At 36.9% G+C, this 144,179-nt stretch overlaps 7 protein-coding genes across 12 annotated transcripts; all 7 read right to left on the reverse strand.

Moving 5' to 3' along the window:
• Positions 1–632: 632 nt before the first annotated feature.
• Positions 633–11,637, reverse strand: LOC109054243 (POU domain, class 2, transcription factor 3). 2 transcript variants are annotated; one of them, XM_042756978.1, is made up of 13 exons: positions 9,901–11,637; positions 9,460–9,516; positions 7,498–7,526; positions 6,905–7,006; positions 5,766–5,871; positions 5,559–5,647; positions 4,545–4,718; positions 3,356–3,497; positions 3,108–3,241; positions 2,697–2,876; positions 2,057–2,081; positions 1,647–1,761; positions 633–1,545 (listed from the first exon to the last, which is right to left on the reverse strand). In XM_042756978.1, the coding sequence occupies exons 2-13, from the start codon at positions 9,506–9,508 to the stop codon at positions 1,506–1,508; spliced, it is 1,185 nt and encodes a 394-aa protein (XP_042612912.1). In that variant the 5' UTR covers positions 9,509–9,516; positions 9,901–11,637; the 3' UTR covers positions 633–1,505. The 2 variants fall into 2 exon arrangements, with proteins under 2 accessions (XP_042612912.1, XP_042612911.1); XM_042756977.1 differs by lacking the exons at positions 633–1,545; positions 1,647–1,761; positions 2,057–2,081; positions 9,460–9,516; positions 9,901–11,637 and adding an exon at positions 7,700–8,023 and having other exon boundaries at positions 2,121–2,876.
• A 2,064-nt stretch (positions 11,638–13,701) lies between these two features.
• On the reverse strand, positions 13,702–19,459 carry oafb (OAF homolog b (Drosophila)). Its single transcript, XM_042756979.1, has 4 exons — positions 18,875–19,459; positions 15,763–15,897; positions 14,671–14,851; positions 13,702–14,029 (listed from the first exon to the last, which is right to left on the reverse strand). Exons 1-4 carry the CDS (start codon positions 19,103–19,105, stop codon positions 13,767–13,769), a joined length of 810 nt encoding a protein of 269 aa, XP_042612913.1. The 5' UTR covers positions 19,106–19,459; the 3' UTR covers positions 13,702–13,766.
• A 3,349-nt stretch (positions 19,460–22,808) lies between these two features.
• On the reverse strand, positions 22,809–30,297 carry pde9ab (phosphodiesterase 9ab). Of its 3 annotated transcripts, XM_042756983.1 has the most exons (20): positions 29,974–30,291; positions 29,691–29,816; positions 28,328–28,398; positions 28,163–28,240; positions 28,008–28,051; positions 27,819–27,873; positions 27,649–27,719; positions 27,483–27,570; positions 27,244–27,325; positions 27,040–27,114; positions 26,171–26,257; positions 25,977–26,081; positions 25,803–25,885; positions 25,476–25,632; positions 24,824–24,937; positions 24,645–24,749; positions 24,255–24,383; positions 24,072–24,167; positions 23,650–23,719; positions 23,189–23,331 (listed from the first exon to the last, which is right to left on the reverse strand). In XM_042756983.1, the coding sequence occupies exons 1-19, from the start codon at positions 29,986–29,988 to the stop codon at positions 23,669–23,671; spliced, it is 1,632 nt and encodes a 543-aa protein (XP_042612917.1). In that variant the 5' UTR covers positions 29,989–30,291; the 3' UTR covers positions 23,189–23,331; positions 23,650–23,668. The 3 variants fall into 3 exon arrangements, with proteins under 3 accessions (XP_042612914.1, XP_042612916.1, XP_042612917.1); XM_042756980.1 differs by lacking the exon at positions 23,650–23,719 and having other exon boundaries at positions 22,809–23,331; positions 29,974–30,297; XM_042756982.1 differs by lacking the exon at positions 23,650–23,719 and having other exon boundaries at positions 22,809–23,331; positions 29,691–29,821.
• A 606-nt stretch (positions 30,298–30,903) lies between these two features.
• slc37a2 (solute carrier family 37 member 2) lies at positions 30,904–42,053 on the reverse strand. Its single transcript, XM_042756984.1, has 18 exons — positions 41,450–42,053; positions 40,687–40,768; positions 40,409–40,499; positions 39,803–39,881; positions 39,579–39,714; positions 39,072–39,148; positions 37,882–38,048; positions 37,518–37,555; positions 36,428–36,565; positions 35,915–36,005; positions 35,739–35,801; positions 35,547–35,632; positions 34,052–34,100; positions 33,288–33,361; positions 33,030–33,108; positions 32,681–32,778; positions 32,460–32,524; positions 30,904–31,626 (listed from the first exon to the last, which is right to left on the reverse strand). Exons 1-18 carry the CDS (start codon positions 41,503–41,505, stop codon positions 31,611–31,613), a joined length of 1,485 nt encoding a protein of 494 aa, XP_042612918.1. The 5' UTR covers positions 41,506–42,053; the 3' UTR covers positions 30,904–31,610.
• Positions 42,054–42,996: 943 nt separating this feature from the next.
• On the reverse strand, positions 42,997–50,421 carry ccdc15 (coiled-coil domain containing 15). Of its 2 annotated transcripts, XM_042756985.1 has the most exons (11): positions 50,302–50,421; positions 49,886–50,178; positions 48,779–48,928; positions 47,410–47,592; positions 47,192–47,308; positions 46,944–47,102; positions 46,467–46,568; positions 46,164–46,267; positions 45,228–45,422; positions 44,891–45,039; positions 42,997–43,313 (listed from the first exon to the last, which is right to left on the reverse strand). In XM_042756985.1, the coding sequence occupies exons 2-11, from the start codon at positions 50,081–50,083 to the stop codon at positions 43,195–43,197; spliced, it is 1,476 nt and encodes a 491-aa protein (XP_042612919.1). In that variant the 5' UTR covers positions 50,084–50,178; positions 50,302–50,421; the 3' UTR covers positions 42,997–43,194. The 2 variants fall into 2 exon arrangements, with proteins under 2 accessions (XP_042612919.1, XP_018975951.1); XM_019120406.2 differs by having other exon boundaries at positions 49,886–50,357.
• Positions 50,422–51,592: 1,171 nt separating this feature from the next.
• On the reverse strand, positions 51,593–58,741 carry LOC109107779 (hepatocyte cell adhesion molecule-like). 2 transcript variants are annotated; one of them, XM_042756986.1, is made up of 7 exons: positions 58,623–58,741; positions 55,184–55,525; positions 54,806–54,997; positions 54,604–54,697; positions 54,427–54,512; positions 53,570–53,640; positions 51,593–53,229 (listed from the first exon to the last, which is right to left on the reverse strand). In XM_042756986.1, the coding sequence occupies exons 1-7, from the start codon at positions 58,726–58,728 to the stop codon at positions 52,900–52,902; spliced, it is 1,221 nt and encodes a 406-aa protein (XP_042612920.1). In that variant the 5' UTR covers positions 58,729–58,741; the 3' UTR covers positions 51,593–52,899. The 2 variants fall into 2 exon arrangements, with proteins under 2 accessions (XP_042612920.1, XP_018976530.2); XM_019120985.2 differs by having other exon boundaries at positions 54,806–55,087.
• A 12,064-nt stretch (positions 58,742–70,805) lies between these two features.
• Positions 70,806–77,325, reverse strand: nrgna (neurogranin (protein kinase C substrate, RC3) a). Its single transcript, XM_019082100.2, has 3 exons — positions 77,171–77,325; positions 72,633–72,779; positions 70,806–71,604 (listed from the first exon to the last, which is right to left on the reverse strand). The coding sequence occupies exons 1-3, from the start codon at positions 77,183–77,185 to the stop codon at positions 71,584–71,586; spliced, it is 183 nt and encodes a 60-aa protein (XP_018937645.1). The 5' UTR covers positions 77,186–77,325; the 3' UTR covers positions 70,806–71,583.
• Between the last annotated feature and the right edge of the window lie 66,854 nt (positions 77,326–144,179).

The raw sequence follows: 144,179 nt of genomic DNA on the forward strand, positions 1-144,179 counted from the left end.
AAGTCATTGACTTTTGGAGGTGTTACCATCATGCCATTTTATTAAAAAATAGTGTTAAAAGTCGAAATTGTGATGAAAAGTAGAAATTATATAGGTGCATCTCAATAAATTAGTATTTAATTAATACATTTATTTCAGTAATTCAACTCAAATTGTGAAACTCGTGTATTAAATAAATTCAATGCACACAGACTGAAGTAGTTTAAGTCTTTGGTTCTTTTAATTGTGAAGATTTTGGCTCACATTTAACAAAGACCCACCAATTCTAATTTATTGAGATGCACCTATATAATTGGAAAAATTAAAGGTACTAATCATTTATGACAAAAAGTTTAAATCTGTAATTATTTTGTATTTATTATTTTTATTTCATAATTATACCTTGTATTTCATAATTTCTACTACCTTCTCATAATTATAAATGTTATTTCATAAATATGATTGACCAAAGCATATAGTGAACACTGTCAAAATTCTCATTATGTATTAAACAATCACAAAGCTCACTGCACCGTGCTCATAAGTCCATAACTGTGCTCAAAAGCATTGTGAGCACAAGGTATTAACCGGAAAGTGTGCACTGCATTAGGGTTGAAAAGTATAAAAAAACTGAGACTGATGTAAGTGCAAATTTTAATAAGTCAAACAGTGAAACTGAAATATACAAGTGTTATTCAATTTTTTTTTTTTTTTTTTTTTTTTTAAAGCAAAGAACAACCAAACAAACAATAACTAGATATTATTAATCATACATAAAAGCTAAAATATGAAACTCAAGGAACTTCAAATGCTTTGGACAATGTTGCATAAAAATAGTGTGAAATGCACATATTCCGCACCAGGCATATAAAAATGTTTTCCCTGCCAGAAATCCTTATAAATGTTCAGAAACACAAAACTAGGTGTGTGCCAAAAATAAATGTAAACTGTATTGACCAATCTGCTAAATGTTGCCTCAGCTTTACTGCACATATCAGAGCCAGCTGTTCCGGTCTTGACCTTGAGCAGAGCCAATAACGCTCAAGCGTATGAAACTTTATCATAAAAGTATCCTGCTACTTCATTTAAAACAACAGTGAAGAAAAGTTTCTAATAAAGCAATATGTAAACAAGATACTCAAAAATCAGTGGTCTTGTTTTGGGTTACGTGCAGTTTTTCACATCAACGTTATCAATAAACAAAAAGCCAGATTTGAGCCTTCATCTGCAACAAAATTGGCACAGAGATTTTACACGGAAAGTGAAATAAGGTTTCATGCACATTAAAAGCTCTGCTGAAAATGCTGAACATGCCTGTCATGTTCTTTGTAGCAAGATTGCATATTTAAACAATGTGCCACTGTATATTAATGCTTTTTCCCTTCGGTAATTAGCAGTGAAGCTCTATTCAAAACCCTGAAGCAGAACAGTGCCGTCTCATTTAGTGCTGGTTGTAAACATTACAGAATGACTATTTCTCTCTGGTCTGGTAAGTCATGCAGGGAAGCTGTTGCCTTCAGAGGGGCTCAGTGATGATATGATGTGGTGTTCCAGCGATACCAGGATCTGAGGAAGAGTCAAATTCATCATTTTGTAAATTATTCTGCTTCTCTAGTTAGTTTAACTTAAGATGGGTGTGCATGTGAAGTAACATGCTGTGGGTTTACCCTGTGGTGTTGAACGTCTGGCTGACCCCCTGTGAGGTCAGTGGACTGGATGCAGTGGACAGAGTGCTGGGGGAGGAGCCTCGACTGGGGCTGCTGGGGGAGGAGCTTGATGACACTGCAAGAACAACACAACAATCAAATTTATTTATATCGTACTATTCACAATACATAGAATTTCAAAGCAGCTTTATAGAACATCATACTGTTATGTTTGTAATGCCTACTGTTATGTTTGTAATGCCCTAGTGCTCAAAAGTTTGATTCTCAAAAAGTATTAATGGAAATATAATTGGATATTACAGGTGAAAAACATTATAAATCCCCCAACATGAAATTTTCCTACAATGGCAGTAGTGTGGATTGTCAAGGCTTAAGATTATTTGTTGAGGGCTCACCAGCTCAATACTTACCACCTCCAGTGAGCGGACTGAATGAGCAGGAAATGAACCAGATTAGTGGGAGATTGGGTGGAGAACATGTTTATGGAAAACAAACATCCCTTCAACCACAAACCTTCCATAACACACTCAGTTTGGGGACGATGATAATGTTATAAACATGCTAGGAGGATAAATTATTAATTGAAGATTTATTATATTGTGGCTACTAGTTTATCTCATCAAGTAGAGATAAAAAAAAAAAAAGCATGAAAGACACTACACAAAAATCGAGAAAAACTGTAATATTGTGAAATATTACAATTAAAATTAAGTCCTCGTGACCCCAAACCTTTGACCAATATAATATTAATATAATGTTTAGGACTGTTCTCTAGTGGAAAATATTGGCAAAAATGTTTTATTGAATAAATTTCAACTTTCCTTAAAAACTTCCTGGCTGAAACAAGTAGATGTGTTCTGTGTGGCTCTATCCACATTGAACCAGAGATTATCAGTAACACGACGTGATAAACACCATTTAGGTTGTACTGTTATGACGGTGTCACATGTGCATTATTGATCATGTTCTCTCTCTAATTTTCTCTGAACTGGATTAAGGTATTCAATGAATCATTACTAGAGAAAACAGTCAGAGACCGGGTCAATAATGCTTGCTCAGACTCACCAGACGAGGGTTGTAGTTGTGAGACTTTATGGGTGAACTGGAGATGGGGCAGTATATCCGCTTCTCTTTTTGCCGCCGGTTGCAGAACCAAACCCGCACTACTTCCTTCTCCATGGATAGCTGCTCTGAGATGATCGTGATCTCTTCAGAGTTGGGTTTTGGGTTCTGTATGGGGTAGAAAGTGTGTTTATGTATCACAGCCTGCAGGGGGCACTTAAATAAAAGCAATGCGCTTTGTTTTTTCTTTGTTTAATATAATATTAATTAATGAATGAAAATTACTAAAATGTGAACTAAAATTAAAATGAAAGCAGAAAATGTAATTATAAAACCTAATTTAAAATAGTAATACAAATATGACAGTATCTCAGTGATACTAAAATACCACAGACTCACATCTAAAAAGCGTTTCTCTAGTGTGAGTTTGATGTTTGTTTCAATGCTTGTTCTCTTTTTCCTCTTCCTCCCATAACCCTCCATAAGGGGTGGTAAGGTGGTGGGGCTGGTCATGGAGTCGGATGGTGAGTTCTCTGATGAGAGGGAAGGGAAGGTTTAATGTAGTCCAGTCCTCAAAACAAAGGCCTGCTGACGCTTACAGAGAAAACGTTAGTCAGTTCTGTCCACAAGAGGGCAGCAGCACATACCTGCGTCACTCAGCCACTTCTCCAGCAAGGGCTTGAGCTTGCACATGTTTTTGAAGCTAAGATTGAGAGCCTCAAAGCGTGAGATTGTAGTCTGACTAAAGTCATTTCCATACAGCTTTCCCATGGCCAGACCCACGTCACCCTGCAGCCACAACACACGAGAGTTTGAGAACTGGATCAGGTCCACAACAGAGTTGAGCAACTTTAAGTATTACAAAAGTTTAAATAAAGACCCACAGACATTTGAAATGACAGGAAAAGTGTTATAATAATAATAATAAAAAAAATAATAATAATATATATATATATATATAAAAAAAAAATATATATATATATATATATATATATATATATATATATATGTATATGTAAGAAAGTTCTGGTAATACAAGGTAACTACACGGGGTAGGGTTAGGTTTAGGGGCAGGTTCAGGTTTAGTACCTAGTTATTACATAGTTATTGTAATTACTATAATAAGTACATAGTATGTACATGAGGAACAGGACTGTAAAATAAAGTACTATAGAATGAACAATACTTCTAGAGCATTTATTAATCTTAGTTAATGTTAATTTCCACATTTACTAATGCATTAAAATGAAAAGTTGTGCTTGTTAACATTAGTTAATGCACTGTGAACTAACAATGAAGGACTGTATTTTCATTAACTAACATTAACAAAGATGAATAAATACTGTAATGTACAGTATTGTTCATTGTTTGTTAACACATTAACAAATGGAACTTTATTGTAAAGTGTATTTAATGTATTTAAATGAAAATGTCCTACAGACTGGAAAATACATATTTCTTACTTCTTGTGTTGTTGTGAAAAATTAAATGCCTTAAAAAACTTACAGTGGTTATATGAATTTATGTTTTATTTGTTTCATTTCTAAAATTCAAATATGAGTTACAATTCTGCATCACATTTACTGCTTGACATTCAGTTCAAATTCAGGAACTGAATCAGAATTTAAAATGCATTCTCAATTCTGTTCTGCTGCTGATAATATTTATAACTTAGTCTGTTTTCAAATAGAGATGTATGAATAAAGTGAATAATAAATGAAAAGATGTTCATATAAATGGGAAATCGATATTATTATTAAAGAGATAAAGATTCTTGATTAAAATTGAAATAAAAAAACTATAAAATATACAGCTAAAACATGCAGGAAGTCTGACCTGAGTAAAGCCTAGTTTGATGCGTCTCTGTTTGAAGGCTTTAGCAAACTGCTCGAGTTCCTCCAGGTCACTGGGTTCATCTTGTGGTGACCCCACATGTTTAGGCACCTGTAAGTGAGACATATCCAGGTGTCCATCCATAGACGAGCCGGCCAGACCTGACCTGCCCATTGCTTATGAGAAAATCAAAACTATTAGAGTCTAGGCAATCAGTTGTTAACATTTCTGTTTGCTTACATGCTATTTGTTTTATTGTCTGATTCTTTATTTTTGTTCTTTTTATTAATGCCCTTCTTTTCTTATGCCCTTAAAGAAGTAACTTGGTGTTATGCATTATGATAATATGTCAATATGGCGATACCATGTTTTTTTCACACTACAATGATGGAAATTCATTCAAGTACCAAGTACATAAATACCATGGTAGGTGAATATAATAACCAAATAGTCACACTGTATACACTACCAGTAAAGGGTTTGTCCAAATGTATATTTCTCATGATCTTCAAAATCTTGAAAAAAAAAACTTACTTGAAATAAAATTAATTTTAACTAAAATAAAGTAAAATCTAAAAAAATAAAATAAAACTTATTTAGATTCATCTAATTGCCAAAGCAAAATTAATTTTTTTCATTTAGTTTAATTTCATACACTAAAATATCTAAAACTGAAATAAAAAATAAACTGTACAGACATAAAAAAAGAAACTAAAAAAGGACAAAAACACTAAATTACTAAAGCTTTTAAATTAAAATGCAAACAGAAAAAAAGTAATAGTACCTTAATAAAATATAAAAATAAAATAAAAACCTTAATAAAAATTGGGTGACAAATGAAAGATAGTTTTGATTTATTATCCTCATACTTGTATCCGTGATATTTCATAGTGTTGACTTTACTGTTATAAAAAAAAAAGAATGAATGAAAAGTTTTTTTTTTTTTTTACACTTTTAGTTTTATTTATTTATTTGCGATTTAAAAAGTAATCTAACATTGTGATGGCTATGATGTACCTGAGGTGTGAGTGCGAGACCAGGCTGGTGCGGCAGGAGTCCTGTCTGGGACTGGGAGGGCAAGGAAAGCAGATTGGGCTGCAGCAGTGCTGTAGAAAACAGTATTTAAATATGCATGTACTGTAGGTACATCAGACAAAAAGAATGTTCTCATTGATGCACATGATGAACAGCATTACTATAATATAACCCTGTACATCCACTGACCTTGGTGTCCTGATTGGGCCTGTGAGAGGAGAAATGATGAAGGAGAGGATAGGTGAGATCCAGACATCAGGACGAGCTGGGGCAGGGGGTGCAGGGAGGGCAGCTCCTAAAGAAACACCAATCATCTGCCATTGCTTGTTTCATCTTTTACCACAGTCCCACTTTGTGTTAACTTTAGAGGACTGAATCCCACAAAAACATGCTCAGGTCACATTTCATCATGAACAAAAACAAAAAAGAAAGAAGGAAGAAAACATTTTGCATAAAGTCTATTAAGATGGTTTGCATTATGACATTATTTTCAAGACAGTTAAGCACATTTCCCCCAAAATCTCATTACCCTAATGCTTTTTGCTTTTGTTTTTAATTTACATTATTCTTAATTGTGATATGTACTAGATTCTATTTTGCTGTATTAAAACAATTTATTTAAATAATTCATTTAAATCATTATAAATAAAAGATCAAATAAATATTTAATTTCATATATTAACTTCATAAACACTTGAACAATTAAATAATCTTTAATATATCACATTTGTCCTCATGAATACTTGAATAATAAAATACACACTTAATATGTAATTTTTAAATTAGAATATCTTTTACCGTATTATTATTATTATTTAAATCATTCTAAATTAAAAACAGTTAACAAATACTACAAAGTTTTGTAAATGCTTGAATAATAATATAAACAAATATTTAATAAATTGCTTTTTTCTCATAAATACTTGAATAACAGAATACTTAATTAACATATTTTTATTCAAATTGAAATTTAATTGCATTAGATTATATTTTAGTGTATTAAAACAATTTATTCAAATAATTTTACATTAAAGACAGTTAACAAATACTACCGAGTTTTATAAATACTTGAATAATAAAATAAATGTTTCTCATTAAACTTAGTTAGTTAATAAAATAAATACATTTTAAAATATCACTTTTTTCTCAGAAATGAATACATTTAAAAATTAAAATCTGTTGGTTAGCTATTATTATGAAAAGTACTGTTACAGTGTCAAAAAGCCTAGAGATCCTCAAAATAGGCTTAATTTTCCGTCTTTGTTTAATGTGAATAATATGACCCGAACATGCACTGATTCCCTGTGACTGAGCTGATGAGGACGTACCCCAGTGAGATGGCCTCCAGGCACCGGTGATCCCTGAGTTAAGTGGCATGTCTTGTGGGACGATCCAGAATGAGGTGAATCATTCAGGTTCTCAGTCTTGATCTGTACATGAAACAAAGGCTTTTACACAACAAACCTGGTGAACATTTTAAGATTGTGTTTTGGTCCTCAGGCAAGTGTGTGTTTGTGTGTGTGTGTGTGTGTGTGTGTGTATGCATGCGCTCTTTGTGTGTACTCAGAGACCAGTAAGGCTGCAGGACTCGTTCTGCAGGAGAGGGCCTTTAACAAACATCTCTTCCCTTCCCGCAGGCACAGTATGCAAATGTCCTTACAAGCCTGAAGCTAGTTCCTGTGCATGAAACTTTTTACTGTCCTTAACACTAGATCATATGACAGACTGATCTGATGAACTAATGAAGCTTATTCATTATGACTCAAATGTCTCACGTACTGTAACACTAGAAAACTTTTGGCATCTTTCGAGCTGTTTACCCTTGAACTCTCGAGTTTCTCTTCATAAGAGGAGCAATGAACTGCTCTGAATACCAAACCAGTAGATGATGAATATTAAGTAAAACATTGTTTATACTCACTTGTCTGGTGAAGCCGTTTTGTTCGATGTCTGTAAAATGAAAAGATAATCACTTTTAGCATCAAACTGAGAGTTATGCATTAACATCCAAGCTGCCTCCCACCGGATCCAGCTAATTTGACAAAACATTTTAGTTTTCATTTAAACTTTTATCATGATTTCTTTCAAGGGTTTTTCATCACTAGACCTATAATGGACCATACCATAAAAACAAACTCCCAAATGTTCCATTAAACTGAGCGAGGAGGGTTCAAAGGTCGTCAATACCAGGTAATCTCTCTTCATTTGAAATTCAAATCTTTCTCTATGAGGCCGTGGTTAGAACGGCACTCACTCACTCCACAATATGGAAATCTACCCTTCTCCTGAGCCAAACTTCCAGTATGGAAATCATCAGATCATGCAAATGAGTTTCCATGGCAACCTTTAGAGGCCTTCACATTTGAATACTTGCAGACCTCCAGGTGCATCTCTTAACCTCTCTCTCTCTCTCTCTTTCAGACACACACACACACAATTTTAAATTATAAGATAATATGATTATAAAACCTGCTGTATCCTATTTTCTGTATCTTAATGACATCAAATCACTGATTTTAAAGTCATAATGGTTAGAGTTATCCAGTCTCATGTGTTTGCACATACATGCTGATACTTTTAAAATAATTTTTCAAAGTTGTAAAAAAAAAAAAAGAGTACAGGACTACATTTTCAGTCTTTAAAAATGTCATGTTTAACTCAATCTGTTACTTGCCTTTTCTTTGTAATTAATTATAAAATTTACAAGCAATTTCTAAATGAAAATAAATGTTTCTACGCCAATTGTCTTTGCATCATCAAAATAATGAAATGTCCTTAAAACTAAAACTAAAAACCTAGGTTTAGATATAAATATACTTTTCATGTAGGTTTTTTGTAACATGACTATTTGTAAACATGAACAACATTTTTCGTTCAATCCAAATATTTGTAGTTCTCACATGACCCGATGGGACATCTGATAGGTGTAACCATAATCCTAATCCACACTCAAACATTTCACACCATAGAGGTGATGGAACATAAATGAAATATATATTTAACATTCAGTGCCAATACTCTGCTCTCTCTGAATTGGCATTTCTCTAAGGTTCCTCATTTGAAGAAGATGGTTCCGTACAGAAGCCATTGTAACCAGACTATGATTCAGTACTGCCTGAGGCTATGAGTGCTTCACTGCAAACAAACCGCCATGTACATCCTGGTAGACTTCTCATCCATCAGCCTGCACTCATCACGCACCTAAACGCCTGATGAACTCTGTGTTCAACTGAAATTAAGCTGCAAGAAGAACTCGTTTTTAATAGTACACATATATAGGGAGGCAAATAAATGTCAAAAGAATATTTAGATATAGAAATCCACATAAAAATGACTCGGTTGGCACAAAGCGAGAACGTGACCAGTGTGTCCCATCAACACAAAGAGTTAAACTTTCGGTCATAACCACAAACGGTTATTGTGAAGAAGCCCAGTGGCAGTTCTTGAAATTATGATCCTCATTTCGAAGGAACGTAAAACTGAACTGCAAACACTGTACTCGCAGTCAAACACAGATCATAAAAGACTCAATAACTAGAAAATAGACCATTTCTGCATAGCTACCTGATGAAAATTCACCTTTGGATTTAAAAGATGTGAATATATATAGAATATAATCACATAATATTTGTAATGTGCCATGGAATATTTTAACATTTACATTTGTTTATTATATTTATTTTACTTAGTACAGTCTGTTTCAAGACACAGCATTACAGCATTAAAAAGCGTAAACAGAAAACTATCATTAGCATATTATAGATTACATATGTGTGATATTTTCCTGTTATTTACATTCAAATGCTATCATACATTATTTAAGAGGTCATTTTACCATTTCAAGGGAAGTGACAATATTCCATAGAGTGAAAAGTCTCCTTACCAGCTTGTTCATGCTGAGATTCTGTCTGTTCAACAGCCTCTGTGCTCATCTTAATATCTGTAATGATAAATACAGCTGATTTACCTACAGGATCACAACTTTATGCAGACACTGGGGCAATTCATGTCATGGCCCGGCCAGTAAAATGATCTTGAGGTTTATTCTAATGTGTCCAGCTTTCAAATGGTCTCCTTTATGTAAAGGGCTTGTTGTAATATTCATAAGAGCAAGGGTATCCCCATTCACCAGTCACCACAATCACTCTGTCTCTCCACCCTAATCTCTTCTAGTCAAAAACATTTAAATCTGTCAATATAGAGAGCTGTGAACAGGTAGAATGCAAAACAATATGATTCCACAAAACGGTCACTGTTTGAGAAGAAAGCAGGCATCTGGGAAACAAAGATGTGTTTGGATAAAAACCTTGAGAAGTATGCTTACCTTCTAGCAGGAAAGCTCCACGGATCCAGGCTCTGTAGATTATATCCCTGCGTCTGGTGCTTTTCTCAGGTCTTCTATGACAGACTGAGTGAACTTTTTTCAAAAAGGTTCAGAGAAACACATTTAGCAAAGTGGGTTAGTAGAAGAGCATTCACCTCTCCAGTATCCCACACCAGCCGATAGACACGTCATTTGCATAAGGCCCTCGTGTGTCCTATCCAGCCTCTGACTTTTTGCATAAAACAACAATAGGCAGACAGCAAACTTTGAAACGCTTGAGAATAAGAGCATGCATGCAACTCTGCCTGTATGTACACTGCCAAACTTTAAGTGTGCTTTGTCTTTGATTGAACATGGTATAACTCTATTTATTCAAATACATCACTATGCATAAAGGCAGGAATTATGATTGTTCTTTTTACTAGTGTATGTGAGAGAACAGATTTGACTTCATATGAATTCCCAAAGTCATGTTTTTAAACTTATGGCAAATGTAATGGTTCCAAACATGTATCTCAGAGGTCTGCCTCATTATTCTGACATTAAAAGGGCGACAGGTCATTCATTGCACAACAGATACCAAGAGATTGTTCCTCAGCCAGAGTTCTGTGGAAATAGATTTGTAAGCAAAACTGACAATTGAAAGTGTCTCTTGGGGTTTTTATTGAGGTTTTGCAGTTAATAAACTGTATCCGAAGAGATTTTGTTTATATCCCCCACACTATTCCAACTGATTAAACCACCAGGTTTCTCATGACTAAAGGATGTGAAGTGCAGGGGTGCGGTGTTATATTGTTTAGTAGCTACGGTACTGTTCGGAAGTTTTGATTTCTGCGAATTCAGGATAGTTCGTTTGAATGAAGGGATTCAAATCCAATGGGAGTGTGCGTCAACCCAGGTTAGATTTTAAATTAAAGTAAACATGTATGTTGATGTAATAATAATAGCTTTAATAATAATAAAATATAATTTTTAATTCTGTTATATTAATTTATTTGTGTATATAGACTAATGCAATGTATTCCTATTAAGTTGATGCCACCATAGGCCTACTATCCATGTCACATTTATTCCATGTGTCATTTTACTGCATTTCGAAGATTTCATTACAACTAAACGTTTATCCTCAAGTCAAAACCGTTAACAGTGCCAGCAATTAAAACCGGTCAGCTAATGCAGTTGGTGTGTGCACAGCTGCGTTTGGTTTGTCGCGGATGGCAGAGCGTGTTTGTGCAGATATACGCTCTGTCAGGTTAAGTTCCAGCTCTACATTACATTCACGAATTAACCACGTTACGTTAATAAGTTATAACTTTACCTTCTAAAGATGGATTTTACTGTCACACCATCCTGAGTGAACATAAATGAAGACTTTACACTAGAGGGCAGCATTCAGTCTCTCAGGAGATGAGACACCGCATAATGCTCGTAATGTTGACAATTTGCATATCTGATTTGTACGTAGATTATGCTTAAGCAAAATAAACAATAGTGTACTTTGAGCACATCATGTTTTTTTTTTTTTTTTTTTAAGTTTTACCTGAAATCAAATGCCTTTAACATGTTGATGTAAGGTGACTGTGGGATACAGTAGGCTAGTAAAGAATTGAAGGATTGCCCGCATCATAACAAATGAGGCAAAAAAGCACGACATAAATAGCCAGTGTAGCCTACTCAGTCAGATGAAGTATAAGTATGCACTCTTGCATAAGCAATACTATATTACACACATTTCTAATGTATATACATTTACAGATATTTTAGTGTTTTTAGTGTATAGTGTTTTCACTTTAAAATTAAAATAAAAAAATAACCACATACTTAAAATAGTAGGTATAGGCGTACTAAAGCATTTTAAAATCCTTTATTTCAAATGATTATAATGGAGGTTGGCTACTGTAGAATTTTGCTTTAAAACATTGGGGCTAGTTGTGACATGGAGAACTAATTTTTCAATGAAATAATTTTTCAAAATTTAAAAAAAAAAGTTTTTTTTCTTTTTTTTGAAGTTGTAAATAAAGATTATTGTAGTGTTTTAGAATACTATTTCAGTCTTTCTACTTCAAAATTTTATGTTTAATGTGTTACTTGTGTTACAGTTTCTTTATAATAATTTTTGAACTACACCATTTTTTTTCCAGTGGCACCTAGAGGGTCTCTCCGCAAAGTGAACGGGTGTTAAGTGTCCCTACACAGACCTATGAATACTGATCAGGGGTCACGATGACACACCTGACTCAAACTGGACAGGATGCAGTCTGAGCCGACTGAGTGTGAGAAGAAAAAAAGGCATATGGGTTCTGAAATTAGTACCAAGGTGATTGCAGATAACTAATAAAATAACTGTAAAATTTATACATGTAAAAATAAATATTGAGGTCTCTTGTTGTGAGGTAGGACACAAGATTAAGTACAGTAATGTGAAAAATTATACTGCATGCAGAACCACATCAACCTATTAAAAATGCTTTATCTTGTAAATACAAAAAGTCTAAAAATATAAATTAGAGAAACTAGCAAATCATTTTAGGACAATGACACAAGAAAGCAGCAAGTAAGAGAATAGAATAATGTGCTGTATCTTTAGAAAGCCTCGCCTGACTGAAGCTCACACACTCATGTTAGATATCACAAACCAAAGCAAAAGACTCTTCATAAGACAGCTGCAATTGAAATGTAAATTAGAATTAGTCAAGGCTATAGAGAGCAACTTAGCTGAGAATAAGAAATTTAGCATCTACTGAATAAATTTGCAACAAATTGACATCACAATATGTCCAGAGACACAGTCTTAGCTGCCACTTAAGCCTTTTGTTACAGCTTTACATTCCTAGCTTTATAAACAGAGAGCAAAAGTGTGAATTATCTAAATGTTTATGATGATGCTGAAAAGTCAAAGACATTATGTTGCAGCAGTTAAACTGTTGCAGATTATTGCATGGCAATACTTTGACAACGCACTAGGCAGAATCACAAGCTTCTGAAACACTGAAAGGAATAGTTCACCCAAAAATAAAAAAAAAAATAAAAAAAGTCCCAAATGGATTGTTTCTTACAAGCACACAGATTTTCACTTCACAAGATGTTAATTGATGGACTGGAGTGGTGTGGATTACTTGTAGATTATTGTGATGTTTTTATCTGCCGTTTGGACTCTCATTCTGACGGCACCCATTCACTGCAGAGGATCCACTGGTCATTTCTGCTTCATGCTACAGGTACATCTCGGATGGCCTGAGGGTGAGTAAATTTTCATTTTTGTCTGAACTATTCCTAAAGGCAACATGGTAAAAGCAAGTAAAAGAGCATGAATAAGGTTTAACATAAAAAAACCTTCTAAAATACAAATACACATTCTGACATCATACTGTAATTCTTTTGTACAATGGGATTTGAATATTTATCAAAATATTCTCCTTTTTTTTTATTATTTTTTTAAAATTGTGTTTGTTTTTTTTTGCTAAGAATTTAACATTCAAAAATGTTAACATGTAAAAACTAAACAGAATGAAAACAAGAGCTACAATACAGCTGCCCTAAGCAGAACTAAAAATACAACTTATAATAATAGAGCAATTTTCTGCCCTGAGGTACCATTGTAGTGATGTCCAAAAGTAAAAAAGAGAAATGTCTTGATAATCCATATCAAAATACCCATTTTTTCACTCCCATTAAAGTCAGAGAAAGTTCCCTGTTGAGAAAATGTGTATATGTTTTTTAATATCTGTGGTGTGCAAGTAATTTCTAGATAATCTCATTTTCAAAACGGTTCCTTTAAGAAAATGTTTTGCATTGTTGTAGAGTACCTTAGAAAAAAAAAAAAAAAAACATTTTGAGGAAAAGCAAATTTCCTTTGTGAGGTCCTGCTAAGTGTCCTCATCCCAAAGGCACAGCTGTTTATGAGGTGTGTAGAAGTCAAAGTGATAGCTTTTGCTGCAGCTCTTAATGCCACACTTGTAAGGGTTCGGCCCCTGGCCCCGGCAGTACTTCAGCTGACAGGGGAACCACTCCAGGTTTAACCTGTAACTGCAGGCGCAGGGCTGCCACGGGTCTGTCGTGGAGCTGCAGTTCTTTAAGCCAGTCACATTCAGACTCTGAGGAAAGACCTCAAATATTGAACCTTCCACCCCTGTCACAAAGAGAAAAGGACTCGATTGAAAAGGCCCAGCATGCAATCATGGGGTAGGTTGTAAAGTATTGGAATTTAATCAAATGTCACAAAGAGAAAAGGACTCGATTGAAATTGGTACAAAACAAAATGACTGTAAATAATGTAGAGTTTAAATATGACATTTGCAGGTCATTAGTCATTTTTTGCACTCACATTCAACCCTAACACTAAAACAGTAATATTGTAAAACATTATTACAAATTTAAAAATCTATCTATCTATCTATCTATCTATCTATCTATCTATCTATCTATCTATCTATCTATCTTGCTGCAACATGCAAACTAAGAACAGCTTTCGAGAGCTATAACTAAAATTTCACTATTCTATGTGATTGGTCTGTAAATACATACAAAGATACAAGAAAATAATGTATGAAAATGAACTGTCAGCATTCTTATTGAGTTTGATTCCTATATGGATGGTTCTTGTTCTTGTTTCTTCTGCTGTGTTCAGATGTGCAGTCTCTTGATAACATAAGAACGACAGCACTTGGAATGTGCATGAGCATAAACGACACAGTATACACACTAGCTGAATGCAGCGACAAAGTCACTCGCAGCCTTAACGGGACTGCATTAATGACCCTCTTGTCTAACCTTTGTCCAGCCAGTATTTGACATCTTGTTGTCGTGTGTACACCAGGTCTCGTGCATCCCTGCAGACATTATGAATATGAGTACTGAGGTGCCAGGAACGACTCATGTTGAGCGCCGCATTCATAGTGAACTCTTCCACACCACGTCTCTCGTCCGCACTCCGCACCACATGAGGGTTTTTCTGTTGGGTTCAAATAAGAAACATCAGAACATCTCAGGACATAAAGTTAATGCTTAGAAATTAAAACACATAACACAGAAAATACTAACAGTACACCATCAGTGATTCAATAATTCTCACCTTGCTGATTATGAATACATAATATACATAGTGTAAGTCTTACTTTGTGGTTATACTTTTGAGTTTTTAACATTTATTCCTGTGCTATACCTTGTGTTATTGAAAACATTTTTACAAACTTATTTCCAACAAGATATAATTCATACGACATTTAGGGGAAAAAATAGTTATTTTATCCATACATCAAAGTAAATGGAATAAAGAAATGTATACTATACAGGTTTGAATTGACATAAGGGCGAGTAAAAGACAAATTAGATTTTTGGGTGGACTACCACTTTAAAGGTGCTTTATGTAAGATTTTGACTTTACTAAAGCATAAAAATACCATAAGGTTTGCAGATATTTAAGAAACATGCTAAATTAACATACTTGTTTATCTGAAAAACAATGCTACAGTCAGTTAATCTCCTTTGAAAATGTGCGTTCCCGGCCGGTATGTCGGTATTTGTTTTGGTTTGTGAAACCTGCCCACTGCCAGTTTACACAATTGTATTTCGGCACCCCGGGTTGCCAGTTGGCGGAAAACACAGCGTATTTCATTTCATTCATTGTCAAGCACGCTCGCTCCTGTTGGTTTTTTGTGTCTTGAATCTTGCATGCTTCATGTGTGAGGTGTGGGGGGTGGGTGCTGGGTGAAATATCCATTATTTTGAATTTGGACTGCAATACCTAGTTCAACCACTCTGTGACAATCCTAAATACAGCCATGACCAGTATGAAAGTTAGCCTAAGCTGGTCTTTTCAGCAGGGTGCCACAGATGGTGTTGTAAAATTCTTTAAATTTTGACCTGTCTGAGTCGAGCCATGGCCTCACTGGGGATGAGCTCTCCATGATCCAAATGCGAGATGAAGCAGAGGGCCTGGTACTGACATTGTCCCTTCTCTGGCTCCCCAAGCACCAGGGCACGAAAAATCTTCACATGCTATAAGAAGGAAAAAATAAGAAGAAGAAGAAGAAGAAGAAAATGTGTGCTTAGACACACTGTCATACAACCTTCATTTCAACCATGAAACAGGGGACTGTATTACCAGGATATTTTTCAGATGAAATTACAGGACATGCAAATTAGAAGAACAAGCTTACATATACAGACATATATTATTTCCCAGTAAAAATATTTAATCCTTAAACAAAAGGCATTTACTTGGAATCCGTAGAGAGGCTAAACTGCATAAGATATCATTTTAAGCATTTAAGTATACAAGTATAAACCTCAACAAATGTTGTTGTTTTTTTTTTTTTTTGCAGTGAAGACATACAGTGTCCTCTAACACTGGTAGCCTTGGTAAATATATGAGCACAGCAGGCTGTCAAACATTTCTTCACGGTTTATTCACTTTGTTTTTTATTGAAAATATTCACAAAAACATTACAAACTCTTTACTCTAAAATACTGTATACATGTGCCACAGTTCTTGGCGACATCCCTCTGCCAAGTTTTGGTGGAACAAATATTTATTTTATTTACTTCACTTGAATTGTATTCATAATTTTACTTCAATCAAAGGTTAGAGCTTCTTGAATATTTAAATAAAAGACTAATATATATATATATATATATATATATATATATATATATATATATATATATATATATATACATACTCTATCTATTCTATTTTTTTTTTTAATTTTAATTTACATATACATATACATACACACACATATACATATACATATACATATACAACACACACACACACATACAAACATACATATATATATATATATATATATATATATATATACATATATATATGTATGTATGTTATGTATGGTGTAATACATTTGTGTGTGTGTGTATGTATATGTATATGTATATGTATATATATATATATATATATATATATATATATATATATATATATATACCAATATAGATATAATATAATAGCAAAAGAGTAAAAAATAATAAACAGCAAAAAAAAATGTATAGCCTGTTCTAATCCTATTTACCAAGGGTTCTAATATTATTAGAGGGTGCTGTATAAAAAGAATAATAATAAGAAAAAAAACAACAACAGCATTTAAGAAAAACATTTAGCTTCAACCAAAATGGATTTATCTTAGAATCAAATTTGCATAAGATATTAGAACTTATTTTTAAAGCCTTTATTTTGTGAACACTGAAAAAAAAACAGAGGCCCCAGTTCTTCAGAGCACATGCAACTCAAGCTCTTACCACGCTCTGAGCATCAGCTGATCCACTAATTTACCCAGAGCCAAGCAGGCTAACTGCTCCCATATGCACATATAACCAAGAATACAGCCTCTCTTTCATGACAACAATACTGCTTTTCTTTGCCTCCGTCCTAGTGGTAACTGCACTACAGTATTCACACTGAACATGACTGGAGTTGTGTGAACGTCAGCAAAGGAACGGGCTCTTTTTCTAAAAAAAAAAACAAAAAAAACAAACAAACAAAAAAAACCCAAAAAAAAAGAAGAATAAAATTTGTTTTGGAAAGGTCTGGTAGATTTTTACACAGAGTGAGGAATTAAGCTACTGTTATTCTGTTGATTATTTTCTTTGTCCGCGGACAAAGCAAACCTCCCTGCACCCCTAAAATGTGATTTTGACCGAAGGCAGACCCCACAGTGAAAAATGATTTTAAAAATGTTTTTATACTATGCCAACAATAACTTGTACTGAACCCAGAACCTTCTTTTAAATTCATCCAAATCATGTCCTTTAACATTTGGAGGTAATTAGTGTAAAAAAAATGTAATTTTAAAAATTTTTTTAATGTATTTTTTTTATTATGTTGTTTTATATTTTATAATGGTGTATGATATTCCCTGGCCTATGTTTCTTTGGCTGCACTGCATATTGCATGATTTTTCCCATACAGTGCACAGAATGACTTCGGCTGCAAGACTATTTGGCAACTTGCAGCTTGATTTCATCCAATTTTCCATGGATGGAAAGGAATCAGACTAAAATGTGATCCTGAAAAGAGGTTTCTACATGTCTATTGGGAAAAAAAAATGCTGTTTCAGAGTGCTGACAGTTTTTATGGCTAAAATATGATCTTCAGATAGTAATTTACATCAACACAAACAAATCTGTTAAATAGATGGTTTAATATTAATCTACAAATCCACTTTAAAGTTCTCTCAAACCTTTAAAATAACATTCATAAAAAGCTGAAAAAATCCATGTGTGTAATGTGATTCATAAAACAAGATCTGATGGCAAGCTGCAAAGATGGACAAGCATTTTTAAAAAGCTAAGGTCTTTTCACCAAATCAAAACAAATGTAAGTAGCGCCATCAAGTCAAAAAAAAGGTTTATTTTATTTTATTTTATTTTTTTTAAGTGGAATATCACCATTTGAAAAAGTACTATGGTGCAGTGATGGCATCAGATGGTAATACCATGGTACACTGATGTACATACAGTATCATTATAGTAAATGATGCTATTATAATGGTAATCATTTACCATCATACACACACAAAATAAATAAAAATCAATCAATCAAAAATAATAATAATAATAAAAAAATAGTAATCACATCACTTACAAAATGTACATTCTAATTGTACATCTATGTTTTTGAAATATACTATGCATTTTAAAATACCTTGGTACTTTTCAGAAAAATGCTACGTAATAGCTTAAATTAAATTAATACTAATTAAATTTAATTTAATTAAATTTAATTATACCTTGGTACTTTTCAGAAATATTGAAATTCAATATACCACAGTATTTACTTTCTGCGCAATTCTTAAGAATACCAACAGTGCTGCATGTCCAACAAACATAAACACCTAACTTTTGCACTCTCAACTTCATGTTCTGTTGCCACACAGTAACATAGGTAAAGCAGGGCTGCACTGAGATTTAAAAGTGCACTTGTGGTTGAATTATACTTAGTTGGATTTATACTCACGCGCTTGAAATCAGACAGGAATGTGATGAGAGTCCCGTCTGTCTGCCTGAACTCAACTGTTATTATGTCCTTCTCACTATCCGCCTCTAATAGCTCCTCCGTTATTTGACCATCATTGAGACGAACGAGCACCGTCAACCGTGAACAAACACTTAACGTTACCGAAAACAGCAGCGCGAACGCGACGAACGCTGTCTGGACTGAAGCCGGTAAAGACGCTCTCGAGTTCATTACAAAAGACGCTCACTTAACACAACAATGGGACATATCGTCAGAGTAAATTACTTAAAACAGGCGACAAACCGGTGGAGAGCGAATGTAAACGACTTTTTAGAGAGTTATTTAACGGTCGATGAAAAAATAATATAGTTAGAGATATACTTGCAGCTCGATGATCGCAGAAATTGCGTTTCCGTCAAAATTTTAATTTTCATCTAATGTTTGCTCGTGATGCAGAAAACACTCGCTTAATTATTCACGAACATTTTCTTCTTAAAAGCCTTCTCTTTATACAGTTTTCCCCCTGTTCGTTTAACTACTAACGTTAACTCGTAAAGCTCCTGTATTCTCGTCACTTCCTCTGAACTTCAGTAATTTGACTAAAGGCGCCTCGGGCCCCCACTGCATGGGGCCACTTCTTAAAGACACAGGCTCAGATTTCACACTGTTAAAACTACTTACTCTATTCACCGTGGGGATGAGGATCCTAAAAAATATGCTAGCCGTAGTTTTTATAAATATAATTGAATGAATGAATGAAGCATTGGGAACAGTTTGCCAGTGACAATTATCATCTCTGAATGAATTTAAGAAGCAGTTAAAAACATAATTTTTTATTTAATTAGCTTTTGATCAGGAATGAGCACTGAGGTATTGTCGCTGTAGTTACCCTTTTGGTCTGTCTTGTATGTTGTGTATTGATGATTTTTTTATTTGCTATAATATTCTTTTAATTGAACTTACTTTACAGCACTTTGGTCAACTTAGTTGTTTTATTAGGTGCTTTATAAATAAAGTTGGAGTTGGAGTTATACAGCATTTATAAGTACTTATATTAATTAATTAATTATAACCCTCTGTGGGACATGGACATTGGCTTATATTTTAATAAAAAAAAAAAATGTAATTATTATTTCCCCTGACTTTTAATAGATTTCATTATTATTATTATTAGTAGTAGTAGTAGCAGTATTAGTAGTAGTATTGTTATTATTATATATTTTTTTCATAATAATAATAATAATTATTGTTGTTGTCTCATATTTATTCAACTAACTATTTAGCATTTTATATCCATTATCTTTTAAAATCAACATCAAAAAATACATCACATTCACAGACTTATCAACAATAAGACACTTTTCATTTCTGTACACCACGTGATTTGAGATTTGAGTAAAGCATCTGATAACAAACATTATAAAATTGTCCCCCAAAATGTTTGGACTCTTAAGTCACACCTAAAAATATATGAATATCATTGCACTACATTACACAAAAATCAAACCAAGTAGTATTATTTAAAACAAACAAACAAACAAATCTCCAGTACACTGTTCATACAAAACAATTCTTAAGAAGTTTGTTAGGTTTCGAATGACAAAGAATTGTTGTATCGTTCAAAATTATGACAAAAGTATTTCACACTTTTCAAACAAAAGGACTAATTCACCCAAAAATGGTAATTCTTACATAATTTGCTCACCATGTTCCAAACTCGTCTAATTTTCTTTCTTCTGCAGAACACACTAGAAGATATTTGAAAAATGTTTGTGGTTAAATTTGAACTCTAACCAAAAATACGTGTTGCCAGTGTTTACGGTTTTAAACAGGCCGGAGCCTCATGTCAGATTTGGGGGGCAGCAGGATGCCAGAAGGTGGCGGGTGACCCTCACTTCTAGCCTTCTGAACTTTAACCTTTTGATCTTCTGAAGACTTTTGTAGGCTCACATTAAACATACATTCCTGGTATGCAGTGCACTTCACTAGAATAATGTGTAATAGGACAGCTGCACACCATAATATTATTAATCTGTTGAGAAACAGGTTAAAATAAGACTTGAGAAAAAAACAATGACTGTATAATGTCATCATATCACAGATAAAATAATGGCCATATATTTTGGTAAGCTTTGGTAAAACTTTATTTTACAGTAATGTTACGCGTTACCCATATTTAAAATAGTAATAACAGTAAATTATGCATAATTATGTGCAACTAACCCTATAAAACAGTAGTACATTGTAATTAATTAACATTACTCAGTACACCTTAAAATAAAGTGTAACTAAAGTTTCTCTGCAGTTTTGCAGAAAGCCAGCATAGCTCTCTGAATTTATGACATAACAACATGAAAGTTTAATCTGTGAAAAGCATGGCCTGTCTTGTAAAGTGCTCCCACTGAGCTACTTCTGACCTGCTGTGACCCCAGTAGACTGACTGTGAGGTTTATAAAGATCTTTACCCTCCTTCACTGCAGTCTCATGAATTCATTTGTCACCAGACTCTCTGGAGTCATTTTAAATGAGCGGAGCCCTTAACTGCTGCTAGGGGATTCAGACAAGTGCTCTGAAACTAATGGCATGAATCACTGACTAAAGAATGTAGTTCTTAGAAGGTTACCCATTAGAAATGCTGTCTATTCTTAAAACAGAATTATATCCAATATTATACTTTCATAATAGCTCTTGCATAAACAAAGGAATGCAATATAAATACTGTAAAATATTTGACACTAAAGGTTAAATTGCGTAAGGATGATTTTCATAAATAGATTGGAGAATGTTATAAAACAATAAATAGAATAAATAGAATGTTATAAAAGAATAAATAGAATGTTATAAAATTGATTTTATAGAGCTTGTCAATTGTTGCCATGTTTGTTAACATACGTTGTAATTTTATACAATTAATTATAATTTTATTTGGCTAGTAATGGCTACATTTTCTGTATGCTACCTTTTCCAATTTATTATTATTATTAGTTTTAAAATATCACATTAAACACATATATGTTGTGTTGGTTTTTTTTTTTTTTTTTTTTTTTACTACTACTACTATATTTCACACACACACACACACACACACACACACACACACACACACACACACACACACACACACACACACACACACACACACACATATATATATATAAGTTTATCCTTGTCAAATCAGTGTCCATAAACAACAGGTTCCCAGTCGACCTTTCATGGCTTCAAATATGACCCATAAGGTAATGTAAATATAATATTTACTACTGTATAAGCCTGAACTGTTATTTTGCACATTGCATCAGAAAATGAATGAATGAAGAAAAGAAGATGAATAAAAAAGAAACTGACTTAATGTCACACGGATGAAGACAGAAAATTAGTTATGTTTATGGTAGTCCAGTCCTACAGGATATTTATGTTTTAATTGATGTTGGGGTTAGATATTTCTGATGATTTTCTAATTTACAATTTCTTCCCCAAAATAAGAGAATGGTGTGGTCTGATAAACTTTGACACGTCTTACATCTTTACATTTTTTGTATGTTATTCAAGGTCAACATCATCATGAATACAGTATGTGAGAAAAGTGTTTCTTTATCTCCTCTGCTGGCCAATAACAAAACATGTAAGTATTAAAGCCATAATCCTGTAAATGACAGCTGTGTAGTAACTGTCAGATCCAGATGCAGTGAGGACAGAGAGCAACAGACGTGTCACTTGCACCTGCAGCCCTCAAAAAAACATGTCTTAGACACATCCCCTAATGCCTTTCTTGAAACATGCCTCAATTTTCTTTTTCAGAGATTAATTTCCTGTTAAAGATGCTTATGTAGAAATTAATATAACTTTCTTTTTACATAGCTTTCTCAGGTAAAAGCTGTGAATTTTTACATTCCTATTCAAAACATAAACAGAACACCAATTTTGACACGTTTCAAGATGAATGTACATTTTATTGATTTTTGTTCATTTGTAATGTTTTCTGTTGGGAACAATGGTTAACGTTATTTCCATCAGTACATTTTATTAATAGCTGATTTGGGGAAATCAGTTCCTGCAAAAATCAAAACAATACGTACCAAAGTATAAATCTATTTGTGTAGTCATATAATGCCATTATCTGATAAAGTATCTTCAAGTTAAAAATCTTGACTGCTCATTTCCGAAAGGTATTTATTTTATAGTAGCCTGTGACAATAAAACAATATCTGAGGGCCAAGCACTTCATTTCAATAGTTAAACTATCTGTGGAGAAAGATTAGACCAGCAAAATTAACAGAATCAGTCATTTTGACCGCTTTTTTTACTACGGATGACTGCCTTTTCTGGACATTCTTGATGTTTCCACACAATGAAGGGGGTCCAACACCACTCTCCTTTGGAAATTGGGTGCTTGGAGAGCCCAAACAGTTCAAAACCTCAGTTTTCAGGAAACTGGGAGCTGGATCAGCCTGAGAACCCTAGAGGAACAGAATGGGACAGTGAGTCAAAAAAGTCTCAGTTACAATGACAGTCTGTTCCACTATCTGGACAAAAACAGTCGAAACACTCTCTTGTTCTTTGTTCCACAGATGAAAACAAAGTCCTACAGGTTTGGAACAACATAAGGGGAAAAGGATGACAGAATTTTCCTTTTCATCTGTCATTCAAAAATTCTTGATATGAATGAAGTTTTCATGCAAAGGTCAGAACAGACAAGCTCAAATCTGCAGAATCTGAAGTAAGAACGCCAGTCTTCGTTTTGATAAACAACAAGACCGGTTGTTGTTCCTCCATACCATAAAAGAAGCAGGTTGCCTATTTCTTTTTTCCGCCTAAAGACATGCTCTCTGTTTTCTTCTTCTGTGCCTGAAAAGAGAGTACACCATAATGCAAAGGCAAAATAATAAAGAATCTTACACCCTCAAAAATAAAGGTCTATGGTTTCATGAAGAAACTTTAATATCCATGGAACCTTTCCACTGAACGAAAGGTTCTTTAGATTTTTTTTTTTTTATTATTATTCTTCACACTAAGAACAAAAATGGTTCTTTTAAGAACTGTTCACTGAAAGGTTCTTTGGGGAACCCAAAATGGAATCACTTGGAAACCCCCCTTTTGGAACTTTGATTTTTATGAGTGTAGTTCTTCTGATTTGTGTTTTGGACACAAAGCCATTTACAAAGCTCCAGGACTTCCTCTACATGCACGGTCTCGTTACCTCTGACATGGCATCATCTATCTGCTTGAGCTCTTCATAGTGATCACGGGAGTCCCTCAAGGGCTGAACCATGATCTCCTCAATCTGCGGAAAGAGCTGAACACAGATACAGGGTCTCTATGTTATGCAACTTCAGTTCAGAGTTCCAGTTCACATGTTAATCTCTATAACGCATGTACAAACCTTCATGACATTCTCAAACATTGGGATGAGGACGAATTTAATGAAGCCAATTTGTGCTGTTGGTTTGGTGACTTTGTCACGATCCATAAATGGAGCCACAGGAAGACCTTCTGTCTTTTCTCTGTCACTCTGCCAAAACAAACCAAAAAGCAAGCCACAATATGTGGGGTCCCAAAGTCTGATCAAATCAAAATCTTCCAGTTCTGTTGGAAATAATCAGAAATTAAATATTTAGGGTGTCCATGCTGATTAAAAGAAAAACAAAAAATCGTACTGACCCCAAACTTTTGAATGGTAGTGTAAGCATATAATGAAATAATAGAAGCAAAATAAGCTTTTTACCACATTCATTTTCAAAGTGCTTTCATGAAACTGCTTGTATTGCAGTACCTGCATGAAGTACTCCTCCAGGAGACAGTCCACCCACGGCTCTGCCACCTCAGTGGGTCTGACCTCATTGGAGATGTCACAACACTTGATCAACACCATCTTCAGCTGTAAAGACACAGAACTGCGTATGAAGTACAGAGCCAACACATTTTTAGAATGCAGTTTAAATCAAAACATACGCATTTAACATGCTCCTCATTGGTAAAGTCAAAGCTGTCCACTTTCTGTTTGAAGGAGTCCAGTATCTCTCCATGTCTAGCCATATCTGTCGCCAGAATTAGAGTAATGATCGCCTACAACAGATACAAAAAATGCATGCAGGATTGTTTAGATTTTGAACTATAATGCACAGAAGTTACAGTCTATCTATAGAATGCCAGCAATTGCTCCATTTGTATATTTGTTTAACAAAGACTACCACTCAAAAGTCTGGGGTCAGAAAGATTTTTTTTTAATACTTTTGCAAGGATGCATTTAATTGATTAAAAGTGACTGTAAAGAGTTCTTTTGAACTCTCTGTTCATCAGAGCAGCAAATCAGCAAATTAGAGTGATTGCTGAAGGATCATGTGACGTTGAAGACTGGAGTAATGACTGCTGTGCAATTACATGAATAAATGACATCTTAAAATACATTCAAATAATAAAACACTCAATTTAAACTGCAACCATATTTTACACTATTAAAGTTTTACTGTATTTTTGATCAAATAAATGCATCCTTGGTGAGCATAAGAGACCAATCACAAACTTTTGAAACTCTGATCTCTGAGCAATACAGTGTTCTTCTGGGTAGAAACTGCATGTGCAATACGAAGTGTATCGGAGGTACCTGTCGTATCTGTTTGAAGGAGTCAGGCTCCACGTTGGCAAATATGTTGCACTCAGGCATAGAGAGGATCTGGAAAGCCACAGCACAGTGATGGTTTTCCAGAGGAGAGATATCATTATACCGCACGGCCAGCTCAGTGCGAGCATTAATCTGATACCTGATTACAGAGGAAAACCTTTATCAATTCCTACTGTATAAATGATACTGACCATATCATAAGATATCATAACTGCCCACACACATTCAACTAGTCAGTGGCACTAATAATGCAGACAGTGTTGCCAGTGGTAATTTTTCTGAGAGGGTGGATATGTGACATATACATACGTGTTGTTGTATCCCGGGTGGTCCAGGTCATGACACACGGCTGCAGTCATCAAAATACACATGTCTGTCATAGTAAGCCTCTCCTAGGGAACAAAAACAAGTAGCATGTTGACCTGACAAATGCATACGAGCACTCTCTCTGAAGAACAGATACACGCGTGGCCATGACCTCACCTGAAGGTTACACAGATGGATCATTCCATACATCATCTGGCTCACACAAAAGCAGTGGCGGAAGTTGTGGAAAGGGTTGTCGCGATAGTTTTCTTGAATCGCAAGCTTTATTTAGCAGACACACAGCAGGTGAGTTTTAAAGCCTAGTACTCCCGTTCATTCAGAATTTAAATATGCAGGAAAGCTCATCTTACCAGCCATCTTTTGAGAGTTATGGGGTTCATGTTAAACTCCTTAACCAGTCCAAGGTCATGATACATATACTCCAGACAGCTGAGCATCTATATACAGCATTCATTTAATGAACAAACACAATTCACCACATGACCTGTTTGTCAGATAAAACAACTAATGCTGATAACCACACACTTCATTTTTTATTTTTTTTACAAAGGGAAATTACAAATGAGATCGAATTCATATCACAATTTCTAGAAAAACCTTGGTGAAGTGCGCTTAATTGTACTGAATGTGCACTTGTAGAGTACATCAAATCTTAAAAACATATATTTTAAAAATATACTTGCATATAATAGTAATGTTTTAATAATCTTTTGTTGTGCTTTAAAGAAGTACACTTATTTTAATGTGTACTTGATCATAATTTTAGTTGTAGCGTGTTATTTGATATTATATATATAGAATAGAAATTACATTCAAGTATATTTTAGTTTACTATAAATGCTTGTTATAATAATGCTTGCGCTACACTTTTACCATATTTTAAATTACATATAAAGCTATACTTAAGTCCTACTTAATTGTACATTTTATATAAATTTAAAATATAATACATTTATTTATTGATGGATGGATGGATTGATTGATTGCAATTAACATGCCATTAAGTGTTCTTAAGTGTGATTGTTTATTTAATTATCTGTCCCATTTTGGCTGATTTTTTAAAAAAAAGAAAAACTGATTAACTAAGAACTCCATCAAGTCTCTTAAGCCATGAAAGAGCAATTAAAATAAATGAATAAATAAATAAAATTCCTGTTAGTGGGACAAAAATAAAAACATGCATGTCTCAGGATATCTTGACACAAAAAAGATGACAAACCTCATTGTGTTCCCAATGCCATACATCAAAGGTGGGCTTTTTCAGAGTCTCTATGGTTTCCTGAGAAAGTGTGTACTGCAAAAACACAAAACAGAGCGACAAGACACAGAATTACAAATGATTGCAACAGCACTGCAATGATTTTATTTGGTTGCAGTATGCAACCCCCAGAAATGTATTTATTTATTTATTTATTTATTTTACCTTTGGGTAGCTCGGGACATCTCGCCTGGGAGACAGTTTCTTCCCATCATCAGAAAAGTTATATTTGCAATTGCAGTTCATTCTGTTCGAAAGAGATAAACAACCAATTAAAAAGCAAAGGAACATAGACTCCTAATGAAATTACTGTGCTAAACTAAACTAAACAAAAAATAAAATAAAATAAAATAAAATAAAATAAAATAAAATAAAATAAAATAAAATAAAACAGCTGTTCTTACCTGACTCCTCCTCTAGAGGTCATTTCATCCCTTAATTTCTTCAGATCATTTTTACACTTCTCAATTTCCACCACTTTAAGTCCCTCCACTGTAATGATACAAAGACTTTTACTTCACAACATCAGGTGTGAGTTCTGACATGCATGAGCCTCAGAGCATCACTCACGCTCCACTCTCTTCTCCAGCATGGTCAGTCGGTTGGTCACTTCAGTCTTCAGCTCATTGATCCTAAAAGCCCTGAAACAAATATTGCATTATGTAATTCCACACACTGATCTGAATCATAACATTTACTTTACAGCAAATGCAGACTCATTTCGACATGACATGGCTCACCTGCTGAACTGCTCTGCCACTTGTGACAAGACGTTCTGGAACATGTCTTCCTTCTCTTTTGAGAGGAATACAAAGTCATTTATGTTACTGTCATTTGCCTTATTTCTAATCTAGTTTTACTTAACACATGTAATCAGCAATCCTTTTGGCTAATTATGTACAATTTAATGAGTACAACTTTTTTCATACCTCCTCCTTGGTTTGCAGAATGAGGCATAACCTTATATAAGTTGCTTGAAATGAAGAAAGAAACAATGCTTCTTAATTATTCATTAAATTACAATAATATAATAATTATTATAATAACAAGAAGTCGCATTATGTTTACTATGTTGAATTCTTACTTTGGAGTGTTTGCAGGCATGCTGGGGTCAATAGATACTAGTGCTCCTTCTGAGTCAATCAGAAGTATAGCCGTGTTTCTGGAGAGACACAACAAATTTAAGACATATTTGGGACAATAATCTGGACTAATTACTTCATTTTATGAGACGATTTATGAGACTGACCTGGCAATATTGGATGATGAGCAAAGAAGCTCCTTAATATCACATGGGCTACAGTGTCGACTGAAAATCACCTAAAAACATAAGAGATCATTAATACTAAATAATAACTAGAGGTGCTGTGTACGTCATTATAAGACTGTGACTCTAGTGAGTGGGGCTGAATTTGCCCTTGGCAGGTGTCAGAGGTGCTTGTTTGTGTCAAAGGCACCTGTCACTCACAATGACCCTCAACATATTTTTAACACAAGTACTTATCCTAAACAGGGTGCCTGTCTTAAAACACATTAAACAACTACAGTCTGTAAGTATGCTAACATTAATATTAATAAAATGTTGTCTCTATTATACAAGTAGTAATGCTACTGTTCAAAAAATGTAGGCGGATATTAAGATTTCTTTTAAAGAAAATAAATTAACACTTTTATTCATCAAGGATCAAAGACAATTAAAAAACAAAATATTTCTATTTCAAATAAACGCTGTTCTTTTTATTCTTTAAATAATCCTGAAAAGTGTATCACAGGCTCAGAAACAGTTTTCAGCTGTTTTCATAATAATAAGAAATGTTTCTTGAGCAGCAAATCAGATTTCTGAAGGATCATGTGACACTGAAAACTGGAATAAGTTCATCACAGGAATAAAATACATTTTAAAATATATTCAAATAGCTAAATAAATAAACAAATAATAACATTTCATGATATTTTTATTGTATCAAATAAATGCAGCTGTGGTGAGCATAAGAGACTTCTTATGTTCAAAAACAGCACAAATCCTACCGACCTCAAACCCTTGAAAAAAGTATTTGGACATTTTTGCCTTAAAGTATTAGGTACAAAAATATCAAACCAATGGCATTTATCTTAAAGGAAGCCAGGACAAGCATACTTTCAACCAGAACTTTAAAAAAATAATAATAAAAATAATAATAATAATAATTTTACAAGATAAAATAATAAAAATAGTGTTCAAAAGTAAGACAATTTACCAAACCTTGGTGAATCATATTCCTAGATAATGTGATGAACTACTGTGGTCACTCTGACACCTGTGTGAACTTTTAGAGAATTTCTTGAAGTTATAACCACACCAGTCTATTAGAAATTACTGTAAAAAAAAAATTGATTCCTAAAAGCTGAAGTTAGTTCAGAGAAGCTCTAGCATCATTTATTTACTAACCCCATCAGTCCATTACATGCATACATTTGTATGCGTGCCACCAAATAGGTTAACTGAATGTTTGGTTTAATACCTGAAATATCTAATCATACTGTAAATTAGCAAATGTATTCGCAATTAAAATGCATCTTATTTTAGTGGTGTCTTAAACATACAGCTCTTATGTTTGAAATCTTAGACTCACCCTTTGCACTTTTCCATCCACATCCAGATAAATAGTCTTAGGGGCATAAGACGAAGAACTCGATCCCATGATGACCTCTGATATTGATGATGCTTTGGCAGTAGATACACAATCTATGGCTACCTCCTTCTCTGGACCAGCAAAGAACATAAAAAAAAAAAGATTTTCTTCCTATACAAGTAACATGCAACTACTGATTGCATAGGATATAAAGTAGATTCATGGCACTAAAACAGTATTTGTAGAATGATAATTGACAGTTCAGTGAAAACAGTTGTCTTACCTCAGCATGTGCCATTCAGTCTGGTGCAGCCACTCACTCATGCGGTCCCTTCAGCAGGAGTCACAGCTCTGCTCTTTATAGGCTGACACTCATTCTGAGTGTTGCCAAGGAACTGTTAGAGTAGAGAGCTGACTATGTACTCCATGTCATCTACTGCTTGGAGGCGACACACGTATCCATTACAACACTGTTCCTTTTGATGACACATGCAATATCTACCCAAACATATTCAATAAAGAATGCTTGAATGATTGAATTTTCTTTATGCATCATCAATTATTAGAATTTTATTTCGAATTATATATGTATGTATACACACACACACATGCATAATATATTGAGGATAATTATATACTGTAAATAGCTTGGTAATAGATTCACACTATGACTGAAAGTATAACAGGTTGTATGATGTGCACGTTTGACTGCACAATATCAATCTTTGATCTGAACACTATTAGGGGAGAACGGAATCATTTCACATTTTTATTAACTCAGATTACATCAAATCTGCCTGCAGTAGTGTCTTTTTTTTGCTATAAGAAATTTAAAAAGGTCTCTTTGCTCATTAAGCCTGCAATTATTTATAAAATACAATGAAGACAGGAATATTATGAAATATTATTACAAATTAAAATAACTACTGAATATATTTTAGAGTATAATTTATTTCTGTGGTGGCAAAGCTTAATTTTCAGCAGTCATTACTCCATTCTTCAGTGTCACATGATCCTTCAGATTTTGAGTATATTTTTTCAGGATTCTTTGATGAATAGAAAGTTTAAAAGAACAGCATTTATTTGAAATAGAAATCATTTGTAACATTATATGCCCTTATTTTCATGTTTAATTAATTTAATGTGTCCTTGCTAAAATAAATGTCATTTCTTTCAAAACAACAACAACAACAAAAGCTTACTGACCACAAACTTTTGAATGGTAGTGTAGATTTTAATAAAAGAGGATAATTTTCATAAATGTCAGGTCAGGGAAACTGAACATTTTAAAATGTATACACTTCCAATCCATTAACTAATACAATAATTACACAATTGATTACAATTTCTGTTGTCAAAAACATTGTTATAGTTATATATGTTGTACTTTTTTATGGTTTAATGACTTGTTTTTCAGTGTTTCATATCCGTTTTAAATCTGGATGTAATTGTAACAACTTGCCCCATATGACAACATGACCTGGACAGAGCCAGGCCAATAACAAACAGGAAATGGACTTGAACAGGAAACGTACGAATGATCATGCAGACACTGCACAGATAAAAGGACAAAGCACTGATGGCATATTTTAATGCTAGAAAAAAGGTACATTTGTACTGAGCTTCAGTCATTAAAAACATCCTGTATTAAAATGATGATCCTCTTGTGTTTGTCCCACTCAGGCCACGTGTGTCAGACGAGGGTGTGTGTGTAACTCCCCTCTTCCTTCACTGCAGCAGCTGAGCTTTGTTCCATTATCAGTATAAAAGGATGAAAGTCTCATGTTACAATTTTCATATAAAATAACCCTTGGGCATAAAAAGGCTTGGTGTGTTGGATCAACCCATGGTCCCTTTTTGTCGTTATGCTGCAGGTAATTTTCCGTCACAGGTGTGATATTCTCTTGTTCGACGGGCGGCTCAGATCTCTTTGAACCTGAAAGAAAAGAGCAGATGAAACCAATGCAAACACACGGTACAAAATGAAACGCTTCCCTTTTAATCCTCAGATTCTGTCAGTGTAAAAAAATACAGACAAGACCAAATAATCCCCGCCTGGTCATTTGACAAATGTCAAAAAGAGACACTGGAGACCATTAGTGTAATGAATGTATTTCAACATTATAATTTAATAAACCAGCATCATAAAAAAAAGCACAAACCATTTTTTTTTTATATATGGAAAATTCATAACCGGATTTTGTTTGAGCCAAAAATTGACATAATTATAAGGGTGTCAGAGACCTAATGATATTGCACTTGAAGTGCATACATCATTTTCCACCTCGCACACAGATCTCTGCCAGTCATTTGGGAACACAGTGAAAACGAACAAATCCCAAGGTGGGTCGCAACCTCTTAGAGTAATTGTGATTGCCTTGCAAACACTAAAAATAGCCTCCACTGAATCATATTGAGGGCAGGAAGGCCCAATTTAATTAAAGTACAGCGTCTCTTTGGTCATGACGCTCTACATTTTTTGATGCCACTAATATCAAGTACATGTAATGGCAATCAGCCCAAGCAGCATCTTTTAGCATATTTAAAGGCCACTAGCTAAATATAGAAGGTCAAAAATAAACCTTAATAAAGTCATCTGCTAATGATTCCATTTCATGGAACATTTTGCCCCCTTTTTAAAAATACATAGAGTACCGGTCAAAAGTTTGAAAAAGTCTCTTATGCTCACAAAGGCTACATTTATTTTATTAAGCTTCCTACATATTTCACCATACATGCAAAGAACAAAAGTGAGTTAGAGATATTCACCCTCTCTGCCTTGTAGTGTATCCGCACCATCCTCTGACCTCCTTATACACAAGCCTGGACAACAGCTACACAAACAAGAACAAGAGGAGACAGTGAAGCACCAGCTTCCATCATGATAGCAGAAAAATTGCAATTATTTACTGGACAATATTATAAACCATAATAGATTCAACTATATTAATAATAACAACGATAATAATACACATCAGCTAAAGTCTCACCAGACAGGCCAGCACATCAGCAGCAATGAGCATATAGAAAACATTATTCCAACCGGTGGGAGAAATCAGACCAGCCAACAGAGGCCCAATAGCGGCGCCTAGAGACCATTAAACACATTACACAAGGACAGTGTTAAGTTTTCAAAACAAACACTGGTTTCTGAATGTTACATTTAAATTGACTGTCAATAACCTTTTAAATACGTTGCTCGATAACACAAAGTGCATTCAATTTTTGACTTTTGTATCAAGTATCAAGTATCAAAGTATCAAATACTATTTTAGTTTAGTATCAAGCACAAGAAAAAAACAAAAAAAAAACAAACATAAAGCCAAATTCTGTGCGTACCTATTGATCCAGTGCCGTCAATAATAGCGGTCACAGTGGACAGTGCTCTAGAGTTCCCTCTCAGGCACTCATGGGTTCCCTAAAAGATCAAAAAAACATTATGAAATGTACAACACAAACTGCTTGTTGCATTACAAAATAGTTTATTGATCAGTTATTGACAGCAGGACACCTGGCGTATCTGTTTTGACCCTTTATTTAAGACTTCAACAAAAGTCCATGTGAAGAGCACATGGAGGTAAGGAGCCCAGCACTTACTAGGTCAGCTGATACAGCAGTGGTGATGAGGGCATAGGGTCCATTCACGAGAGCACCACACCACAGCAACATGCCTGCAGGTCAGAGGAGGAGATACAGACATGCTATTTTGTTATTTGTTGTCAATTTGGCATCATCTTTTCCCTGTACATTCAACTATGTAAAATATTACTTAACGCAATATTATAGCTAGGCTAGATTTATTATGATGGTTTCAATGGAGACACATGAGGAAAAAGGAAAACTTAAGATTTATGCAATTAAGCATTATATTATATTAACCACCTATTAAAAAATATACGCAAATTGAAACAAAAACAAACACACATTTTAAAAATGTATTTAAGTACACATAAATATTATAGATGCAGTTAAATACATGTACAAAATCATGGACCAGTGGCATGAAACAGTTCTTCACAATATTAAGCATATCACTCAGTTGTTATGGGTATAAATAACGTCTCCGCTATATATGGTGGCTGCCTATGATGGAAGACAAAACACAGTATTTGCTAGCCGTTTAGCCTTCTTTCTGGGCATCCCAAGTTGTTGAAGCCCTCTTACAATCAGCCTGTGTGTGTGTGTGTCCTAAGCTGCCAAATATGAAATGATCATATCACTGAAATGGTATTTAGGACTGGCTGATATTTAATGACTATAGTCAAAAAAGCTTCCTCCATAGTAGAGTCAAAGGTGGATGCAACCGCCAAAATGTCCAAAAAACCCCCCACCAAAAACAAAAAACGGTACTCTGTACTCACCAATGGTGGTCGGCAAGCCATTCTGCCCAATTTTATTGTACAGGAACAGTCAGGAAGAAAAACAAACATGAATAGGCAGCAGATCTCGAAGGAAAGAGAAACCCGTTCATTCATTTTCACAGGTTCACAGGTAAACTCAAGCTTGAGGGTGTTGTGTGCACAAGATTACAGATGTCTGTGAAGACTCTGAGCAAACTTCAAGATGTACTGACAGCACTTTAGATTTTATAGCTGTGAAATAGCCAGTCTTGCATTTTTTTTTTTTCTTTTTTCTCAGGCAAATAATACTCTATCTGTTACGACAAACATTTAAGGACATAACCACTGCATATTAAAACTGGAATAAGTCTAAATTTTACGGTCCATAATGCTGGAAAAGAACATGCATCTGTTTTAAAGGGGCCATGAACTGCCTTTTTTAAATTATTATTTTGTACTGTTCTCTGAGGTCCACTTACAGTATAATGTTAACAAGATTTTTCAAAACCATTATAATTTAGAAGTAACAGGCTATTTTCTGTCCTGCTTTGACCCCCTCATCAGAATGCACTGTTTGAATATGCGTTGCGGATTGTAGACTCGGAAGTAAACACCCACCGCTATGATTGACTAACAGTTGTGTATGTCTGACAGCCTACATCCTTCACAGATGGACGCTGCTGTAATTTATGCACAAATACTCCGTACAAATCAAACGATCTGTAATAACAGACAAAGCAATAGTGACCACGTAATAACAGTTCCTCACACTTGTGTGGTGTGACAATACGGTCGGATCCAATAGAGTCGGCACAGAATCATACTGCATTTTAGTTTCAATCTTTCTGAAAATACTGCATCGAATTGTGCCTTGTTTGTAAATGAATCTGCAGAAAAATGACCTGAATAAAGGACCGAGTTCTTATGGACGTGGTCTGGATCTTCATTAAAAAAAGTTCATCCACTCTTTCCTAATGTTAGGTTCAGAAGGAAGGCAATGCAAAGCCATCTTTATTGTTTAGTTTCTGTGTAGACCTGCGTTTGTCTCTCTCGTTATTTACACTACATGCGTAAATCAGGGGGTGGGGCTATCCAGGCAGTGCTGTAGAAGCAAGCGTTGATCATCTTCTGCGGAGGCAGTGTTTAGCCACACTATTACGTCATAAACTGACACATTCCACAACCTGACGTTTTGGCAGATTGGCTTCAATATAAGCTGTTTTCAGACCAACGAGAAAGCTTTGAGTTCCAAAACTTAAAGGATGTTTTTATAGTACTTATATGTAAAAAAAAAAAAAAAAAAAAAGATCAAAGGATTTTTTACTTCTTTTTTTTTTCTCAGTTCATGACCCCTTTAATAACGGTTTTACATACTCTTAGTCTCAATAGATTAAATCATTTTGCAATATCTGTTGAAACAGATGTTTGGATTTTGTGGTCATGTTGGGTGCATTTTTCCCAAAGTCTGAGCAAAAAAAGAAAATATCCACCAAGACAAAAAAACAGTTGGACTCACCATAGGAGCAGCAATGATCAACATGGCACAGCAAGTAGTGGCTCTGCCTCCACTGTAGTCTGATATCAATCCAGCCAGGATGCCACCTAACCACGATAAAAACAACCTTATAAAACCCTATTCCCAAGAATCACAATTAGATATTTCTTATGGCTAAAATAATTAAAATACTCTAAAATACCACGTGCTTACCCACAATTCCTCCAACATCAAACAACGTAGATAGGTCCCCAGCTTCTTTAGGGTCAAAATGAGCTAATGAAGAGAGCAGACCCAGTGATTTGTTGGAATTTGAAGGGAATTTTATGACAGATCATTTGTGCATAAGAGCCGAGTGAATATGAGAGAATCTGAAGAATGTTTCTTACCGACATTAGCGATGTATAAAGGAAGCCAGTAGAGGAAGGTGTAGCTGACCAGCTTAGCAAAAAGCAAACACAGAGAGAACTCCACCACACCCTGCAGCGCATAAAGACAGCACATTTTGCAATAGTGACATTATGATATTTACCTCGATCCTGGCAACAACTGAATGCAACAGTTACCATCCTGTACCCATTTGTAGCCAAATTTGCAACATCATATCGCCTAATTTCTGACGTTTCTCATTAGGATGAATTACTTATTTTGTAGCATTCCTCATACAAATCCAAAAAAAAGACCTAAACAGAGTATTATGGTTAAAGATCATTCCGTAAGACTTTTAATCTTTAAAAAAAAAAAATATTATATTTCGGTTGGGATAGCAAAGGCGTGATTTATGAGCCAAGAACCCCAGACGTTTCACAGCATTGACTGTTCTCTCAATCTCTTAAAAGTAACACCTTATATTCTCTGACTAACAGCTGTGGGTGTAAAACTGAGAATAACAGGTCACTCACAGGAATCCTGAGTGCGCCGCAGAAGCTGATGGCTTCTGTGTGATCCTCCTCCGGCTCTACGGCTGTGGAGGTGTTAGTGCTGAAGATCTCCTCATTACTGGATGAGTTCCTCAGTAGAGGCTCCTGCTCCACACTCTCCTAAACACATTAGAGCCTGTTAGTGTTACATCAATGAAGGTAAAACTGTGTCTGTTAAAAGAAGAACAGTAAGAGACAGTACTTTAAATACATATTATAGGCTGGAATACACTACACAAATTATGCACATAATATGTTTGCCCCAATTTGCAGTCTGGAGGAGTCAATGCTAGTTGCTAAAAGTCACAGCCTGCAGATTTCGGGCAATCTGAGTTTCTCAGAAAATCACAGTGTGTATGATGGGCACAGACTCACAATTTTATTAATTTATTGTGTTTAGAAGGATTTGACAGTCTGTCAGTGTGTGATCCTCACTCGTTTAGTTTTTCCTATGTCAGCAAGTGTATGATGGCTAGAGTTTAAAATCGGTTCAGATTTTAAAAGTTGTCCAGCCTTTAATCATTGAGACCAACATAGTTTATCACATAGAGCAACAGACAGCTTTATCATAGATCTTCTCACTCTTGCAGATCGTTACACAGATAAAGATTTCTTTCGGTTCACGATTACTTCTGCTTTCAGTTCTCAGGTCCTTTCTCAACCAAATTCACTACAGTGTTGTGAAATACAGGTGCACAGAATGACAATGTTACATTCACTGGCTCAATTCTCCTGTTGCAAATAAGAGGCCAAATTTACTGCAAATATTTTAGTTTGCTTTCAGTTTGGAACCAAATGGCAATAAATGAGTGTTAGCAAGCCTTTTCACACAATTAATTAGCAAATAATGGCAAAATGATTAAATCTGTGTTTGAATCCAATTTCAGCACTCATGAAAATCACAGAAACACAAAACACAAACTCTGCTCACATATACAGCTGGGAGGGGACCACCACCGTTTAGCTGGTTATTCAAGTTTTAAGTTACATAATAGTATTGCAACATATGCAGGTAGAAGAGTCATACTGCAAAATATTGTGCATATTTTTTTTAAACTGTAAGTGACCTTACATGATGTTGTGGTAGAGTACAGTTCACATCTTCAGGTTCTGTAAAAAAAATAAACAACGTTGTGATTTAGGTTGCACATTTTTCTGCAAAATTAATCTTGAGTTTGTTGAAAATACCTTTTATAACTGCAGATAAAGTTATTATTGTGTTGTGTTTATTTATTTAGTTTGTATCACTGAATAGTAACTAGTAAAATAGTAATCAGAAGTGGTTACAATTAAAAAACCCACACCCATCTAGGTTGAATTAATGGCAAATTTCGTTGTAGAAACTTTGTTTCAGTTTCCCTTCTGTTCCTGTCTTTGTAAACAGCCTGCGTGCACAAACAGGCAAATCCCCCATATATCTAACATGTGTGACTTACTTTCAACCAAGAACAAAAAGCAGATGACTCCAGCAGAAGCGATGATGATACCAGGCACAATGAATGACAGGCCCCACGAGGACGACACATAGACCCCAGCAATGAGGGAGCCCAGAATGTTTCCTACTGAGGTATGAGAGTTCCAGATCCCCATGATGAATCCACGCCTGCATGAACAGAGCATCATTCTGAATTTCGAACACGGACTTTTGGAACATTATAGTCGACATGAAACCAACTTATTATTACACAACCATTTAACATTTTGAGGATTGTATTTTAAATTTTTATTTTTCTCTGCCTTTCATGTGCTCAGAAATACAGTAAAAACAGCAATATTGTGAAGTATTTATATTTTAATATATTTTAAAGTGTAATTTATTCCTGTGTAGGCAAAGCTGAGTCTTCTGCAGGCATTATTCCAGTCTTCTTCAATGTCACGTGTCTCTTCAGAAATCATAAAGAAACATTTCTTCTTCTTCTTCTTATTATTATTCATCTTAAAATTGTTGTGGTGCTTAATATAATTGTGGAAACTGTAATATGATTTTTAAAAGATTTTTTTGATGATTATAAAGTTTAAAAGTATTGTTTGAAATAGAAATAATTTGTAACATCTTGCATTACTGTACTGTCATTTCTGATCAGTTACTGATCAAAACTTTTGAACGGTAGTGCACATGTATCTTATTGTGCACAATTCATCAATGAAGTTGCTTAAAATCAAGTGTTATTACTTGCTCCGCCTTATAAACGACTCTCAGGCAATGCAGACTTTTAGAAAACGTTAGTAAATAGTTAATAAATAGTGATTTAGGAATTGTTTTTAAGACTAAAGTTGATATCTGGCTTAGTTCTAAAATTAAATACCCAGTTTTCACCATCAAATGCTGATGGATAAAATCAAGACCTGCCATGCATTTTCTTGTGAAATATCCCGTTTCACTCTGACATTTGTCATATTACTGTAATAAAACAGGTTCCAATTGTGGTTTTAAAACACAGTTCTTAACAGACATGTTTTTTTAACATTTAGGGATTGTGGGAGGAAGTGAGATCACTTAGATTTGCATTAAGTTGTTTTTGTAAAAAACAAACAAAAAAATGATACTAAAAAAAAGTGCAGATACAATTCTGCATGGTCAACAGCTCAAACTGAGCAAGCAGCAAATAACACAACAGTCACTTACTTTCCCTTCCCAAACCAGTTCCCAACACACGCTACCACCGCCGGCCAGCCGGTAGTCTGCACCAGCCCATTTAAGGCCTGTAAAGGAAAAACATAGTAATCAGCAAGTTTGATGAGCACATGGGTTTTACATGTTCAAGAAGCAAAGTAATCCGCCTGATTCAGTCATGTGTTTTCCATGTGACTCACTCCAACAAGACTCAAGGTTTATTATGAATTAACTCTGGATCAGTAAAACTTGACTACAATGGAAAAGAAAAAAAAAGATGATGTGCTTATCTCATTTGTGCACTGATAAGATTATTTGATAATATGCAAAAATACTTTAAATTTCACTTTGAAAACTCCTGACAAGAAACATGCCATTGGAAAAGCATAACTTCTGTATTTTTGGTTTCACATTGTGAAATTCTGGTACTCGCTCTCTGGCACTTAAAATGAAGTTTTGATGGACTGACACACCTTTTTAGATACATTGGTTTAAATTTATAAAGGAGAACTAACTTACCTGAACTAAGCAGTAATACCACAAAGAGTGGATTTGCCAGTAAAAGCCCAGGCCAAACAGAACAGTGAAAAGGCCACTGAGAATCATCCCTGAGCTCAGGTAGTAACGCAAAGGCAATCGCTCTCCAAACATCCCACTGTCAAAAATATTTCAAAACCAGGTGCTATACTTCAAGCAAATCACACTAACCAAGAAAGTCGAACCAAGAAAATCCAATATCATACCTAAAGAACATGCCAATAGCATAAGCAACAAGAAAGCAGTTGTCCAACACTCCAAACAGGTTCTGGTAATTGTTCTTGTCTGAATTGAAAAAAATAAATAAAAATTAATTGATGGGTTAATATAAACTACCAGTGAGAGCTGAGATTCAGTAAGGTTTTTTTTTTTAAGGAATAATACATTTCAAGGCAAAAAAAAACATTTATAGTCTTACAAAAGATGTATGTTTCAAATAAATGCCGTTCTTTTGAATGCTAAACAAAATGTATCAGTTTCCATAAAAATAATAAATAGCATAATAATGAGAAAAGTTTTGTTGAGTGCCAAATCAGCATATTAGAAAATTCAGCTTTGCAGTCACAGGGGTAAAATACACTTTAAAATATATTACAATAGAAATAGATATTTTAAATTGTAATAATATGTCACCATAAAACAGTTTTTACACTATTTTTTGATGAAATAAATGTGAGCATAAGAGACTTTAGCAGTGTAAGGAGGGAAGAAGTGCAGGACAGGTCTTACTTTATATAAGCACAGTTTAAGTACACTGACAGATATGACATAAGCTACAAAACAAAATATTTTAAGAAAAGAATCAAACTCACCAAAAGGAGCCCAGTCACACCAGGTGTCATTGTCAGTGATGTTGAGGTCTGCTGGATGAATAACATTAGAGCAGTTTCTGTGCAGCTGGCTCTGTCACAACAACAACAAAAAAAGATGTACATATTTATCATTTAACATTTTACACTTAATTTATTACATGCAAATGCAATCATGTGATTTATCAGTACAACAAAAAAATATTTGTTGCAGTTCTTCTTTTTAGGTTAGGCCTATCATGCAGCTAGTTCATGTTTAGTTATGTTTAGACTTTTATTACCTTGACAATACTGATAGGCTTTCGAGAGAGGTGGTAGGTGGTATAGAAGACAAACGTGAGGATGAGGATGAAGAACCGGTACTTGTCAAAAGGAATAAGTTCTTTAATAAAACGATTCACAAGTCAAAAAAGCATCAACAGTGGTTAAGCCTGACAGAAGCTGGAGGTGTTTGCAGCGTTGAATAAAACAGTCAGGCACTGATAAACATGAAACCACATTACGTCTACAGAAAAACAGCCTCACCTAAGGCAAACACTGAATGATTTAGAAGATGTTTTCACAAGATTTTCCTGTGGGGGAAGCACGCTTAACACCCTGTACATCAGTTTTGAAGGTTATGCATGCTGCAAACTGAGAAACCACTAACATTTAGGTCACGGTACTGTGCTTTAACTGATTTTCCATTCATGAGGTAGCTACGCATATATTCATAAAGCATGTTTAAATTGTGATTGGAGATTACTAATAATTAAAATACAAATGAATGAACAAAAATTGATTAAGTTGTGTGTGTGTGTATAAATTGTGGTTCAATTCCTATAGTAAGCAAATAAATAATCTTTTGACACGTTGAAATGTATATTAGCACTGGCTGAAAACAGATGATTAATGAGGAACATTTAAGTAGCGCTAAAAATCAATAACATTATCAAAAATCAATAATGTCTGTTACAATAAAATCCCACATGATGGGATAGATTTAACATCACAGAGCATGCTGTGCATTGTAGTATTTTGTGTTTACATGGGCCTGTTACTCACCAGCTGTCTCTAGAGAAAGAGGTGATGAGTTTGATTCCCGGTGCCAGAGATCTCATTTTTACAGTTATTGCTATTCGTCTCGTTGCAAAAAAAAATTGTAACTAAAAAAAAAGTGTAACTAAAATATCACTGACGTTATAAATGATATATATTTATAAAAAATCCCATTTCTATTTCTAAAACGCACGTTTAAAATTAAAACCAAAAACAACTAAAATATACAACGAAACTAGCTGACTAATCGTTTTGTGTCTCAGATCTGTTTGCGCTCATTTCTCACGAATTTAAACTAAGAGTACGTTTGATCATGTTGAAAGCCGGCGATCCTAGATGTTGCATTTAAAGTATCGGAGACGTGTTGTCATTTCCTACTTCCAGATGTGGAAACACCTTAATGCGCTCTAAATTCCCAAAGATTTCCATGGTTGTCTTGGCCGGTGGTTCGTCTGACTGGAAGCCGGATGCTATTAATACCGGTTTGTCTGGTCTAAAAAAAAAATCACATGAGCATTAATTGATCTTTAGCTCGTCCGGTCCTGGTGTAGCGTCTCCATTTTCCATACGGGGTTGCGACAAACAAACACTGGATCTGGCGGCGTGAACATGTGATGCAGAGTGACGTCATCAGGGCTGAAATTAACCCTTCATTGTACAGCTTTTCTGGCTTTTTTTGTGTCATCAAAACCCATTTGACCTAAATATTTAGTTTATTATTTAGTGAATATTTATGAAGTATCCTCTCAGACTGCAAGATCATTTTGCATAATTTAGCAAAACTGTCGCATGTTCACAATTATATTTTGTATTTTGTTGGTGGTGTGGTGTGATGGTGGTAAACAAATACAATATTTAATTATTATTATTTATTTTTTAGGAAGTTTAATTTTAATGGTTGTAATTTTAAAACGATGTAATTAAATTTTGTATGATTTAGTTAATAATTATAATTTCATTAACTCACGAATCCCCTGCAGCTCTCTCAGGAACCGCCAGGGGCTCGCGAACCCCATTTTGGCAAACCCTGGTCTATTGTGGTTTTTGTCCTGTATTAAAGCAATACTGCACTGTCAGTTAGTTAGCAGGTGCAAATACCTAACTTATGATAAAATCAGGGTAACACTGTCTTGAGTGCTTATTTCCCTTTTTTTAAACAGTTTTTTTTTTAAAACACAGTGTTCATGCCAAATATGTGTGTGCAAATCTGTAAATACACTGCACAAATATTTTCAGTTCACGAGCATCTGCTTACACTGAAATAACAATATGATAGAGTTGTTAAATATGCAGTACATCAATCTGAAATTTTTATGTTTCAAACGAAACATTTGACTACAAACTAGGACGTTGGTTTCTGGAATGGAAATGGATACTTCTTATTTCCACAGACAAAGACAGAAATAAATGTGACTGCCATTCTGTTACTGACTTCTCAACCCTGAAGCATATGATCAGGGACTTTGCGTATAATGGCTGAATAAGTGTACAAAGGTCACACACGCATTTAGGTTAAGAAAACAAAGTTATGACACAATAAACAATCCCAGCAGTTGAATTTCTCACTTCAGTAAGGTTTATTAAAACAGTAAAAACACTAGTTACATTGAAATATGTCAGGTATTTTAAAACCATTCATGAGTACAATAAAGAAAATATCACACCATGAATCATTACGTTAATACAACATTACACTTCAGGATGTCCAATCTTAAAACATGTTCAATAATGACACTAAAGATGGACTGCAATCACTTCCTTTGAGAATGGACATCCATAGAGGATGCCTTCCAGGTGGACGAATACTGTCCAAAGCCTCCATCCTTCAGATCACAGCTTAGCAAGACAGACTGCAGAGCCTGAGCATAAGCTGCAGAAAACAATCATAAATGACCAATAAATAAACTCAAAAGTTCAATGAATGTCAGTGTCAAAAAAGTTGAGCAACGTGGCCAAGATTTCCCTTGCAAAAACGAAGTGTGCTTAATTGTATTGAATGTGCACTTGTAGTGTACTTCAGGACTTAAAAGTATTTTTAAAAAACTGTTCTTGCAGAAGAACACTTTCACGGCCATTTCTTAACACACTTAAGTATACTTTTAAAAGGTTTTTGGAGAAATGATTGGAAGTTTTATTTTAACACATTTTAAAACATTATGTTTTAATAATATTTTGTTGTGCTTTAATAAGTACACTTATTTTGATGTACTAAAATGTTAAAGCACATTTTAAGTACTTCACTCTAAAAAAAAAGCTGGGTTGTTTTAACCCAATTTTGGGTCAAATATGGACTAACCCAACCATTGGGTTAAATTTTTAAATATACGTTTTATATATATATATATATATATATTAAATTCAAATTTAAATATCACACGTTTTATATATTGTATGTGTATATATTTATTATATATATATACACATATATATTTAAATATTTATATATACATATATTCCCAATAGTTATAATTTGTAAACAACCCAGGATTTTAGAGAGTTGTATTATACTTACACATACACATATATTATTCAGTGGATTGCAATTAAATATATTAATATATTTTAAATGTACTAAACTTCATTACAAATGTGTAATTACAAATATATTTAAATAACTAACATGCATGTTTCAATAGATATATGATAAGTATATTTTAATTCACCATATCCTTCTCAGTTCATTCAGCAGTACACTTTAACCAAATTTCAAAGATACACAATTGAAATAATGATGTAATTACATACAAAAACATACTTAAGTTCAACTAATTGCATTAAATATTAATCTAAACTATAATACATTTTCACTTAATTGTGAAATTGTGTCAATTAAGTGTCCGAAAAACATCTGATTTAGTTTGCACCTACTGTACTGTATGTTTATTCTTTTAAAGTAATAAGTATGCTAAAGTGTACTTCTTTTTCACAAGGGTATTTAAAATTTTTCATCTTGTTATAAAATAAGGCTGTTCCTGTGATGAACTAAATCCATGATTAAACTTCACACGGTCTAGTAAAAATATGTACCGTTATACTACAGTATGTCATGGAAAGTGGAAAAACAAAAGACATCAGTTGTGACAGAGACCCCACATGCATTGTCTGTCAAGTCATGGTACTGTGAGTAAGAACATTTACTACATACAAACAGGTGCGATATGACAAGTTTCCAGCGCAACACAAACACAACCAATCACAACATTTTTGATGTTCAGTTATGAGGAGCAGGATTAAGGACCAATGATATTTCTCTGTAGGCGGGGCCACCCCACACAATGCCACATAAATAGGAACCAAGCAACAAAGAAAATATTGTGTCACTTTTTGCTTGTTAGGACAAAAAAATCTGAATTACACAATGCACAGTGCATCAAGACAAGGAGAAGCTGAATACTCTATAATTATCCTAAAATATGAAATGAAATGGACACAGAGTGAGCAGTTTACCTTTAGGATTGTTGTAGAAGATGCAGTTGTTGGCGCAGGTATCAGGATGGCTGTCCCAGAAAGTGTCTCCACAGCAGCACAGAGGAGGGAGTTCGATTTTATCCTTCTCCAGCTTCTCTTTCATTAGAGCCTGCATGGCTTCTATGTACCTGTCACAGAACCATCACATACCACGACAGCTCTTAACATATGAATATTTACATCATATTCTATTTATATATAGAAGAACACTATTCTGATCTACTGAATGTGAAGCAATAGATGATATGGTGTATTTATGGTTAGAATGAACATACTCATAACAAGATAACTTGTGCCACATATTGGCAGTACGTACCGTTTGCTTTCTTTGATGCTCTTTGTTTTCTCTCGTCTCTCTACCTTCTCTGCTGCCTCCTCCTCATCAAGCCTCAATCGCTCCAAAATCAAATACTCCCTCTCAGCCATGTCTTTTCTTTCTTCTTCCTGCAGTCGCTGCCTCTCCATCTTCTTCTCCTCCGCTTTCCTGAGTTGTTCTTTTTCATTCTTAATCCTACACACAGAAAAAATGCTCTCTGAGTTTAAAAAGACAGTATAATATAAAGTGCAACGTGAAGTCTTTTGTGTTCTTGGACAACTTAAAGAAAAATGATGCGTGGTTACTTGCTTCAACAGTACAAAAAAAAATACTAAGGACAGGTTTCTAAAATAAACTAAAACAAAACTAATTTTTTTATTAATTGTAACAAAAAATGATTTTAAATGTAAAAAATAATGTTTAAATTAATTGTACATAATATGTGCACATACTTATAAATTAAGTTCGATAGAATTTATGTTGTTGTTTTTTTTTTTTTAGCAAATTCTAAATCATTTATAAAGGGTATACACTTTGACATGTGTCTTTTCCTGGGAATCCAACCTTTGAATTTTGTATTGCTAGTACTTGCTCTACCAGGAAAATGTATAATAGTTAGGAATTTAAAATGTGTACTTATTATGGAATGACATTTAATTGAGTAATAGTCATGCGTTTTTTTATATTGGTCTTTGTGATGAAGACCTAGCAATTATTCTTATTTAAGTCCATTATTATCATTATTTTACAGTAACTAGTCAGTCATTTAAACTATTTCCTGTAGCTTGACTACAGCAGAGAAACCAAAAGAGAAGTGAGCAACCATCATGCGGAAAGGAATGAAAATAGACATCTTTTTTAGTAGCAGTGAAATAAAGAACGTAAATGTGATGCTGTTGTAGAGAAGATACTTGTAAACATGTGGTGAGGTTTGACCTTGCAGTTCTCTTCAGATGTTTCCTGTGCCTTTGGTGCTCCTTCACTCGCTCTCGCTCAATGTCCATGAAGTGCCGTCGATGCATGAGGAACTGAGACTGCCTCTGAAACAACACAGTTAGCACTTTGAAGAAAGCTTTGGTAAGCTTCTTTTAAAAAACATTTTTAAAAGTCCAAAACTTTTGAATGGTTTAATATGCTTGAAATTAGATATTTACTTTCACTGCAGCAAATATTAAACTCTACATTGATCTCCCTAATAAAAAGAAGAGACACCATTCTAAATAAAGCATGATTCCCTACCTGCCTCTTCAGCTCCTCCTGATTCTCATGAGGCCAAAGCACTTGGGAAGCTCTGTAGTCAGTTGTGAAGGAAACAGTGGCCGGCTCATCTGGCTCATATATCTGCAGAGACGCCAACATGTACAGTATCAATGAATATAAAAGGCATTGTGTTACATTATGTAACATCACAATTTGTTGAAAATGTCATAAACGTAACTTGGTGTGCTCAAACATTACACAAAAAAGAGGCTAAATATAATGTTGTTCTCATGGATCTTATTAACTCTCCATTGTCTTTTAAAGATCTTATGCCACAAGCCTTAGAAAAATACTGGTTCTTCCACAGAAGCACTTATTTCCAGGTCACTTGTAAGCAAAGCCTTGCTTTCCAGTGTACTGATAAAAACCAGTGCAGTTATTTCTTTTACACTGTATGTCTATGAATGTGGGGGTGCCATACGTGACTATATTTAAGGCCACACAAGATCTTCTCACCATATCGTTGTGAAAAGTTACAGTCTTGCTTCTGTGGTGATGCAAATCAAGAGGTTGATCATGTTGCCCCAACAGCATCTCATCTTCCACGTCAACATCCTGCTTATAATCCTCCCCTTCAGTATCCTTCTGATCTCTCCAAGTGTGTGATTCAGGTTTCTGTATATAACAAAAAGCAAAGATATTAATACTACAACACTGAACGTTCAGGTGTCAGAAATGACCCAACTGCATCATGCATGACTCACATCTCTAGCCGGGGATAGTTTCCATCTCCCACCAGGTAGCTGTGAGAGTTCATCACCCTCTTGCACTGTCTGACGAGCGGCTAGTTTGTGTCTCACCTGCTTCCTGACTTTGCTGACCTAGATAAATGTAAAGAAACTCACCCTTACAGCTACATTCTGCCAAATCACACAAGCAAAATGATCCACATAGATGTATAAGGATCATGCTCTGTAAATACCCGTGTATTATGTGTATGGTGATGTGAAGAAACAGCCTCTGTCCCGTGAGCGCTGACACAGCAAGAGCTGGGACTGCAGATTGCTCGCTCCCCATGTGTCCAGGAAGGGAATAAATTGGTTTGAGGTGTAAGACGATGGGCTGCTTTGCTGGTTAGTTGCGATACTTTGCTCTCACGTTCAACCTGAAGATAGTGTTCACACAAATAACTTTTTGATTGTGGGTGTTTAAGCATTTGTTAGGACAAACTTTTGACTTTTCACTCCCATGTAAAGTTGCAAGTAAAGCAAAACCAGTCCCCTTATTTTTAAGAATAAGGTGACATGACTTTGCATGCAGCAATTTAGACAAACTTATGGTTTTTGTAGCAATGAAATACTAAAGGCATTTTCCACAAATATTTTGTGTTTAAAACTAGCTACTCTCATACCATGCATACTGCTGTTCAAAAGTTTGGGGTCAAACGTTTTTGCAAAAATTAATACTTTTATCAATGCTGATATTAACTAAACTAAAACTATTAAAAATAATTTACAATATATGAAATTAAAGTAAAAATAAAATAAATATTAGATGAAACACTTCCAATTAAAAAAAAATAATAATAATTTGAATACTGCCATGGCAATATAATAAAAATCTGAAAATTACTCAAATTGAAATAAATATAAATAAAAGCTAAACAGAAATATATAAACACTAAAAACTAATAAAAATGATAAAAGTACATTAAAATTACTAAAACTAATAGTACAATAAAAAATAAAACTGAAAATGTAAAAATGAAAGCTAATTAAAATATTAATAAATGCTGTAATAGTATATAAATAATACTAAAATAACACTGACTTTCAGTCAGTCAGGATGTGTTATGTTGATCAAAAACCACAGTAAAAACATTTATAATGTTACAAAATATTTTTTTTAAATACTAAAAAAAAAGTATGCTGGTTTCCCCCCCAAAACAATATTGAGCAGTACAACTGTTTTCAACACTGACGATAATAAAAAAATATTTCTTGAGCATTAATCAGCATATTAGAATGATTTCTGAAGGATCATGTGATGCTGAAGACTGGAGTAGTGATGCTGAAAATTCAGCTTTGTCATTACAGAAACAAATTACATTTTAAAATATATTAAGATAGAAGACAGTTATATAAAATTGTAATAATATTTCACAATATTGAGGTTTTTGAACAAATGAATGCAGCTTTGGTGAGCATATTATACTTCATGCACAAACATTAAAAACAATCTTAGACACCAAACTTTTGAACAGCAGTGTAAGGTTTATGCTAGATAATAGCTTATTTAACATAATTAATAGATCTATTTCCAAACAGCACGGGATTTGTGTGTTTTCTTACTGTCTCGTATGATTTCAGTAGCTGCTGTTGTTTGCGCAGACGGGCCTGCTGTGACACACGTTCACGAACCGCATCCTGAAATCGCCGCAGACTCTCCTCTTTCTCTCGCCGGGTCTCCTCCAGAAACTCCTCTGTGAGCAAAGCCCGGTCCTTCTCACACAAATACACACACACAGGGTCACATGTAAGGGACATGTGTGGCTATTAATCCTTAAGCTGTCTTCATCAGGTACACATTACTAGGAACATCATTCCCAAGAGGGCATTTTATATGAGTGTATTTATTTGGGTTTGCAATTTGTGAAACCCTTATTTGGGATATATCTAAAAATAAGCTTAAAAATAAATAATATCTATTTTTAATGTACAATAAAAATACAAAGGAACATACAAATTCAAAAGAAAACATATAAAACTAAAAAAACTACAAAAATAAAATAATAATTATAAGTAATAACCAGTAGTATTTAGTATCACATACTATTATCACTTATATTAAGATTTTGAATTAACTTTTATTTTTCCATTTCCATGTTACTCTGTTGGGTTTTGTCATTTGTATTATTATTTTTTTTATTTTTAAATATGTCCATAGTTTTATTTATTTATTTTTATTTTTTTCAGTTTTAGTACTTCAACTTTAATGAAAAATAGAAATCTTGCCTCAGCAACTAGGTGAAATTAGATAAAGTTTGAGAGAGAGAGAGAGAGAGAGAGGGGGGAGGGGGGTCTTTTAACCAAAATTTAGATTTTTACTCAGTAGCATCTATAGCTATTTTGGGCTATATTGGTTTGTGATTACTGTTACCTTTTTTTTCTTTTCCTATAAATCTCTTCTAATGTGGGACAGACCAGAACAGTGGCTCTTAATCTCTGCACATTTTGCCTGTCTCCCTTATTAAACACACATGATTAAGATCATCAGCTCGTTAGGAGTGTGTCAGATGAGAGGGACATACACTATTGGCAGGATCAGGACTAAGAGCCACTGGACCAAAATCACCCTGGTGTGTGTACACTTATTAGTGGAAAGTGCCAGTCGAAGAAGCTCGTTATGAGCAGCATCTCTACAGCTCTCATATCAGTGTAACTTAGTGTAGTCCTTACCGCGGGATGTTCCAGACTCTCATCTCCGCTCTCTACCCAAACAGCCACAGGCGCCACAGCCGGGTTCCTCTCTGCCAACACTCTCACATCTCTGGCCTTTCTCCTGTTTCCAGAGGTTATCCTTTTATTTTCTTTGAAGAGCTTCTTTTGTGTTATCGAAGAGCAAACCCTTTCTTTAGCTGGTTTCGCTTGATTCATTTCCGTGTAAAACCTGGTAACGTTAGATGTGAATCATTTATGGCTTTTCGGGAGTCACTGATGTTCAGACCTTATTACCAAGCGAGACACCGATCCTTCAAGGAAAAACAAAACTTCTTTATAGGACTCTTTTTGTGGTACAGCGGTTCATAATGTTAATGTCCTAATGCAAATTGCGTTAATATTTCTACTGCTGTAACTGTCAGAATTAAAGTTACCGTTGTCAATGACGCTAACAGAATCACAGCCTTTTAGACCCGCCCATTTATGATTCTATTGGCTACAGCTTGTAAAGCTAAGATTTTATTCGTCGAAAGTAACGCCAATCAAAACTTGTAGCGATTAGGCCACGCCCGATGTGCTCCTAAATGTAGGTTCGATGGGGAAAAGAATACCCGCTCTTTTTAGTTCCATGAGAAGTGTAATTTTATTACTAGACCTGAGCGAATGTCAGTGACTAAAATTAAATATGGTGGTTTTACACAGAATTCCACATCCCTCAAATTCTTATTATAAATTTTATTAATACTGTGTATCAATTTTAAACGGAGTTGTATTTATTATTATTACTATAAGATATAACTTTCAGTAGTCATGTTGTTATAAAAATTGTTTTATGTAATGTTCCTGCTTATGGAAGTCTGTTTCCACCACAGAATAAAATTACAAAAATATAATTGAGCCTTCTAACTTTTTATCTTCGCAACTGCGAGTTTAAAGGGATACTCCACCCCAAAATGAAAATTTTGTCATTAATCACTTACCATGTCGTTCCAAACCTGTAAAAGCTTTGTTCATCTTCAGAACACAATTTAAGATATTTTGGATGAAAACCGGGAGGCCTGTGACTGTCCCATAGACTTCCAAGTAAGTTACACTGTCAAGGTCCAGAAAAGTATGAAAGACATCGTCAGAATAGTCCATCTGCCATCAGTGGTTCAACCGTAACGTTATGAAGTAATGAGAATACTTTCTGTATGCAAAGAAAACCAAAATAATGACTTTATTCAACAATTTGTCTCCTCTGTGTCTCTCCACATCACCATAGCACCATTTTGGGGAATGTGAGCTGAACGCAGGCAGCGTACGCTCTTCTGTGTCAGCCGCGCCACACGGATGCACTGTTTTCATTCAAATGAAAGCATAAATACACATAGAAAATGTATCCTTGTGTTTTGGCTGACACAGAAGAGCATAAGTTGCCTGAATTCAGTGGATTTTCTCCAAAATGGCGCTACAGTGATGGGGAGAGACACAGAGGAGACAAATTGTTGAATAAAGTCATTATTTTTGTTTTCTTCACGTAAAAAAAGTATTCTCGTCGCTTCATAACATTACAGTTGAATCACTGATGACAGATAGACTATTCTGACGATGTCTTTAATACTTTTCTGGACCTTGACAGTGTATTTTACTTGCCTCACAAGCCTCCGGGTTTTCATCCAAAATATCTTAAATTGTGTTCCGAAGACGAACAAAGCTTTTATGGGTTTAGAACGACATGGGGGTAAGTGATTAATGACAAAATTTTCATTTTGGGGTGGAGTATCCCTTTAAGTCACCTTAGTTTCCTCTTTAAAATCCAAATCCGTGAAAAGTCTCATTTTCTTTCTTTCTTTCTTTCTTTCTTTCTTTCTTTCTTTCTTTCTTTCTTTCTTTCTTTCTTTCTTTCTCCACCACCACTTACAGTCTTTTAAAACTTTTGTTCATGCCTGGCATTGTTTTTCCACAGGGTCATCTATTAGCATTCCCTGCGCTTATTTGGGTTTCTGTCTCCAATTTATACATTTATGCATGGGTACGAATCAACACAAGAACAGTCTGCTCCCTTTACAATGCCTGTTCTCAGAGGTCATGCCCATGCATAACAAAGAGCCTACTGTCTCTTTTGTGTGAATCAGCATGCACATTGTCTCTCCCGTTTGAGGAATAGTATCAACTTCAGTGAGAGAGACATGATTACATAATGTTCAGATTATGAGCAGGAGAAACACAAGACAAAATCAAATATGTAAACGATTGCATTCAGGTCTTTCGCAATCTTTTATTTAACATCTTCATTACAGATCAACTCTACATGTCATTTACATTCACAAAAAAAAAAAAAAAAAAAGGAAATAGAGAAACTAGAAAAGGAAAGACAAACATCACTGTTGGCTTGACAAAGCCTTTCCTTGAAATTTGAAAGCGTTAGTGTGTAGTTTGAATACTGGGGCAGTTTGAACACATACAGACTTATTTAGGTGGTTGATAGGGTATTGCTAGGGCATTGCTTGGGAGTTTTGGCTGGTTGTAGAGATTGTTTCATTATTTTTTACTATTTTAATATTTCTGAGCTCACAAACGCACTGAGGCGAGCTCCGCAGTACGCTTCTAACCAGCAGTCAAAGCAGTGTTATGTCACGCAAGTGTGTGAGGAAGACTGCGAGGGTTGAGTGCAATTTGGGACAGGGGCTATGGAAGGCTCCATACCATAAAATTTGGTCCATTTGCAATGATAGGATATGATATAGTATAAATATTTGGTGGATTTGGCTTGAAAGCTTTGTCAAGCCAACGCAATCACATTGAAGTAGCCAGACTGAGAGTGAAGAGGTCCTAGCATGTTAAATCAACTAAACAATCAAAAGCTGCTTTTGAAAACGTGTCTTAACATGATAAAGCTAAACAAGTATGAAATGCATAGGTTTGTAGCAGAAATATGTGTATGTAAAAATTTACTGTACATACATTAATGCAAAAGTATTTGTGCAGGTCAATACAGTATCTGTCTTTTTGCAGCATGTGGGCTCGGCAGACGTGGTCAATGCTATCATCTATGTTTTTGGGGAGCCTCTGGGTTCCTGTGAAGGGGTGGATGGATCCTCAGGCATCCTGGCTGGAGACAAGGACGCAGGGCGCTGAGAGGCTCGAACAGACCCTCGGCTGTGGGGCGAGGAGGGGGTTGGTGGGCTTTGACTGTGTCCCTTCCTCCGGCGATGGTGCGGTGGGGATTTACTGGGGGTGCGAGGGTATCTGCGAGAGGAGCGCGCTGGTGGCTCAAGCAAGTCTGATGGAGGAGGTACTGAGCTGCTGTAGCTTGGGGGGCTGCTGCTGTTGGAGGTGCATGTTTCACATGTTGACGCTGGTTCGCCGGGAGGACAATCCTGAAGATGTCAATTAAGTGCAGACATTTACAGTCTTCACACGCCTACATCAATGCACTTTCATATTATGAGGGTGCAGGAAACTTCTAGACTGCTCTTGTAGCACAGAAATATGATAATCTCATGACCTATTCTGCTGTACAGTATATCAGAATATGTGGTGAAAGCATGAATATTAATGACTAATGTAAAGAGATGTTGCAGTCAGGGTTCAAGCTTTGCTCTCTGACTCACAGACAGCTCTACTGAGGTAATGAACCACTCATCCACTTGAAAAGCTATTTTTAAACATAAAGCAGGTGTGCTGGGAGAGGGAAATTCAATAGTGATGTAATAATACCTTCTCTTTTAAGATGTAGAGTGATACAGGATTCCTGCGCTCGTGATCAGTCATTATTGGGATGGCTTCATCTAGAAACATAAATGAAAAATTAATAATATAATATAATAATAAACACATTAATTAAAAAATACTTCAATAAAAATACATGTCTGCCGAACACAACATGTTTGCTTGTTTTTAAAAATTGAGGGATGAGTCAAAATTATTTTCTGTGGTAATAAAAAATAATCACACATTTTAGCCTACAATTTTAATTTAAAATTTAATTTTTCTCTCCCGCATTATGCATCCTTTTCACAGACTGTGATGATGCGTTTCAATTTTCATTTATTATTATTATTATTATTATTATTATTATTTTTTTTTTTAATAATGTACAATTATAACACTATACTTTGTATTATATTACCTTTGCATCAAATTACTAAAAACTAGTTAATGCTGCTTGGTGTTTCTAATACAGCGGCTGTGGGAGTAATGAGAAATTTGCCTATATTATATTATATTATATTATATTATATTATATTATATTATATTATATTATATTATATTATATTATATTATATTATATTATATTATATTATATTATATTATTTTAATACAGAAGGATTAATAAAATATACAGTTAAATAAAAATCTTTAAAATCAATAAAAATACAAAATGCATGTCTGTTAAAATAAGTATTTAAAATAAACAACTGAGGCATGAGTCAATTTTTTTTTAATTAGAACATTTAATTTAATTCCTAACAAAACTTATTTATGCTTAATTAGTGAGCCTGTTTGCCCAGTGTGTATTTACACTGACCAACATTTAATATGGACAGTAAATTAATATCAGCATAATAACATACCCTCTGGCCTGATGTCTTGATACCTGATGTGTTGATTTTGTGAAATGGTTCGTGGTTTAATAGCTTTGGACTTCTGTCTTTTTGATCTGTGAATGAGAGTATTTGTGGTGACATACAGTTTACACCAACATTGTTAACTTAAGGATGGACGAGGGGCAAAGGAAAAAAAAGTCATACTTTTTTGAAGGCTTCCAGCAAGCACACACAGTTACAAGTGTGAGAAGAAGGAAGATGCCCACTGTAGACAGTATGATATAAAGAGAGCTCCTTTCTGGAAACAGGAGAACATTTTCAGCCGTTTTTACTTCTTAAAAAACTGCAAACATGACACAAATATGCACTGAATATGTACAGTTATTTTCAAATAACCCATTCTTACTGTAAACGGTGAGTCTGACTGGTAGACTTCTCATGCTACTAATAGGGTTCTCCACCATACAGCTGTAGATGTCATCATCAACCATCTGAACACGTGTGATGGTCAGGACCTTCTGATCCGGGGACAGCAGCAGACGGGTCTCGTTTAGTAATGGATGACCACCTTTTGCCCAGCCATAGGTGGTCTTAGTGCCTGTTTCATGGGTGCAGTTTAGTGTGAAATTCTCTGTCAGTTCCAGCACGGCGGAGGTGACCATGTGGACATGTGGCTTAGAGATTAGCTCTGGCAAAATATCAGGTATTGTTTTATTGCTATGAGTTACTGCTATAAGTAGATTATGATACCAGTTAGGATTGTGTTATGTTCGATTTTTCTTACCATCCACTGTCAGATCAATGCTGCTCTCTCCAGTGAAGGTGTCATCGGTGATGGAGATCCCTACTTCATAAGTGCCCTCATCAGACAGCTTGAGGTTATGAAGTAGCAGTGTTCCATTCTCAAACACAAGGATGCGGTCTCTGTATTCTGGTCGCAGGTTACCAATGATCTCCGTGCCAATGGACTGGACCACTGTAACAGGTTTGTCCCTTTTCAGCTGCCATTTGATTACAGGAGGATCCAGACTGGTGCTCGAGTATCGGACAGGGAGCAGAGCTTCTCCACCCACCGTCCCTCTGATTAGAGACTCGAGACTGGTGATGTTCACTCCCTGAACACATGCTGTGACATGAACAATCTAAGTCAGACATCTGATTTATGAGATAAATGTTAGTTTGCCAAAATGCAAAGAGATCAAGTCAGCACCAGTGACATAATTATCAAATACATTTACAAACAGTCATTTCATGAACTGTTGTTGACTGCCCTCAAAAAATATTTAGTCCTAATTTAAGGTTTCTGTTTTTGAATTGCCATGTTTTATCACAAAGAAATGAGAACACTTTATTTTAAGGACCAATTCTCACTATTAACTAGCATGCATATTTCTAGCATATTAGCTGTATATTGGTACTTATGAAGTCAAGTGAAGTCACCTTTATTTGTGTAGCACTTTATACAATACTGGTTGTGTCAGAAGCCCATATTATTTTCTTATTCTATTTTACCCCATACCTAAACTTAACAACTACCTTACTAACTGTTAATAAGCAGCAAATTTGGAGTTTAATGAGGCAAAAGTTGTAGTTAATAGTTAATTAATAATGAAAATTGGACCTTAAAATAAAGTGTGACCAAACAAGCTAATAAACTTAAATGTGATGCATATTTTTGAGCCATACATTAATGAAACGGGTAATAAACAGGTAAGATTCATAGTACAAATAAAATGAATGTGTTTTAAATCAGGTTTATATATTTATCATCAATAAATCTTATATATCTTATAATAAAACTTGTTATAATCTCATACATTTGAACTGATTGAATATTCCTCGATCCTCATTTTAATAATGTTTACACTTTTTAGCTGAATAAATGAATAAATAAAGAGTAATTAATTATTACCTGTCTTTATTATGACTGATACTGTAAAATCATGCCATTTTTTATAAAATTTAGCATTGCATTTCTTTCGTCATATTATAGAAGTAGTGACAATCTTTTATTTTGAATTGTGACACATTTCAGTCAAACTAAAAAAAAAATCTTCTTTTTCTTTTTTTTTTTTTTAAAGAATTGTTCAAAATAGGGCCAACAACATGCGTTTAGAAAACAGATGGATTTCTATTTCATTCCAACTTTAGGTTGTGTTCACTTTAGGTGATGGTTAGTGCATGCAGATTTGGCATTCCCCTTATTATTGTTTCCACACAGAGGGAAGATTACACTTAATTTGTCAGTTTGGTAAGGCCTCACCCTGCCTTCTTTCTGACTTCACTGCAATCTTGTGCATGTAAAGATATAATAACACTCATCAGACCCCATTGTAGAGAGGGCAACAACATAACTTATGTAAAACACACTTGCACAGTCCAAGACACTTTTTACAACTCTTTCAGATATTGATGACTAATATCACAAAGTCACAAGCCAAAAATGAGTCACAGCTCTGTTCTGACAGGCTCACAGACAGCAGGAAAAATAATAACAAATAACAAAATGTAACTAACTATTTAATCATGCATAGTTATAGCCATATACCATTTAAAAGTTTGGGGTCTGTAAGATTTCTTTAATGTATTTGGAAGTACATTTAAAAAACTACTTTCTTTATATATATATATATATATATATATATATATATATATATATATATATATATATATATATATATATATATATATATATATATATATAAAATGTAATTTATGTTTTTGAGGCCAAAGTTGAATGGACCTTCAGAAATTATTCTAATATGCTTTAGAATATGCTTAATTATTAAACGTCAATGCTTCATTCTTAAGAATATTTATTTTACTTTTGTACGGTACTATAAATATTTAAGTAGGTCACCTATTAAAGCTGTAATTCTAATGATTCTAATGTAAAGCATCAAAGATTCTCATTCTCTTTGTCTGATAACCAGCAGAATAAAGCCTGTGTGGAAACAGCTCATCTCCTTAGTAACTGCAGTGGGAAAGGCCTGCCAGAGATGTGCACACAAAAGCTTGAATTGTTTGGACCAGTTTCCTGGCGTGAAAAGGACCTACAGAGCGACAAACAATCAGTGTGATTAGATAAAAAGTGACACATGGGGCTCCTGTGACTCTGTTGATGACAACATTGGCCGATTGTACAAAACAAACAGCTTTTAAAAGCAGTCATGATGCGAGGATAGGAATGGGTTTTCACGATGTTGTAAATAGCAATATAAAGTACATTGTAAGTTGTCTTTGTCCATCTAATAACTTATTGTCTTAATGCTGATATCTGCTCTGACACTGCTTCAGACAGGCACAGCATTACACTGTACTAGACTACAGAAACCTAAAGAAACAACATTTTTATTTTACTCAACTTTCTTTTTTTCCATTTTCATTTGAGTGTGGTATAGCAATGTTCAGTGTTTTTTTTTTTTAGTCATACTCATAATGAATGAATGTCACTGCATTGTACAACCCAATATCAAATCCAATGGAATTTGTTTTAACCCTGTAAAGGCTGACATATGAAAAAAATAGTCAGAAAAATCTATTTCTGTTGGCTTTTTTCTCTCTTTTTTTTTTTTTTTTTTTTTTGCATGGAGGGAAAAAACACCTCAGTTTCATTCAGAGGCTCAAACTGAACATATGTGTAAATATGCAATTTGGTGCAATTGCTGATATTTACATGTCCAGAAAGTAAAATTAAATTCTGAAAGCTTGTAATTTAAATTGTGAAATCCTGTATAGCAGACAACTTAACATGCATAGACATATCAGTTGTCACTCTATAGCCCAATAATATGTTTTTGTAAGATGATATTTCAATTCTTAGATTTATGATCGAAGCTTTATAGTTTTTATTGTGGTGGAAAACATATAATGCAATGCAGTGCAATGATGACTGAGAGGCAAATAAATGTCCCTCAAAAGCCTGATGTTTAATTTTTGATACTCATATTTAGATTTTTTCTAAAAAAAAAAAAAGTTGCTTCAGTCCAGTAAGTGAAATATTACTAACAATATAAAAGTTATTCTCTTGTTTACTATTTAATTTTTTTTAAAAAGATTGAAAAAGATTTAAAAGCAAAAGACGCGTACCAATTTTAGAAATGCCTTTTGGAAAAAGAACTTTGGTATTGAGATTTCTTTAACCAGCCATAACTAGGCTGCAAGTCCTTGATCTAGGCCAACAACATTATCATTCGCTAAAAAATTACATTTGTCCCTCTTACCTGAGTGAATCAGAATGGCAAGGATCAAGAGGAGAGGAGCAGCAAAAGCAGCTGATGCCCAAGAGAAAGCCTCCTTCTGTGCCTTCATCTTGGGTCTAAATTTCATAGTCTTCCCAAAACAATTAGCATGATTTATTCACTCTGAGCACGTCCCCCACCTCAGAGTCCTGCCATTCCTTCCGAGGCTGGGCTATGCCATGTTGCTGACAAACACACACGCATAAACACAGACCTGCACTCACACACACATGTGCATATGCACATGCATTCTCACAACCAGTGCACTATGATGGCATGTTTGTGAGTCATTGAATGGGTCTGTTTGTGTAGGGGAGAAGGATGTTGTTGCTTCATGGTCTGACTGTTTAACAGCGTTCTTTACAAAAAATAATAATGCAACATGCAACATAACATCTCAAGTTAGATGAAAAAAAACTTTATGAAAGAAAATAATGGAAAAATTACAATGATAAAACAGTATTGACAGTATTTTAAAGCAATAGTTTACCCCAAAATTAAACTTTTGTAATTATTTACTTGCCCTCATGTCGTTCCAAACCTGTATGACTTTATTTTTTCTGTGGAACACAAAAGAAGATATTTTAAAGAATGTTGGTAACCATACAGTTTCGTAGCAGTTTCCATTGACTTTCATTGTATTTGTGTCCATATAATAACTGTTTGGTTACCAACAGTCTTCTAAATATTTTCTTTTGTTTTCTGCAGAAGAAAGAAGTCATAATGGTTTGCAATAACATAAGGTTGAATAAATAACTTCAAAATGTTAATTTTGGATGGACTATCTCTTTAAGACTCACACAAGTGCCTGCCTCTCCTGATAAACTTAAAAAGAAGAATTAAATTAGAAGGGGAGAGCAGGCATAAAAAACCTAAGAGAAAAAATTAAGCTGATCTGGTATCTGATTTGCCATCAAACAACTGATCACAAGGCATATCAAGAACCAGAACTTTTGCTGATTATTAATCATTTTCTGTATACAGTATAAAGGTGATACATCTTTCCATCTGTCTCTTTACAACACTTTTTCTTTGTTATAAGCTGCATTAATCTCTGTGCTTGTGTTTTATTAATTAAATCATGTAGTAAAGCTTTTGATCTCTAAAATTCCCCACAAGTTTAAAGATTCTTTCTATAACAACCTTTTAAAGACTTTATGTAGACAGCTGGGATTCAAAGGGCACATTTATACAATGCTGCCCTCCACTGGTTTGAAAGCACTAAATTGACCCCTCCTTGATAGTGGCTCTTAAAAGTCTCCAGATGAAACTGGGGGCAAATATAATATAATATAATATAATATAATATAATATAATATAATATAATATAATATAATATAATATAATATAATATAATATAACATAACATAATATAACATAACATAACTTTCCTGGACAGGCACTATACAGGCTAGGAGCTACTAGCAAAGTGAACCTTATCAAAATTCACATTCACATATATGTTCACATCTAAGTGAACCTCATAAGCCAACTTATTCATTTTGGACACTTATAATATAATATAATATAACATAACATAACTTTCCTGGACAGGCAGTGTAGGTAACATGGTTTCTGTAATAAACAAAAGCCATATTTACCAACAAAAAAGAGAGATGAAAGCTGAACATATGAGCTTACAGAAGCAGGAGGCAACACTATAGCAGATTTTGTCTGTGTTGCCATTGGAAACCTGAGTGAAATTCATATTTCTTTTCTCTCCCACCCCCGGCTGAGTCCCTGGACGTGTCAGAGTGAGTGGGAGCCAACGTGGGCGTAAAGTGGGCTCAGAGGCTCCAAAGCAACTTAAGGCTCTCATCCCACAGCGCAACACAGCACAGGATATTCAGTTACTACTCACGGATTCAGACATGCTGGGGTTGTTGCTATGCTGAATTCCTTGAGCTGTGATTTGCTTTGATATGAACTATGTGCCTTAAAGCACCTATTTTTGAGAATGGCTCTTGAAGAGTATTTTAAGTTAAGAAAATAGTATTTTTTAAGAGGTGTGTTAATATGTGAAAGATAAGGAAACATCATTTTATGATAAACACACACTTCTGTGAGAAGCAGTAAATTTTGTTCATAACATACAAAGATGAAATGCCACATTACACAGAGAAATTCCCTCAGCTCTTTAAAAAAAATGTCAGGTAACCTAAATATGTGCCTAATGTAGTAATATCTAAATTAATTGGTTCTCTTTCGAGGTGGAACTTCGACAGTGTTTCATCGAGTTTATTCTATGGGGAACACCATACGCCTGACTGGTGTCTGAAGCATATGCAACCTCATGCCAATATTCACTGGCAATGACAGTCAGTGACGTCACAAGTGGAGAGCCAGTTAGTATAAAAGGGTATCTGCAGTACATGTCATCAACTTTTTTAAATCTTCAGAAGCCGTATGTTTGTAGCACATGCTATTGAAGACATTGGAGAATTCAATCAGCAAGTGTTTCAGAAAGTGTGTGCCTCCATGTCTCGTCATATGACACCTGAGGAAACCTGGTTATATGGTTGTTTGCTTGGGAGAGGAGTACACACGTTCTGTGACAAGCTCACATTGAGGAAGATCCGCTTGCACTTTGATCTCTTCTCCAGTAATAGGGACAAATGTCTACACCCCACAGTTTCTTTTCCACTGCTGCTGAGGCAGCTTGAAGACTTAGACTGTGTGGATAGCAGATTGAGCTGGGCAAAGGTTTTCAGAGTGTGGTTGCTCTTTCTCAATCCTTGATTACTGGCTTGAACAATCTGGTGGATCAGGAGGCCCAGTCTCAGGCATCTTCTGATGCAGTAGAAAGCATGCTGCTGCAGTGCCATATCTCTCTGAGGAGTTGGATGTGATTGGAAAATGGATGCAGCAAGCTCTCCTATCAGCCCCACATGCGAGAAACTGTTGGATTTTATGGCCAGTGCGCACAGCTAAAGTAAATTGGATATGTGTCAGGAAGCCATGATTGTCCCTCCCCCATGAGCCTGTCATTTCTTCCAGGTGCTCACACTGAGTTGGAGAGATTATGGAAAAAACCATATTGTGCTCTCTAATTTCCCTTTCAGCAATTATGCAAATGTAGAGGATTGTGCAAGCTAGGATATGTGTAGATGTTGAGGAAATGCTGGCTGCGCTGAACTGCGCTGCACCACAGACTTGTCCATCCTTCTTGATGCCCTGGTCTCTCCCTCTGGACTTGGCACTCCAATTGAGATGGTCGTAGGACAGTTCAGAGAAGTGAGGACACACCATCTGAGGAGGGTGCTGGGGGCACAAGAGGTTGTTAAGTGCTTACATCAGGCTCAGACTGGATTAATGAAGAAAGTTGATTGTGGTGAGATGATGCATCCCTTCTGGTTCCAGCTGCCTTCTTCATCTGAAGTAGAGTCTTGAGATTGAAGGAAAATAAAATAATCTTCTTTCTTGAACTCCTTCAGTGCCTCTAGAGGGCATGAGCCTCAGGGACTAATAAAATTACAATACAAGTGTTCCATCAATTCTCCTCCATCATATACTGTAGCTGTGAGGTTATGAGAATGGCACTTGAATGGTATGCAGGTCCATCAGTACTAAACACAGACTCTGTGTTGTCATTTGTTGTCCCTCCTGAGGAGGTTTGAGATTATTTCGCCTTTCCTCAGTCTTGTGTTGACTCAATTTTTCTTGCTGAATTAGCAGGGATTGAGTAGGTTTTGTTTTAGTTTTTAAAACAAAACAGTACTGCCATGTCCATGTATTTAGCGTGGTGCTATAGAGCAATTGCATGTGTTGCTCTTGCTCCCTCTGCTCTGTCACTTGCTCCCTCTAGTCAGGCTATGGGTTGAGAAAGCTCAAGGTATTTATGTAAGGCAGTATAGATTTCCTCTACTTAGTTTATCTCCCTCCCTAACTATTGGGCTGCAAATCCTTTTCCTGTTTAGCACCCAAACTCTGGAACAATCTACCTAGCATTGTTCGGGAGACAGACACACTCTGTCAGTTTAAATCTAAATCAAAGACTGATCTCTTTAAGCTGGCATACACATAACACACTATCACATTTCTATAATTCAGATCCATTGAAGGATTGTTAGGCTGCATTATTAGGTTAACCGGAACCAGGAACACTTCCCATAACACCTGATGTACTTGTTACTATCAGAGTCTGTTCCTAGTTTTGGTTGTGTTTTGTTCCCCATGTGCTCCATGACCCAGTTTCTGTCTCCAGGTTATTGATTTCAGTCCAGGTGTTTCCTGTTTGTTTTGATTGAATCCAGGTGTGTCTAGTTGGTAGTCCCTATTGTATTTAAAGAGTATTCAATTCCCTGTTTCTTTTTCCGGTATTGTTGATGTCAACTCCTTGTGCTACGTGTGATTCCCCGCGATATGAATCAATTCCTTGGTTTTGTACTCCTGGTCTCCTGGTCTCTGTGTTCCTCGCTCCCTGTTCCCGCACCGTAGCAAAACGTGACAGGATACCAGACCAAACACGATGACTATGGCTGAAGACAGGCTTTGGTGTCTGCAGCAGGGCGGTTGGGAATTGGAGAGGTATGTGGAAGAGTTCCTAGAGCTTTCCAACTTTTTTAGAGCTCTTTCCTTGAGCTGGGTTGACTCTGTACTCTGTGTCTGTTTATGGCTGGGGCTGGATGATGACGTAATCGGCTGCGATCTTCCCACTAGTATTTTTACCATGATCGAACTGGTTAATCATTTCCTTTATTTAAATGAGTTAATGTGGAGAGAGAAGAAATTCAAAACGATCATCATCCAGTCCCTCCTGAAAACCACAGAGCCTCACCAGCTCACCCTTCGCCAGGAACCTCCACATACCCAGCCAAATGTTCCGACCACCCATCTCCTCCCTGCATTGTCTCTGTCTTCAGCCCAGAAAAGCCAGCAGTTCCCGAGTCAAGCCCGCCGGCTATCAATATGGCAAGCCCACCAAACATTAAAGGAGCTGTATGTAAGAAATCTATTTCAATTAATCATAAAATGGCCCTGATGTGTCACTAGACATTAAGAAATCATGTTCATTTCAAATACTTATATCACTGACAACAGTAGTCCGGTCAGGATATTGTCATTTAAAAAGTGGACTTGCAGCCCTCAACTGATGTTGATGTTGTCATTTTGTGTTTTGGCCTGACGCGCCTCCCTCCACCCTATCTACCAATCACAAAGTCAGTAGTGTATCGGGATCCGTGTTGCCAGCTTTGCTGTAACCTACCCTAACTCCAGTCGGATAAAAATGTCTAATGTTACTAAATCAAAAAGACCTCGTTATAATTCAGAAATTTGTTGTGACAAAGTCCGAAATAAAACCAGAATTTGTATTGGAGATGCTTTTGAAAGATGGAGACGGCTGAAAACGGAGAAGAAATTGAACACAGACGCCAACGTTGCTAATTTTCTCCTGGACAGGTAAGATTCATCTATGCTTGGCTTGGCTAACTTGTACTTGATGTCAATGGACATTTCATATATTCATGACAGTCGAACAAAGTTATGCATGTTTGTGCAAAGTAACATAACGTTAGCTCACATTGAATTGTGCTAACATTAGCGATGCATTACAGAAGCCCGTTTCTCTGTCATTATGCTGAGACGCTGAGGAAAACAACATTAGCACGCCCATTATGGCAATTTGAAACGTAATTGAGACAGTAGCCTAGACTAACAGTTACCGTTCTGTCTGTCACGTACGAGCATAAATCTTTACGATTATACTGTCACATACGAGCATACATCTTTACGATCATACTGTCACATACGAGCATAAATCTTTACGATTATACTGTCACATACGAGCATACATCTTTACGATTATACTGTCACATACGTGAAATCTTTATGATTATATTTAACTAATGACAATTAGTACATTTTTTAAATACATAATTACTTATCAAAATATCTCTCATGAAGCAATAAACATAATTAACAGGAAAAAAAACTTACTGTGTAACTGTTACGTCTGGAAGCTCATTGAAGCAGCTTACGTTTCTGCTGAATCCTGCAGCTCATCTGGCAACCTCGAGTCGGGGGGGGGGGGGGGTACACCGCTCTACAGTATTTTTATAGTGATTGCAGTACCAGTTTAGGCCACAATCCTACATACGGCTCCTTTAATATGGCAAGCCCGCCAAGTGTTCATGTGGCAAGCCCGCCAAGTGTTCTTGTGAGCCCAGTGTTGGTTCCAGACCCAGTGCCCGCTCCTCGTAAGTGCCTTCCAGAGCTCACTCCAGTGTCGGCCCAGCCCCAGAGCATAGCTCACAGAGGGCTCCTGATCCCCAGTCAAGCCAAGGAAGGGCTCCTCATCCCCAGTCAAGCCCATGGAGGGCTCCCAAATTAATCCCAGGAAGGGCTCCCGTTCCCGAGTATAGCCAACGGAGGGATCCCGATCCCAAGTTATGCCCAGGGAGGGCTTCTGTTTCACTATTATGCCAAGGGAGGGCTCCTGATCCCCAGTTCCACCCAGGAAGGGCTCCTGATCCCTAGTTCTGCCCAGGGATGGCTCCTGATCCCCAGTTCCACCCGGGAGGGCTCCTAATTCCCATTTCCACCCAGGGAGGGCTCCTAAACCCCCTGTTAAGCCCAAGGAGGGCTCCTGATGCCCCGTTAAGCCCAGGAGCCCCGTTAAGCCCAGGGAGGGCTCCAGATCCCCCGTTAAGGCCAGTAATTTTCCCCTCCCGAGTCCCCTGATTTGCCATGGCACACCGAATTGATTGAATCCTAGTGTGTCTAGTTGGCAGTCCCTATTGTCTGTGCGAGTATTCAGTTCTCTGTTTCTTTTTCCGGTATTGTTGATGTCAACTCAAAGGGATGTATGCTCCCCTTTGGTGGGGTGCTTCTGTAGTTCTCTCCAGATGATCAGTATTACAAACTGACTAGTAGATTTGGATCACTGATGATCCTTTTCAAATTTTTTTTTTTTTTTTTTTTTTTTTTAGTTTAACCATTTAATATAATGAGGCATGGATAAGTGCTTTTACTCAGGTCTGGATTTCTCCTCTAATTGATCTAGGGTCATTAAAGTGGAATAGAAGCTCCCCTGTGGGCTGCTCCCTAACCATGTCAAAATACTGGTGAGAGATGCCTGACATAGTTGAAGCTATGTTGAGTATTTTCCTCTTAGAGCTATGCTCTTGGGGCATATATAAGGCTGAGACTGGTCCCACGAGGGAGGAATGTTCCTTTAGAATAAAGAGTTGATGATGTGTATTGCAGGTGCCTTTTTATACTCATGTGCACTCTGCTTCTGACGCCATGGACTGCCATTGCCAATGAATACAACGGCACGGTGAAGCTTGAGGCGATCTCCATTATCGCAGGGGAAAAACCAGGAAAAACTAAAAGACTTTTCAAAAACAAAAAACAAACACGGGGAGAAGGGCCGCCAGTTACTGTCTTGGTTCGTGTATTCGGTCATATTTGCTACTGTGTTGGAGTGAGAAACGAGGAGAACATCAACAAGGAGATTTTAATGAAATCAAGGGAACCAGGAAAACACAAGTAGCTGAGGAGGGGTTGACATCAACAGACATTCACAATACCGGACAAGGAAACATGGAAACACACACACGGCTTAAATATTAAGGGAGCTAATGGGACACACCTAGGATAAATATAACTAAATGGGGAACAGCTGGAAACAATAAATAATCATAATAACGACAGGAATGGAAAAGAACAAATATGGGCAAAAATATAACACATGGGAAAACAAGGACACGGAACAAGTGGGGACCATAACACAAAACACAGAACAGAGTCTGACAAAATTAAGTTTCTCTTTCAAGATTGCAAGTGGTTCAAAATGCAGCTGCTAAGCTCCCGACTGGGGTCAAAAAAAGATTGTTGGTGGTTCTATGTGCAGCTGCTAAGCTCTGGTTACCGGTTCGTTACAGAATTTAGTTTAAAATTCTGTTAATGGTCTGTAAATCTCTAAATGGTTTAGCACCTGCTTATCTGACTGATCTTTTATTGGAACATGGTTCAGGAAGATCTTTGAGATCATCAAATCAGGGACTATTATTGTTTTCAAGGACAAAATTAAACATTTGCAGTAGCTGGTCCAAGATTATAGCTTGTCAGTTAATATAAGGACTTCCTCAACTTTAAGTCCAAACTGAAATCTTATTTGTTTGACATAGCTTTTTATCAATGATTTAGGAATAGCTGTTTGTTACCTGCTGTTTTTGTCCTACTGGCTTATTGTCTTATTGCAGGAATGGATGTTTGCTACCTGATGCTTTTGACTTATTGTCTGTTTTTATGCTATTTTATTGTATTTTATTTAATATTGTTGTTTATATTATGTACAGCAAATTGATCAACAGATGTTGTTTTAAATAGTGCTTTATAAATAAAATGACATTGACACTGACATTGAATATTGGTGTGAGGTTACATGTGCTTCAGACACCAGTCACGCTGATGGTGTCAATTCCACGACACAGTGTCTCATTCCCCTTTTATGTCAGTCATTCAGTCAGTCAGTCAGTCAGTCAGTCAGTCAAAACACAGCGCTGTCCTTTAAAGCAGGGGTTTTCAACCCTTAGATCCAGAGACTCTCTGCCAACTTCTGACACATTGTGACTATGTGACACATTGTGCTGATCTCCCCACCCCCCCACAGAACCCCTGTAGAAACTTAACAGGCTTCTGTTAAAAAATGATTGCAGCACATTTTCACTTTTTTACCATGAACTTCTATCCACATTGCAGCCGATTTTTAATGAAATATAATGGCTTTTACACATGCATAGCTTGCAGCAGTCTTGTACAACTGCTCTATTTTAACTGCTTGATCTTACTGAGGAGGCTGAGTAGATGTAATAAAAACTCTTTCAGGGGACAGGGTAAGAAGAGATAATTACAACACGCTCTACTTTCTCCTGTCCATTGTGAGTTGTGTACTGTAATTAAAACATGAGTTCTAGAGGCACTCTTTCACAGCCAACAAAGAATGGGAAGAATGGGATGTCAGCTAAATGTCTGTTTGACCAAGGCATGTTAAAACCAGTAAGAATAAGGGTTTGACTGATTAGCATGGTCTAGTTCAGAGTTTCCCAACCTTTTTTCCTGGATACACCTATTTTAATCTTCACAAACTATTCACTTCAGACATTATCAACGGTGTGTATGTGAATATACTTGCCAAGACAGACAAGGTGGCAATTTATTTTTCACTACATATACTGTTCATTTTTTATTTTATGATAGGTGTTTTTGTTATTATGCATGTTTCTTTATCGTTTTAACATGTCAAAAACTTCCCTGTACTGTTTCCTTGTAATATACTATTAATAAGTCATGCATGTTTCTTTATTATAATATTATTATAATATATATAAGATTAGCTTCCCTTGAGCAACAGAAATTCATGAAATTTGGCATATTTCTGTCTAGTTGTGTGTATGTGTGCCATGTTTTGTAATCACAAGATCATTGGTAATTATGGGTCATTACGGGCAATGGTTTTGTGTGTGTGTGTGATTTTTTTTATTGAAATTATGGTTGGTAATTTTTTTTCATTAACTCAGATTGCCTTATTATAGCACCACCTAGTGTCGGGTGGATATGTGTCTGTTCACCTGAGTAGCGGTGCAAGATTGGGACCGTCCTACTAAGTTTGGGGTCTCTAAGATTTATGTTCTCCTACTACAGACTGTAGAAAAAGATGGACGACACATCTCCTCTTCCTTCCACTAAAGAAAAGTGAAGCCACAACATCCAAGTATAGCCACTGTCATGTTGTGAAAATGACGTCATTTGGAGCCAGAGTGTGCAGTAGTGATTCATTTGGAGCCAGAGTCTGTGCAGTAGCGATCAAAGTCCTGCCCAAACTTTTTACTGCATCAAATACAGTAAGTAAATAAAAGCAAACTTATTAAAAAAAAAAAAAAAAAAAAAAAAACACTACAGAATAAATCATTGTGATAAGAACTACCTATAATGATGGACACCATCTCTGGGAAAAAAAAAATACAAAAAAAAAATAAAAATTATATATATATATATATATATATATATATATATATATATATATATATATATATATATATTTATATTTTTTTTTTTTTTTTTTTTTTTTTTTTTGAAGTGCTTCACATTCATTTGCATGGATGGGGTTTATGACCTATACTGCAGCTAGAAACCAGATGGTGATTAAAATGTTTTGGACAGGCATGGCACACTCGTCTCTGATGCCCATATACATTTAGGGCAGAAAAATAGGGAATTACAAACACAAAAGTGTTCCAGCAGCTTCAGTGGCTCGGCTGCTAATAATGTAACAATGTAGCTATTACAAATTCTTAGAGGCAAGATGTAAACTCTGGTGAACTAGAATGGATTGTGGGTAATGGTGGAGAGCCCTGTGTGGGAGTGGAAATGACAGTAGCTCACAGAAGTACATTTTTGTCATTTCATCTTGTTTTGCCCTCTGGTGAATAGAGCATACAGAGTGAATTCAGTTGGTTCAGTTGAAATTCAGTTCACTATTGAACAGCAGCATTCAAGTAATACAGAAACTGAATAAATGAAGTTCAGGAGGAGCCTAATCCTTCAGACCTGTCAATCATCATTACGAGCATAAAAGCAGCAGCCACTGAGCTGTCCCATCAACAGTTCTTCCCAATCCAACCTCCCAATCTCCTCCACTACTACACTCTTTCTCTTTCTATGTAATACAACATTGGTGGTCTTCTGACTAAATATTTATTTATTTTAAAGAAGTTATCTCACATAATCATAGAATTTATATAGTACCAAGGTAGTGCTAAAAAGATAATATTTCGAAATATTTAAATAAAGAGATAACAGAGTGCTACTTAAACAACAAACCACTGTTACAAAACAACAACCGGAAAAGCTATTTAGATTATCTAGAACAAGATAACGTCCCACGACCCTACAGAGGATAAGTGGTTTGGAGAAATGAATGGATGGATGGATGGATGGATAACATGTTAATGTGATAAGTTTTTTGGTCAGGCATTACAAACAGCTCCCCATTAGGATTCAAACAGGACTGGATTCTATGGGCCTGTGCCATTTTTGCATATTTATGCTCTATAGTGCTGCAAGAATGACATTTTTATGCCTAAACCAACAAACAAGTTAGCATTCCAGCACTTCCAGTTACATTCTCCTGAAATGATGACAGAATTTTCATTTTTGGGTGAACTACCCTTTAAGTGTACTTAAAGAGATTACACTTTCATGACTGTGTTTTTTAACATGCTTAAGTTCACTTATTTTTTAAATAATAATTTCAAATTAAAAGCTTATAGCCCATTTTAAATAATTGTTTTAATAATCTTTTGCTGTGCTTTAATTTTGTACACTTATTTTGATGTGTCGACTAAAATACTAAATAATATGTAAAGTACTTGATTATAATTTTAGCTCTAGTGCGTTATTCAGTATTATTTAAGGTTCATAGATTTTAGATGTACTACTGTAAATCACAACTTCATTAAAATATTTATAAACAATTCAAGTAAATACAAATATATTTAAATACATGCTTTTTCAGTACATTTTACAGATACACTTTAACCATATTTCAAAGACAATAAAACTAATTATGAAATTACATATATATGTCCTACTCAAGCAAGTCAAAAAGCACTCTAAACTTTAGTTAACTGCATTTAAAATACATTTAAACAATAACACTTTTTTCATTTAATTGCAATTAAAATACAGTTAAGCGACCGAAAACATGACATTCACTTTTATATTATTTAAAAAATTTTTTTACAGATGGCACATTTCTAATTGAATACTTCTGTGATTTCATGCACCAGCCATGCAACTGCCATCGAAACTAATGGAAATGCTAAAAGAGCTTTCTACAGGTATTACAGACCTCCTTGTTTAAAACCCTGAGCAGTAAGTTCAAGAATGCAGTCCAGTGACATTTACATTACATTTATCTGTATGCATTTTGTAGATGCTTTTATCCAAAGTGACTTACATCGCATCTGCACTATACATTTTATCAGCATGTGACCTTGGCACCGCTAATGCCATGCTCTACTAGTTAAGCTACAAGATCACAATGAAAAAATGCAGTATTTTACAAAGAGATGATCTGACAGGTACAGAAACATAAACGCACAAAAAAAAAAAAAAAAAAAAAAAAAAATTCACACAGGCAGGGCAGCACACAAGAAGTGCATTTGAGCAAATCCATTTTTAATGAGCATCTGTGCTATTTGAAGGATACAGTCTCACTGTTTGAAAGATTGGTTAAGCTATGGGAATATTTCACTGAATCACATGGATCGGACACAAACTGTCTGGAAATACGAACAATATTCTCAGTGTATTACACAGCTTGCATATATTTGCAATGTAAACCACATCTTTTGACTAATTAAAAACATATCTGAGCAGTTACTTTCCATCAGCTGTAATTAACATTTTTATTACCTTCAACACAAAAATGCAAATAGTAACAGGTCCAATGAACACAGAAAGCTGATATGTGGAACTTAATTAGCTTTATTAAACAGGCATAAACAAAATTTATGCTAGAAAAAACACTGATTTTTAGTAAATGCATACTTGTATATTGTAAGATTCAGTATAGCCAAAGAAGTAAAGCACAACTTCAAAGAAAACAACAAATCTCCAGACAGAGTATTTGGCTTGCCTTGCTTAAAGCAACAAGGAAAAACACTGCAGAATTGAAAGCTGACAGATCACAAACAAACTTCTTACAGTAAATCGAATTTATAGTGTCATGCTGTGAACCTGTTTCAAGTCAGAAACAGCCACACAAATGCTAAAGGAAGAAGAGGAAAGTGTTAGAGAGTCTGCTAGTATGGTGGCAAACTCTGCATGTAGTTTGGATGTTGATGCTTCATACACTGAAGGGTTCTTTTTAAACAAAAGAGCTCTGGTTATTGCAGTGATGTGCTATCGGCAGTGGTGATGGTGGTCCTCTTAGCTACTTCTGCTCTCGTTGTTTCTGAAACAGATGACACATGTTTTTGTTTTGCACAAAACTCCTAAAAGATGCTTATGAAACACTGGCATTTATAGATGACTGTGTTGTGTTCCTATGCATGAAATAGACCTGCTAAATTCAAACCAAGAAATGAATCTTTTTCAGAAGGCATTTCATCAAAATTCTGTAAAATAGCTTTCTTTTTGTTTAAAAGATTACCATACATAGGCAATATAACTGAGAAGGGTGCTCACATGACATTAACTGGGTACCATCTGTATTATTGCTTAGCAACAAGCAATTAAGGCAGTATTGCTAGGATACCATCTTAACCATACTGATGTCTGCTGGTTTCAGACACGATTGTGTAGTTTCCAAAGAACCTTTAATGGTTATAGTTCTTTCAAAACATGATAGATTACAAGATAATTTAAAATTGATTAGGATATCGATCAGGCTTAATTTCCCATAAGTGACAAAATCACACACACACACACACACACACACACACACACACACACACACACACACACACACACACACACACACACACACATATATATATATTAAATCTTAAATGGGATAGTGACTTACAGGACTGGCTGATGGATTAAAAAAATTACACTAATGAGCTAAAATTACAGTTGTATTTCTCTCTGCCTAGCTCTTAATGGAGAGTTTATAAATAGTTAAAGGTCTCGTGCTGTTTCTAATCAAGATCAGAGGTGAAAAGATAAAAGGATAAAAATGTTTTAAGGGGCCAAAGCTTAAAAATGTCTTGAGGTCATGTGGTAATCGTGCTATAATTGGAAGAAAAAAGGTGGGCCACTGGGTTATTGAAAATTAATGCACACCCATGGAGGTAGCTATAACACAACGCAGACTATCATAAAGATCATTTTAGTAGTGATTTAAGAATATGTGTAATTTACACATGTGAATCTAATCTGTAAATCATAGTAGATTTTTATAATACATTAAATAATTTAATTCAATTTATATAACTAAAGTCACCCCTGGCAAATTGATGTACTGCCAGTGCTACTAACCTCATCTCTAGGCTTGTCATCCTTCATTTTCTTCCTGGTCATGTGACCTCGAAAACCAGCTTGAATCTTAGCAGCAGCCTTGTTTGCAGCTGGGTCATCAAGGGGAATGTCCATGATGTCCTCATCTTGTGGCTGAGTGCATCCTTCCTGCAGTTCAGATAAAACACAGTCAGCCATTTTAGCTATGACTACATGACAGATGAACAGTTACAGATCCTTGTCAAGATCTACACTGAAGTGTCAACGAACTGTCACACTCTGTAACACCACATGAGACCAATCTGTATCAAGTGTAAAATGATTGCAGATTGCAGAGCATGTCTCTGAGGAACTTACAAAAAGGAATCCAGTAAATTCCTGCTTCAGAGATTTCTCTATTAACCCTAACACAATGGAAATGCTTTTAGGAATATGTATATATTATAAATATGTAATGCCATTATATATGTATTGATCTTGAATACACATTGGGATATTTGAGGTACCTGAGTTAGGGGAAGTCGTGGCCTAATGGTTAGAGAGTTTGACTCCTAACCCTAAGGTTGTGGGTTCGAGTCTCAGGCCTGCAATACTACGACTGAGGTACCCTTTAGCAAGGCACCGAACCCCCAACTGCTCCCTGGGCGCCGCAGCATAAATGGCTGCCCACTGCTCCGGGTGTGTGTTCACGATGTGTGTGTGTACACTGCTGTGTGTGTGCACTTTGGATGGGTTAAATGCAGAGCACAAATTCTGAGTATGGGTCGCCATTTGGCTGTATGTCAAGTCACTGTATGTCACGTCACTTCAGAAGGTGCCTAAAGAGCAAGAAGGTGTTGAGCAGAGTTGAGCAGAAGGTGCCTCAACTCTGGACTCCGAGATCCACTTTCCCGCAGAGATTAGATCCAACCTGGCTTAAACTACCTGCAACTTTGTAATAATGCCACGTGCCAGGCAACCCGTAACCCATGTTTTTCCAACCTTCTACCCATGAAAGTGCACTGGAACGGCAGTCAAACCCGGGACTTCCCACTCGTGAACTCCCAGTTCCACGCTCTGACGTCACATAGCCCGCGAAACAACAATGGCAGCCCCTACGGATGCGGTGTTTATGCAAGTGGTACACAGAGAAATAGACTTTAGGACAATATAACATAGCAATCAAATTAATAATAATATAATAATAATAAATAATACACACAATTATGTATTATAATGTTATGTGTCTGAAACGATAAGTATGTCATGAAAGTATATCGCTACATGGAAATATCGGCATAGCTAACAAAAGGTAACGTTAAGTAAACCTGAACTTGACCATGCAAACGATCATGCGATAAATAAGCATAAGCCCCGTACGGTCCGCCATGCTGGTTTGTTTACATCTAGCTACCACAATTACTTGCCTGGAATGCTACAAAGTCGAAAGTCGGGGTTGGAAGTCATGACGCAGCATAATCCCGAAGACCTTGTTAAGCTTGTTCAGGTGTGTTTGATTAGGGTTGGAGCTAAACTCTGCAGGTGGATCTCAAGGTCCAGAGCAGAGGAGCCCTGCTATAGAGGTTCTTTCAAACTGATGAAATGGGAAGCATGTGAGAAATGTAACTATTTTTCGAGGTGAAGTTGTATGATGTGATTTGTACAGAAACGTATGACTTTTAGAAAAAATGAAACATAAACCCACCTCTATGTGGGGTGTAAGCAGATTGTACAAAAACGTATTAAGTTGTATGAATTCATACGAATTAGCCACCAGTTTACCAAAACGTAAAATAGTTACGAATAGCGATTACAGTGTGTTGGTTCTTCTAAAGATTGTGGTAGAATGTGTGGAGTCTTTCACTTTTATAGTGTTGTTTGTTGGAGTGGCTAATGGTAAAGTATTGTTGTAGTCATGTCAAAGCCTAAAGTCGGCACTCAGTTGCTCCCAGAAGAATTGTTTAATGGTACTCTCACCAGCCCAGTTTTTGGTGAAAGTCCCATTAAAAAAATCCTTTGGGAGCAACTGTGCGCTGGCTTTAGGTTTAGATATTGGTAAATGTGTTTTCATGCACCTGAATGAATTATTTTTGGATGTGTGTGTTTTTCAGCTTTTGTGATTCATAAGATTATTGTATTACCTTATACCGTGTATATCCATCATACGATTCCTTTTAGAATATGATCTTTTGCTATTACTGCTCATATTATTGCTGCATTTTGATTAAAACACCCAGAAACTGTAAACTGCAACAAATAAAACACTAACATTCAAGAGATAAAAATGAAAATTCTGCCATCCTTTACTCACCCTCATGTCATTCCAAAACTTTTGATCTTTTGTGGAACGTAAAACAAGACATTTTAAGAAATGTAAGTGATTTATTTTGCCCATACTGTATAATGGAAGTCAATGGTCATCAAAAAAAAAAAAAAAAGTTTATCAAAAATCTTCAAAATATTTCATTTTGGAATTACATGAGGTTGAGTATATGATGACAGAATTTTCTTATATTAAAGGCATTTGGGTAATGTATTTTGGGTTAACTATGCCTTTAATACTATTCCATTAACTTACAAGTTTCATTATGTTTAGGGGAATGTACATTCTTTTTGTTTGATTTCTTTTATTCTTTTATGCTCCTCATCCAGTGGGATGCAAGCTGTCAGCGGTCCCTAGCGAGCCTCAAGTTTCCGACAGCTCGACTAATTTTCCCTGCCTGCTGGGGGTGCGTCACAGTCAAGGGAGTGAAGCTGAAAGCACTCAGAGCTTCACAGGATAACAGTAGTGTGAAGATCCAGCTGAGTGAGGTGAACGCCTGACGCTCCTCTGAGGTTTATGCACTAGTATGTTGGTATAAACAATGATCTGTTACACAACAAACAAGGACCTGAGGGCTCCTACTGTGATCATTCCCTATAAAGCCCCTCAAAAAAAAAAAAAAAAAAAAATTATGTGAAAGTGACGTGACATTCAGCCAAGTATGGTGACCCATACTCAGAATTCGTGCTCTGCATTTAACCCATCCGAAGGTGCACACACACAGAGCAGTGAACACACACATGACAACTGTGAACACACACCCGGAGCAGTGGGCAGCCATTTTATGCTGTGGCGCCCGGGGAGCAGTTGGGGGTTCGATGCCTTGCTCAAGGGCACCTAAGTCATGGTATTGAAGGTGGAGAGAGAACTGTACATGCACTCCCCCCACCCACAATTCCTGCCGGCCCGAGACTCGAACTCACAACCCTTCGATTGGGAGTCCGACTCTCTAACCATTAGGCCACGACTTCCCCTCAAATGTTCTACATGTTCTACCTTACATGCTATTAGATTTGCATTCAACACCAAAGATAAGCAATAACTTCATTTTTGAGAATGTACGTAGCAACACAGCTTTATCAGGCATGACGGACACTGTTCCTGAGACCAATCACCAACAAGGAACATCTTGTGTGAACTTTACTTGTGAGTATGTCTCATCAGAAAGATCTCCCATCAGTTTGGAACATGCAAATGACCATCTGTCTCATCATTCACAGCCACATCTTCAAATTATACACAGATAATTGCTGTTTCTAGAAAGTTCTGAACCCTCCCACAAACACACAAGTTTAATCCCACGCAGTGGATGACTTGTGTAACCAATGACTGCTTGTACACCTGCTGTACTGAGAGGTAAAACAAATGGGAAGGAAAAATTTCGCCAACTTGATATTAACCAGTCACAGCTTTAAGTCTCTAGTTTATTTAATCATTTTAATTGATATGTAATGTGCAAATAGTAGCACAATGATTGTGTTTGAGCTTGTAAATATGAACTGATCAAGCATTCAAGTGTTCTATCTTTAGACACAGAGACTTCTGAAAATCAGCACTTATGAATGCACAAGACCTGATGTCAAACCAGTGACCCTTCTCACCACACAGAAATGCATGCACAGCACATCTCCTCAATGCATTTCAATCCCTTCATGCAGTGAAAAGCCTGTGGAGAAGTATTTATCTGAGAATTAACATTACCAAGTATCATTCTCTGTACTGTTATAATTAACGGACTAAAAGCTAAAACACGACTAGTCATTTTTGCAATAACTTGTTTTAATATTCATCTAATGTCTTTATAAATTGTGATTCCTCTGCCAGGATATTGATACAATTATTTAAAATCCACTATGTTTAAAATCCACCTACATCCCACAGAAGGTTCTGTTTAATCCTCTTGTTGTCGACAGTCACTTAGATGATAGTTAGTTTTAGCTGATTAATCTAGCTCTGTAATCATAATGCAGATTCTCTCTCGATTTTTAATGAATTTGTAAGTTTAATATTTTAATGTAATTGGTGTCAGGTAGTTCCGTAAATCCTAAAATATTAACTCAACTATACCTTGCTGGATTATGTAGCAACGACAATTACAAGTTTAAACAACATACTTTTTGAAAAATGTATGGAAAATCGCGAACACTGTACTACAGCGCATACACTTAATCTGTCACAAATAACCGAAATCTTTAATATGCATAATTCATAAGTTTATTTTTGAAGCTGTACAAACATAAACACGGACTTCACTTACGTTTCGACAGTCCATAGCGATTTGGGTTGACAGGTTTGTGAAATTTGAGATTTGATTTCCAGTAAAACTATGACTGAAGAATATATCGGTAAAGATGTTGCCTCTCTCTCTTTCAGTGTGTCGCTGAGCTCTCTGAACGCGCTCTGGCTGTCTGTGGATGATGTGCGCTTCAGTTGAATGGACCAATCAGAGCGCGCGACACACTCCACATCACAGACGGGCTTTCGTGCGGATTATTATCGATTAAATATTCTTTATAAGAAGGTGCAAACACTGTATAAACTTCATTTCGATGTTTTTACAACGCTCAAAAATTTGTAACCGTAGGTTCTGCCAAAACCAGCAAGCAATCAGTGTAAGAAGCGTTTACCTTTGTTGTTTAACGTAATAATTTTGTTGCCAGGCATCGCTTTTGTTTCATAATATTCATGTTTTTCATGTGTGTGTGTGTTTCCCCCCACTATCTGTCTCAAAATCGCATGCAACAAATTTACAACTTCTTCCTAAACCTTAAATAAATACAAATGTGATGTTGTAATAACCTTCATCACTACCAGAAGCAATTTAGGGCATTTTATAAGATTTGATACATTCATATATATTATAATTCATCCCAATATACCACCCTCCACCCTCATTTCATTCTAAACATTTTGTTTCAAAAGCGTAAATAAATATAAAACATTTAAAAAAAAATAGCTAATTAAATTAGGAAACAAATACATAAAACATAGGGTAACAACTCTGAAAATCACAACAGACAGCGTAGGTGTGTGTTAGTCACTCTCACAGTTGTGTGAAATCTAGCCTACTGTATACACTGTCCAAATCTATGAACCCTTTGTGGATCCAGCAGATACACTGAAAAGTGTTACAACCCTCCCTGTCTGGTCAAATAAGATATTTCTAGTTGTGTTTGGATTTAAATGAACAGCTTGTGTGGATGTTATATAACAAATTGAACGAGAGAACCTGATGAATCAGATGCTAAGAGTTCTGTCATTTAAAATCCACAAGCATGTGTGCAAATCATATTTTAAATCTGACATGAAATGACAGCTTCTTACCCCAGTATTGCTTTTATTGTCCCATAAACACTGTATACTTGGGGCCCAAGAACACCCTCAATAGGATGCCTCTCCCAGACAGCAATCTCAACTGACGGGGCCCGAAGCAATACCAAGGCCCTAGCAACAAAGCAACAGCATTGACCTCTACTGTCACTCTGTATGATAGTGATTTCAACCCTGTAGTTCATTACTAATTGGTTAAACTTTTGCTGTTACAACGCAACATGTTACAACTATCCTTGGAAGCTGTCCTTGGTGGAAGATATGGTTACTATGGTAAATCTCTGTATAAGGGTAGTTACTGATTAAGTTTCTCTGAATATCATGCACCACAGTGGATTGTTTTCATATATTACATACATACATATAAACATACGTTACATATATAAAAGCATTAAGGTTTTTTTTCTTCTTCTTTTATTATGCTAATACAATAGCATTCCTGGAAGTACCTGAAAGTAACATGTTCACTACCAGCATTTTATTTTATTAAATATACAACAAAAACAGTAATATTGTGAAAAACTTTTTCTATTTTACTATATTTTATACTATACTATACTATACTATACTATATATATATATATATATATATATATATAGTGTAAATATCATGGTAAAGATTAAGTACCACACAGTAGTAAGCCTGTTAAAGTATGGCATCATCTGATTCCATCAGTGTAACATGGCACCACCACAGTTTTAAAAAAAACATACCCTTAATTTGTAGGTCATAGCCTAATGTATTATCCTGTGCTGACAGTTTAAAATAAAAGCTAACTTTAGAGCACTGTATCTCAAATGGCATGCTTAATTCCAGTTAAACATGTACAACTACTGGTGCATCTTTTTTCTTCTTCTTCATTCTTGTTATACAAGCACATTTGCTCCTTTATACATTTTTAAATATATAATATACAATTCAAAATACTTATTAACTAAGAATTTACTATATTTACATTAGCCATAATTAAATTATAACAATGAGAACTTGATTTATTGTTACAGCATCTTAATATATAAACATATACACAACTGTCATTGTGTCCAGCTATCAGTGTCCTTATTATGTTGTATGACTTTGACTAAAATAGCAAGTTGAACATTAAATGCTCTAAGGCTGAACTGTCTTTGAAAAGGAGGCAGACATGTCAGTCCAGAATCCTTCAGGCACACATACATGTGTGAAAATCTTTTATGCAAGCTCATGTCACAGATCCCTATAATGGATACTAGCCAATGTGTCTGTAAAGATGAGCGCTGCTCAGTGTTCATTCTGGAAGTGTCACTTCATCACATCCTAGATTAATTCTGATTAAAGAAGCATCAATCAAACATCAAAAAGGCAAATAACTTGGTACACAACATGTCACTCTGTATTTTAAAACCTTTGTTTTGTTGTATTTATTTTGTCATTTAATTGACATGCTGATTTGGCATTACACACCCCCACTATTAACACATTTAAACATGCACATGCATAAACACACTGTGCATTCTGAATGAGTGACAACAATGATGCACAAAGCAACTTGGTTGATAGGTCCGAAAGAACTTAAATCTTATACCCATTCTAATTTTAAAATAAATAAATGACATTCCAAGAAAAGTCTATAAAATAGGGCCCAATGTACCATGCTGATGTGATAGAATTTTCCATATTGATTTTCCACAGGTGTTTTTTTTCCATTATTTTGAATGATGCAATGCATTTTGTAGTGTTTGTGTTATGTTGTTTTATATATTATTATATATATATATATATATATATATATATATATATATATATATATATATATATTATTTTATATATAAAGTAGGCTACTTTAGGCCTTGTAGCTTAAAAAATGTGTTTCAGTGATATTTATGAGTATACTGCCATCCAGTGGTACTGTTATGAAAAAAATAACAATAATAAAACATTGACTTCTTATTTTTGGACTGTATAAATCCCAGGTAATTGCTATCTCAGAATATATGGCATCTAATATGAAACATTAGTCTGGTGATCATTATTGTAATGATGAACATTATTCTTGTCCTATTACCCAAACATGGATACAAAAAGACTGCACCCAAGAAGGAAGAAATGATCCTTTGCAGAACCTGTGGGTAAGAGTTAGGTACTCAATGAATAAACTAATATCATCTCAAAAACTACCCATGAAATTTCATTAATGCTCTTTGAATTGAAATTCTCAATTAAGTGAATACAATTACATACTGTACCTGACTGATCTACCTTGCCTTTTGGTAATTCAGCAGAGAGATCTAAACATATTACAAGATTTCACAATGTGAGTTAGTATGAAACTTAATACGGTTCATGCATTCAATCTATGAAAGATAACTGCATCACGGTTCAATTAAAAGATATTAATGTGAATGTTTATTTAATGCGCCATCCTCACCTTCCTTCTGGTATAATTCAATGCTGAAGTCTGAGAATTCATGAAGCTTGCTCACAGAACACACATGCCTCCCAAAGTCCTCCTGCCTCACCTCAGCGATGATGAGAGTAATATTCCCTGGGTTGTAGTGCACTGAATATCCAGCTGTGCAGTTGCTGTACGTTTTGTGCTTGATCAGGTGACAGAGGAGCTGGTTCCTGGGGCTTCTCCACTGTAGGGACAACTGCTGGATACTTCCTTGAGCCTCATATTCATATTGACATGGCATTTTAATCATCCATCCGGGAGGAGACCAGAGCTTTATGGCAGTCACTGTGGGTAATGGGGAATAGATAAGCCCACATAATCAGTGAGATTTCAGTCAAAAAGTAATTGGTTAAAATGACAGAATGAGTACAGATAAATATATAGGACAAAAGAGTGCAGAGAAGGTAAATTTTGTTCAAATAAAGCAATAAGTGAGCATTTAATCTGTATAGTGTATATAAAACAAAAATGTTTAATATAAGATTGTTAACCCACCTTTTAGAATGAAGTACAGCAACAAGAATCTCAAAGTTAGGTAAGCCATTTTCACTAGTTCCTTCGAAGACCCATAAAGGATGTATTCACATTTAAAAAATTTAATATTTTTTGAGTTCAAATTTCTTTTGGATTTCTTTCAACTTTTCACTCTCCAGCTTTAAAAATACTTAAAACTGGAGTCACTTTTGTTTTCTAAAGCCTGCCCTTACATGGCTGTTTCTGTGTTGTATAATTTGATCCAGGGTTCTTCCAAATGGATATCAATATGTCTGGCCAAAATGATACACGATATTAAATGACCTTATTAATTTTAGGGGGTTTTGTCATTAAACATGAACTACATAAACACATATATTCTGTCATGTGAAAATGTCAAAATGTGAAATGAACTTTCCATCTCTCTTACTTTGAGGCACTTATTTTCCATCTGAAGACACAAATACACACAAAAGCACAGACAGAGTCATTTCTGTGCACAGTTGCTGACTCTCATTACTTTCTGTTTGTGCTCCAGCATTTGTTCGTCTGAAGACTCTGATTTAACTTTCCACAAACTCAGAAAAGCAGGGACAATTATAATGTATTTAACAAACCCCATGAGGCAATAAATTATGCATGGAAAGATGCACAGTTGTGCAAACATCTGTCCAAACATATGAAGAGTTTTCCTGTCTACATTCATCATGCTCAAAGTGGCTTAGCTTATGCTACCTTCATATGCTTTGTTGTCCGAAAGAACAGGAGTCATAGTGGAAGGTCCATTCATGAGTTCATGCTTGCCTATTACTTGCAGAATTCTTATTGAAGCCAAAAGGTATAGAAGATATTTAGCCAATATCTAACAGATTTTTAATAAAATGTACCATCACATACACTGGTAACCATAAAACTTTCTAAATTCTAAATTTAGCTTGTAATATGCATAAAATGGTTATTTATATACTTAAATTTACATGACTGTAATGGCAGGAGAATGCAATGTAGATGCTGTGGAAAAATTAATAAAACTTTACAGTACTACAGCTAGGGCCATGTTTCTCCCCTCTGCCATGTTTAACTTTATGACCCTCCCAACTCAGAAACTCGGGTATCAAAACTAGTTCCCTTTCAGTCGGTCACTCTCGATGCCACGTCGGTGACCGACGAAAATGGGATATCACTTCGATAGACCAATCTACTTCGAGGGTAAACTAAACGAGCCAATGCAGATTGGCATGCAATTATTGCATCCAGCTGCCGCTGATCACAGCGTGAGTATAAGAAGGCAGCAGGTGCAATGCATACCAGCTTTTTGCTTCGAAGCCGAGCGAGAGTATCGTTCTGCTTACCTCAACTGTTGACGGTGAACTGCGAGTTCAGCACGCTCTGGAAAGCTTTCTGTGTTGGCGAGACAGTGTTTCAGCGGCGGTCGTTCCAGCATCGAGTGGATTGGACACTTCAGGCTGCACTACCCCCTGTCGTGTTGCAAGCCTCAGCACCAAAAGAGCATTTCCTGAGAGCGAATTTCCTCTAAAAGAGCTCCACGGGTGCGTCTTTATAAAGACGACGGATCATCCTTATAAGGATGCCGTTTCACCTGTGCGTTTCTGGATACGGTTGTTACCTGGCACCGGGATCGCTGCCTCACGTGTCTGGGCGTTAAGTACGCTGAGGTGGCTTTCGTGGATGAGTCATGTTCTCACTGCGGGAAGATGACCGTCTCAGAGCTTCGAGCCAGGCTCGGCTACCTTCAGGGGGGCAGAGTCCCGTTGCCACGATCTGGGGCTCGTTCTGGCGGCCGACAGACGAGAACCACTTCCTGCAGTAGCACGGGCGGTTTGAGGGTTACAGTGGTGGCAAACCCCGCAGGGAACCAACCCTCTGGGGACCACCACTCCTCTTGCACCTCTAATCCAGTGGAGCAACCCATGGAACGCGCTGGGCCCTCTTCAAGGAGCGTACCAGCAGTATCCAGTGGGCCTCCCCCCGACCGGATGTCGATCTCAGCATCGGAGGGAGAGCTGTCGGATGAAGATTCGGCTGCGCTGCCGCCCTCAGGGACGATGGCAAAGTCTGAGTCGGATCCCGAAATGGCAGCTATGCTTTCCCGGGCCGCCGAGATGGTAGGGCTCGAGTGGAATCCTCCACCGCATCCCGAGCCATCGAGACTGGATGATTGGTATCTCGGGGTGGCGGGCGCTGGTTCCCCGCCCCAGTGCCTTTCTTCCCGGAAGTGCATGATGAGCTCACCAAGTCGTGGACGGGCCGGTGGGCTCCTTCTCCCTCACCACACTTGATGGCGGTGCAGCTAAGGGGTATTCGGGAATATCGTCAGTGGAGCGGGCGGTAGTGATGCAATTGTGTCCTAAGTCCGCCTCCTCCTGGCGTGGAGACCCGGTGCTTCCTTCCTCGTCTGACCGGCAGTGCCTATGCGGCTTGCGGGGAAGCTGCTTCCGCCTTACACGCCATGGCGTTACTGCAGGTGCACCAGGCTAAGGCACTGAAGGACCTGCACGAGGGTGGTCACGATCCAGAAGTTCTGAAAGAGCTTCGAACCGCCACTGACCTCGCGCTCCGAGTGACGAAGGTCACCGCGAGTTCCCTGGGTCGTGCGATGTCCACGCTTGTGGTCCAGGAGCGCCATCTCTGGCTGTGTCTGGCAGGCATGAGGGACACCGACAAGGTCCGGTTGCTCAATGCCCCTGTGTCCCAGACCGGCCTCTTCGGCGACACGGTTGAGAGCTTTGCCCAGCAGTTCTCGGCCGCCCAGAAGCAGACTGAGGCGATCCGACACATCCTGCCCCGGCAGGCAGCTGCTGCCTCCACCCGTCCGCCGGCCGCAGCGCCCCAGCCTGCTCGTCGCCGAGGGCGGGCCCCCGCTCCCGCGCCACAGCCGCAGCAGCCTCCAGCAAAGCAGCGTCGTGGAGCCGGGCGTGGGAGAGCCGCCCCACCTGTCCAGGCCCCCGCCAAACCTGGTGGTAAACGCAAGAGCAAGCAGCCCTGAGACAGGCGACCCAGAAATGGAGGGATCTGCTCTTCGGGAGATGGTGAACGTGCCACTCCCTCCCCCGGAGGAGGGCCGGGTGGAGAATCTTTTGTTTCGTTTTTTCCCGCCGTTGGCCTCACGCCCGACGGTACCCAAATTCTCGACAAAAGAGCAATTTCCCTTATCTCTGGGTCCCAGGAGGGCACGGAGAGTTGCGGACGGCCAAACACCGGACCTCAATCATCGCAGTCCTACTGGCGAAGGACGCGATAGAGCCGGTCCCTCCAGCTGATATGAGGACGGGGTATTACAGCCCCTACTTCATTGTACCCAAGAAAGGCCGTGGGTTACGACCGATCTTGGATCTGCGAGTTTTGAACCGGGCCCTTCATCGGCTACCGTTCAAGATGTTGACGCAGAAACGCATCTTCAGGTGCGTCCGTCCCCGAGATTGGTTTGCAGCGATCGACCTGAAGGACGCGTACTTTTATGTGTCGATCCTTCCACAGGCCTTTTCTGCGGTTTGCGTTTGAAGGACGGGCATATCAGTACAAGGTCCTGCCCTTCGGGCTGTCCCTGTCTCCCCGTGTCTTCACGAAAGTGTTCGTATTCTCAACTATCTAGACGACTGGCTGATACTAGCATCTCGGGATCAGTTGTGCGAGCACAGGGATCTGGTGCTCCAGCACCTCAGCCTGTTGGGCCTTCGAGTCAACTGGGAAAAGAGCAAACTCTTGCCAACGCAGAGGATCTCTTTTCTCGGTATGGAGTTGGATTCGGTCGAACAGACAGCACGCCTCACAGAGGAACGTGCTCGGTCGGTGCTAGCCTGCTTGAATACATTCAAGAGCAGGACAGCGGTCCCACTGAAAACTCTTTCAGAGGCTCCTGGGGCATTTGGCGGCGCAGCGGGCAAGCGGCACTTGGCCTGTTACATTGAGACCGCTCCAGCACTGGCTTTATGGGCCGAGTCCCGAGGTGGGCTTGGAAGCGAGCACTCACCGGGTCCCATATGTTACACCGGCCTGTCGCCAAACCCTCACCCCGTGGTCAGATCTTGCATTTCTCAGGGCAGGGGTGCCCCTAGAGCAGATCTCCAGGCATGCTGTGGTTTACACGGATGCCTCCACCGGCTGGGGGGCCACGTACAACGGGCATGCAGTCTCTGGGGTTTGGATGGGCCCGCAGCTGCAGTGGCACATCAATTGCCTAGAGTTGGGCAGCAGTGCACCTTGCCTTGAACCGTCTCAAAGGTCACTTGCGAGGCAAGCATGTGCTGGTCCGAAATGGACAACACTGCGACCATTGCATACATCAACCGACAATGTGGTCTACGCTCCCGTCACATGTCACAACTCACCTGCCACCTCCTCCTCTGGAGTCGGAAGGTTCTGAGCTCACTTCGTGGCGTTCACATTCCGGGCCTGCTCAACCGTACAGCCGACGAGCTGTCTCGAGCAATGCTTCCGGGAGAATGGCGACTCCATCCCCTGACGGTCCAGCTGATTTGGAGGCAGTTCGGAGCCGCTCAGGTAGACCTGTTTGCTTCTCCAGAGACTGGTCACTGCCAGTTGTTCTACTCATTGACCGAGGGAACTCTCGGCACGGACGCACTGGCACACAGCTGGCCGCGGGGCCTACGCAAGTATGCGTTTCCCCCAGTGGGCCTTCTTGCACAGACACTGTGCAAAGTCCGGGAGGACGAGGAGCAAGTCTTGCTAGTGGCGCCGTATTGGCCCATGCGGACCTGGTTCCCCGAACTAGTGCTCCTCGCGACAGCCCCTCCTTGGCCGATTCCTCTGAGGAAGGATCTACTGACTCAGAGACGGGGCACCATTTGGCACCCGTGTCCAGACCTTTGGAAACTCCATGTCTGGTCCCTGGACGGGACGTGGAGGTTCTAGGTGACCTGCCCCAGGAGGTAGTGAACACCATGACTTCGGCAAGAGCACCGTCTATGAGACACGCTTACGCCTTGAAGTGGAACCTGTTCATCGAGTGGTGTTCTTCTCGCCGAGAAGACCCCCGAAGATGCCCGATTGCGGTTGTGCTTTCCTTTCTGCAGCAAGGTCTGGAGCAAAGGCTGTCTCTCTCCACCCTCAAAGTCCAGGTTGCCGCTATTGCTGCATACCATGACCCCGTGAATGGGAAGTCTTTAGGTAAGCATGACCTCGTCATCAGGTTAAATCCTTCCCGGCCCCCCTCCATACCCTCTTGGGACCTGACTCTGGTGCTGAAATCACTACAGCAGGGCCCATTCGAGCCTTTGCATTCAGTCGAGCCAAAGTTTCTTTCATTGAAAACTCTGCTCCTGCTTGCACTGGCCTCCATCAAGAGGGTAGGGGACCTGCACGGATTTTCGGTCGACGATTCATGCCTAGAGTTTGGGCCAGCTGACTCCCAGGTAATCCTGAGGCCCCGGCCTGGCTACGTGGCCAAGGTTCCCACTACACCCTTCAAAGACCAAGTGGTGAACCTGCAAGTGCTGCCCCTGGAGGAGGCAGACCCATCCCTGGCTTTGCTCTGTCCTGTCCGAGCATTGAGATGCTACGTAGAGGAAAAGCTTCAGGACCTCAGACCAGCTCTTTGTCTGTTACGGAGGCCGGCAGAAGGGGAATGCCGTCTCTAAGCAGAGGATGGCCCACTGGATTGTGAATGCCATAGCCCTGGCTTATCAGGCACAGGGTGTGCCCTGCCCGTTCAGGTTGTGTGCTCACTCAACAAGAAGTGTTGCATCCTCCTGGGCGCTGGCTCGTGGCGCCTCGCTGGCAGATATTTGTAGAGCTGCGGGCTTGGCGACCCCTAACACGTTCGCTAGGTTCTATAGCCTTCGTGTAGAGCCGGTATCCTCCTGGGTTCTCACCTCAAATGGGTAGTGGCAACAGAGGCCCCGGTTAGTGTCGGCTTGCTAAAACCGCTCCAGAGTATCCGTACTGTAGACCCTGTTGAGATCCTCCATCACCCTAGGCAGCTGGACGCGGCGGAACAACCGGCGCCAGGCCTTCATGATGAATCCGTGAGAACCATGGAAGGCTGGGTTCCATATTGAGACTTAAGCGGTACTCATATGTGTATAGTCCACGGTATAGCCTTAGAGCCCGTGTTTCCCCAGCAGACTTCTGCCTTCCCAAGAGGGTTTTAATCACCTCAAATTTCTCCATATACACCTAAACGGATGCTATATGTGTATTTGCTCCCGAGACCTCCTTCGGGAAGGATGGGGCTTCCGCAGCGTCGGTGTTTCTGGCATAACGGGTACGTTTTCCCAGTGTTATCCAATCTCACCCAGTGAGGTAGTGCTTTGACAATGGTGAGTGGAACTACTTGTTCCGAGCCCCGGCCTACACCTAATAGGGGCGCAGGAGGCTCGCACAGGGCACTGGAAGGGGCAGCACCCATGGCGCTTTGGTAGGGATCCCATTTTCATCGGTCACCGATTTGGCGTCGAGAGTGACCGACTGAAAGGGAACGTCTCGGTTACGTATGGTAACCCTCTTTCCCTGAAGGAGGTAACGGAGACGTCCCGTCGCCACGGTTGCTGTACCGCCGCTGAACTGCCAGGTCTCCAGCTCGGCTCCTCAGCGAAAACCTGGTATGCATTGCACCTGCTGCCTTATTATACTCGTGCTGTGATCAGTGGCAGCTGGATGCAATAATTGCATGCCAATGTGCATTGGCTCGTTTAGTTTACACTCGAAGTAGATTGGTCTATCGAAGTGATATCCCACCGACGTGGCGTCTCCGTTCCCTCCTTCAGGGAACGAGGGTTACCATACGTAACCGAGACGTTTCCCAGTGGTAAATAGACCTCGAGAGGCTATTAATTTCCAGTTTCTAGGTTTAGGAAACTTGTATTTACATTAATTCCGATGGAGGCAGCATAAAGGCAACATATATAAGGCAGCATGGAAGCAGCTTAAAGCTAGCATGCTGTTTCCTGAATCTTAGCCGAATGGTTCTTTTGAACCTGTTCTTTTCATTGAACTATTTTTTTTTTCTTTTTTTTTCTCTAGTAAATATTGATAAACCCATGAAAAATCTAGATTGTGAAGCTGGATTGCATTGTGAACATCCCTAGACAGCATAGGGGAAGCACTGTAATGTCTGTGCCATTTGCAAGATGTCATTACTACCCATGTCATTACTACCCATATCATTACATGGACAAAATGCATATAACATTCTCATGCCAGTGGACCTCATGACCCAGAGCCCACATTTGTTATTTTTATCTCCCACCATAATCTTAATTTATTTATGTTTTTCTTTTCATTCAGATTTTGGGGGATGAATAAGGGATGAGATTGCAGGGTTTGGTGCTTGATTAAATGATCAAATATGTAAGACAGTTTGTAAAAATTGTAAGTATATTGATTAATTTCTTTAATACCCTGGTAATCTAACTTAAAACAGCTCGTAGATATGCAGTTGGCGAAGAGCCTATTGCTGTCTTGTTGGTCTCAGTTAGCTGGCACATTATAGTCTTTGCCCATCCTAGAATGCCTGGTAAAGATGCAAGCAGTGGTCTGTGAAGCATCTCTTTGTGTCTGGCTAGTGTCAGAAGTATGTTGACACATTGCAGTCTTTGAATCCCATCCTAAAATGACGGGTAGAGATGAAGGCAGTGGTCAGTGAAGCATCCTTTGCTGTCTGTCTAGCATAGACTGCAGTTGGCAGTATGCATTGCTCAGCAACTCAGACAACGTGGGATGGGTATCCCAAGGGAGAAGAAGAGAAAACAAATTAGATAATGTTAGTGTGAATGATTTATTTATTTATTTTTGTGCTGAAATAAATTACTGAGAAATAAGTTTGATGTATGCCTGGCTAAAGAGATGAAAATGATGAAAAGTCCAATGCAGTACATTGCTGGGTAGGCTATTGCAAATATTAGGAGTCATATAGGAATAGACCATCTATTTTGTTTTTACATTTTCTAAGTACTAACAACAGGCTGTCTGTGACCTTAATGAGTGTGTTGAAATACAGTAGGGTAGAAAATCACTGAGAAGCTAGAATATTAAGATAAATATTTTATAATCAAATGTTCTGGATCTGGTAAGAACTCTGAAAGCTGCATTTTGAATCAACTGAAGTTTGTGTATGGAGACTGCTGGATATCCTGCCAGTAATGCATTACAATAATCGATAGGTCATGAATACTGGCAGTTTTTTGTATCAGGAATGGAGAGCATGTTTCGTAAATATTCCTAATGTGGAAGTATGTTATAAAAACACTGGAAATATATTCTTTGCAAGAATTGCTGTAAAGTTTGACACCCAGGCCTGATGACATTACACTTCCACCATGCAGATTGTCATCTACTGTAACAGCTTATCATTAGACATTTTGGTCTAATGAACAATACATTTGTTTTGTCAGAATTTAGTAGTAGGAAATTACTGGTATTCCAGTCCTTCCATTGTCATTAATACGCTCCACACTAGCTTTAAAAATTGTGAAATTACATTTTATCTGGATGAAATATAAATCTGAATGTCATCAGCATAATAATGAAAGTTAATTCCTTGTTTGCTGATAATATTTCAGAAGGTAAACATGCACAAAGAAAACAACAGAAGACCTAACAGAGCCTTGTGGCATGCCATATACACTTGCTTGTGTAAAATTTGACAAATGCAGCAATGCCTGTTCACAAATGCAAAAATAATTTTCCAATCTGTAAGAGTAAATAATGGGCTATTGATCTATCCATGGCCTGTAATTTACGAATTGACAAGGATCAATTTGTGGTTTCTTGGTAGAAGCTTTAATATCAGCCACATTTTTGGGATATGGGAGTTAATAAAATGAGATTTGCAATATTTTTCATGATTTGTATTTTGTTTGATTTTTAATATTTATATTATTATATATTATACTATAATATATATTATATGTATATATATATATAATATATATATATATATATATATATATGTATATAATATATCAGTTGTATGTATATACCTATGTTGTTATATATATATGTATGGATATATATATATGTATGTATAATATATGCATATTTATAATATAGTAGTTTTAGTTTTTTTTTTTTTTTGTACTAAACAGATTTTACAGTTAAAAGCAACATCCAACAGTGTATCAACAGTCAGTTCAGTGTACCTGTGTTTTGCAACCTAGGGAGGTTATGTGACAATAATCTTGCAGTTTAAAATATTTGTTGCATACACTTTCAGAAAAATCTGTCACTGGGGTGGTAACCTTTCAAAATGTACTAATATGTATTAACATTTACCTTTAACGTATACACCATTTAGGGTAAGTAACAGCTTTTGTACCTTTTTTTTCTGACTGTACTATTTCTCCAGTTACTTAAATAAATAGTTGGCAGAATATAATTTATGCTGTGAAATAGGGTATACAATAAGCATTATGCTTGTATTCCATCCTACAAACACTGATGATTCTGCATGCAAAGGTAAGCAGAATCATATCCTGTGAAGTCAGTGACAAAATGTTATTTTAAGATCAGACCAGACTTTAGTTATAATTCGCGCTGCTCATTTATTCCATATCTTTATCCACCATGCAAACGGTTTCAATTTAATCTTCATAGCAGTGGATTTTGAAGTGAGATTAAATCGCTATAGCAGCATGTGGGGCCATAGACCCCAGCTAATTTCTTCACAGCTGTTATTAGATTTCACTGCTGTGCGCCATTACTCCTAACCCCCTAGAGAGAAGGAGCGAGGGGCCAAAGAGCTTCTACACATTCACAAACACACACACACACACACATGCCTACAGTCATTAGCTGTGCTAGGCTGAGAAACCGATTGTGGATATCAGTCATTTCAGCAACATTAACAAACCTTTCTACTGGCTGACTGGTGAGGTGTGACTGAGGTGTGCAGAGTGCATCGCACAGCAAGATTGCACTAAAATTTGAATATGTAGCCAGCAGGCCAGATAGCTGGACTCATAACGGTGTCGTACATCCTATTCTCCACTGGAGGGCAAAATACACTCATACATTCTGTAGATATCAATATCACAGTGGTTTGTTTATAGAAGAATTGTCAGGTAGTCGATGGACGCTCCTTAGTGTATAAGAGTATTTCAGTCTATCCACACTTAACATGCATCAAGTTGTCTTAGAGAGACATGAATACATCCTCAAGTGTATAGACACTATTTATCTTGTAATCCTGCAGATGCATACAGATAATGCATTCTTATTGACTACATAAGCTTTCATCAAGTATTGATCAAGAGTTAACTTGGCTTGTTAAATGAATTTATGACAAAGCACACACAATTTAGAAGTTATAGGAGATCACCTGTGTCAGAAGCAATTTCGGTGCTTCACAACTATCAGATGTAGTTTGAACAACGGTATGGTTTCATGACAAGACCAACAAAGTCTATTAGCATCAAAAGCATGGATGAACAGATCAAAGCTGTAGCAAAATAAGCATGTTAACACTGGATCGCTAACCATACCAAGGAAATGAAAATCAATTATTCCTTTCTGTAATTGTTTTAGGGAGGATCTGTAAAAAGGTTATAGAAGCTATTGTAGTCATGGGAAAAGGATGGGTGAATATATGATTTGCATGTAGAAAACAGTGCAGCATAGAAATATTCCCAAGAGCTTGTCTAAATATAGTGAAAGCATTTTTTAAAAATGAAGTCAGAAATGGGCTGATTTTCCCAAGGGAGTGAGTCCATACTGAAGAGGAACACTTCCATAGCATATAATAAGAAATTGTTTACCCGGGTTTTATCACCGTCACTTAGCAACAGTCTGTACAGTACATTATTGATCTATTGTTGTGTTGCATTATATGTAGTACTTATGTTGCATTCAAGAGCCTCTATGAAACACATTTTATCGGGCTTGTATGTTGCGTTGTTTCTTCATTTTCACTTTTAAGTAACCAAATGAGAGGATGACTGACTGCTTCTCATGTGCTGAATTTATTTGACAGGTAGAAATGGATTTTGAGAATGTTCATCCATGACACAAAGGATTATAATTGAAACTGCTATTGAACTATTTATCAAATAATTTTACCTCGTTATGTGTCGTTATACATAAATGACACATGTTCAGGAAGGCTAGAATACTGTGGGCAATTAGTTCATCCCATTTTGACAGTCAAATGTCAATCTAAAGAATCTGAAATCTAAAGAAACTGCAGAATGAAATTATGTACTGTGTCCCAATTATAAACTAATTACAATGTAAAACAATGGATTTTACAGTAACTGAGGGTACTTTAAAACTTATAAATGATCTTCCTTAGGAGCACCACAACTCGATACTAATGCATCCTTACCGCCTTTACTTATGGCCTGCTGGGAACATCAGAACTATTGGCATGGTTATAAAGAGTCCCTGGTGAATACATTTTAGCATATACGTACTTTTAAAAAAAAGAGTACTTATTGTAGAAATAATATACTTAAGTGTAATCGGAATGTAATGAACTTAATTGTATTAATGTAACTTAATTGCATATTGATTGAAATTAAATGAAAAATGTATTATAGCTTAAACATACGTTATATTCCATTAGGTAAACTTTAGACCCAACTTACAGTAAATTGGACTTGGAAACAGCTTTATACGAAATTTCATAATTAATTTTCTTTGTGCATTTATGGTAAACTAAAATATACTTAAATGTAATTCCTATATATTGAAACTTGAATGTAATATATTTAAATATATTTGTAATGGTGATATTGCAGTTAAGTACATTAAAATATATTAACTTTAAATGTAATATCAAATAACACACTGCGGTTAAAAATATAATTAAGTACTTTACATATTGTATGCTTTAGTATGTTAGTCAACACTTCAAAGTAAGTTACAGTAGATTATTGTAATGCTTTATTGGGTGGTTGCTCTGCACGCTTAATAAACAAACTCCAGCTGGTTCAAAATGCAGCAGCTAGAGTTCTTACTAAAACCATACGACCATATTAGCCCGGATCTGTCACCTCTACACTGGCTCCCTATTGTACAATGAATACATTTTATAATCTTGAATGGTTTAGCTCCTCAATACTTGAGTGAGCTCATATCGCATTATAGTCCTTCACATCTGCTGTAATCTCAAAACTCTGTCCATTTGACAATACCAGAAATATCAAAGTCAGCTGTGGGCGGCAGATCCTTTTCCTACAGTATTTAGCACCTAAACTCACAATCTACCTAGTGTTGTTCAGAAGGCAGATACACTCAGTCAGTTTAAATCTAGATTAAAGACCCATCTCTTTAACTTGGTATACACATAATACACCATCACATTTCTAATATTCAAATCCGTTAAAGGATTGTTAGGCTGCATTAATTAGATCAACCAGAACTGGGAACACTTCCCATAACACCTGATGTACTCGCTACATCGTAAGAAAAATGCCATCTATGCTAATATTAGTCTCTTTCATTCTTATTCCGGAGTCACCGTAGCCATACAGATCCAGTCTGTATCCAGATCAGATGGTGGATCAGCACATAGAGATGACCTCTACAGTCCTTAATGTCAGTGGAGACCATGTCAACTAGATGCGCCCCAGAATCAGATCCCCTGCGCAGACCTCATCACTTCGACGACCATCGGCACAAGACCTCCGGAACCAGATAAGACCTCTGCACCTGTGCTGCAGCCTGGAATTAAACCACACCATGCTGGTTTCGTGTGGTTATTTGTTTACTTTGTTGCTTTGTCCTCATGATTTGTCCCAAGGTTTTTTCTCCATTTCTGTCACCAAAAAGAGTTTTGGTTCCTTGCCACTGTCGCATTTGTCTTGCTTAGTTATGGATGCTTGACTGATTGCACAGACACTCATCACTGAATCATCAATGAACTGACTTTAGCTGGAAAAGTGATTCTGTTATTGTCTTCTTGCATTATTGACAAACTATTTTCTTGTTTGACACTGTAAAGCTGCTTTGGCACAACCAGTATTTTATAAAGCGCTATACAAATAAAGCTGACTTCACTTGACTAAGTGTACTTATTTAAAGCACAACAAAAGAATATTAAAACGTAATGATTTAAAATGTTAAAATGTTTAAACTGTATATTACAAAGTGCGTTTTTTAAATGTGTTACATGTGTCTTAAGAAACAGTCATGACAGTGTACTTTAAATACCATTAAATGATCTTTTATTTCATTAATCTTATATGAAAGTACATTTTTAAAATATATTTAGGCCTCTTTTAAAACAGTGAAAAATATAATATTTGAATTACACTACAAGCATGCATTCAGTGCAATTAAGCATACTTCTTTTTTTTCCACAAAGTGGAAATGTTTACTTTTCGTACAGAAACATGGTCTAAGGCTTTTGTCTACTCTAATCCCTCAGTATTTCACCCTGTCAAAAACTAAAAGGTCTACAATACCCTTTGATATGTATATTCACCTAAAAAAAAGGAAGCAAAAGATGAATCAGACACAATTTGAATGAGGACAAATGTCTGGAGCTGTAGAAAAGCACTGCTTCCTTGGTTTGAGCCTGGATTCAGAATTTCAGTCTGTTATGCTAAGCTCAATGCTAATCCTACACACTGCCCACTTATTTTCCTTCAAGGAGGGCATTTCCTTTCCAGTACAAATGCATTGTTTACAATCAGTTAGCAGACACAGAAGCCCTAGTGAATCCATTTATTCCAGAGTGGCTGTTGCCTATTACACCAGCTTCAGAAGTAGAAGAGTCCTTAAATACACCTTGAATATGATGTCTGGACAGTTATTTTTATCCGGTCATCAATGAAAACCCCAATCAGCATCTCATATATGTAGTGCTCATGATGAAATTTTATAGATTCATTATAAATTCTTGCCTATTTGGTAAGGAAACATTTTGTGCTCGTGGAACTAGGATGACACATTTTAAATACACTTTAAAAAAAACTACAGCCCTCATTTTCCACAAGCTAAATGATTACTTTTGTCCTGAAAGGCCATTTCCATAAGTTGTGACTATTTTTGGTTAATCCTGATACAGTCAGGAAGAGAGGTGGGATTTTCCTTCACGCAAGCGAATAGGACACTACCCAATAGTAACCATAGTGATGTGTCAGTAGAACAATGGTCATGTTTTTGTACGGCAGCTCTCTTCTTCTAGTGCAGCAAAACCACCTACTACTATTTCCGTGGAACAGCTTTTTTTACTGTATGGGTGAGCAGATGCAGCATAAGATAAATAACAGGGTGGATCTCACAAAAGTTGTCATGAACATGACTAGGTCATATTTCATGTTATTATTTATTTTTTCTTTTTATTTATTTATTTATTTATTATTATTATTTTGTATTATGACCACTGATCTATAAAATAGTCATATAGATCAGTGATTGTGACATTATTTTTTACGATATTGTCATTACCATTTATTACATTCTCATTAGCAATTATGTTATTCTGGTTACCATAATCTAAAAATGAAATCTGAAAAACTAATTTCATTAATTATAAAATTAATGTAATTTAATGAAATGCTATATATATATATATATATATATATATATATATATATATATATATATATATATATATATATATATATATATATATATATATGCTAAGGCTGTCAGTTGATTACAATTTTTATTCTAAATAATTTCATGGTGCGGCAATTAATTAATTAAATTAATCACAAATTATATTTGGCTGTGAAAATACCCACAAAAGATGATTTAAAGCTATTATTGTGTTAAATGAGAAAGTATCAAGTTGACATTCTAAATAATAGCTTTAGAAATAAATATTTGATTTGATTCAACATAAACTGTATTACACATAAACCTTTAGGCTACAATGGCCTAACATAGAAGATAATTTGGGAAACATCTATTTTTTTATTATTTTTTGTTCATGCAATGAAAGTCACTGGTAATCAAAACTGCTTTGTTACCAACAGTCTTCAAAATATCTTCTTTCATGTTGTGCAAAAGAAAGTAAGTCATTCAGGTTTGAAACAACATGAGGGTGATGGCAGAATTCATTTTTTTTGTGAACTTTCCCTTTAATGTTTATCTATTTTTTTAATAAATGAAATGATAGGCTACTCTAATTAACAAAAACTGCTAGCAGGTGGCATTAAATGTCTTTATGAGCCATTCATTCATTCGATTCCTTCAAACAGCTGATTCATTCAGTAATAGAGGCTAACATTTTTATTGGGAATCCCGCGGGATGGGAAACAAAATCACTATTAATCACGTAATTGGGACGAGACAGGAAAAGTGACAGCAGGAGTGGGCAGGACCGGGAATCGTAATAACACTATGATACCCAACTTTATACAAAAATATACCTTTTATATATAAATAAACTATAAACTTTATATTTTAACTTTGAACTCAATTCTAGTTGTCCTGTCTCTTTATGCTCTCCTCCTGTTTGCTATGTTGTGGCTGGTTTAGTGAATGATGTACACAGTCCGTGACAGACAGATTGTTAACGGATGGTCTATGTGGTAATATAATACATTGGTTAGGACATCCAAATGCCCACCTACAGTATCATTCATCAACCTCAAATATGGCTTTTCATCTCAAAGATGTATGTAGTAACAACTTTACATGGCCGCTCAATCTAATGTTAACCTATTGAAGTGTCGGTGCGGAAGCTGAACAGTAGCGCTCACTGGAGGACAGATGGAGGTGACGGTATACTTACTTGCTCTTAAAATACGCCGTAATTTTTGGTCATACAGATAAAAAATATATCTTTCGAATCAGAATTACAACGGAACGTTGCACTTATAATTAAAAAATAATTCAAGCAACAGGATGCGCTTTCTGCCATCTCGGTCATGTGAACTTGAGCAAGAAACTTCAAAACTCAGTGTATGAAAAATATATCTACAGAGAGTGAAATGTCTACTTTCAAATAATAAAAAAAATAAAATAGAAAATGTGTGTGTTACCATGGATGATTTACATGAATTTTAATATGTGTGCAATGCAAACTGTGTTTCAGTTAAGCTGGCTTTCAGTTCAATAAAATAACAAAAAACGACATTTTGGATTTTTATTCAACTATAGTGGGCATGCTGTGATCTGTACTGTATTTTTTTACTGTAACTGACTGATTCTGGCCAAAAAAAAAAAAAAAAAAAAAACACAACACGGGAGTGGGAGTCATTCTTCTGGGACTGGGACAGGATTTCCCATGTCACCCTCTATTCAGTAATTAAGTAAACGGTGCTTTTTTGAATGGGCCTTTGAATCATTGGTTCACACAATCAAAATTACGATTTACAATGAGAATTCATTCATAAACTAAACACCGCTATGTTTCTCACAGACGCTTTAAGGCCTTTCCACACTGAATGCGAAAAAGTGAAACCAATATCGGACGCAATGAAACACTAGAATAAAACAATAGATTTCTATGGATGCTTCCACATAGATCGCGTAGTGCCATTTTGGAGAATCTGAACAGTACGCAGGCAGCTTACGCTCTTCTGTGTCAGCCGCGCTGCACTGATGCGCTGTTTTCTTTCAAATCAAAGCGTAAATATACATAGAAAATGTTGCTGACACAGAAGAGCATACGCCGGCTTCGTACTGCTCAGATTCGCCAAAATGGTACTATGCTGATGTGGAGTGACACAGACGAGACAAATTGTTGAATAAAGTTGTTCTTTTTGTTTTATTCGCGTACAAAATTTTTTGTCATCGCTTCATAACGTTATGGTTGAACCACTGATGGCAGAAGGACTATTCTGATGATGCTTTTCATACTTTTCTAGACCTTGACAGTGTATTTTACTTGGCAGTCTGTGGGACAGTCACAAGCTTTCCGGTTTTCATCCAAAATATTTTAATTTGTGTTTCAAAGACGAACAAAGCTTTAACAGGTTTGGAACGACATGGGGGTAAGTGATTAATGACAAAATTTTCATTTTGGGGTGGAATTATCACTTTAATCAAAATCAACTATAGATCACAAAATGGAAGTTACTACAAGCACTCTATGATGGTTTAAAGTGGGTAAGCAAATACATTAATAATTACATACATTTTCAAGTGTAGCTTGATGCTAATCGTACTTCTAATCATATTTTATGATGAAGCCTATTCTTGTAAGCATAATAGATTGTTTGTTTCTGGTGTAAAATGTTTTTATCTTAATTTAATGCTGTATATTGGGCAGTGGACGATGTTAAATCCATTCTCGAGATACATATCTGAGGAAAAATTAATTGTTGGTCGGCGCCACCTAGAGTGCAGGCGTGAATTAGGGTGTTAATTAATTTTTGGTGGTAGATATCTGAGGAAAAATTAATTGTTGGTCGGCGCCACCTAGAAAATTCAAATTATATTGTTGTTGCTGGTCGGCGCCACCTAGAGTGCAGGCGTGAATTAGCATTAAACTGACATGCAAACAATATAATAATTAATTAAGTTTATGCATTAAACTGACAGCCCTTATATATAATCTATCTATCTATCTATCTATCTATCTATCTGTTTTTTTGAAGTGTTTATTTTTTTGTTAATAAAAATACTAATAATGTAACAGTAAAATTATTTTGAATAAAGAGAATTAACAAAAAAAGGTGTTTATTAACAGATTAGTTGTACCTGTGATGTTTATTAACAGATCTGTAGTAACTGTAAGTAACTGAGTTCAATGAGCGGTAATGGAAACTTAGCTGAAGATAACAGTCCTTTCTTTTCACAGATGCAGGTAGCTTGAATGGGATGAATCTATGAATGAATGATTATTTAGGCCCCTTGACGAGCTGGTCCAGGTGCAGGAGATCAGTATTCAGGTGATTGAGAATGAGTGGGTGAAGCTGACAAGACTGGTGCGAAAGATATGACTGACTCTGTTACAGTCATAGAGATAATGAGGAGGAAGGTTTTGATGGCACGTGAATTCATTAAAGCGGGACTCAGCTTGCAACAGGGCAGTCAAAGATGGATGTCCCTGGTGGAGATCCAGACCTTTCGACCTTTTGTTCTTCTGGCATTGGCCTGTCTCTTTTGTCTCCGAACTGCCCTCTGCAGATGGATGTGAGCTGAGTCCAAGACCCTCTCACTCTCCCAGAACCAGTTGTTGACATTTGGAACCTTCTATGGCTCTCCTGACCAGGGAAATAGGGGCGGTTGTTATCCAAGTATGCACTGAAATTGTGTTGATGCCGTGGTCTACTGACATGACAAGTTCAATGCATACTCTGCCCAAGGAAGTTAACAGCTCCAGCTGTGTTGACGATTGTGACAATATGACCACAGGTCTTATCTTTTGGATCTTTTGCTCAGTCTGGCTGTTAGTTTGAGGGCGATACCCTGATGAGAGACTCACAGTTACACAGAATAGCTGGAAGAAGCCATGCCATACTCTGGAAATGAACTGAGAACCTCTGCCTGAGACAGTGTCCTCGGGAATCACAAAGTGACACACATGCTGGAATAGTGTCTATGCCGTTTCCATGGCTGTAGGCAAACCCTTGAGAGGGATCAACTTGCAGGCTTTTGACAAGCGGTCAACCATTACTAGAACATAGGTGATGGACACAGAAGATGGTAAATTGGTGAGGAAAGCTATCCTGATATGGGACCATTGTCAATGGGGTATATGTAATGGGACCAGCTTCCTAGCAGGCAGTTGATAAGGCACCTTTTAAATGGCACAGACTGAGCATCCTTTGACAAATCTGGAGATATCCTGGGCCATACTGGGCCACCAGTATCGGTTGCTGATGAGCGAGAGGGTTTACTGGCTGCCTGGGTGTCCAGAGCCCGGAAATGTGTGCACTGAGTCCATGAGGGATAGGCGGAGGTCCGTTGGCATGTAGAGCTTTCCATCAGGACTTCCCAGCAGAGCTGGCTCAGATCGTGTGGCTTCTGCAATCTGGTCATCTAGGGACCATTGAATGGGACTGAGGATGATGGCTGGAGGGAGAATGGGTTCTGGAGGTAATAAATAAGGATCTGGGTTGTGCATAGAGGAAAGAATGTCAGCCTTTTGGTTCTTGTGTTCATGGTCTATAGGATATTGTGAACTTGAACCGGGTTCATAAGAGTGCCCATTGTGCATTGCAAGGATTCAGTCTCATATCTTCACACAGATATTCCAGGTTTTTATGGTCTGTGATGACCTCAAATGAATGGTTGGCTCCCTCCAGCCAGTGCCTCCATTCCTCAAGAACTGATTGCCACAAGTCCACATTTGCCTATATCATAGTTGCACTCCCCTGGGGACAGTTTCTTGGAATTGAGGGCACATGGATGGAGTATGGGAGGCTCACCCTGCCACTGGAACAAAACAGCACCTATCCCTGTGGTGGAAGCATCTACCTCTACCACAAAGGGTAGATCAGGATTGGGATTAGAAAGGGTATGAGCTGTGTAGAAAACTTCCTTTAAGGGATAGTTCACCCAAAAATTAAAATTAGCACATTATTTTCTCACTCTCAAGCCATCCTAGGCATATATGACTTCCTTCTTTCAAATGAATCCAATCGCAGTTATATTAAAAATTTAATTTGATCTTCCAGGCTGTTTAATGGCAGTCAGTGGGTTTTGCAGTTCATTAGTACAAAAGAAGTGAAATAAAGTGCATCCATCCATAATAAATAGTGCCTCACATGGCTCCGGGGGAACAATTTTGTAGGAACAATATCCATATTCAAAACATAATAATCACTTTAATCTAGCTTGAGCCAACAGTTGTACATGGAAGCAGCTCCAGGAGGATGACGTAAAATGTCGGCGTTGCGCAAGCACCAGTGAGTCTCATGAAAACCAACATTTATTGACAGGAGCAAAGGAAGCAACGTTTCCTTACTTTAACATAGGAAAACCAGTCTCTTGGATTATATCAAAATCCTCCCCTGCGCTTCCGCATTTGTCAGTTCTGAGCGGCACATGTGCAACGCTGACGTCCTACATCATCCGCCCGGAGCTGCTTCCATGTACAACAATGAGTGCAATGCAATTACATTTTACATATAGTAATTTTTCTTACAAAAACGCATCGATTCACAACAGGAGGCCTTTGTTCATCCCCGGAGCGTTGTGAGGCACTTTTTATTATGGATGGATGCGCTTTATTTCACTTCTTTTGGACTGATGCACTGCAACACCCCTGACTGCCATTAAACAGCTTGGAAGAACAGAGACAATTTTTAATATAACTCTGGATTCGTCTGAAAGAGGAAAGTCATATACACCTAGGATGCCTTGAGGGTGAGTAATTCATGGGCTAATTTTTGGGTGAACTAACCCTTTAAGTCATTGAAGGCGGAGTTGGCAGCGGGGTTCCAGGACAGAGACTTGGGCCTGTTATGGAGTAAGTGGAGAATTGATCTTGCTGAAGTTGAAGATTAATCATCTATGAAAGTTGGCAAATCCTAGGATTCATTGAATCGTCTTTGACAGAAGAGGGTTGTGGCCAGTCCTTTTCTGTTTGTACCTTCTACTGGTCCATCTGGATGCTGTGCTCATTGATTATGTAGTATCCCAGGAAATGGATGGTGTCCTGGTGGAACTCACACTTTTCAAGCTTTAGATTCATATGGTATTCGCAGAGTTTCTGAAGAACCTGAGTCACATGGTGACAATATACAGCAAGATTCCAGGAGGAAATCAGTAGATGCAAATCATTGATGTAGATGATGATGAAGCAGTGGAGGAACATTCAGAAATGTTTTGTTTTTGGAATAAAATGTGACCTGTATGTGTTTTTGTTAGATCCCAACAATGCATAAATATATCTGTCTTTGGCCATTTCTGCCTCCTGAATCATCTCATGGTTCAGTTGCTGTTGTTAGACCGTAAAGGTTATCAAAAACAAAATGTCTTTTGCTGTGACTGTCTTTTTACCACTGACACAATCTTTTTCTCAGTCAGTCACACTATCTTTACAAAGCAATCAATGAGTGTTGCTCAATCAGCTATTCTGTATGCGCTAGTTAGCTAATACAACAAAATGTTCAAATTATCTTGGATAGAAGCTATGCAGTTATTGTTATCTTATTAATGGATAAAATTCAATTATACTGTAGCACACATAATCAACTCTGGAGGTTGATTAGCTTGCTGGTAGTTTTCTGTTGCAATAAGTCAGAAACACGGAATCTAACCATCAGGAGCAGATAAAAACAGAGTGAAAACAGAAACAGTGTAAGTTGTGAAATCCTCATTATTATGCGGTTCCGGATCAGTGACGTCCGGTTAATTGTGGCTTAAAGCCACTGAGCAACAGTATGGCTACCATCTGGATGAACAAAAAAACTGAACAAAGTGCTGAACTTTTGAAACTGATTTATAGAAATATTTTATATTTATACATATTTTATTTTTTATTTATAAATATTTTATTATTTTATTTTATTTTATTTTAAATGTGACTACAGATTAGATAAAAAAAAAATTGGGACAAAAAATGTAACACTTCATTTTAAGCCTTTACATATAATACATTTTATCTTTGGTTATTTATTAAAAATTATTTATGAAAATATATGCATTACAATGTACATTATGAATATCTTAATAATGCATTATAAAATATTTATATCTTCTTTTATCCACTTCAGGACACTTCTTTTTTACAATACAGGAAAAAAGTAACAGGTTTTAGAATGACAGAAGGATGTGTAGATGATAACAGAATGTTCATATTTGACCTTAAAGAGTGAGATGAGGGATTTTTTTGTTTTCTTTTGTTTTGTTTTTGTTTTAAACGTGTGTAATGTAGATACATATACTTTGCCTCAAACAAGCATAACTACTAACTTCATTGTGAATTCAGTGAAAACACACATGAGATTAAATTCAACTGCATGCAACAAACAGACTTCCATGTGTTTGGGGAAAATTTACCCCCCACTTATGGAACAATAAAAACTTAGGCTTTGAGGGAAAAAACTGCATATATTACCACAAACATACTGGAAGATCTCAGATCTGTTCACAGGAACAGCATGCTACTAAACCCTTTCTGTGTCACCCTGAATGTGCTAATCTATTTGATGTGGATGGCGAAGTGCATCAGTCTTTGTCTTGCCAATACGCAGGTAGATGTGCAGTACAGCCAAAACATTACAAAGAAAATGAAAACTAAAATTAGGTGTGATTGAAATGGTAATTCCTTAAAGAACCACAGCAGTCTCTGCTTTATTTATACTTTGGATTAAATCTCCACAGGCTTGCATGGGATGCTTTTTCTTTTTCACCGGGCTAATAAATATAACAAGCACATGGAAGCAAATGTAATCAGCAGCGGACCCTTTTGAGTGACCTGTGCAAAACCTGTGCTTTATTCTCTTCAATCTCATTAGCCACTGATACAGGGGCTGTTGTTCCCTCTACCATGCAAGAGACATAATAAATGCTTATGGGACCTTACAATGATTCGCTCTTGGCCAAGAGTGTTTGTGCATCTGTTTATGTGGGTCTGGCCAAAACAAAGAAATCAAGTCACCAGTGATGACAATGCCAAAAATGAATGATAAATTCATTGATGTCTGATCAGTATTAGATGATGGAAGAGACAATCAGTTAGCCTAAAACTTGCATTTACAAATACAGTTTTGAAATGAATGAAATATTGTAGATGCTAAATAAGCAGAACAACTTTAGGCTCGCCAATCCATTCTTAAAAATTTCTCATATATCAATGTAATATGTTAATATTTTCTGAGAAAAGCCCCCAAATAATACAAAGACACTGTGGCAGACAAAAGCATTGAACAGACACATAAAAAGTGGCTTTAGAAGTCAATATATTGACTTAATTGTTTTAATCTTAATTATTGAAAACAAATATTTCATTGGTCCACATGTAGCTACTCATTTTGCAATTGAGTTTGTCAGGAAATTCACTCAGGAATAGCTATTGCGTTCCCGAGAAAGCAATATTTTGGATAGATGACTCGTATTTTAGCCAGAAGCAATTATTTGAAGTTAAACACATCTTAATTTTGGATTTTCTTACAATTCAGCTTTTTCTTATGGTGAGTAAATTTTCAGCAAGATTTAATTTTGGGGTGAACTATTGTTGAGAGCTTTAATTGCTTCGATGGCAGAAAAATGTGTGTTCCTTATTCAGTAGGTACCGGTATGATTTTTTTTTTTTTTTTTTTTAGAAATTATATAGTGTAGCTGACTTTTGAAGTCAGTGATGCCAATTACTGGTGTAATGGGATTATTTATTTATTATAAATTTAATCAGTCTTCCAGTTGATGGCAAATGCATTACCCCACATTTTGTTTACTGTGTAAATGGTTATTGCATGTGCATAATGCGGCTAATCAGATTTAGCATTTTCCCTGTAGAGATGAGCATGTTTTTGTATGTACATTTCATTACACTGGCATCGAGAACCCATCAAAGCATGTTGGTTGATGCTGCAGTGATGTGAAGTGTCGAATATGATGCTATTGGACGTGTTGCATATTAATATCTAAATAAACAATGGAAATGGCTGTTCAAGGAATAAACACATTGACATTGTTTGCTTCTAAATGTTTAAAGTTGTTTAAAGAAATGAAACCCCTTTTTTTTATAAACTCTTAAACTTGTCTACTGGTACATATAGAAGAGTGATTCTAAAGTACTGATGAGAACATACAGCACAAAATATTTCCCACAGTGCAGTGCACTTCCCAGCATTCCCAACATTATGAGAGATTTGGAGAATAAATCAGCTGTGATTTTCAACATCTTTTATGAATCCTTATATGACTAGACTGCCAGTTAGCGGTTCTTCTTCAGCCCTCTTCTGTCTTCACCCATCAGTGATCCATCCCATGGAATCAGTCTTCGTCCTGTAAAGACAAACACCATTACTCACAAATTGCTCACTAAGTCTCTATCCATATCCTGTGCTCATCTGCCATATCTGATATCATCGCTTCTACCTCATCTGCTTCTTGGAATAAACATTTATGTGTGGAAGTTCTGTGTTGTCTCCTTTTGTTTGCTGACAATAATGTCATGTGAACAAACTTTGAAACATTTACTGTTGCATAATGCATGCAGTTTCACATACTATTTAATAAATAAGCAGTATACAGTATATACTGTACATTATTCAGTAAATAGTAAGCTGGTATTCCATTCTGTACATGGCCACATACTTTGTTGTCGACTTTGATGTGTTTTACTGATTTGGTCTGTTTCCAAAAAAATCCACTATGAGACTCACACAGCTATATTGTTCATTATCTATCTATCTATCTTTACTTTTTTTTTTTTTAAAGAGTTTAAGTTATCCGGACCAAGATTACAAATATTACCAAAACATTAATATCTTAACATATTTTTCACAATACCATGGTATTTCTTTCATATTTACATAGAAACCCATTTGCAGTACAATGTAAATTCAGAAAATATGACATTCTGAATGTCAAATAGTATTGACATATGATATCATCACTGCCACTTGGTACCAATAAAGCACCCATTGTAAACTGATTTACACCTCCTAAATATGAGCATGTTATATCTTCATTAAAAGGTACTGTATAACCTGTTAACATGTTTTGGAATTTTCAATCTGTGTTGTAAATTACATCTGAAGGTCACAGTCATCCAAGAGCTTCATTTTACTGTGTGCTTCCTTCATGTACCACACACACAATGATGCACTCCACAGCACATTCAAACAGAAAATGAGGATAAAATGGTTATAGCACTCGAGGTAGATTGTGGCATATGCTGCTTTGATGTTTTTACTGCAGTAAAAAGATGGCCTTCACACCAAGCTATTTTGCAGAATGTCATGAAGCACTTAAAAAGCCCACTTAGTCCTTTCCATCAACCAAGGCACTTGGGGGAAAGTAATGAAAATGGTCTGAGGCTTTCCTTCTTCAGAAGTAAGGAGCTGTCTACTAGGTGAGAAGTATTAATGAATGGCTTGTTCATTTGGTTTTATGAACACGGGTGATATAAATATATTCTATATATAAGAAAAGAAACTGACTTCTAGTGAAAATATAATTAATGAATCTTCGTTTGCCGAACATAGGTGATAGATTAAAACAAAACAAAACAAAGAACAATTATTATAATATGTCATGATGAAAATAATCTTTCTTTAATATATGTATATATTTTTTAAAGATTAGCTATAAAAATACTGAAGAAGTATATTTACAACCCCAATAGACTCTATGGAGTTTGTATAGATTTATGATACCTGGAGAAAGTTATTTGTTAGCATTCTCATTCATTTGAAAGACAGTTCCTCGCCTTGCAGATGGGCTGCATCTTTTTTTAATTAAAGTAGCTGTCATGATTTCTGTATCCGTTGAATTAATAGGAGCAAAGCAAGACATTGTTTTCTTTAGTTATTATTTTGGAATAAAACTGCCTCCTCATTTTAAAACCACCGCACACAACTGCTATCTATCTATCTATCTATCTATCTATCTATCTATCTATCTATCTAAATTATTTAGCTTATTCAGTTGCTTCAGTCCAGTAAGTGTTCATCTTGAAATAGTCCAATAAACTTTATTCTTGCTTTATAAGAATCAGTAAACATTCCACAGCATGAAGACACTTGTACCACAAAATAAGGCTGGAAATTTTTAGAATTATAAAAAGGAATTGTCTTTGCTAAAAACTATAAAATATCAATCAGATGACAGAAGCCATGTAGTAGATTGTGTATGACAGATTTTTCAGCAAAGTTTTGATCATGCTGTAAATTTAGAGGACTTGGAAATTCAAACACAATACTGCACAGTAGGCATTGTAAATAAATTAGATAATTAAATGCAAGAAATTTACATTTTTGATAGCAGTTTCTGACTTTTAAACCAACCTTTTTTTCTTGTCATCTTGTAGCCCGAATGAGCGCTTGCATAGGCCTTCCAGAACAAGCCAAACAAGACATAGTCTTCTTATGATGTGACTCATATTACCCATATGTTGCATCTGGCTTTGTAGATTGCTGGGGCGCCACACCATCAAACCTTCACTGCCCTCATCTGGTTTGATCCGACAGACTTCAAACACATCCATTTTTAATCATGCATACAGAGTTGAGCTTTAAACAAAAAGAACATCAATAATGCCCCCCACCCCAGCAGCATGTGAGAGGCACGAATTACTAATAGTATGTTTTGAGGGCCAGTTGGAGTCGAGGGCATCGTGCTGTGCAGGCTATTGTGAAATAAATTAACACCTGGTTGTCAGCGCTGTGAAATCCCATCCCTATGGAAGAGGATAGAGGTTTATACTTGTGGAAAGGAATAGCACGACTGGGAGATAATGTAAGTGATGCCTCCACATCAGCGATATGAGAAGGTTAGAAAGTGAAGCAAATAAGAAGCAATTACACTGTTAGTGTCAGACACAATTGTATGCATGTGAAAAATGAATGGCTTAAGATGTCAAAATATTACATAAAAACAAACAGCATTCAAATACATTAGAAAAATATATAGCCTATATATATATATATATATATATATATATATATATATTATATATATATAAATATATAGCCTATATATATATATGTTTTACTGCTATAAAATCCTCAATGCGTGGATTTAAGTTTACCCATAGCATTGGCAAAATTACCATGATTATCATGCTGGCCCTTGTAATTATGACTGGAGTGATTTAATATGTGGCCAACATAATGAAATTACCTTTTCACCTCAACATTACCACTATGTAATTTCAGCTGTCAACTTGGGGCTTTTCAGCAACTTCTATTCATTAGGATACACCAAAACTTAGGGAAAACATTCTTTGAGATGAATGTTGCATGTACATCACATATTCTGGATAATTTGTTTGGGTGTGGATACCTGAGTGCACAGGGGATTGCAAAAGCTGATGGATACCAGAGGGAAACACTCCAGCATTATTACAGCTAAATTGCTTTTTGCTGCTTGTTTGGCTGCATACACTGTGACAGCAGTTGAACTAAACACAATTCTTTTGTCATTTGCTTGTATATAATTTAAAGGTTCACTAAAGGATCTGTCCGGGGAGTTTCACTGCCTATGGTTGAAGATGATGGGATTCAAATCTTTGTATTTGCTGTGGTGTTTTCCACAGAAAACACAAAATACAAAAGAACAGAGACGAGAGTCAGTTCCTCATCCTCTGCCATTCATTTGCTGTGTTTCCACCCATGTATTTTTTTTTTTTTACATAAAGTACAATGGGAGCACATTAACCAAATAAATTCCTGGATGTTCAAAAAAAAAAAAAAAAAAAACAAAAAAAAAAAAAACCCTCATCATTGTACACTATCTCAAATATTGTTTTAGTCATTCTAAAGTGCCTAACCCAAAATGATCTGGTATAATTACCTCCCAGAACTGTCTTATCCACCAACGAATGTAAGATGGCAGCGTTTGTTGTTGCATTACATCTGTGCGCTTTGAGGCAATAGTAATTTATTATGTATCAAAAAATGTCATTGGCTTCCATGGTCGAAGTAACAACTTATTATTTTATTACTGATACTTCCTGCCAGTTTCCATAGGAAGTGAACATTAGAGGAAAAAGGTGCTTTATTTGCATGTTTTATACAATATTCCAGTTTTATTCACAACTTTGGACAGAAACGTAGCTACTTCCACTTAGCAAAGATGTTTGAGCATGAGCACCAAGTCATAGTTTATGTCAGAGCAGTGGTTTTTGGGCATGTAACTCTGGGGAAAACAGCAACAACAAAAATCATATGAACAGCCATTCTTTAAAATTAAAATATTTAACGCACCAAAGTTTTTGACATTCGTCTTGGTATAAACAGGCCTTGATTTGCATATTTGCGGTGTCAAACAACCATGATTGAATAAATACAGCATGCAACCAGTTCAGGGCAAAACACCACAGGTGAAAAGGGTAAAAAATTTTAACTAATAGATATAACTATAATTTCCCCTGATGATTAATCACAGAACATTAAGACAATTGTTTTGCATTACAAGTTTCCTGTTTAAATTTGAAAATTATATATTATGTAGTTAAATATGCACTAATTTGAATACCTTTCCAGAGCAGAAATCTGAACATTACATAAACTTTTTTTTTTTTTTGACAAATTAGAGTAAAAGGTTTTTATGGTGGGTTTTTAGATGGCTGTTTTCATCCCTTCATAAATCAGAAAATACTTTCAGCAGCCAGAAAAAAATTACCATATTTTATGAAAAAAAAAATATATATATATATAAACCAGTTGAATAACAAACCCCACTGTAAAAATCTTAGTCTATGTAAAGCCCTTAGATACTGCTTATTAAGTGGAGTTTTTTTTTTTTTGCAAAAAGTTTTAATTTTTTTTTAAAAGATGTATTGTAATTTACATCTAAAACTGCATAGATAGTGTCTTTAAATAAACACTTAATGTAATAAAACAAGACTGCAACAAGGTAATCCAAACAAGGTTTATTGCAGGTTTTGACATACTGTATACACGTGGATAGATGAGTGACTGGTCAACAGAGCAATGCTGAGTTCAGTGAATAACAGTCTTATCGATGTAGGTTTGGATGAACTGGTGTTGGTGAGCCGGATCTGGAAGGTGGATGCAGATGAATATAGAACGGAAGAAGATAAGTCCATGCAGGTAAGTGGTCAGGTAGCATTCAGGAGGCAACAACAAAACCAGACAAGAGTGAACTGAGGTGAGCGGTTAATATAGTCTGTGCTAATTGGATGCATCAGGTGCAGGTGATCAGAACTCTGGTGACCGTGAACGAGTGGGCGGAGTCTAGGGGTATGCTGCTGTGGATGTTGTTGACTTTCTGTGACACTTAATTTGAGAGCCCATCCACACGTTTTTACTGTAGTGTATCTCTGTGGCAGAATTACAATGCCACAAACTGGTCTGGCATGTAAAGTATACTACATCGTATTGAGTCGGTTTCAGTGGTTTCGTGTGTAAGCAAATATTTCTTGAGACTGGAGATCGGATAGGGAAAGCTCTGGCTTTGTGTGGATGTGGCCTGACATAAGACATGTTATATCCCAAAATGACACTGTAAAAAAATAAATAACAGTAACTTTATTGTGGAGATCGGATAGGGAAAGCTCTGGCTTTGTGATAAGACATTACATTTATGTATTTAGTAAAATACTGTTAAAATTATGGTTTTTTAGAACTTCATTGTATAATTTACAGTGAAAAGCCGTAAATTGGCATGACACTTCACATTTGATGTTTTTTTTTTTTTTTTTTTTTAATTGAAATAATTGTTTCTTCTTAGTTTTATCTTACATCTAATGTTTAGGTGTTTAGTGTTTGTGTGAATGAGACTGTGCACCTTCTATATTTAGTATTTAGTATAAGCTTGTGGAAAAGCTGTTGATTCATCATGTGACTTTCTCATCACCACCTGTTTTTGCTGGTTATCAGTATATTACAGTGACACGGAACAGATATTACTACTTCAGTAGGTTGGTATTTTGATATTATATCAGTTAATGAAATCCGTGAATTTAAGTAAAGTCTGTATTTTGCTGGTATTTTACTGTAAATATTACTTTTTATATACAGTGTAGTGTACCAGTGGGGAAAAAAAAAATAACAAAACTCAAAAATACAAAAATAAAACAATAGTTTTGCCTGCACTGCCTTACCTTAAATAATGACTTGTCTAATTTTTTTCTGTTAAAACCGTTGATACGTAAATTCTCCTTGGCTGTTTTACAACCAGCAGAGATTCTGTAATGGTACAATGCTCGTGATATTACTCACACATTCTGTTTCTGATTGGTTGTCTGTTGTTAAACATTTAGCTGTGACATTCTAACACTGTATTGTTGCCATTGTGCCATGGTCAATTGTGCCATTCCTATCTTTCCCGTTGATGGGGATACACTTGTATTTCATGTAATGGCTCAAGATTTTGGCTGTTAAACCAATGGTTGTATGTTCAGACCTTGGAAGTGGTGATCAATATAAAACCATCACTGTGCCCTTGAGCAAAGTGCTTAACCCCTGCATGCTTCAAGGTGACTGTCCCTGTCATAAGTAAATGTTTAATATGTTTTGGATTAAAAGTGTCTGTCAAATGACAAATAACCGAAACTGACCAAAATTTTACACTGATATATAATATTGAGTCTGTAAAAATAGGGTACTGTATATGGCAGGTTTTCCGAGATACTGTCAATTGTAAGAAAATAATGGGGAGCAGAGAGGCATGTTCTCTGAATCATCCAGAACAGCTGTCTCATCATCATCATCCAGCAGCCTCAAGGACAAGCTGAGTAGAAGGAATTATTTAGTGATGGGTGGCAACGATGAGCATTAGCAATGTTTGTGCCAGTTAGTTGCTTCAGATTGATGGAAAGGTTTGTGCTGATGATGAGATCATGATGGGTTGTGATAGAATGGAAGAGAGACTAGTGTATGGAGCTGCTGTGGTTATGATGTAAACCAAGAGAAAAGACTGTTGTTTTTTAGCTATGGAAGTGCAATAGATAAAATATGGACATGCAGTAATTCAATCATGAAATAATATGCAAAATGTCTATGATCAAGGCCAGGTAATTATAGGATTAAGACTTGACATGGACTCTGCAAGGACCTGAGTAAGGTCTTAGGTTCTATAACACTGCACATGATGTAGTTGTTGATAAATAATTTGCATTCCACTTCATTGTGTTTTCATTGATTTTCTATGTAAAATACACTAGAATGGACATGTTTGACTTGCATCTGCATGTTTTTTCAGCAAATAAATAAATTAAAAAAAACTTATAGACATCGTTTTTTTCTTTTTAAATCCCACTTCTCTGCATTTTACGGAAGAGGATTAGGGCCAAGCAATAATAAAAAAATAAAACCATCTCGAGATTAAAGTCATTATATTGCGAAATTAAACTCATTAAATTTCGAGAAAAAAGTCGAAATACAATCTTGAGAATAAACTAATGAAATATCGAGAATAAAGTCATTGTGTTTCGAGATTAAACTCGATAAATTTCGAGAAAAAAAGTCAAAATACAATCTTGAGAATAAACTCATTAAATATCGAGAATAAAGTCGTTGTGTTTCGAGAAAAAAACTTGTTAAATTTCGAGAAAAAAAGTTGAAATACAATCTTGAGAATAAACTCATTACATTACATGCCATTAATGGCAATGCCGTACGGTTTTAATTTATCATAGCTGTCCAAGTGCCAGAGTGCATTTGGGTGAAGCCAGCGATAACCTTGCATTTGTCCTCTGGTTGTCATTTCATGTTGGACAAAAGCGAGTAGCCTACGGATTTTTTTCTTCTAAAAAGACCTAGCCGCTTGCAAATTCTCTTTAAAGTTTGTGTGAAATTATTATTGTGTCATAATTAGCTAAAGTTGATAGTATTTCTTTGTTACTGAAAGAAAGTCTAAAATATAGCTTGACTTAGTGATCCAACTCTGCCATGTCCTCTATAGGCTATGCAATGAACACTGATCGAATGCGTTATTCTCTACATTTCATTTCGACTTTTTTTCTCGAAACACAACGACTTTATTCTCGAAATTAAATGAGTTTATTCTCAAGATTGTATTTCGACTTTTTTCTTGAAATTTAACAAGTTTTTTCTCGAAACACATGGTTTTTATTTTTTGAATTTTATTAGTTTATTCTCAAGATTGTATTTCGACTTTTTTTCTCGAAATTTAATGAGTTTAATCTCGCAATATAATGACTTTAATCTCGAGATGGTTTTATTTTTTTTATTATTGCTTGGCCCTAATCCTCTTCCGTAGCATTTTGAGTTTTTAAATGAAAAAAAAAAAATGAAAATCCAATTATTAAAATTCTTAGCTCAAGTAAAGGAGATTTATGTACTTATTGGTAAGTATTTCGCATCTCGCTAAAAATTGGTAAAAGTGGTACCCCCAGGTATGTTGATGCCGTGAGACCAGGTAGGAATAATTTATCTAAGTACTCTCACCAAAAAGGCAATTTTCACTTTTCTGTTTTAAACCCTACAGAACAGTGATCCTTTATACTTCCACAGAAAGTTGCCTTTTCAGCATCTCCCTTTTTTGGTCAGCTTTAATTTTTTTCCATTTTCTGTCTCTTTTGGAACTGGTTGCCTCCACCTGAGCATCTGTACCAGTTACTGTCCAAGAAATACCACTGCTGTACCAATTCCCTGTCCACACATGGGTATTTCTGTGGTTGTGTGGCATACACGCTGTTTCTTCACAATCATCTATCTATCTATCTATCTATCTATCTATCTATCTATCTATCTATCTATCTATACAGGGTGCGATTTGTGAAAAAAAACGGGGGGGGGGGTGCTTTTGAAATTTTTTATGATATGTTTTTAATACAATGGAAACTGTATTTAGTGTGATCTCAGTTTAATAAAAACATTGTAGGCCTACGTTAGGCCTATTAATTGTAATGATTTAATGTCCACGGTTATTCAAACAACAAATTATATAGGTAAAGCAAGCAAAGAACACAAATGAGCTTTCTGAAACTCCTAATATCAGTTAAACCATTGCGTCGCAAAATGATTCACTGTTTCGAAGCGCTCTAATCGGATCGCGTATCACGAATCATTTGATTCAGATCGGGACTTCAAAGCGTGTATCGCGAATCATTTGATTCAGATCGGGACGTCAGAGAGGGTTTGCGGGATGGTATTATCCGGGGATAAAAATAATTCAGCAGAGGCAGGGATGCATAGACCAGAGGGGGGGACACCCATCCCCCACCACCCCCGGCAAATCGCACCCTGTATATATACATATATATCTCTTTAAAAATCAGAAAGGTATTTAGTAATGGTACATGTTTTCACTACATCTGATGACTTGTATGGTTTTGCTTGCTTTTATACATGTAACACATTTTATAACAAATGATTTAATAGCCAAATAACAAATTATTTATTTGTTAATTTTACTGGCTGTTCAGTTATTTAAATTTATGTTGAATTCTCAAGATCTCTCATAAGATTTTTCATTTTTCATTTTTCTTAAAAGTGTGCCAATATATGGTCAGAGACGTTTCATATAAAATTGGAAAATTGTTAACTGGAAGGATCAATTTTCCTTTTATCATTTTTTTTTTTTTTTTTTTTTTGTCACTGGAGATAGATCATGTGAGATCAATGTCTTCTCAAGTTGCTGAATGCACCCGATTCTAGTCAATTCTAGAGGTTTTGAGATGAGGTCACTTTGTCACTATAAGTCACTGCATGTCTGGATGGGGCTTTTTTATTTATTTTTATTTTTTTTGTCTACTGTACATCTGGACCCTGCTGTGCCTTAATTGCATATATGATTTACATTTAGAGTTGCAGCCTGACCTAAACCATTGTTCTGAACTAAATGTACTAAATCATAACATGAAAATTTGTGAAAGTTTCGTTAGTACCCCTGAATTTCTACAGTAACATTTTCTTGTTAAATGCTTTTTTCTTTTCTTTTCTTTTCTTTTCTTTTCTTTTCTTTTCTTTTCTTTTCTTTTCTTTTCTTTTCTTTTCTTTTTTGGAAAGCTTCACTGTAATGTTCAAGGTCTTGAATTATTAACAGCATACACATTACTGCCTCCAGTATTTTGTTAAGATGGTTTGGCCTTTATAAACTTCTCAGGATATAATGAATCTGACAGTGTCTGTGAATCCAATAGAATGTCAATGGAAACTTTCAGTGCATATCTATATTACTGACTTTATATAACAGCAATCAAGGTTCTGTGCGAGCAATATGACTTGCTCTGACCATTTACAGAGGTATTTTTACTGAGTTCCTGTGGGTTCATTGCACAAAGTACAAATTACTGCATGGCCATGACTGACACCTCAAAAGACGAGAAGACGCACAAAAGAATCACTTTGGTTGTTTTAATGACCAGATTAATACTTAGGGCTTTAATAATAAGAAACACAAATCTGTTTAATGAGATTTTTCTGGACAGATCTGTGGCAACATTTCAAGTGTTTATATCTGCATTGTAGTTTCAACTAATACAGCTTTATGTAGTTTAGTTTGTTCTCTCAAACATTATGACTGACCTTGAAAAATTATGTGCAAATTTGAGACATTCAGTGGGTGAGACGCCTGTTAGAGTGACTCTGTGTTTAGTACAAATGACTTTGAGTGCTGCAATTTTGTAATTTAAATAGCAAAATGAGTGTCCTGGACAGTGAAGGTGAGTATGTGGGATGTGTTTGTTTTTCAGCAGTTCTCTCAGAGCAATTTTATCTGAATTGGATCTCTTTATAATTTTCTCATGTCCTCTAATTACCTGGCAGGGTTGTCATTTTTAGTCACAGACTAAAACATCTTCTGACAACAAAATCGAAGGTACTTATGTTGTACATTGCCATATGCAACCAGTTTTAGGAAAAATCGAAGGTACTTATGTTGTACATTGCCATATGCAACCAGACCACGGTTAGCACTTTATTTTACAGTCCAGTTCCACTGTACATGCTATGAGTTTTAGGACTTACCTAAAACTTACTTATCATATTAATAACAATAACTGGGTAATAACTAGGTACTAACCCTGAACCTACCCCTAATCCTAACCTTAACCCATTTAGTTACCTTATATCAGCAGTACTTTTTTAGGTAAGTACACTGCAAGTACATGCAAGTACGTGTACTGTAAAATAAAGTACAACCCGAACCACTCATGACTGAAAGTACAGTTATCCTACTAACAAAAAGGAGCAACTTCTTTGAAATTATTTAAGGGATTTAATAAATTATATTTTAACACATAATTATATATTCTAGTAATGTGCTACAAAAATATTTGCTCAATATTTTATTACAACATTTTTTTGTTTTTACTGCAATATGGTAAAATTTTCCCTTCCCATATAAATTTTCAATCTTACCTGTAATTTTAAATGTTCAGATATTGTATGATGGGCTGGCTAGTTCTGATTACTGATTAAATAATGTACTTATGCATAATTTGTGTAATGTGCAAACTAAATGTAATGTAACTAAATGACACCTAATTGCATGTTATTTGCAATTAAATGAAAAAGTAATATAGTTTGAATTTATATTAAATGCAGTTAGTTGAACTTAAGGGTGCTTTTTTAACTCACTTAAATACATCTTTATATGTAATTCCATTATTTTTCCTATTGTTTATTGTTATATTGCTGAATGTACTGACAAGCATTTATAGTAAGCTAAAATATACTAAAATGTCATTTTGAAACTATATCATGTATTTAAATATATTTGTAATTACACATTTGTAATGATGAACTTGCAATTTAGAACATTTAATACAAAATACATCGATGTTAAATACAACTTCAGAAAACACACTACAGTTAAATCTATAATCAAATACATGTGCTGTAGTTTGTTACTCAACATTGTCAACACTTCTTTAAAGCATGACAAAATATTATTAAAACATAATGATTTAAAATGTATTTTAAAGTAATACCTTAATTATTAATGATGAAAAGATTTTGATGGTACATGTATTCATGCTGCAAATATATATATATATATATATATATATATATATATATATATATATATATATATATATATATATATATATATATATATATATATATATATATATATATATATATATATATATGTTATATTATTCTTACTAGGTCCAAGGTTGTTGATTTTTTATCAGACTATGGGCCACTCCAAAGTCCTAATTCTGTCCTTTTTCTGTTCCTATTTAAAGGGTTTTGATGTGTTAGTGCAGGTGTATGTCAGCTGTTAATTAATTGATAATTAGCCAGTATGAGCCACCTGCCTCTGAATGTCATTATAGCCCTGAGGTCTAATTTTATACCTTCAGCAAAGTAAAACTACAGAGACCTTCTGTAGCTTCTGAAGAGCTCTGAAGATGAAGTTGAGAAACTACTGAAATTACAATGGCTTTATGAAAACCCAAGCAGATGCAGTGGTGGAGTAACTACTCACGTTACTGTAATTTCGGGACTTGTACTTTTTTGAGTATATTTTTAAAGCTGCACTTTTACTTGTACTTAAATACACATTAAGGAAAATAATCTACTTTGTTACTTTTAAATCATAGTTCGTTACTGAGTACGCCCACAATTTGAATTGATATTCACACCTTTGATGGAACTTCAGTAACCAATAAAAAATCAGAATCAGAATCAGAAAGAGCTTTATTGCCAAGTATACTTACGCATACAAAAATTTGTTTTAGTGACATAAGCTTCCAGTACACAGAGACAACAACAACAAAAAACAAAAAAACAAATTGCAAATAAATAAATTGTATGAACAGTTGTGCTATAGATGACAATGGATTAGAATAGAGTAAGATGCAAAGATGTACTTGGATGGAGGGGTAACAAATAAATATAAGAATATTGCACATTTTTGCATAAGTGGGGAACATTTAACTGTTCATGAGGTAGATTGCCTGGGGGAAGAAACTGTTCTTGTGCCTGACTGTCCTGGTATTTGCGGCTCTGAAGCACCGGCCAGATGGCAAAAGTTCAAAAAGGGGGTAACTTGGATGAGAGGGATCCAGGGTGATTTTCTGAGCCCTTTTCCTCACTCTGGATGTGGGGGTAACTTGAAGGGGTGGGTAGGGGAGCACCAATAATTCTTTCAGCAGTCCGAACCGTTCTCTGTAGTCTTCTGATGTCTGATTTTGTAGCTGAACCAAACCAGACAGTTATTGAAGTGCACGGGACAGACTCAATGACAAGCTGAGTAGAACTGTTTCAGTAGATCCCCCACGGGTGCGACGCCCCTGCTCCTTTGGCAGGTTAAACTTCTCAGCTGGTGATGTGGGTGGTTCCTTTGTTGGGCCTTTTTAACTTCAGGTCCTGAGAGATGGTGGTTCCCAGGAATCTGAATGACTCCACTGCAGCCACAGTGCTGTTCATGATGGTGAGTGGGGGGAGTGCAGGGGGGTTTCTCCTGAAGTCCACAATCATCTCCACTGTTTTGAGAGTGTTCAGCTCCAGGTTGTTAAGACTGCACCAGACAGCCAGCTGCTCAACCTCTTGTCTGTAAGCATCCTGGATGAGACCGATGTGTGTAGTGTCGTCTGCAAACTTCAGGAGCTTGACAGAGGGGTCTTTGGAGGTGCAGTCGTTGGGTGTAGAGGGAGAAGAGCAGTGGGGAGAGAACACATCCCTGAGGGGCACCAGTGTTGGTGGAGCGGCTGTTTGACATGAATTTCCCCAGTCTCACTAGCTGTTGCCTATTTGTCAGAAAGCTGGTGATCCACTGACAGACGGAGGTGGGCACAGAGAGCTGGGTCAGTTTGGTCTGGAGGGCTGTTGGGATGATAGTGTTGAAAGCCGAACTAAAGTTCACAAACAGGATCCTCACATAAGTCCCTGTTTTGTCCAGATGTTGCATGATGAAGTGCAATCCCAAGTTGATTGCATCATCCACGGACCTGTTTGCTCGGTAAGCAAACTGCAGGCGGTCCAGTAACGGTCCAGTGATGTCCTTCAGATAAGCCAGAACCAGTTCTGGCTTTATCTTAAAAATAAGATAAAGGTATCCGATAGGATAGTAAAGGGATCAATAAAAGCCCTGATATCTGAACCGGAAAAAGCTGCCGCTGTACCAGGTTTTGAAGAGCTGATCAGACAGTGAGGGAGCTCAGTGAAATTTATGGACTCATAGTATCGAGAAATAAACTACATGGTAGTGTTATCATAAATATTGTTATTTTGATACCGATACTGAAATATCCGACACGGTTCCATTACTCATTTTCCACAGTATCTATCGAATATACACCGATACAAGTGGTGTCTCTTTTTCCAGTGAGTTTGATACGCATCTGCCTCCTGTTAATTACAGAGTCTGACGAATGTCCGCGCGGGACTGCAGGTATTCCGCATAATTTAATCATTCCCACGCAAATGTGGCGAGCACTTTTGTAACAAGGGAACACAGTCATGTACTCACAGAAAACTGGATGCTAGCTCTCAAATACTTATACAAATGAACTGCCTGTCCTCTCATTCTGATATTGCTTGTGCGCACTCAGACTGTGTGCAATCATGATCTCTCCATGCTTTTAAAGTAGAAATTATTTCTCTTTGCTCCTGGATCAAACTTTGTCAAGAGTCATCAACCATTTAGAATAGATCCACACCTGACCGATGAAAATGCTACTAGAAATATTATTGCATTGCATTTATTGCATCCAAAATACACGTTTTCATTTATCAGTACTTGCTTTCCCTGGAAATCAAAGCCAGGACCTTAGTGTTGCTAGCGCCATGCTCTTCTACAGTTTGAGCTACAGAAAACCCTAAATATTTATAGGTTGACAGAAATCAATGAAAATGAACAGATAAATTTAGGGGAGGTTAGGGTGAGTTGTTGCCCGAGGACTCATAAACAAGGTTTAACCCTCTGGAGTCTAAGGGTATTTTTGGGGCCTGGAGAAGTTTTGTCATGCCCTGACATTTGTGCTTTTTTCAGTTTCTTATAAATATCTAAATGGCTAAAGTCTAATCTCACTGTAATCAGCACAAACTGGGCTATAATAATATGTGAGCAGCATGTATGTACATGATTGTGTTTTTGAGGAAAAAAAAATATGCGTGGTTAGTGAAAAACTAAAAATGTTAAATCACTTGAATAAGGCAATAAAACACATACAGAACATTGGTTCCCGGGACTTTTGAGAACTGGGAGCTTGTAGCCTAGAATTTTTTTTTTCTAAATGATGTGAAAATCATCTTGTTTACTCACTTACAGAAAACAATATATTGATTTAAATTTTCTAAGACGCTTTTTGTTGGTAAAAGTCATATGCGAGTAGGCGTCAACTATCATGAATTCACACCTGAGAAGTCAAAGGCCTGCATAATGAGCTGCATAATGAGCCATTCAGTCAGCTGTGTCACTGAGAGGGATGAGTTACAAGAAAGAATGTGAGGACAAAATAAATGTATATAATTTTATGTTTGTAGTTTATTTAGAATATATTTAATTATCCCACAACATAATTTAATATTCACTTGTGAGTGCAGTTTTAAACAGTTTATTAGGAACAATCAAAGCTGACTTTCAAACTGAATTTCTTGCATCATTACTCCAGTCACACAATCCTTCAGAAATCCTTTTAACAATCTTATTTTCTACAAAAAAAAAACATTTATTGTTATTATTATCATTATTATTATTATTAATGTTGAAAAGAGCTGAGAATTTTTTTTTTTCAGGTTTTTTTAGGGGGGATAAATTGATTGTTACAGTTACATTTATTGGTACATTTATATTATTTACATCAAGCTTTTGAATGGTTTAGTAGTGTATATTGTTATTGAAACTTCATAATATTTCACTTGATTATACATTTAGTCAGGATTATAGTAGTGGAGAAAGTCTTTGGAAAAAGACTAACTAGTAAAATGTTTACACGTTATGTGAAAACTAGTACAAGTATATAAATAAATAAGAGACTTACTCATGTTTATGATCTCTGCCGGATAAAGTGCTTCATTCTTTTTTTCTGAGGAAATCCAAATCTCAAATCCTCAACCACATCACATCTTTTTGGGGTGAATTATGTCTTATTCCTCTCATCGCGAAGCAAACAGTAAAATAAAAAAAAACTTGAAGAACAGTCGCTGCGTTGTCTTCTGTTGTGTGGGCGTATTCAAGCCGCGCGCTTCAGTGAAACATTATCATCTCAAAAGCGCGTTCAGCGCAAGGTCACATTAGAAGATAATGAAGGGAGACGTGAAAAACGGACATCGCGTTGTTTTCATATGGATTACTTTATCACAGAATATTTGTTTTCGGCAGCACTTGTTTAGTTTAAAAGTAGACATGTCAGGCTTTCTATAGATATCTCTCTCATGTCTCTGTGTTGAGTATTCACTGAGTTACAGTTCATTTTAATGACGCGTTTGTAAATGAAGATAAGCGCAGACAAAGGCTGCAGACAGCACTCCTTGTTTGTTATCTTTATTTTATAAGTGCACAAAGTTTTGTTGTTATTATGTCTGTATACAAAAAAACGTTGACCCTTTACAGATTCGATTGATGTATTGCTCTTATCTGTACGATCAAAACTGAAAGTGTAATTTAAGTTCTTTTCGGGGTTATCAGGAGAAAATACCCCAAAACGCGTATACACGTTAATCGACTTCAGAGGGTTAATCGACTTCAGAGGGTTAAACCATTATAAGCCACTATACCACTATAAGACCACTATAAGAACATCATATACGCACACTCACATCACTGGCCTCCCCTTGTCTTTCCTTCTGTGTTTCTTGTTTTTTCTGGTTATTGTGTTTGATCCTTGGACTGTTTAACTTGTTTTTGATTTATTGCTGCCTGCCCTGACCATCGCCTGTCTTTTAGATTACTCTTTTGCTTGTGCCTTGGATGTTATTGTTTGCTGGTGTTTGACCCTGGTTGTTGTTACTACGCTTTATGGATCTATGCTTTTGGAACCCCATCTCCATCGCCACGACTCCCTACATTACAAAATCACCAGCCAAACCTGGATCCAGCTGCTTTTTGAGTATTCCAGGCCAATCATGGACCCAGTCAATCAACTACTGCACCTTCGACAAAGGGACCTATCCATTGAGGAATACGTCCAACTATTCTGCGAGTTCTCATACAGAGTGCCATTATATGATGAGTAATTGTTTAAGAACTTGTTCTGTTTTGGACTCAATGAGCCAATGAAACCATTGTTAGCTAGAGATGACTTTAATGGTAGTTTGAGGGACATCATGGATTTTGCACTCTTGTTAGTTGGTTCCCCTTTTACCGTGGGAGAAGCAGAGTCTCTGCCCAAAATGGCTGCCAATCCAGAACCTGTTTTCAAAATGGCTGCCAATCCAGAGACTTATTGCAAGATAGCTTCCATTCCTGCGTCTCGTCCCATCATGATCACCATTTCAGAGTCTCGTCACATCACAGCTGTCATCTCAAGTCAAGTCAAGTCCTAGCTGATCTTCCGGAGTTCACTTAAGTCACAGCTGAACTTCCTGAGCCACTTCATGTCTCCACTGTTCTCCCAGAGCCTCATCACATCTCAGCTGATCTTCCAGAGTCTTGTCACATCTCAGCTGATCTTCTCGAGTCTCATCACGTCTCAGCTGATCTTCCAGAGTCAACTGATCTTCCAGCGATCTCTGCCAAGTCAAAGCCTGCTCACATCAAGCCTGCCAAGCCAGAGCCTGCTCGCATCAAGTCTGCCAAGCCAGAGCCTTTTCATGTCAGGGCCACCACGCCAAAGCCTCCGGCCTTTAGGAATGTCAGGCCACAGTCTTCAGCCATCACGGATTCCAGAGCATCGTGAATGTTGCATTTGAAGACACAAAGTCTGTCCCAAAGTGTTTGAGGCTGGCATCCAGCATGGAGGACCCTCAGTTCGTATCAGTCCGAGCTGCTGGTATTCCAAGGGTCTCTACGCTCACAAGCCACGCAGACTTTACACTCATAAGCCACACAGTTTCTACACTCTCAAGCCTGCCGGGCACTACTCACCCAAGTTCACTAGGCACAGCACTGTTAGTTTTGGAAAAAGACAATGTACTCTCTATCCTGCCAGTAATGGCTACAGCCATTCTCTGTGTTTGTGCTGCACACACCACTGTAGTTTCCCCAGAGGTGGCAGCCTCCACTGCAAAACCTCCCGAGGTTCCACTGCAGAACCTCCCCTGATAACAGCAGGACTCTTCTACGGCCGTGAGTGCCGTCTCTGAACTCCCTGTGTTTATTGTAGCTCCTATTGCTACTGCTGCAGCACCTCCAGAGGTGGCAGCATCTGCTGCAGAACCTCCAGAGGTGGCGGAGGTGTTTGCTTCAGATCGTCTTAAGACAGGGGTGCCCACTAATAAACTCTTTGTCTGTCCTGATGAGGTCATGGTGACTGTCAGTAAATCCCCTGTCAAACCAGTCTCGGCTCCAGAAGCCAACTATGAATTCTCAGCCCTGCCTGTTACGGTCGCTAAGACTGTCTCGGAATTCACTCAGTGCCCTGCCTGAACTCCCTGATTGTCCTGTCATGATTAACCTTTTCAGCGGTGAATTTAAAATATTCTAGCGGTCCCCCCAGAGTGAGATTTTTTTAAGGCGACCGTTATTTTAAAATGTTCCCCTTGCTGTTTCCATGGCGATGCGCCAGGCTTGTTACATGACACACCGCGTCTAGAATAACACTGTATGACAGATGGATTGCTTTTATTTCATTTTTCCTTTTTTTATTTAAAATATTCACAAACTTGCATACCATGTTATGAACAATCTGATATTCCGATTCATAAATATGTGTAAATGAGTGTGTTTTGTAGTTTAAAAACCTTTCTAAATGATCTTGATCGTGATCTGTAATGTGAGCTGGGTGCCGCCATATTTGTTCGCGCTGCAGTTCAGAGAGTCCTGTCAGTCAGATTTACAGCACGTGAATTCATCAATTTCTCCCGAAATACAAGTAATAAGTTGCCGGTGAACTGGGAGAAGAATAGAATGAACTTTATAGTTACTTACACTATGTGTATCTGATATGAATAAAACACATCTGTAAATTAAATTTGAATGGATTGTTATTGTTGCTTCCATAGACATATGTGTGTATTTTTCAAACTCTAAATGTATTGTTTTACTAGTATTTATGTGTATTTAAATGTCTGAAACCTTAAATATGCATTATGTGGTTAAGAACACTGCATAGTTGTGATAATATGAAAAGAGCAGTGCAAGTCTCTCTCTGGCTCAACGCCAGCCAACGTGCGAAACCACAGTTTGAATTTGGCAGTTATGCGACGTCACCGAATGTTCTAAATCCTATATGTGGGACTGTACCGCTCAAAGGGTTAAGGAGACTGCCTATGAACTCTCTGCCTGTCCTGTCATGGCTATAAAGGCTGACTTTGAACTCTCTGCCTGTTCTGTCATGGCTATAGAGGCCGTCCGTGAATTCTCTGCCTGTCCAGTCACGGCTATGGAGGCCATCTGTAATTTCTCTGCCTGCCCTGTCATGGCTATGGAGGCTGTCTGTGATCTCTCTGCCTGTCCTGTCACGGCTGTGGAGGCCGATACAAACTATTGTCTTGTCCTGAACTGGCCAATGAGGCTGTCTGTGAACTCTCTGACTGTTCTGCTGAAGCTACAAACATGGAAACCTTAAATTAGCTTTCTGTATGCCCTGTTAACTCTGTCATTGCCACAGAGACCACTAGTGAACAGTCTGTCTATCCAGTTTCAGTCAATGAGTTTGATTCTGATATATATGTTTGTCCAGTTTCAACCTATGAGTCTGAGTTTGAATTATCAGCCTGTCCAGTTGCCATTAATGCTTTTGATTTTGAAACCTCTGTCTTGCCAGTTTCTGTCAATCAGTCTTATCATGAACTATCAGTCTGTCCAGGATCAACCCATGAATCAGTTTTTGAATTATCTGTCTGTCCCATTTCCCCCAATGACTCTGATATTGAGCCATCTGTCTGTCCAGTTCCAAACAAGGAACCTGTTATCTGCCCCATTAGTCCAGTTATGAGCCCAAAGAGTTTAAATGCACTCCATGTCTGTCCTGTTAACCCTCCAGCCGTTCAGTGGTCACCAGGGAGACGAGTGATGAACTTCTGGTGCTCCCTGCCTCAGTCCTTGAGACCATAAATGCACTGTCTGTCTCTTGTGTCTCAGTTTTCCCTAGGCCCCAGTTCTTGCCATGGGTACCTGATCAGTCTGCTCCGCTGTGGTGGTCTTCGGCTATGCTCCACTGGCCTTCTGCTCCGCCATGGTGGTCTTCAGTTGTGCTCTTGTGGTCTTCTGCTCTCACCAGCTCTGCCTCAGTTCTTTGTTCTTCCACTTCCACATGGACTTGGCCCTCCATCCCTCCCCCTGTTCCGCCTCGGCTCCACCTCCCTCCTTGAATTAAGTCTATTCTTTTTGGAGCATCTGGAAGCTGCTCCTTGGTGGGGGGCTCTGTCATGATCTCTAGCTGGAGTGCCCGTGAGCTTCACAAGAGTGCACTCCATTCCAGACTCTTGCCACTTTACCCCAGACTCCATTTCCCAAAATCCTTTGCCTGGACTCATCATCAATTGCAATCACCTGTCTCTCATCACCTCATCAGTATCACAGTATAAGAACAGCACACACACATGCTCACATCGCTGGTGATTGAATGTTTGAATGTTTAGCCTCCCATTGTTTTGCCTTCTGTGTTTCCTGGTTATTGTGTTTGATCCTTGGTCTGTTTACCTTGTTTTTGATTTATTGCTACTTGCCCTGACCATTGCCTGTCTTGTGGATTACTTATTTGCTTGTGCCTCGGATGTTACTGGTGCTGGTGTTTGACCCTGCCTGTCGTTAATAGGTTCTATGAAATAAAGGTTTGCTTTTGGATCCCCAACTCTTTTGTAGTATTTGTAGTAACAATTTGTAGTAACAAAATAAAGCAACAAGCTGCACCCCTATTAACCCACTCCTAAACCCTCATTGGGGCATGAGCAGATTGTACAAAAAAAATTAAAAATAAAAGTTCATATGAACGTGCCATCAATTTGCCAATGTTCACAATTTTGTTTTTAATTTATTAATTACAATATTTATTTGCTAAACAGTTTTTATTGTTTTATGCATGTTTTATAATGTTTTCACTGTTTGCATTTTGCTGAAAAGCCTATAGCACCAATATAACTGAGAAACACCTGAAAAAAGCAGTTAAGTTAGTTTCAGTTACGCTCCACATTTATACTGCATCTACAAACCCGATTCCAAAAAAGTTGGGACACTGTACAAATTGTAAATAAAAAAAGAATGCAATAATGTGGAAGTTTTAAATTTCAATATTTTATTTAGAATACAACATAGATAACATATCAAATGTTTAAACTGAGAAAATGTATCATTTTAAGTTGATTTTAAATTTCACGGCATCGACACATCTTAAAAAAGTGGGGACAAGGCCATGTTTACCACTGTGTGGCATCCCCTCTTCTTTTTATAACAGTCTGCAAACGTCTGGGGACTGAGGAGACAAGTTGCTCAAGTTTAGGAATAGGAATGTTGTCCCATTCTTGTCTAATACAGGCTTCTAGTTGCTCATCTTCTTTGTCGCATCTTTCTCTTTATGATGCGCCAAATGTTTTCTATGAGTGAAAGATCTGGACTGCAGGCTGGCCATTTCAGTACCTGGATCCTTCTTCTACGCAGTATGTGGTCTGGCATTGTCATGTTGGAAAATGCAAGGTCTTCCCTGAAAGAGACGACTTCTGGATGGGAGCATATGTTGTTCTAGAACTTGGATATACCTTTCAGCATTGATGGTGCCTTTCCAGATGTGTAAGCTGCCCATGCAACACGCACTCATGCAACCCCATACCATCAGAGATGCAGGCTTCTGAACTGAGCGCTGATAACAACTTGGCTTGTCCTTGTCCTCTTTAGTCCGGATGACATGGAGTCCCAGTTTTCCAAAAAGAACTTAAAATTTTGATTCGTCTGACCACAGAACAGTTTTCCACTTTGCCACAGTCTATTTTAAATGAGCCTTGGCCCAGAGAAAATGCCTGCGCTTCTGGATCATGTTTAGATATGGCTTCTTTTTTGACCTATAGAGTTTTAGCCGGCAATGGCAAATAGCATGGTGGATTGTGTTCACCGACAATGTTTTCTGGAAGTATTCCTGAGCCCATGTTGTGATTTCCATTACAGTAGCATTCCTGTATGTGATGCAGTGCCGTCTAAGGGCCCGAAGATCACGGGCATCCAGTATGGTTTCCCGGCCTTGACCCTTACGCACAGAGATTGTTCCAGATTCTCTGAATCTTTGGATGATATTATGCACTGTAGATGATGATAACTTCAAACTCTTTGCAATTTTTCTCTGAGAAACTCCTTTCTGATATTGCTCCACTATTTTTCGCTGCAGAATTGGGGGAATTGGTGATCCTCTGCCCATCTTGACTTCTGAGAGACACTGCCACTCTGAGATGCTCTTTTTATACCCAATCATGTTGCCAGTTGACCTAATAAGTTCCTTACTACATTTAACTTTTCCGGCCTCTTATTGCTACCTGTCCCAACTTTTTGTAATGTGTAGCTCTCATGAAATCCAAAATGAGCCAATATGTCTCACTTTCAACATTTGATATGTTATCTATATTCTATTGTGAATAAAATATAAGTTTATGAGATTTGTAAATTATTCCGTTCCTTTTTTACTCACAATTTCTACAGTGTCCCAACTTTTTTGGAATCGGGTTTGTGCAAGAAATCTGTTACTTCTGGTGCAGTGGATAAAAGGAAAAATTCTCATCCTGAATTGTTGGTGAGGTCACATGAGGTGATTTTGAAATGAGGTGAGTACCGCTCACACGATTGACCACAGTCAAGCGTTTAGACCTCCATGTTCATAAACAACCTTTGGTGCCTTCATTTTCTTGACCTAATATGAACTAGAGAGTAGCAAATTGGTACCATTCTCTAAATGTTTTCTCTAACTCAACTATTGTCAATTACACTCTCAAATAAAAAGGTACAAAGCTATTACTGGGGTAGTACACCTAAGGTACAAAAGCAAAAAGGTACATCTTTTCACCTTATTTACAATTTAATGGTACATATTAGTCCTTTAAATATGCATAATAGCACTTTAAAAATACATATTAGTACCATTTAAAAGAGTACAATCACAGTTTTGTACCTTTTTTTCTGAAAGCGTAGGGTTGATTTAGTGGTGTCATTGGGATTTTGGAGATTTCGAAACCCTAAAATCTTTTTTAGTCCAAATATATGATTGTAGTTTTTGATGCGAGCAGTCTGGGGTTCAGAACCTGCTCTTATTGCTCTTTTCATGTTGTCCCTTCATCTGCTGCTGACCTTTTTGAAGATTAATAGTCTCAAGCCAGTAGTCGTTACTTTACAGAGTAAAGCCATTTACATATACTTTTCAAACTTTTCTACTTTTTTGGTACCTATGTTGCAATATCCTCAGTTGCCATATGTTAAATTATGTTGCATTGGACCCTTTAATGCACATTTAGTTATGCAACCTTAACTGGGGCGATGAAAACCACAGGCCAGATGTAATAAATGTAATTGGTCACAAACGCAAGTATAAATCAGGGTTTTCTCCATAATTTATTAATATGTAAATACCCTTAAATGTCCACTCCCAACACATATTACAATAAAATTGATTTGCAGACTTGTTAGCTGGCTTTGTATACCATGAATGCCCATGATGGATGGAGGATGGAGCCCTTTTCAGACCTGTAATAGGGCGCTGTCGTGTGGTGACAGTGATGATCACCTTTAATTCACCTTGTTAATTCACAACAATATAGTCAGAAGCCACTCTGTATTTGGGACAAATTCCTGTCATTGTGTTCTTTTGAATTAGAGTTTGGTCAAATCACACCATGATCTTCATCTCATGCCAACTGGCATACAAATTACATCAAAGATGCCATTTGATTTCATTGTAGCTGTGCAAACACATGCATTTCCTGAAAACAGATGAGAATGGCTTCTCTGGCAGGACACGTGTCAGCGTCAATCTTCTCTGTTGGCTGCAGCTTGTGCGAGGGCCAAATGGGCAGGAGGGTTGGAAACATGGGCTGTGTTGACTATAGTACTGAATAGAGCACTTCAGAGATGGAAAAGATCTGTATGCTGGGTGACACCACATGAATTTGGATCTAAAGCAAGAAGCAGGTGAGGCTGGATTTTTTTTTTTTTTCTTTTTCTTCCATGAATGAAATTTTTGGAATGACAGGTTTGGGATGACATATTGGTGAGTAAATAATTAAAGATTTTTGGGTGAAACATCCCTTTAAATATACTACATTTATACTACTGATCTATCTGTCAGTGGTGGCTTGTGGGTTTTAAAATAGAGGAGGCACATTATTATTATTATTTGCTTAACCACTTTAAAATGGCTTTTTGGTTGGTTTTAGACAGAAAACTTAAAGAAAACGACATATATACAGCAAGATTAAATTAAATTAAATTTATGCATTTAGCAGACGCTTTTATCTAAAGCGACTTACAGTGCATTCAGGCTATAAATTTTTACCTATCATGTGTTCCCAGGAAATCGAACCCCCAACCTTGTGCTTGTTAACGCAATGCTCTACCACTTGAGCTACAGGAGCAAGATAATATAACTTAAATTGAATTCAGGATATTGTTTTTTTTAACGCAATGCTCTACCACTTGAGCTACCTTAAAAGTCTGTGTTAAAAGAGAACTGCTTGTTGTGCCAATTATTTTAATAAATTAATGAGAGGCTAGACTCCCCTGCAAGGTTTCTTTTCTCAACACTCCTCAGTGCTGAAAAGTGAGCACTTGATGGTGAATTTTTTTTATTTTTTATCAATGGAGGCATGAGTGCTTAGCTCTCACCTGGCCTCTATCTCCCCTTCTCTATCCTTTATCGGTTGTAATTACCTCAGCAGATATCAGGACATTTGCGATAGAATCTATCTATCTATCTATCTATCTATCTATCTATCTATCTATCTATCTGTCTACCTACTTAACTAAATTTACAGAAGAAGAAAACAGTCTGGACTATTTGCTAATTAATTCAGTACATTAATTATAATCCACTTGATGCCCTAACATAAGTGTTCGCTTTTATTAATGCATAAGCATTTTTGCCACCTCCAGAGAAATTCTGTTATGAATGCATAGAGAGAAAATGGCAGTGTTGCTGTGGTAAATGAACTGCTGTGAATTTATTTGAAATGTTAATGAATCTAATAAGATTAAACCTTTAACATTTATTCCAAGATCCAAAGAGAGTCCTTTGTGCAAACATGAAGGTTCTGATTCATATTAAGTCCACATGAGATTTTTTTTTGCCGCTTGCTGTTTGTTTTATGTGAAAATACAAGGAGCAAATTTGAATAGAGTGGTTTTATGAAGTGCATTCTGCAGAACGCAGTTCATGCTCATCAAACAGTGACTACACTAAATTGAGAAAAATTTCCACGATGCTTACACTGCTATGCTCTGCAGTCACAACAGTTGTATGGAAGCTGATAAAATGTGCATTTAGAGTAGCAGACAGAAGCTCTAACTTCATCTGTATGCACCTGGCAACCAGATAAAAAAAAGAAAAGAAAAGAAAATTAAAAAGAATTTGAAAAGCAAAAGGACAATCAATCAGAATGCTGGCCTGTGGCACTCTGTTGCTTAGGTAATATTCACAGCATGCATGTGAAATAAATAAATTATGTAAATATGGCACTATGGAATAGGAAAGAAAATATGATTTTCCACAACAAGGTCTCAGAAAACAGCAGGGTGCTTCAGATATTGTGCAGTGAAACAGGCACATATTATTTATGTATTTTCTGCCGTATTTTCCTTGGAGCAATTCTACATGCCATGAGCACAGTTTTCGAGCTTACGCTCCACTACCAAGTGTAAGCACAGATCCAGCTTTGTCTTGACTGAGATTGTGGTAGAGCTGTGCTTAGCACCATGGTAATACCCCTGCGGTGTTCTGATCTACTAACTTTGCTGCTGGGCCAAATGTAAATCTGTGGTGACACTTGCATATTGACACTCAAATGACATTCAGTGGGGAAGCATAAGGCACTGGTCTGTTGTGAAGTGGTGTAGGGAATGTCCACCATTCTGTGTCGTCTAATATTATGCTGAAAGTATATAAAATATTAACAATGCTAAATATTGTAAAAATATTGTAAGTATCTAAGCTAACTAAGCTATTATTCCACAGCTCACCAATAAATTATTATTATTATTGTTGTTGTTGTAAATATAGCTGCAAGCAGGGCCAAGTACCAAAGGTGCAGCATGTGCAATGCAAAACCAGAAGAGCACAAAAAGGAAAAATAAAATGTACAGGTGCATCTCAATAAATCAGAATGTCGTGGAAAAGTTGTGAAACTCGTGTATTAAATAAATTCAGTGCACACAGACTGAAGTAGTTTAAGTCTTTGGTTCTTTTAATTGTGATGATATTGGCTCACATTTAACAAAAAACCCACCAATTCATTATCTCAACAAATTAGAATACTTCATAAGACCAATATATATATTTTTTTTTTAGTGAATTGTTGGCCTTCTGGAAAGTATGTTAATTTACTGAACATGTACTCAATACTTAGTAGGAGCTCCTTTTGCTTTAATTACTGCCTCAATTCGGCGTGGCATGGAGGTGATCATTTTGTGGCACTGCTGAGGTGGTATGGAAGCCCAGGTTTTTTTGACAGTGGCCTTCAGCTCATCTGCATTTTTTGGTCTCTTTTTTCTCATTTCCCTCTTGACAATACCCCATAGATTCTGTATGGGGTTCAGGTCTTTTGAGTTTGCTGGACAGTCAAGCACATCAACACCATGGTCATTTAACCAACTTTTGGTGCTTTTGGCAGTGTGGGCAGGTGCCAAATCCTGCTGGAAAATGAAATCAGCATCTTTAAAAAGCTGGGCAGCAAAATCAAGCATGAAGTGCTCCAAAATTTCTTGGTAAACGTGTGCAGTGACTTTGGTTTTCAAAAAACACAATGGACCAACACCAGCAGATGACATTGCACCCCAAATCATCACAGACTGTGGAAACTTAACACTGGACTTCAAGCAACTTGGGCTATGAGTTTCTCCACCCTTCCTCCAGACTCTAGGACCTTGGTTTCCAAAAGAAAATACAAAACTTGCTCTCATCTGAAAAGAGGACTTTGGACCACTGGGCAATAGTCCAGTTCTTCTTCTCCTTTGCCCAGATAAGATGCCTCAGGAGTGGCTTAACAAGAGGAATACGACAACTGTAGCCAAATTCCTTGACACGTCTGTGTGTGGTGGCTCTTTGATGCCTTGACCCCAGCCTCAGTCCATTCTTTGTTAAGTTCACTTAAATTCTTGAATCGATTTTGCTTGACAATCCTCATAAGACTGCAGTTCTCTCGGTTGGTTGTGCATCTTTTCTTCCACACTTTTTCCTTGCACTCAACTTTCTGTTAACCTGCTTGGATACAGCACTCTGTGAACAGCCAGCTTCTTTGGCAATGAATGTTTGTGGCTAACCGTCCTTGTGAAGGGTATCAATGATTCTGGTATACAGTCTTCTGGACAACTGTAACTTCCCCATGATTGTGTAGCCTAGTGAACCAAACTGAGAGACCATTTTGAAGGCTCAGGAAACCTTTGCAGGTGTTTTGAGTTGATTAGCTGATTGGCATGTCACCATATTCTAATTTGTTGAGATCAAAATCAAGTCAAGAGGTTGATTGTTTAGTGCATTGCTGATCTGATGAAAAGACACTCCACAACATGCTCTATTATGATGTGCACATAATACAAGGGATTCAAACCATTTATAGCAGTGTGATGTGGCACATGGTCACCTTGATGCAGAAGAAATCTTTAAGCTATCTGATTAGCATTCCTTAGCAGCTCAGTTCTTTCATATACTTCAGTACAGTGGAAGAGTAAAAATGTCAAATGAGATATCATCAGAATCGGCATAAACCAAGGAACATATCCACATCAAGAACATAAATATTGGAAAACATTTTAAAAAGCATTTTTACAAAAGTGTTTAAAAAATATGACATTTTAAGACAATGATGGACAAGTGATTTATCCAATCCCAGCAAAATCAGTATTGGTGTATTCTGTGTGATCACATGATAAAATTCATTACCTGTACACAAATGCTTTATTATTTTTTTTCCCTTCAATTTCTACAAATTGTGTTGTATTTGTTATCTTATGCTGTGCTCATGCTACTCTGTCATTCTTTCTAATGTGACTCTTTGGCTAACATAAGTTTAACCTGATGGCCTTAAACATGGTCACAATTATATATTTTCTGTGCTTCAAAATAGTTTACTAAATTGCAATCATTTGAATATCATGCATAAAATTCAGTACAGTAGCCTACCTTGTAGAAATGTACAGCAAACAAAATCTGATTTGTTCTTTTCTGATTCAAAAAACATTAAAAACTTTAAAACATTCATTTTTACATTTTTAACTACAAATCTTAGTACCCCTCCCCCCACATTTGCTTCAATGACAGCAGCACTTGAGCTGCAAGAAACATTGAAATTAAATTATCCAAAGATCATCTTGACCATTTATACAAATTTAACATGATCAATGTCAGTCGATATTGATCATTTGATAAGTGACCTAGAAACAGTGTGGTAGAGTAATACATATTTTATAATTAATTAACAATGAATATTTAATTAATTATTCTAACTGCCAACTGCCACTATGAAAAAAATTACAAATGCTATGTTCTTACTCTTGACTTGCTAGCAACATCTAGAAGCAACAAAAAGACTGTCGCTGCAGGAGATGGTTGCTGCAAAATTGTTTGGTTGCAGTCACATAAGATGCTCAAGGACAAAGAAACATAGAGATGTGGTGCTGAATTGTTAATTCTACAACCTCTTCGCTGCTCAACTCAGGAGGAAGAGGCTGCTGCATTGTATAGCGCATCTGTTTTATTTGTCCTGTCCAGTTGTTTGTGCCTCTGGTGCGTCAGAAATCCACAGACTCCTATTGCTCTGTATGATCAGTTGTTGTTTCTTGCACCACACAGTGTACACACCAGCTTCACCACCAACACCAGCTTCCTGTACTCTGACTCATTTCCATGGTTGACGCAACTTACGAAAGAGTTTCAAATGTCACGTCCTTGAATAATATTATATGTAATTCCCTTCCTGAAATTCACTATCATACAGAAGACATCCAGCAAAAAGATTTTCAGAGAAGGTGCTTAGAATGCCCTGCAGTTTAATTCGATTTTAAAATGAATCAAAAATAAATCTGAATATAGGTATTTTCTTTTGCAGTTTTGTTTCTGAGGTTATATTTAGGGTTAGGTTTATTTATTTAGTGAGTGCAGTGTATGAAAGAATGGGGACTAAGGGGATTCGACTTAATTTAATGATTTAATCCACATTTACTTCATAGACTCTAAAGATCTCCTGTCCTTCATTCCAGCCCCCTTTAAACCCTCAAAATCTGTGATTATGTGATCTGTCTTCATGTTTTTAAAAACAGCGGCTGCAGTAATCCTCTTAAATCTTAGGTTATTCCCTTTCTGAATCCTCCTATTCCAAGCATTAAAAACTTTAAATGTTCTTACTTTAAGTGTTAATATTCCCTATAGTCAGTGGTGGACCATGGCAGAGACAAAGACATCTTTTTGACTTTGGGGAATTAGAGACAAATTGATTTAAACTGCCTCATCTGAGTTTTTTATTTATTTATTTTATTATTATTCTGTCATAAAATGTAATCATATTACTGCCCAGCACTACACATAAAGTTGGGAACATAAATATGCTCAAATTCACACATACCAGCACTTTATATAAAGTAAGTATAATTGATCATCTATATCTATATTATTACAATAATAATAATAATAATAATAAATAAACAATCCTTTATTAATACCACTAATGTAAAGATGGTTGTGGACACAGATATGCAGGAACTGGATATCAAAATCTTACACCCTTACATCAGAGATTTAAAAAGAGACAGCTTTTCTTTAAATAAGCAAATTTCTCAGTTTTAAAATCACCTCCCTTGCAGGCTTTTGGTTCATTTAAACTTGAACATGACCAAAAGTGGTGACACAGCTCTCAGATGCACACTCCTTTACCCATCACTCATCCGCCCACTCTGCGTTCCAGTGAAGTCATAAAATAATTCTAGCCTACCCAGACTTTTATGGATGAATAGGTGCAGGGCATATAACAGACCTTTCTCAACACTGAGCCAGAGATACAGTTATGCTTTTCTTCTGTGCTGTGCTCTGACAGGTTCTGTCCTTAGATGCTTAATCCAGAAGTCAAGAATGTCACTCTGCTTTGTATCCAAAGAATGCTGGAAGATGTCACAGAAAGAGTTCTCTTGAATGTAATCCTTTTGCCACTGGCAGGGAGTCATCAGTGACATTTTGGTCTGTGCAATAGCTCACAATTTGAGAGCGATCTCTGTCTTGAAAATCACAGAATGAGAGAATCATAGAGTAACTGAAAAATGATAAAATTATGCACTGACCTTCACTTCCACTTAAAGAGCTTTGCAGCAAGGCAAACTGCTTCTACTGTACAGTGCATTGATAAGAGTGCCACACCATGCAGCCTGTGGCTCAGATCTTTAGAAATGTTCCTTAATTGCAAATTACTTATCTACAACAGGGAGGCTTTAAATAGTTATTCTGATTAAGTGGTTTAGTCTCTGTAGGAATCAAATTCTCCTTCCTGCTGAGCTCCAATCCAACTAGTCAGTAGTCATGTTACATGTTGTGTAGTGATAATAACCAAAGTCATGTCTGCCTAGAGATGATAGTGATTTTTTTTTTTTTTAAAGGGATAATTCAGCTAAGAATAAAAATTGTCATTATTTACTCTCTCTCATGTTATCACACCACATGGACTTTGTTTGTGTTTTCACCATTCCTACCTCAGTTCATTTGTTGCCATGGTTATTAATTTGAGTTTTGTCACAAATTCAGCCTCAGTGACTCCCTCCGATCACCACCAGAGGGAACCATCAACGGAGTACTAACCGATCTTTTCAGACTTTATTTCCCACAATGCCCCATGCCTGAGACTAATCACCTGCACGGGTGTTTCCCATTGCCTGGCTATTTAAACTGTGCCTTCCCTGCTCTCATTGCGAAGACTTGATTTGCCATGCAGACATTTCTGAGCAGTTTCCCTGTGTTTAATTACCTGGACTGTTTACCTGTTGACGACTGCTTGCTGCCTACCTATTCTGTCCTTGCCTGCCTTGTGGATTTATGCTATTGTTTGTCTGCCGCCTGCCTCGACCCTTTTCACAAACTCTGTTTATGAATCTGCCCAACCTTCGTTGTATCTGACGCCAGTTACCGATTTATGCCTGTATGACCTGACTTGTGAACTAATAAAGCTGTACATGGATTCTAACACCACTGCCTGTGGCACTGTTACACGTTTCAGGTTTGTTGTGTTAATTACCTGTTTGGTCTATGTATTTTAGGTCTGTGTATCTTTTGGTCATTTGATTTTCTAAAACAAATAAAGAGAAATTATAAGGTTTGAATTGTGTTTTTCAGAAACGGAAAATGAAAATTTAGCTGGATTTTCTGTATTTGTTCATAGGTAAAAAAAAAAAAAAAATTGATTACGCTTTTATTTGTTTTGAATGTGTGGGTGGTGCTAAAACGCCCCTTTCATCACCTTCTGTACTGCACTGATTTGCGGCAACCACAAGCTCAGTTCATTTTCAACAAGAGAGAAGCGGCAGGCGAGACAAGTCTTTGCTAGCGGTGCTTACAAGATTATATATGTATGTAATATTTTTATATATATATATTTTTTTTTTTTTTTTTTTTTTTTTTTTTTTTTTTTTGTTTTTGTTATTGACAAAACAGAAATTACTTTATTCAATGACATTTGAATTTTACTGTATGTGATCTATGATGATATGGAATATGACGGCCTACTGATTTTTAGCCTACTCATTTTATTCTATGCCTATTTAAGAAAAACCTCACAGGTAACATGTTTTCATTTGCTATTACAAACAACAGCAACTGAAGCTATATCTTGTAGAGTGCAACAAGTAGGCTACTGCACTTCTCCGGTTGGTTGGATCCCGGTGTGCACGCGCCATCCCGAAAACAGTGGAAAAAGCTTCAGCTCCTTTATTTTTGTCGTAAGGCAACCTCAATAACAACAAAATGTTAAAAAACTCTGTTGTAAAATAAAGAAACCTAACAGGCTGTGCTTTCTGCCATCTCGGTCTATCTGAAATGCGTCAGAAATGAACCAGGCTCATGCATCACAGACATAGAACCATGTCGAACCATGTAGAAAGCTTGACATGTCTACTTTTAAAAGAAACAATTTAAATCGAAAAAAAATAAAAATATTTTATGTTTATGTAATTCATATGAAACCAATGAGAGGTGCAGTGTTTCCTGTCTGAACTCATTATCTATCATTCACGGAATTTGTGAATTCAGTTCATAATTCCAAAGTATAGCCTATACTTTGGATTTAAGAATTAAAGGAGACTAATTATGCTGAAAACTTAAAGTAAATTATTATAGTATTCATATTATTAATTATTATAGTATTTTATTATAAATATTATAATAAATATATTTATATGGGGTGGGGTTTTTCCCATAAAACTGTTAATATGTAAGAAAAAAAAAATAATCTGCTGTTGTTTGTAATGAAAACGTTACCTGTTTTTCTAATAGGACTAGAATAAAATTAGTAGGCTAAAATTTTGTAATATCATATTTTATTCCATGTCGTTGTAGATCACATAGGCTAAAGTAAAATTCAAATGCCGTTTTATTTATGAATAAAGTCATTTCTGTTTTGTCTGTTGTCTTTTTCTGTTCCTGTTTTGTCAATAACATGCAGCAGCCGTGAAAATATATATACACTCACCGGCCACTTTATTACACCTGTTCAATTGCTTGGTAACACAAATTGCTAATCAGCCAATCACAAGGCAGCAACTCACTGAATTTAGGCATCTAGATGTGGGAAAGAGGACTTGCTGAAGTTCAAACTGAGCATCAGAATGAGGAAGAAAGAGGATTTAAGTGACTTTGAACGTGGAATGGTTGTTGGTGCTAGACGGGCTGGTCTGAGTATTTCAAAAACTGCTGATTTACTGGAATTTTCACGCGGAGCTATCTCTAGTGTTTACAGAGAATGGTCCAAAAAAGAGAAAATATCCAGTGAGCGGCAGTTGTGTGGACGAAAATGCCTTGTTGATGTCAGAGGTCAGAGGAGAATGGGCAGACTGGTTAGCGATGATAAAAAGGCAACAGTAAAATAACCCAAATGACCATTTGTTACAACCAAGGTATGCAGAATACCATCTTTGAATGCACAACACGTCGAACCCTGAAGCAGATGGGCTACAGCAGCAGAAGACCACACCGTGTGCCAGTCCTGTCAGTTAAGAACAGGAAATGGAGGCTACAATTCACACAGGCTCACCAAAATTGGACAATAAAAGATTGGAAAAACATTGCCTGGTCTGATGAGTCTCCATTTCTGCTGTGACATTCAGATGGTAGGGTCAGAATTTGGCGTAAAGAACACGAAAGCATGGATCCATCCTGCCTTGTCTCAACGGTTCAGGCTGCTGGTGGTGGTGTAATGATGTGGGGGATATTTTCTTGGCACATTTTGCCTACCTGAGTATTGTTTCTGACCATGTCCATCCCTTTATGTCTTTATCCCTTTATCTTCTGATGGCTACTTCCAGCAGGATAATGCACCATGTCATAAAGCTCAAATCATCACAGAATGGTTTCTTGAACATGACAATGAGTTCACTTTACTCAAATGGCCTCCACAGTCACCAGATCTCAGTCCAATAGAGCAGCTTTGGGATGTGGTGGAATGGGAGATTTGCATCACGGATGTGCAACCGACAAATCTGCAGCAACTGTGTGATGCTATCATATCAATATGGACCAAAATCTCTGAGAAATGTTTCCAACACCTTATTGAATCTATGCCATGAAGGATTAAGGCAGTTCTGAAGGCAAAAGAGGGTCCAACCCGGTACTACCAAGGTGTACCTAATAAAGTGGCCAGTGTGTGTGTGCGTATATATGTATGTATGTATATATGTATGTATATATAATATATATATATATATATATATATATATATATATATATATATATATATATATATATATATATATATATAAATATGTGTGTGTGTATATAGCACCGCTAGCAAAGAATCCGCAGGATTAATGAACTCGGCTTGCCTGCTGCTTCTCTCCTGATGAAAATTAACTGAGCTCGTGGTTGGGGCGTTTCAACGCCGTCCACACATTCAAAAGAAATATTAAAGCATACTCTAATTCTTTACCCATAAACAAAAATATGAAAAATCCAGCTACATTTCCGTTTTCCGTTTCTTAAACAAAACAAAACAAAAAAAATACAAAAAATTAAACTGTTTCTCATTTCTCTTTATTTCTTTTTAAGTAGAAAATCAAATGACCAAAAAATACACAGAACATTTTAGTTCCTGTCTGTTCTGTTTGAGTTTGTCAGTTATCATTAATGCCCTTGTTTGGATTTACTTATACAGTATGTGGATTTATTAAAGACTGTTTATCATCATCTTCATCTTTGTATGTGTTCATTGACACAGTATTGTGACATGTCATTCAAACCCTGTATGATTTAGTTTATTCTATGGAAAATAAGGTCAAAAAAAAAAAAAAAAAAAAAAAAAGAAGCATAATAAAAATGGACCCCGGGATCCAATATTTCAAATTTTATGAATCTATATGACAGCTTTATATAATGTATAGTTCTTCTCAGTGAGCACACAAGAACTGTTTTAACCAGATCACTGAGACAGTTGAACTCTGGTTTGCAAATGAATTAATCAAACTGAACAAGCACAAAAGAATGATTTGTTCACTGATTCCAGTTCAAATCCCTGACAGTTCACTGGAGGGGAAGATTAAGCTTGAATATCAACTTAAATCTTATAATGTCAGAGGCATAACCTTGTGTGCAAGAGCTAGAAAATATGGTGCCGATGCAGCGTGGGTGATCCCAGTTTGAGTGCCTGCTTGGTGTTGTTTCCTGCCTTTCCTACTACTAAAACTATTAAAACACAAACACACACACAAACTAATAAAAAATTAGAATGGTACAAATTTACTAAAAAATACAATTAAAATAAACCCTGAAAATATATAAAATAAAAGCTAATACAAAACATTAATAAAACCTATAATTGTGTATATAAATAATACTAAAATAACACTGCTGTGAGTACACAAGAAGATCTGTATTCAAATGTAGAGGCTAAATTGAAGAAATAATTTGAGGAACTTGTCAGTTATTTGCAAGGAATTTGACTCTAAATGGACAAAGGCATTGCCACATGAATGTTCCTGTTATCCTTATTTGGTCCTTCCTGTGCCTGTACTCTTCATGTAAATTTGTCCTAGCTATGTTTCATTAATTAGTTCATTTGCTCCCAGGTGTGTCCCATTGTGTCTGTGTATTTAAAGTCTTCCCAGTCCCTAGTTCTCTGTGAAGCACCCCCTCTCCCCGCATTTATTTTCCTTTTTTTTTTTAACAGTGTTTTGGTTTTGTTTTCCCGTGCGTCCTCCATGTCCCCTAATGGAGGAACAATCAGTGTTTATCTCATTGGCTCAGGTGAGCCCAGACCCCATTGTCTAAGCGAGGGCATTCATGCCGCTCGCCCTCGCCAGCTCCCTTGAGGGGGAAACCCTCGTGACACTGTTCTGGATCAGGATGACTTACCATCGCCCCGCGGAGCTCCCAGACACCAACAACCATGGCTGGAGAGTCTCAAATCCCTATCCGAAACCCCTCAGCACAGCAGTTCCTGAGTCAAGTCAGCTGCCATTCGCGGCTCACCCACACCCGCCGCCGTACACGGCTCACCCAAGTTCACCAAGTGTTAACAGGGCAAGCCCAATGAACATTGATATGGCAAACCCATCGAACATTATTGTGGCAAGCTTGCCAGTCCCAAAGCTCACTCCAGTGCCCGCTCCTCATAAGCACCTTCCGTAGCGCTCTCCAGTGCCCCAGAGTTTGATCCATTGTCGGCTCCAGCCCCAGAGCGCCCGCCAGAGCCAGCTCCTCCAGAACGCCTATTAAGATACCTAGTTTTCCTCAAGAAAATTTTTTAGGGGGGTCCATATGCCCGTGGCCGAGCCGGCTAAGGCCATGGAGTATCCACCATGGCCTCTCGGGTGCCCTGATTCACCATGTTCTCCTGATCCGCCATGGCCTCCCAGGTCCCCTGATCCGCCATGGCCTCCCGAGTCTCCTGCTCCGGCATGGCTACCTGATCCGCCTGCCTGAGGCGCCTGCCCCCCTTCCCCGATGGTATTGCTACGGCGCGGGACGTGCTGTCTGGAAGGGGGGAGCGATCTGTCATGTATGTTCCTGTTATCCTTAATTGGTCCTTCTTGTGCCTGTCCTCATCATGTAAATTCATTCCCAACTGTGTTTCATTAATTAGTTAATTTGCTCCCAGGTGTGTCCCATTGTGTCTGTTTATTTAAAGTGTTCCCAGTCCCTAGTTCTCTGTCTGCTGTTAAACGTCATTCTATGTTTGTCTCCCTTGGTTTATGGAATTAAATGTCATGCTACAAATGTCATACCTGAGTTCCTGAGTGTTTACCTTTGTTGATTGTGAAATAAAGAATAAGTATTCTCCAGCGTCTCCTCATCTCTCCCTTGTGTAGCGTGACAGGCATCCTTAAAGTGAAACAGATTAGTTTAAAGTTTTGAAAAATTATATAAATAAATAATTTGACACAGCACTAAACTTGTTTATCATACAAAATTTTATGCTTTTTCAAGCCAATAATTCTCCACACAAAACTCATTATGGTAAGTAAAAAGTATGTCCTTGCTGTAAGTGATTCTGTATTTAATATATTCTGGATTGTATTTTTCCTTTGTATTTTTGTTTGTGGTTTTTGAGGATGAGGGCATGTCACACAACTATTTTGGCTACTCTATACCAAGATTGGTCACACAGCATTTCAGGTCAACAACAGAAGTGGGAAGAAGTGTTTTCTCCTTTCTTTCAAAAGTTGATAAACCTTTTTATTTTACTACCTTAACTACAGACCATTTTGAGGGATGTAAACAATAACAATCTACCACAACAGTCCTAACACATTTCCGGTTTTACACTTTTAATTTCCACAACTTCTGAGAATCTGTCATGTCTGTTTTTGATTTAATTTCATGTTCTTGTTTTCATGTCTTTTATTTTGACATTTAGCCATGTTTCTGTCATGTGTTTCCCTTGTTCCTATTTTTTCTTGCCATGTGCTTCCCTTGCCTATGGCTGCATTCCAGTACACTTTTAGACATGCACTCGCTAACTAAGGGCAATCCCCGCCACCATTTTGAAGTGGACAAGGAAAGTTTACATGGACATACCCTAAACCCCTCAATTTTGACTTAGGGAGTGAGTCTGATTCATATGCACACTTCAGGCCGCTTTATAGTCCACAATGCAACACGACTATGATGTCATTGCAGATCGTGTTTAACTTATACCCACCCCAAACAACAAATAATATATAATTTTATTTTATTTTTTTAACATTTATAACAGCCCAAGCATACCTATATACATATAAAGTGCTGCACCAAAAAAATTTGTAAGAGGAAAAATGTAAACAATAAACCAACTGAATAGCTAATTCTAAGAGATCAAGGGCTTAGGACGTTCCAGTTCAGCCCATTGCAAGGGTTCCGCCAGAAGTGGGCACTCATGCAACGTAATCAATAACGAATATCTGAGTAAACGAGATGGCGGGAAGTTTGCAAGTGAAGGGCATAAAAAAATGGACTGGAATGCAGCCTATGTGTCTTGTTTTCATTAGTTGTTTTGATCATGTGATTCCCTGTTCTGTTTTTTCATTGGTTTATTGTCTTGATTGTTCACAGGTGTTCCTTGTTTGTCATTAGTCTACATGTATATTGCCAAGCCAAGCCTACCCTTATGAAAAAGAAGTTTATTCAAGTGTGCTATTAGTATACTTCTCTTAAACTAAAAATAGCAAAGTATGCTTTTAGTTTACTTTTTATGTACTTCTCAGAAATGGGCTTTATGTACTTCTCAGAAATATACTTAAAATGACATTTAAGTATACTTGACTTACAAAACTATAGGTTAAATACTTACAAAAAGTCTAAATATACTCGAACTTTACTTAAGTATACTTAATAAAATAAACTTAAAGTATACTACTTTTTGGTAAGGGTACACTAGTCTAGTCTAGTCTAGCCTGTGTTTATTGTGAATCTGCTCACTATTGGGATTTAATAACTGCACTTTGGTTCACTTCACTCACCACCATTTGATGTTTTGTTACAGAAAGCTAGACCAGTTACAATGGACCCAGCATTTTCCTTGATTAGCCTCCGTCAAGGTGGTTGTTGTATTGAGGATTGTGTGTTGGACTTTTGTGGGCTGTGCCATTTGTTGGATTTTGATGATGTGGCTCTTAAGGGCATTATTTTGTCATTGGTTAAATTAACCTGTTCGTTCATGGAATCCAGGAAGAATTTTTTTTTCCATGGCTCAGTATATTGACTATGCTTTGTTGTTAAGTGGTTTTTCATATACTGTGGGTTTAGCAGACGAGGAACCCACAAACCTGCAGTACCCTCCAAGCCAGAGCCTGTTCATGTCATGGCCACCAAGCCAAACCCAGACAGCAAGCAGTGTCAGCCTAGATCAGGCCCACATCTGGCCCACATGGATTTCACGTGGGCCAGATGTGCACCGGATCTGGGCCAACACTACAGTATGTTGCTGTCTGGGAAAGCCTTTTCAAGTCATGGCCGCCATGCCTGAATCTTAAGCCAATATTGCTGCCACACCTGAGTCTTTAGACAAGATGGCCACCACGCCTGAGTCTTTAGCCATGATAGCCACCACGCAGGAGACTTTAGCCAAGATGGTCGCCAGGCCAGAGCCTCTCCACATCATGGCCACCACACCAGAGTCTCGACCCGTCATGGCTAACATGCCAGAGCCTCCAGCCAACATGACTGCCATTCCAGTGTTTCCAAGTGTCATGAACTTCGCATCAGAGGCTACAAGGGCAATTCCTAGGCATTTGAAACTGGCTTCCATTTTGGAGGACACGCTGCTTATGTCGATGTGGGCTGCTGGTGTCTCTATGGTGGTACAAAATCTGAGGGTTTCTGAGGAGCCCATTGTCAGTCACGCTCCCTTTTATGGCTATGGCCATATTGTGCGTTTGGGCTAGACACCATTCTTCTATCCACGAGTCTGCTCTAGAGCCCGCTCCAATCCATGAATCTGTTCCAGAGTCTGCTCAAGCTCCAGAGTTCAGTCCTGTGTTGGCACCAGTCTGTGAGTTTTCTGCCTGTCCTGTTTTGACCACAGTGGTCACACGTAAACATTCTGCATGTCCTGACATGGTCAAAGAGGCCATCTCTGAGCTCACAGTCTGCCCTGTCATGGCCAAAGAGGCCGTCCCTGAACTCTCTGCCTGTCTGGTTACGGTCAAGCAGGCAGACTCTGAATACCCTGCATGTCCAGCTACAGCCACTAAAGCCATTCAAGG

The sequence above is a fragment of the Cyprinus carpio genome, chromosome A5 (genome assembly GCF_018340385.1).
Source record: "Cyprinus carpio isolate SPL01 chromosome A5, ASM1834038v1, whole genome shotgun sequence".
NCBI lineage: Eukaryota > Metazoa > Chordata > Actinopteri > Cypriniformes > Cyprinidae > Cyprinus > Cyprinus carpio.

Coding starts and splice junctions, on each gene's coding strand:
- LOC109107779 (XM_019120985.2), bottom strand. CDS start 58,728: ATGAAATTTAGACCCAAGATGAAGGCACAGAAGGAGGCTTTCTCTTGG. Junction 55,526..58,622: donor TGCCATTCTGATTCACTCAG/GTAAGAGGGACA, acceptor TTCATGTCACAG/CATGTGTTCAGGGAGTGAAC. Junction 55,088..55,183: donor CATTGATCTGACAGTGGATG/GTAAGAAAAATC, acceptor ATATTTTGCCAG/AGCTAATCTCTAAGCCACAT.
- slc37a2 (XM_042756984.1), bottom strand. CDS start 41,505: ATGAGATCTCTGGCACCGGGAATCAAACTCATCACCTCTTTCTCTAGA. Junction 33,109..33,287: donor CTGCTGTATCAGCTGACCTA/GTAAGTGCTGGG, acceptor TTGATCTTTTAG/GGAACCCATGAGTGCCTGAG. Junction 32,779..33,029: donor TGACGGCACTGGATCAATAG/GTACGCACAGAA, acceptor AATGGTCTCTAG/GCGCCGCTATTGGGCCTCTG.
- pde9ab (XM_042756980.1), bottom strand. Junction 26,258..27,039: donor GGCATTGGGAACACAATGAG/GTTTGTCATCTT, acceptor TGCTGTATATAG/ATGCTCAGCTGTCTGGAGTA. Junction 23,332..24,071: donor TAGATGATGCCATGTCAGAG/GTAACGAGACCG, acceptor CTGTTCCTCTAG/GGTTCTCAGGCTGATCCAGC.
- nrgna (XM_019082100.2), bottom strand. Junction 71,605..72,632: donor ATGACAAGCCTAGAGATGAG/GTTAGTAGCACT, acceptor CATCTGTTTCAG/AAACAACGAGAGCAGAAGTA.
- ccdc15 (XM_042756985.1), bottom strand. CDS start 50,083: ATGAATCAAGCGAAACCAGCTAAAGAAAGGGTTTGCTCTTCGATAACA. Junction 46,268..46,466: donor AGGAGGAGCTGAAGAGGCAG/GTAGGGAATCAT, acceptor GTGTTGTTTCAG/AGGCAGTCTCAGTTCCTCAT. Junction 45,040..45,227: donor AGCATCAAAGAAAGCAAACG/GTACGTACTGCC, acceptor GTTCTGTGACAG/GTACATAGAAGCCATGCAGG.
- oafb (XM_042756979.1), bottom strand. CDS start 19,105: ATGAACTCGAGAGCGTCTTTACCGGCTTCAGTCCAGACAGCGTTCGTC. Junction 14,852..15,762: donor CCATGGCTCGACTCAGACAG/GTCAAAATTTAA, acceptor TGAACCCAACAG/AAAAACCCTCATGTGGTGCG. Junction 14,030..14,670: donor CAAATACTGGCTGGACAAAG/GTTAGACAAGAG, acceptor TCTTTGTGACAG/GGGTGGAAGGTTCAATATTT.
- LOC109054243 (XM_042756978.1), bottom strand. CDS start 9,508: ATGAGCACAGAGGCTGTTGAACAGACAGAATCTCAGCATGAACAAGCT. Junction 7,007..7,497: donor AAAACGGCTTCACCAGACAA/GTGAGTATAAAC, acceptor TTTCATGTACAG/ATCAAGACTGAGAACCTGAA. Junction 2,877..3,107: donor TAGAGAAACGCTTTTTAGAT/GTGAGTCTGTGG, acceptor TACCCCATACAG/AACCCAAAACCCAACTCTGA.